Here is a 144,179-nt window from a genome sequence, read left to right as displayed (position 1 = left end):
GGGGGTAAGGAGTGGGGGGAACAGAATTGTCTGATGGGGGGTGTGAAGTGGGGGGAACAGGAGTGTCTGATGGGGGGGGTGAAGAGTGGGGGGAACAGCAGCGTGTGATGGGAGTGAGGAGTGGGGGGAACAGCAGTGTCTGATGGGGGAGTGAGAAGTGGGGGGAACAGCAGTGTCTGATGGCGGGTGAAGAGTGGGGGGAACAGCAGTTCAGCTGCAGCACAGATTTACTTATCTTGACAGCAACATCGATTGCTCCCACAATATGTAAATCAGCGACTCCAGCGCTGTAGGAGGTGATTTCACCACCACAGTTTAAAAAAAAATGGTGCATGTATGCCCATCATTAGAAGTGGGTGGATGAAGGGCGGTATTCTAATGGTGGGCATAAGTAGATCGCGCACACACAGATTATAGGATGAGGCCGTTCTACAAACATACACCCAACATTAGAAAAAGGATGACTAGCATCCAGTAGGGTAGCTTAGTGTAGTTAGTGTAGGTCCTGCCCTAGAAGAGTCTACCTTGCCGTGGTGGGCAGGCTTGGAATCTCTTGGTCAAAGATCTTCACGTCTGGCCAATTGATTTTACTAAAGGACTCTTGGTTTAATCAGAGTATATTGGAATAGGAAAAAAATATGTATAGGTCCATAATTATACTTTCATAAACACACAATAAAAATGTGGTATATTTACATTTGAATTGCTTCCTCTTTTATTTAATCTTTTCATGATCCGAGGGGGGAGGGGGGGGGGGCATTACCACTTGGATACACAGGCCACATTTTCAAGGCTGGAAGGGGCTCTATGGCTACTTCTTCCACTTGTGGTGTGTGTAGGGATTAGTGTTGAGCGGAATACGCCATATTCGATTTCGCGATATATCACGAATATATAGCCGAATATTCGTGAAATATTCGCTAAAATCGAATATTCGTGATATTTAAAAAAAAAAAAAATTGCGAAATTTCGCTAATGCGAATTTATTGCGAACATTTTGCGACTTATTATTATTTTTTTTTTTTCTGATTGGCTCTGATGCAAAAGAAGGGCGGAGAAAGTATTCTCGAATATTCGGAATATTTTATCAAAAAAAAAAATGTTGTGAAATATTTTGACAACTGTGGTAGGAGAACTCTGATTGGCTCTGATGCAAAAGAAGGGTGGAGAAAGTATTTGCGAATATTCGGAGACATATTATTTATCGTAAATCAGCGGGAACGCCTCCGGCGCCATTTTTTTTTTTTCTGATTGGCTCTGATGCAAAAGAAGGGCGGAGAAAGTATTCTCGAATATTCGGAAATCGAATATTCTGAATATTTTATCAAAAAAAAAAATGTTGTGAAATATTTTGACAACTGTGGTAGGAGAACTCTGATTGGCTCTGATGCAAAAGAAGGGTGGAGAAAGTATTTGCGAATATTCGGAAATCGAATATTCGCGAATACTTTCTCCACCCTTTTTTTGCATCAGAGCCAATCAGAGTTGTCAAAATCTCGCCAATCAATTTCGCATTCGCATTAGCGAAATTTCGATAAAATATCACCAATATTCGATTTCCGAATATTCGCGAATACTTTCTCCGCCCTTCTTTTGCATCAGAGCCAATCAGGCCCCGTACACACGACAGAGGAACTCGACGTGCTTGGCACGTCGAGTTCCTCGTCGAGTTTTGGGATGAAGCCGCCGAGGAGCTCGGCGGGCCGCCTTCTCCCATAGAACAACGAGAAAATAGAGAACATGTTCTCTATTTTCTCGTCGAGTTCCTCGGCGGCTCCATCGAGCCAAAACTGTACAGACGACAGAGTTTCTCGGCAGAATCCGGGTTTTGACCGAGTTTCTCGGTGAATTCTGCCGAGAAACTCTGTCGTGTGTACGGGGCCTCAGAGTTCTCCTACCACAGTTGTCAAAATATTTCACAACATTTTTTTTTTGATAAAATATTCAGAATATTCGATTTCCGAATATTCGAGAATACTTTCTCCGCCCTTCTTTTGCATCAGAGCCAATCAGAAAAAAAAATAAAAAATTCGCAAAATGTTCGCAATAAATTCGCATTAGCGAAATTTCGCAATTTTTTTTTTTATATTCGGAATAGCGAATATTGGCCGCGAAATTCGAGATATTCGCGAATACTCGAATATGCCATAAAAGAAGGGCGGAGAAAGTATTCTCGAATATTCGGAAATCGAATATTCTGAATATTTTATCAAAAAAAAAAATGTTGTGAAATATTTTGACAACTGTGGTAGGAGAACTCTGATTGGCTCTGATGCAAAAGAAGGGTGGAGAAAGTATTTGCGAATATTCGGAGACATATTATTTATCGTAAATCAGCGGGAACGCCTCCGGCGCCATTTTTTTTTTTTCTGATTGGCTCTGATGCAAAAGAAGGGCGGAGAAAGTATTCTCGAATATTCGGAAATCGAATATTCTGAATATTTTATCAAAAAAAAAAATGTTGTGAAATATTTTGACAACTGTGGTAGGAGAACTCTGATTGGCTCTGATGCAAAAGAAGGGTGGAGAAAGTATTTGCGAATATTCGGAAATCGAATATTCGCGAATACTTTCTCCACCCTTTTTTTGCATCAGAGCCAATCAGAGTTGTCAAAATCTCGCCAATCAATTTCGCATTCGCATTAGCGAAATTTCGATAAAATATCACCAATATTCGATTTCCGAATATTCGCGAATACTTTCTCCGCCCTTCTTTTGCATCAGAGCCAATCAGGCCCCGTACACACGACAGAGGAACTCGACGTGCTTGGCACGTCGAGTTCCTCATCGAGTTTTGGGATGAAGCCGCCGAGGAGCTCGGCGGGCCGCCTTCTCCCATAGAACAACGAGAAAATAGAGAACATGTTCTCTATTTTCTCGTCGAGTTCCTCGGCGGCTCCATCGAGCCAAAACTGTACAGACGACAGAGTTTCTCGGCAGAATCCGGGTTTTGACCGAGTTTCTCGGTGAATTCTGCCGAGAAACTCTGTCGTGTGTACGGGGCCTCAGAGTTCTCCTACCACAGTTGTCAAAATATTTCACATTTTTTTTTTGATAAAATATTCAGAATATTCGATTTCCGAATATTCGAGAATACTTTCTCCGCCCTTCTTTTGCATCAGAGCCAATCAGAAAAAAAAATAAAAAATTCGCAAAATGTTCGCAATAAATTCGCATTAGCGAAATTTCGCAATTTTTTTTTTTATATTCGGAATAGCGAATATTGGCCGCGAAATTCGAGATATTCGCGAATACTCGAATATGCCATAAAAGAAGGGCGGAGAAAGTATTCTCGAATATTCGGAAATCGAATATTCTGAATATTTTATCAAAAAAAAAAATGTTGTGAAATATTTTGACAACTGTGGTAGGAGAACTCTGATTGGCTCTGATGCAAAAGAAGGGTGGAGAAAGTATTTGCGAATATTCGGAAATCGAATATTCGCGAATACTTTCTCCACCCTTTTTTTGCATCAGAGCCAATCAGAGTTGTCAAAATCTCGCAATCAATTTCGCATTCGCATTAGCGAAATTTCGATAAAATATCACCAATATTCGATTTCCGAATATTCGCGAATACTTTCTCCGCCCTTCTTTTGCATCAGAGCCAATCAGAGTTCTCCTACCACAGTTGTCAAAATATTTCACAACATTTTTTTTTTTGATAAAATATTCCGAATATTCGATTTCCGAATATTCGAGAATACTTTCTCCGCCCTTCTTTTGCATCAGAGCCAATCAGAAAAAAAAAAAAAAAAATTCGCAAAATGTTCGCAATAAATTCGCATTAGCGAAATTTCGCAATTTTTTTTTTTATATTCGGAATAGCGAATATTGGCCGCGAAATTCGAGATATTCGCGAATACTCGAATATGCCATATTCGAGCCGAATATTCGCAATACGAATATTCGTGAGCAACACTAGTAGGGATGTGTAATAGGTGTTTATGTATTACCATGTGTCCTAACCATGTATGTATGTATGTACTGACACGCCCCTTATGTGACAGTAGTGACAACAAGGTCCTCTCAATGGAGACATCGTGGGTCTTCTAGCTTCACCCCAAGAACAGGACATACAATTCAATCCTGTAATGAAACATTCCCCTTAACTAGGAAAAGACATCGGCCCGGATTCACATACCTTGGCGCATAGTTATGCTGGCGTAGCGTATCGAATATACGCTACGTCGACGTAGCGCAGAGCGGCGAGCACAGTATTCACAAAACACTCGCTGGTAAAGATACGTGGGCTTCCTCGGCGTAAGCCAGCGTAGGTGGAAGTGGGAGTGAGCCATGCTAATGAGGCGTGACCCCGTGCTAATGATGGCCTGAGTGACAGACAAGTACTTAAAATGAACGGCGCATGCTCAGAATCACGTCAAAACCAATGCTGTACCCTGGCCTAGGCCAACAAGGCCTAGAGCAGCACTTTGCATGGGGGGCAGCACGGACAGTGTCCCCGCCGGCTTGCGCTACGCTATTAGGCAAATTAGTTTAGCACCCCCATAAATCGGCCGCACTGCTTCCAGTATGTGGGCGGTTGGCATTCTGCAACTGTGGGGGGGGGGGCTCGCTTCTAATTTTTTACCATCCCTGTCCCATTGCAGAGATTTCCCTTCACTTCCTGTCCCATAGCCAAACAGGAAGTGAGAGGAAACCTATGCAAATTAAGGGAATCCACCCCCCCCCCCCCACCCCAGGCCACTTGAAATTTTCAGGGTGGGTCTTAAACCGCAAAAGGGGTGTGGCCTTGACAGGAAGGGGTGGGTCATATTTAAATTAGGGGGTGCACGAGTTTAGTCAGGCCTAGGGCAGCACAAAACCTAAATATACCCCTGGTCGAAACTGCTCCCTAAGATACGACGGATCACTGCCTACGACGTGAACGTAACCTAAGCCCGGCCCTATTCACGTACTACTACGCAAACAACGTAAAATTTGACGGCTGTTCCCTGGTCCACACCTTTGCATGGGTTGCGCCTCATAGATGAGGGATAACTATACGCCGGACGTAAGCCTTAGGCAAACCGCGTATATTATGCGCCGGGCGCAACTACGTTCGTAAATGGACGTATCTCCCTCATTTGCATATTTGCAATGAGGCGTCCAGCGTAAATATGCGCCCACGATACGCCGGCGTAGGAAAGTTACGTTGGAAAAAGCCTATTTTCAGGCGTATCTAGTTCTGTGGGCACGACGGCGCACATTTACACTTACCACTTACGGAGATACGTCGGCGTAAGTGCTACGTGAATCCGGGCCATCAAGTTCTCAGGGAATTTTAGATTCATTTTTAACCACTTGCCGCCCGCCAATGACAGATTGACGTCGGCAAAGTGGTTGTAGAATCCTGACTGGACGTCATATGACGTCCTCAGGATTCTGAGCCGCTGCGCGCCCCCGGGGGCGCGCATCGCGGCGATCGTTGTTGCAGGGTGTCAGTCTGACACCCCGCAACACCGATCTCGGTAAAGAGACTCTCACGGAGACTCTTTACCACGTGATCAGCCGTGTCCAATCACGGCTGATCACAATGTAAACAGGAAGAGCCGTTGATGGCTCTTCCTCACTCGCGTCTGACAGACGCGAGTAGAGGAGAGCCGATCGGCGGCTCTCCTGACAGGGGGGGTTCGCGCTGATTGTTTATCAGCGCAGCCCCCCCTCGGATCGCCACACTGGACCACCAGGGAAGCCCACCCTGGACCACCAGGGAAGCGGGCAAAAAAAAAAAAAGTCTTGAAAAAAAAAAAAAAAAAAGGTCTTGGAAAAAAAAATAAAGTCTGAAAAAAAAGCAATAAAAAAAGATGCCAATCAGTGCCCACAAATGGGCACTGACTGGCAACATGTGTAAATCAGTCCCGCCCCACAGTGTCCATCAGTGCCACACCACAGTGTCCATCAGTGCCACCCCACAGTGTCCATCAGTGCCACCCCACAGTGCCCATCCATGCCCAGTGCCCACCTATCAGTGCCCATCTGTGCCACCCATAATTATCCATCAGTGCCGCCCATGAGTGCCCATCTGTGCCGCCTATGAGTGCCCAGTGCCGCCCATGAGTGCCCATCAGTGCCGCCCATGAGTGCCCATCAGTGCCGCCTATGTGTGCCCATCAGTGCCGCCTATGTGTGCCCATCAGTGCCGCCTATGTGTGCCCATCCGTGCCGCCTATGTGTGTCCATCAGTGCCGCATACCAGCGCCGCCAATCAGTGCCACCTCATCTGTGCCCGTCAGTACTACCTCATCGATGTCCATCAGTGCCATCTCATCGGTGCCCATCAGTGCCGCCATATCAGTGCCCGTAATTGAAAGAGAAATCTTACTTATTTACAAAAAAAATAACAGAAAAAAATAAAAACGTAATTTGTTTTCAAAATTTTCAGTCTTTTTTTAGTTGTTGCGCAAAAAAAAAAAAAAAAATCGCAGAGGTGATCAAATACCAACAAAAGAAAGCTCTATTTGTGGGGAAAAAAGGACGCCAATTTTGTTTGGGTACAGTGTAGCACGACCGCGCAAGTGCCATTCAAAGTGCGACAGTGCTGAAAGCTGAAAATTGGCTTGGGCATTCAAATTTCCCGCGTCGTATCTTTGTTTTGAATCCTCAAAACAAGATACGACGGCATCTGGGTTCGATCCGACAGGCGCACGTCTTCAAACGCCTTCGGATCTAAGATGCAATACTTTGGCGTCCACTGGGTGGCGTTCGCGTCGTTTTCCGCGTCAAATATGCAAATGAGCTATTTCTGACGATCCACGAAACGTACGAGCGGCCGTCGCATTCTTTTACGTCGTTTCCGTTCGGCTTTTTCCGGCGTATAGTTAAAGCTGGCATTTCGTGGCGTAGAGTTAAACCTACTGGGCCAGATTCACGTAGCGCAGCGGATCTACAGATCCGCTCGTTCTACGTGAATTAAGATCCGCTCCCGCAAGTTTGGGAGGCAAGCGGCTAATTCGCAAACAACTTACCTCCAAACTTGCGACGGCGGATCCTAAATCCCCCGGCGGAATTCAAATTCCGCAGCTAGGGGGAGTGTACTATTTAAATCAGGCGCGTTCCCGCGCCGATTTAAATGCGCATGCGCCGTCCGGGGAATTTCCCGGCGTGCATTGCTCCCACTGACGTCACTAGGACGTCAGCGGTTGCGACGTGAGCGGGACTTGCGACGCGCGTGTTCGTGAATTGCCGTACGCAAAACGACGTAGGAAAATTCAAATTCGACGCGGGAACGCCGGCTATACTTAACATTGGCTGCGCCTGATAAAAGAAGGGGTAAGTATACGACGGGAAAACCGCTACGGAAACGACGTAAGAACACTGCGACGGGTCCGCGTACGTTCGTGAATTTGCGTATCTCGCTGATTTACATATTATTTATCGTAAATCAGCGGGAACGCCCCCGGCGCCATTTTTAAATTGAAAAAAAGATCCGACAGTGTAACACAGTGTAACACTGTCAGATCTTAGCCCTATCTATGCGTATCTGATTCTATGAATGAGGCGCATAGATAGGACCAGTGTAAGTCAGAGATACGATGGGGGATCTGTAGATATCTGTAGATACACCGTCGTATCTCTTTGTGAATCTGGCCTGCTACGTTAAGTATGGCCGTCGTTCCAATTTCAATTTTTTGTTCTTTCGTTTGCGTAAGTCGTCCGTGAATCCGGATGGACGTAATTTACGTCCACGTCAAAGCAATGACGTCCTTGCGACGTCATTTAGCGCAATGCACAGCGGGAAATTTAGGAACGGAGCATGCGCATGTAGTGTTGCTCACGAATATTCGCATTGCGAATATTCGACTCGAATATAGCATATTCGAGAAATCGCGCTATATTTCGAAATTCGCGGTGAATATTCGCAATTCCGAATATTCGATTTTTTTACAATTTTTTTTTTGAATCAGATCACATCCTAGATATCTCCATCGACGTCTAAAAGCATTGCTGGTATCATTAGAGACCCTGGGCCGAGTAGCTGAAGCGTTCATTGAATTTTCCAGAAAGATCGCAATGCGATTATTCGGCAAACGCAATATCGCGCGATTATTTTCCTCGCCCCGATCTTCCGCATCAGAGCGATTTTTACACTTTCATTTTTAAAACAGATCACATCCTAGTGATCTCCATAGACGTCTGAAAGCATTGCTGGTATGATTAGAGCCATTGGGCCGAGTAGCTGAAGCGATCATTTTATATTGCCGAATATTCGCAATGCGAATATTCGGCAATAGGAATATTGCGCGATTATTTGCTCCGCCCTTTTGCATCAGAGCCAATCAGAGTTCTCCTTCCACACTCGTCACAGGTTAGCAACCAATAGGAACCTGCCTGCATGGACATTATATAAGCTCACTCCCAGCACCATTTCATTGCAGATTCAGAAGCTGGCTATAGAGTGTGGAGGCTGTTTCTGTGTTCCTGGTTTCCTGGTTTCCTGTGTCTTTGTTCTTGATTGATTTAGATCATCACCAGCATTGCTATTTAGTGATTCCAGTGGATCTTTTCCAGTATATCAACTGCTTTTTTCAAAGCAATAGACCCAAGAGCTTTTTTCAAAGCTACGTTTTGTGCTGTTTTGTGCTGTTTTTTTCATTTGTGTTACTGTTTGATCCTGCAATCCTCCCTGTTCAGTTATATTTGCAAGAGATTTCAGAACACATATTGATCTGAGCTTTATAAAAGAGCTTTTCTAAAAGCTAAGTTTTGTTCATCTTGTGTTACTGTCAGATCTTGCAGGTTCACTGTTCAGTGATATTTGATAGGCATCTCAGTTCAAATTTTGTTTAGTTTTCCCTAAAGAGCTTTTATAAAAGCTAAGTTTTGTGTTCAGTTTAGTTAAATTTTGTGTAGTAAGTGTACACACTGTTAGTGTACATTTATTTCATCTAGCTTAGCTTAGTGTGTGTTTAGTGTCTGTGTTTTGTGTTTAAAAAAAAAAAAAAAAAAAAAGTTAGTGTTTGTTTAGTGCTTTTTTTTTTTTTCTTTAATTTTGTAGTCCTTGTCTGGTGTACTACTTTTCTTATAGTTTAGTAGCTGTCTGTGTACGTCTTTGTCTGCGTGCCTGTCTTGTAAAAAAAACACAAAAACACATTTTGTTCACATTTTCCCCCCCAATAAAGTTTAACCCCCCCACACACATATCAGCAATTATGAGCGGCATCCGTGGCCGTGGCAGTAGGGGTAGGGGAGTTACTCCCAGTGCTGGATCGCTGCCAGCACGGGGTACCTCTCGTGCCCCTACTAGTGGTAGAGGATCGGGTGCAAGGGGAGTACGCCTGATCCGGGAGTTCTTCCCATCGGGCAGCCGCCCGATATTGCCATCTCAGGCTCAAGTAGTGGTGGACTACATGGGGCACAGCAGTGCCACTGAGTCGTCGGTCCCGACTCACAGTAGTACCACCATTACACCGTTGCCTGTACTACCCCCCCCCAGCCCCCAAGAGTCCAGCATCTTACTGTTCGACAGCGACAGTGATAGGGATCTCTTGGGGGAGGCCATGCATCAGGCAGACCTCCAGCTCTGTCCTGATGGTCAGGACCTTTTTGAAGGGATGGATGAGGAGGATGGGATACCTGCTGGCAGTATCCCAGAGACATCCCTTCAAACTGGTGCTGCTGTTTTGGTGCAGGAAACAGCAGCACCTAGTCAGACCCAGGCGTGGGTGAGGGGACAGCGGAGCCAGGCTAGAGGCTCCATGTCACGTGGTTCCCTCAGACCAACACATCTCAGCCCTTGGTCTGACATCTCTGGGGGCGAAGAGGGTGACCCATCATGGTTGCCATCTGACGCGTCGGCTCACTACGTCAGTGACGACGGGGAAGGTAGGCACCCTGGTGAAACGGTGCGCCAGGTCACCACCAGGGAGACCATCGTCAGGGTCTCCACTGGTGATGGCAGCAGGAGGTGTCAGGAGGAGGAGCAGCAGCAGCAGCAGCAGCAGCAGGCAGCTCCACCTGTGCGCACCGAATCCCAGCAGGTGCAAGTAAGCGTCACCCCATCTGACAGGAGGGCGGTGCTGAAGTCACCTGTCTGGAATTTCTTTACCCTGGTGGCAGACAACCCTACCGTGGCCATCTGCCGGATTTGTAAAGTGAGGGTGAAGAGAGGGAAGTGTTTGGCTCGGGTGGGTACCACAGCCCTGAACCAGCACCTCAGGATAAACCACTGGGCGTTGTATGAGGAGATGAAGCGTGGTGGTGGTAGCAGCGCCACCACCACAAGTGAGCAGGGTACAGCAGCCCCTGCCACATCTTCATCTGTTTCCAGCAGGTCATGCCCCCCCGCTCCCTCTAGTAGAGGTACTGGTACCGGCAGCCAGACCTCTACTTCCACAGCACCCTCCACGTCTGTGTCCCGCACTGCCGTCCGGCGCCAGGCGTCGATTTCAGACGCCTTTGACCGCACCACTCCCTTCCCCCCTGGAGACCGACGTGTGCGTTCCCTCAATGGGCTCCTGGCAAGGGTTATTGCCCAACATCTGCTGCCCTTCAACATAGTTGACAGCAACCCCTTCAGGCAGATGTTGGAGCAGGCCCAACCCCAATGGCGTGTCCCCAGCCGCCATTTCTTTGCCAGGACTGGTGTCCCTGCCCTACACCAGCACATTGTTCAGAATGTAACCCTGTCGCTGGATCACGCTGTCAGCGACAGGGTTCATCTGACAATGGATGGCTGGACCAGCAGGCATGGGCAGGGACGCTACATCAGCTTCACGGCCCATTGGGTTTCCCTCCGAGGCGTCGGTGAGGGATCGTCGGCAACCGATCTTGTGGTGCCGCCCCGGGGTGTCCAGGGGAGAACTGCTGGTCTCCCTCAAGCCACTGTCTCCGCAGCTGCTGAGCCTCCCAGCAAGCGCCCCCGTAGCTACTCAAGTGTGGGGCACGTGCGCTGTCAGGCCGTGCTCCAGCTTGTTAGTTTAGGGGACCGGAGACACACTGCAGAAGAAGTGCTGAAAGCACTTCAAGCTCAGGTCCAGAAGTGGCTGACACCCCGAAGGCTCCAGCCAGGTATGGTTGTCTGCGATAACGGCAGCAACCTACTCGCCGCCCTCCATGCTGGCAGTCTGACGCACGTGCCCTGTCTGGCACATGTCCTCAACCTGGTGGTGCAGAAGTTCCTGCGCACTTATCCAGGGTTGAGTGACATTGTGGCAAAGGCGCGTAGGATTGCCAGCCACTTCAGGCGCTCCCCAACCGCTACCGCGTCCCTGTCCAAATTGCAGCGGAAGTACAATCTGCCCCTTCACAGGCTGATTGTGGACAGTGTGACGCGGTGGAACTCCACCCTCCACATGCTGAAGAGGTTGTGGGAGCAGCAAAGGGCGGTGAGGGAGTACCTGATGGAACTAGGCACTCAGAGGGCTTCACCACAACTCCCTTTCATCGCCTGTGCGGAGTGGGGGCAGATAAACCAGGTCTGCCAAGTGTTGTCCTCCTTCGAGCAGGCGACCAAGATGGTCAGCAGTGAGCAAATTGGCCTCAATAGCGTGCTGCCAATACTGTTCATGCTGGAGAGGACACTAGATCGCCTGCTCGAGGCTGGGGAGAGTGCCTTGGTGGAGCAGGAGGAGTCAGCAATGCTCCACCGAGACCAGGGCCAGGACCAGGAGGAGGAGGAGGAGGATGATGATGAAGAGGAGGAGGAGGTGGTTGCTGGTGTCGTCCCGGAGTCAGGGCCTGGTCAGGAGGGAGAGCCGGTGTTGGGGGCACCGATAGTCCGGGGGTTGGGCATGTCTGAGTTTGACCAGCAGCGCCTCAGGGAAGAAGAGTCGCACCTCATTAACCTGGCCAGCATTGAGGAGTCACAGCGGGCTGTGCTCTTCCCCATGGCTGCCCACATGCTCAGATGCCTCAGGAGGGACCCCCGGGTTAAGACCATCAAGACGAGGGATGATTTCTGGATGGCCACCCTTTTGGATCCCAGGTGCAAGGGGAAACTGGAGCAGTTCATCCCAGCCAGCCGGAGGCAGCACCGGATGGAGGAACTGCAGGCAGCCATTGTCAGACGGTTGGAGCAGGCAACTCCCCGGCCTCCAGTTGTCCCCCCTCATCTCACCCAGCAGGTGGCTGCACCCAGCTGCAGCCGAGCAGGGGACCTAATGGAAGAGATGAGGATGTTCTTCCAAACCGAGCGACCCAGTACCACCACCAGCAGCAGCAGCAGCAGTCACCACCAGCGGCTGGCCCACATGGTGGCAGACTACATGGCGTCCGTCGGTGCTTCTGACAGTATGAGCACCGACGACCCCATGGAGTACTGGGTTGCCAGATTGGACACCTGCCGCGAGCTCGCTCAGTATGCGCTGGAGTTATTGTCTTGCCCCCCCTCCAGCGTACTATCTGAGCGGACATTCAGCGCGGCAGGTGGGGTGGTCACGGACAAGAGGACCCGTCTGTCCACAGAGTCCGTGGACAGACTCACATTCATAAAGATGAATGAGTCCTGGATCGGCGGTGACTTTCTGGCACCCGTCGTCGGTTCAGGGCGCTGAAGGGTCCCTTGCCATGCATTCCCTGATGAAGCCCCGGACCTGATGTATTTACAGTGCTGAATATAACTATTTCAACATCAGAGAAAATCAATGTTAATATTTGGTACAGTAGGCTTTCTTTGCAATTACAGCGGTCAAAAATTTCTTGTAGTTTTACACCAGCTTTGCACACACTGGAGGAGGGATTTTGGCCCACTCCTCCACACAGATCTTCTCTACATCAGTCATGTTTCTGGGCTATCGCTGAGAAACACGGAGTTTGAGCTCCCTCCAAAGATTCTCTATTGGGTTTAGGTCTGGAGACTGGCTAGGCCACGCCAGAACCTTGATATGCTCCTTACAGAGCCAATCCTTGGTTATCCTGGCTGTGTGCTCTGGGTCATTCTCATGTTGGAAGACCCAGCCTCGACCCATCTTCAAAGCTCTAACTCAGGGAAGGAGGTTGTTGCCCAAAATCTTGCAATACATGGCCCCGGTCATCCTCTCCTTAATACAGTGCAGTCACCCTGTCCCATGTGCAGAAAAACACCACCAAAGCATGATGCTACCACCCCCATGCTTCACATTAGGGATGGCGTTCTTGGCATGGTACTCATCATTATTCTTCCTCCGAACACGGTTAGTGAAATTATGATCAAAAAATTATATTATAGTCTCATCTGACCACATGATTTTCTCCCATGACTCCTTTGGATCAGTCAAGACAATTATGTCAGCAGTTATTTCACACCCTATATACTCTTATTAAGACTGCTGTACATCATGGCAACTCCTGCCCATGTGATATGACTCTGTATCAACTACTACTGTTAATACTACTACTGCTGCTTCTGCTGCTGCTGCCCAGTCAAGACACCTATGTCAGCAGTTATTTGACACTCTATATACTCCTATTCCTACTGCTGTTCATGATGGCACCTCCTGCCCATGTGATATGACTCTGTATCAACTACTACTGTTAATACTACTGCTGCTTCTGCTGCTGCTGCCCAGTCAATACACCTATGTCAGCAGTTATTTGACACTCTATATACTCCTATTCCTACTGCTGTTCATGATGGCACCTCCTGCCCATGTGATATGACTCTGTATCAACTACTACTGTTAATACTACTACTGCTGCTTCTGCTGCTGCTGCCCAGTCAAGACACCTATGTCAGCAGTTATTTGACACTCTATATACTCCTATTCCTACTGCTGTTCATGATGGCACCTCCTGCCCATGTGATATGACTCTGTATCAACTACTACTGTTAATACTACTGCTGCTTCTGCTGCTGCTGCCCAGTCAATACACCTATGTCAGCAGTTATTTGACACTCTATATACTCCTATTCCTACTGCTGTTCATGATGGCACCTCCTGCCCATGTGATATGACTCTGTATCAACTACTACTGTTAATACTACTACTGCTGCTTCTGCTGCTGCTGCCCAGTCAAGACACCTATGTCAGCAGTTATTTGACACTCTATATACTCCTATTCCTACTGCTGTTCATGATGGCACCTCCTGCCCATGTGATATGACTCTGTATCAACTACTACTGTTAATACTACTGCTGCTTCTGCTGCTGCTGCCCAGTCAATACACCTATGTCAGCAGTTATTTGACACTCTATATACTCCTATTCCTACTGCTGTTCATGATGGCACCTCCTGCCCATGTGATATGACTCTGTATCAACTACTACTGTTAATACTACTGCTGCTTCTGCTGCTGCTGCCCAGTCAAGACACCTATGTCAGCAGTTATTTGACACTCTATATACTCCTATTCCTACTGCTGTTCATGATGGCACCTCCTGCCCATGTGATATGACTCTGTATCAACTACTACTGTTAATACTACTGCTGCTTCTGCTGCTGCTGCCCAGTCAATACACCTATGTCAGCAGTTATTTGACACTCTATATACTCCTATTCCTACTGCTGTTCATGATGGCACCTCCTGCCCATGTGATATGACTCTGTATCAACTACTACTGTTAATACTACTGCTGCTTCTGCTGCTGCTGCCCAGTCAAGACACCTATGTCAGCAGTTATTTGACACTCTATATACTCCTATTCCTACTGCTGTTCATCATGGCACCTCCTGCCCATGTGATATGACTCTGTATCAACTACTACTGTTAATACTACTACTGCTGCTTCTGCTGCTGCTGCCCAGTCAAGACACCTATGTCAGCAGTTATTTCACACTCTATATACTCTTATTAAGACTGCTGTACATCATGGCAACTCCTGCCCATGTGATATGACTCTGTATCAACTACTACTGTTAATACTACTACTGCTGCTTCTGCTGCTGCTGCTGCCGCCCAGTCAATACACCTATGTCAGCAGTTGTTTCACACTCTATATACTCTTATTCCTACTGCTGTTCATCATGGCAACTCCTGCCCAAGTGATATGACTCTGTATCAACTACTACTGCTAATACTACTACTGCTGCTGCTGCTGCTGCTGCTGCTCAGTCAAGACAACTATGTCAAAAGTAATTTCCCACTCTATATACTCCTATTACCACTGCTGTTCATCATGGCACCTCCTGCCCAAGTGATATGACTCTGTATCTACTACTACTACTACTACTGCTGCTGCTGCTGCTCTGTCAAGACACCTATGTAAAAAGTTAATTCCCACTCTATATATACTCCTATTACCACTGCTGTTCACTGATACCACTGATAGTTAATTTATCCCTTAACTACCCCCATTTGTGAGGGTCGGGGTTTTCCTTTAAAGTCCCATGCAAATCAATGGAAAATGTATGTTCCCACATAACTTCTGTACGCCTGGAGATATTTCAATAATACCCGCTATACATATTACTTATATGCCAAATAAAAATATATAACAGTTAAATTAACCCTTACCAACACCCTTATATAAAAGATGGGTATATTTATATTACTATGATTTTCCTCCCCAAAAGGTTAAGATAGGAAGACCGGGCAACGCCGGGTATTCAGCTAGTAATAGTATAAAATGTTTTCGGTTATTATTAAGCTAGATGTGTTGATGTTGATGTTGATGTGTTAGATGTGAAGTTAGATGTGAAGTTAGATGTGTTTAAAAAACTAACAATTTCAATAAGAAATGAAACCTTTGCAAAATATAACATTTTTTATTAAAAAAAAAAAAAAAAAATTAGGACATTAACTTCTGAAGCTCTGTCACCTCATCCATGTTTTTCGCCAGTTGTTGCACCAGTTGTTGATTTTGGCGCATCAAAAACAGTATCTGCTGCTCATTTGCCATTACTCTCTTCGTGAGGTTTTTCATGGCAGCTTGCTTCACCTCTAGCTTTTTTAGAACTGTTAGGATATAAGAAAAAAACATTTGGATTTCAAAGACCGTTACGAAAGATTATTTTCAGCCATAAAAATAATAAAGTCTGACTTAAGAGACTCTATGAAAGAGGATCTGGCAGAGGCAATTCTCTTCCTTAGAACTCTACATTGCATTTATTTGCATTTGCTAAGCCTAGAACTACATTTCAAGATTAATATAAACCATTTCTAGGTTTTTCATATTTTTTTTTTTGGGTTCATTATAGATAAGCTTTGTTTTGGTTCTAAAACAGCCAAATAATGTGGTCTGTATTTTTGAACTGTTAAAGATCATGTTCCTGATGTTTAAGCCTGCTGCTACTATCCAGTCACTTGATTGTTTTCATTGTGTTTGTCTTTTGCTTAAACTGTGCAATACAGTAGACTGTTGGCTTCCCAGCCAGTAGTCCTGTGGTAGTTTGCGTTTCTTTCCCTCAAGGAATCTATAAAATACATTTGCATATTAATACAGAGGAGTCGGAGTCGGGGAGTCGGGGAGTCGGAGTCTGAAGTACATAAAACTGAGGAGTCGGAGTCGAAAAATTTATCTACCGACTCCACAGCCCTGCTTTAAATGCTGTCCATTTTTAGAGCTACATTTTATTGTTGAAATTTTATTAATATATGTGCACATATTTACCCTCCTGATTGACGGTATAATTAACCGTCTCATCCTGCTCCTCTTCCTCGTCACCCACTACTCCACCAGAAGTTTCGGGGGGGGGGTGCAGCTCCTCCTCTTGCTCCTCCACAGGAACTGGGGGTGGTGATGTGGATGGCCCTGGCTGCTCCTCCTCATCCCTCTCCTCCTCTTCCACATCCTCCTCCTGCTCCTCCTCTGCGGCCTGTCGCCTTGTGCGCTTGGGGCGCACAGTTGGTAGCGGAGCTCCTATAATAACACAATGTTCATATATTATAAAAATGTTTTCTAATGACGTATGCAAATTCTGTGTACTCTACTGTATTGTATATGAATACAAATTAATTTATATAGACAGTTAACCAATGGGACAATGTTATATTAAAGGGTCTTGTGGGCACTACAGGGGACTGAGCGTGAGCTGGGCTGCCACCATGGTAAAATGAGCTGTTTTTGTCTCCTTTGTTTTGTTCAGACGATCTCATGTTAAAAAAAAGTACTTGATGGAGTACACAGGATTACTATAACAACCCCACGCCTAACACAGGAATTTAGTGGGAATCTATATATATAAAACTCAACGTGTGTGTGCATGTATGTATGTATGTTCCACCATCACGTCCAAACGGCTAAAGATATTTACATGAAACTTGGCACACAGGTTACTTATATGTCAGCCACAAATATAGGATTGGTGGTTTAACCCATACCCACCCCCATTTGCCTTGGTCAGGGTTTTTCTTTAAAGTCCCATTCAACTCTATGGGAAATACATGTTATTTCATAACAGCTGTAGATATTTCGATAACACTTGGTCACATGTTATCTATACGTCCACTTAAAGTATAGGATCGTTAATTTATCCCTTAACTAACCCCATTGGTGAGGGTCGGGCTTTTTGTTTAAAGTCCCATGCAAAGCAATGGGAAAAGTATGTTCCCACATAACTTCTGTGTTCCTGTCTGCTGTCCCATGTTTTTTTCCAACAGTACTATGAATACCTTGGCTGGTGGTGATATATGTTACAACAACATGGCGTCTTGGTTAACAACATCTGACCTTACATTAATTACATATGACCTTCCATAACTGTCCCCAAGGGACCCGGGCTGGCTCAACGCGATTGCCACTGCGCTGACAAGCCATTCACCTCTGCAGCTAGGGGTTCGGATCCCGCTCTCGGCTACATGTGAATTGAGTTTGGTGGTCTCAGCTCGGCCCCCGGTGGGTGTGCTATGCGAGGTAAGCCTGCGCTTAGTATGCCCACCTCCCTCCCACAAAAACCACCACACTTACACACGCACTCGCAATTGGGTTAACATGCACGCACTCTGACCATGCGGTCTCTAAAAAGAGAGGCGAAGGACTAACGGGGCTGGTTGAGCGGGCAAATCCTCTCACTCCCTTATAGGGAGTCCCTCTGCCCCGTGGGGCTTCGAAGCGGAGCAGGTAGGACGGTCTGTGTGGGAGGACCCCCTCACACCCGCCATTGCCACCCGGGGCATGGAGAAAGGTGGCAGATTACCTCTGGGGGAGGCCTGCCTACTCCCAACTCCTGCAGTCCGGCTCCTCTCTCGAGTACACGCACAAAATACACTTTAGGGAAAAAAAAACATAACTGTGACCAATAACTTACCAGGATGATATTTATTCCGGATACGCCTGACCCGGTTCATCTGGCGCCTCTTCAGGTCGGACCACTTTTTGAGGATCGCCATGCGAGTGTGTTCTTCGCCTAGTTCCTCAATCAGGGAGCTTATAACTCCCTGTTTTTCTTGCTGCCTCCGCAGCTCATCGTATCCTGTTTCCAGGAACTTCTGCAAGATGAAGAACAAAGTATATTGTAATACTTTTGTTGACAGCCTTATGGATATATGACATAAATGTATGCTATTCAACAATTGGAAGCATTCTCGCCTTATTAATCAATGACAGGGGTAACATGACAGATTTTATATACTGCCATTTCCGTCGCCACCTTTTTTACATAAATATAGCAGCCATTATCATTTGCATAATTATGAATATATACTAACTTTTAAACTAGACTAAAATGCAGTTGAAGATAATGAAATAACAGTGGTCAAAATACTTACACAAATCAGCAACTTTTCCTCAGATACAGTGAAATTACTTCCAACCATCTTGCTCTGCGATTGCGTTGCGATCATAAAGTTGGAAACTGGCAAGGGTCCAGGAAATGGTCGCGTGTTGTTCGCGTGTTGATTGCGCTGCTTGGACCGAGATGGGTCCATATGGCTTCGGCTGTATGGACCACAGTAACTCTTTTCCCTGTCAGGAGCCTAACGCCCCGGGGGGTCAGAGACGGGACCTTTTCGGAGGACCACTGACGTATGCAACCGTCGCAGTTTTTTGTGATGTCACTCTTTAGGTGTGTGCAAATTTTTCCTTGCACCGGGTGGAGTTTTTGGGTTGTGTTTTGCACGCCACAGGCTTTTCAACAGAAAATAACCAGCTGGAGGCAGAATGGTTGCAAAACACTACGGGTTTGTTACCTAACTCTGGGTTTCAAGACCAGTCCACCTCCAGCTGTTGCAAAACTACTACTCCCATCAGCCACGGTCTTTCAGTGCATGCTAAGAATTTTACTTTTGCTGCATCTAGGGTGCCACAGTTTAGAGACCCGTGCATAAAGGCCTGAAAAATGTGGGCCTGCAGAACTTACAATACTAGAAGTGCCAGCATTCCCAGGCATGCTGGAAGTTGTAGTTCTGCAACATCTAAAGGGCAATATGTATTCGAACGTCCTTGGGCCTTGAGGACACTGAAGTCAGGACGTTCGCATACGTCCTATGTCCAAAAAAATTTTAAATTCATTATGCTAAATAACAAGGAAAAGTGCCTAAATACACATTTGCCAACCAGGGTGTCTGCAGCTGTCCAGGCATGCTGGGACTTGTAGTTTTGTAAAAGCAGGAGACACATTTTTGGTTAAATACTAATATCTGATCATATATACTAACTTTTAAACTAGACTTAAATGCAGTTGAAGATGATGAAATAACAGTGGTCAAAATACTTACACAAATCAGCAACTTTTCCTCAGACTTTGAGAAATTGCTTCCCACCATGTTGCTGTAATATTGGGAAACTGGCAAGGCTCCAGGAAATGGTCGCGTGTTGTTCGCGCAATTGCGCATGCGCGATCGAAAAATCGCAATCGCAATATGTATTTTGGTTAAAATATCATACATATTCGATTTCAGAGTGCTGCTACAGCAGTTTTCGAAATATCTGCAATAAATTTCGCATTCGCATGTTGCGATATTTCGATAAAATATCAGGAATATTCTGAGCCAATCAGAGCGCTCCTCCAGCATATCTCGAAATTGCGCAATAAATATCGCATTCGCATGTTGCGATATTTCGATAAAATATCACGAATATTCTGAGCCAATCAGAGCGCTCCTCCAGCATATCTCGAAATTGCGCAATAAATATCGCATTCGCATGTTGCGATATTTCGATAAAATATCACGAATATTCTGAGCCAATCAGAGCGCTCCTCCAGCATATCTCGAAATTGCGCAATAAATATCGCATTCGCATGTTGCGATATTTCGATAAAATATCACGAATATTCTGAGCCAATCAGAGCGCTCCTCCAGCATATCTCGAAATTGCGCAATAAATATCGCATTCGCATGTTGCGATATTTCGATAAAATATCACGAATATTCTAAGCCAATCAGAGCGCTCCTACCGCAGTTATTAAAAAATCGCAATTATTTTCGCATTCGCAATAGCGAAAAATCGCATTCAATTAATTTCGATAAAATATCACGAATATTCGAATTTAGCGAATATATCTCGAATATTCGAATATATATTCGAGATATATCGCGAAATCGAATATGGCATATTCTGCTCAACACTATGCGCATGTTCGTTCGGCACGGGGACGCGCTTCATTTAAATGAAACACGCCCCCTACTCGCCGCGTTTGAATTCCGCGCCGTTGAGTTCCCACTGGAACTAAGGTAAGGTGACCAGATTTTTCAAATTAAATCCGGGGACATATTTTTTTTTTTTTATACTAGTGATGGAGGCAATCGGCGACTCCCTGCCCGCCGCCGTCGCCGCCCGCCTCACAGCCTGTTGAGTCTCACTCTCCGTCCCCGGCTACTACTGGGTAGAGAGCGGAGGAAGATCACTTCACCAGGGAAGGCAAGGAGATAAGCAGTCGGCGCTGGCCGGGACTTGAGCCAAGGCAGAAGAACATGCGAGCGGAGGGGGGGTCAATATTTCTGACCCCCCTTACCTGACACACTGACCCCCCCTTACCTGACACACTGACCCCCCCCCCTTACCTGACACACTGACCCCCCCCTTACCAGACACACTGACCCCCCCTTACCAGACACACTGACCCCCCCTTACCTGACACACTGACCCCCCCTTACCTGACACACTGACCCCCCTTACCTGACACACTGACACCCCCTTACCTGACACACTGACCCCCCTTACCTGAAACACTGACCCCCCCTTACCTGACACACTGACCCCCCCTTACCTGACACACTGACCCCCCCTTACCTGACACACTGACACCCCCTTACCTGACACACTGACACCCCCTTACCTGACACACTGACCCCCCTTACCTGACACACTGACCCCCCCTTACCTGACACACTGACCCCCCCTTACCTGACACACTGACCCCCCCTTACCTGACACACTGACCCCCCCTTACCTGACACAATGACCCCCCCCCCTTACCTGACACACTGACACCCCCTTACCTGACACACTGACCCCCCTTACCTGACACACTGACCCCCCCTTACCTGACACACTGACACCCCCTTACCTGACACACTGACACCCCTTACCTGACACACTGACCCCCCTTACCTGACACATACACTGACCCCCCTTACCTGACACACTGACCCCCCTTACCTGACACACTGACCCCCCCTTACCTGACACACTGACCCCCCCTTACCTGACACACTGACCCCCCCTTACCTGACACACTGACCCCCCCCTTACCTGACACACTGACCCCCCCTTACCTGACACACTGACCCCCCTTACCTGACACACTGACCCCCCTTACCTGACACACTGACACCCCCTTACCTGACACACTGACACCCCTTACCTGACACACTGACCCCCCTTACCTGACACATACACTGACCCCCCTTACCTGACACACTGACCCCCCTTACCTGACACACTGACCCCCCCCTTACCTGACACACTGACCCCCCCTTACCTGACACACTGACCCCCCCTTACCTGACACACTGACCCCCCCTTACCTGACACACTGACCCCCCTTACCTGACACACTGACCCCCCTTACCTGACACACTGACACCCCCTTACCTGACACACTGACCCCCCTTACCTGACACACTGACACACCCTTACCTGACACACTGACCCCCCTTACCTGACACACTGACACCCCCTTACCTGACACATACACTGACCCCCCCTTACCTGACACACTGACCCCCCCTTACCTGACACACTGACCCCCCCTTACCTGACACACTGACCCCCCCTTACCTGACACACTGACACCCCCCTACCTGACACATACACTGACCCCCCCTTACCTGACACACTGACCCCCCCTTACCTGACACACTGACCCCCCCTTACCTGACACACTGACCCCCCCTTACCTGACACACTGACCCCCCTTACCTGACACATACACTGACCCCCCCCTTACCTGACACACTGACCCCGCCTTACCTGACACACCGACCCCCCCTTACCTGACACACTGACCCCCCCTTACCTGACACACTGACACCCCCTTACCTGACACACTGACCCCCCTTACCTGACACATACACTGACCCCCCCCTTACCTGACACACTGTCCCCGCCTTACCTGACACAACGACCCCCCCTTACCTGACACACTGACCCCCCCTTACCTGACACACTGACACCCACTTACCTGACACACTGACCCCCCTTACCTGACACATACACTGACCCTCCCCCTTACCTGACACACTGACCCCCCTTACCTGACACATACACTGACCCCCCTTACCTGACACACTGACCCCCCCTTACCTGACACACTGACCCCCCCTTACCTGACACACTGACCCCCCTAACCTGACACACTGACCCCCCCTTACCTGACACACTGACCCCCCCTTACCTGACACACTGACCCCCCCTTACCTGACACACTGACCCCCCTTACCTGACACACTGACCCCCCCTTACCTGACACACTGACACCCCCTTACCTGACACACTGACCCCCCTTACCTGACACATACACTGACCCCCCCTTACCTGACACACTGACCCCCCTTACCTGACACACTGACCCCCCCTTACCTGACACACTGACCCCCCTAACCTGACACATTGACCCCCCTAACCTGACACACTGACCCCCCCCTTACCTGACACACTGACCCCCCCCTTACCTGACACACTGACCCCGCCTTACCTGACACACTGACCCCCCTTACCTGACACACTGACCCCCCCTTACCTGACACACTGACCCCGCCTTACCTGACACACTGGCCCGCCTTACCTGACACACTGACACCCCCTTACCTGACACACTGACCCCCCCTTACCTGACACACTGACCCCGCCTTACCTGACACACTGACACCCCCTTACCTGACACACTGACCCCCCCTTACCTGACACACTGACCCCCCCTTACCTGACACACTGACCCCCCTTACCTGACACACTGACCCCCCCTTACCTGACACACTGACCCCCCCTTACCTGACACACTGACACCCCCTTACCTGACACACTGACACACCCTTACCTGAAACACTGACACACCCTTACCTGACACACTGACCCCCCCTTACCTGACACACTGACACCCCCTTACCTGACACACTGACCCCCCTTACCTGACACACTGACCCCCCCTTACCTGACACATTGACCCCCCCTTACCTGACACATACACTGACCCCCCCCCCTTACCTGACACACTGACCCCCCTTACCTGACACATACACTGACCCCCCTTACCTGACACATACACTGACCCCCCTTACCTGACACATACACTGACCCCCCTTACCTGACACATACACTGACCCCCCCTTACCTGACACATACACTGACCCCCCCTTACCTGACACACTGACCCCCCCCCCCTTACCTGACACACTGACCCCCCCTTACCTGACACATTGACCCCCCCTTACCTGACACATACACTGACCCCCCCCTTACCTGACACACTGACCCCCCTAACCTGACACATACACTGACCCCCCTTACCTGACACATACACTGACCCCCCTTACCTGACACACTGACACCCCTTACCTGACACACTGACCCCCCTTACCTGACACATACACTGACCCCCCCTTACCTGACACACTGACCCCCCCCTTACCTGACACACTGACCCCGCCTTACCTGACACACTGACCCCCCCTTACCTGACACACTGACACCCCCTTACCTGACACACTGACCCCCCTTACCTGACACATACACTGACCCCCCTTACCTGACACATACACTGACCCCCCCTTACCTGACACACTGACCCCCCCTTACCTGACACACTGACCCCCCCTTACCTGACACACTGACCCCGCCTTACCTGACACACTGACACCCCCTTACCTGACACACTGACCCCCCCTTACCTGACACACTGACCCCGCCTTACCTGACACACTGACCCCCCTTACCTGACACACTGACCCCGCCTTACCTGACACACTGACCCCCCCTTACCTGACACACTGACACCCCCTTTCCTGACACACTGACGCCCCTTACCTGACACACTGACACCCCCTTACCTGACACACTGACCCCGCCTTACCTGACACACTGACCCCGCCTTACCTGACACACTGACCCCGCCTTACCTGACACACTGACCCCCCTTACCTGACACACTGACACCCCCTTACCTGACACACTGACCCCCCCTTACCTGACACACTGACCCCCCCTTACCTGACACACTGACCCCCCTTACCTGACACACTGACCCCCCCTTACCTGACACACTGACCCCCCCTTACCTGACACACTGACACCCCCTTACCTGACACACTGACACACCCTTACCTGAAACACTGACACACCCTTACCTGACACACTGACCCCCCCTTACCTGACACACTGACACCCCCTTACCTGACACACTGACCCCCCTTACCTGACACACTGACCCCCCCTTACCTGACACATTGACCCCCCCTTACCTGACACATACACTGACCCCCCCCCTTACCTGACACACTGACCCCCCTTACCTGACACATACACTGACCCCCCTTACCTGACACATACACTGACCCCCCTTACCTGACACATACACTGACCCCCCTTACCTGACACATACACTGACCCCCCCTTACCTGACACATACACTGACCCCCCCTTACCTGACACACTGACCCCCCCCCCTTACCTGACACACTGACCCCCCCTTACCTGACACATTGACCCCCCCTTACCTGACACATACACTGACCCCCCCCTTACCTGACACACTGACCCCCCTTACCTGACACATACACTGACCCCCCTTACCTGACACATACACTGACCCCCCTTACCTGACACACTGACACCCCTTACCTGACACACTGACCCCCCTTACCTGACACATACACTGACCCCCCCTTACCTGACACACTGACCCCCCCCTTACCTGACACACTGACCCCGCCTTACCTGACACACTGACACCCCCTTACCTGACACACTGACCCCCCTTACCTGACACATACACTGACCCCCCCTTACCTGACACATACACTGACCCCCCCTTACCTGACACACTGACCCCCCCCTTACCTGACACACTGACCCCCCCTTACCTGACACACTGACCCCGCCTTACCTGACACACTGACCCCCCCTTACCTGACACACTGACCCCCCCTTACCTGACACACTGACCCCGCCTTACCTGACACACTGACCCCCCTTACCTGACACACTGACCCCGCCTTACCTGACACACTGACCCCCCCTTACCTGACACACTGACACCCCCTTACCTGACACACTGACGCCCCTTACCTGACACACTGACACCCCCTTACCTGACACACTGACCCCCGCCTTACCTGACACACTGACCCCGCCTTACCTGACACACTGACCCCGCCTTACCTGACACACTGACCCCCCCTTACCTGACACACTGACACCCCCCTTACCTGACACACTGACCCCCCCTTACCTGACACACTGACCCCCCTTATCTGACACACTGACCCCCCCTTACCTGACACACTGACCCCCCTTATCTGACACAATGACCCCCCCTTACCTGACACACTGACACCCCCTTACCTGACACACTGACACCCCCTTACCTGACACACTGACCCCCCCCTTACCTGACACACTGACCCCCCTTACCTGACACACTGACCCCCCTTACCTGACACACTGACACCCCCCTTACCTGACACACTGACCCCCCCTTACCTGACACACTGACCCCCCTTATCTGACACACTGACCCCCCTTACCTGACACACTGACCCCCCTTATCTGACACAATGACCCCCCCTTACCTGACACACTGACACCCCCTTACCTGACACACTGACCCCCCTTATCTGACACAATGACCCCCCCTTACCTGACACACTGACCCCCCCTTACCTGACACACTGACCCCCCCTTACCTGACACACTGACCCCCCTTACCTGACACACTGACCCCGCCTTACCTGACACACTGACACCCCCTTACATGACACACTGACACACCCTTACCTGACACACTGACCCCCCCTTACCTGACACACTGACACACCCTTACCTGACACACTGACACCCCCTTACCTGACACACTGACCCCCCCCCCTTACCTGACACACTGACCCCCCCTTACCTGACACACTGACCCCCCCTTACCTGACACACTGACACACCCTTACCTGACACACTGACACCCCCTTACCTGACACACTGACCCCCCCTTACCTGACACACTGACCCCCCCTTACCTGACACACTGACCCCCCCCCTTACCTGACACACTGACACCCCCTTACCTAACACACTGACACCCCCCTTACCTGACACACTGACCCCCCCCCCCCCCTTACCTGACACACTGACCCCCCCTTACCTGACACACTGACCCCGCCTTACCTGACACACTGACCCCGCCTTACCTGACACACTGACCTCCCTTACCTGACACACTGACCCCCCCTTACCTGACACACTGACCCCCCCTTACCTGACACACTGACACCCCTTACCTGACACACTGACACCCCCTTACCCGACACACTGACCCCCCCTTACCTGACACACTGACCCCCCCTTACCTGACACACTGACCCCCCCTTACCTGACACACTGACCCCCCCTTACCTGACACACTGACACACCCTTACCTGACACACTGACACCCCCTTACCTGACACACTGACCCCCCCTTACCTGACACACTGACCCCCCCTTACCTGACACACTGACCCCCCTTATCTGACACAATGACCCCCCCTTACCTGACACACTGACCCCCCCCCTTACCTGACACACTGACCCCCCCTTACCTGACACACTGACCCCCCCTTACCTGACACACTGACACCCCCTTACCTGACACACTGACCCCCCCTTACCTGACACACTGACCCCCCCCCTTACCTGACACACTGACCCCCCCTTACCTAAAACACTGACCCCCCCTTACCTGACACACTGACCCCCCTTACCTGACACACTGACCCCCCCTTACCTGACACACTGACCCCCCTTACCTGACACACTGACCCCCCCTTACCTGACACACTGACCCCCCCTTACCTGACACACTGACCCCCCTTACCTGACACACTGACCCCCCCTTACCTGACACATACACTGTGACTGGCCCACCTGACTCTCTCACACACACACCACACAGACAGCACCCCCACTCGGCACTCCACATACAGTGTAATGTAGTTCGGATGGGATCCGTCCTCCTCCTACCTCGGCTGTTTGTGGCTTCATCTTCATCGACCATCATCCGGGCTCTGCTCAGGGGCCAGGCTAGCGCCATCCTCCCGCCGGGGCCATGCCAGCGCCATCCTTCCGCTCCACGGAGGTCAGCTGCTCCTCTCAATGCTCCGGGCTCCCATCTCCATTGAGCCCCGCCCCTCCGCTGCACACACAGATACACAGCGCTGCACCAGAGGGACAGGCTAGAGCAAAGGAGTCCCGGAGCAGCGCTGTGTGACCTGTCTAAGAAGATGTAACAGTGCAGCGGGGCGCTCAGCGGCACACATGAGGGATTAGTGGCGGCACACACCCAGCGATCAGGAGAGGAGAGCCGAGCTCCCACAGAACAGGGGCTGTGGTTGCGCTCTAGGTGGTAGTGCGCTCTAGGCGGCTGCCTACTTCGCCTAGTGGTAGCGCCGGCCCTGCCTGTGTGCGACCCGCACCCCCAGTGCTGTATTATGGCCTAGGCCGACAAGGCCCAGGCCTAGGGCGGCACTTTGTGGGGGGCGGCAAAAAAGCCTGTCCTAATCCCATCCTGTCCCTTTGTCCTCATCCCATCCTGTCCCTCTGTCCTCATCCCACCCTGTCCTCATCCCACCCTGTCCCCCTGTCCTCATCCCACCCTGTCCTCACCCCACCCTGTCCCCCTGTCCTCATCCCACCCTGTCCCCCTGTCCTCATCCCATCCTGTCCCCCTGTCCTCATCCCATCCTGTCCTCATCCCATCCTGTCCCCCTGTCCTCATCCCATCCTGTCCCCCTGTCCTCATCCCACCCTGTCCTCATCCCACCCTGTCCCTCTGTCCTCATCCCACCCTGTCCCCCTGTCCTCATCCCACCCTGTCCCCCTGTCCTCATCCCACCCTGTCCCCCTGTCCTCATCCCACCCTGCCCCCCTGTCCTCATCCCACCCTGCCCCCCTGTCCTCATCCCACCCTGTCCCCCTGTCCTCATCCCATCCTGTCCCTCTGTCCTCATCCCACCCTGTCCCTCTGTCCTCATCCCACCCTGTCCCTCTGTCCTAATCCCACCCTGTCCCCCTGTCCTCATCCCACCCTGTCCTCATCCCACCCTGTCCCTCTGTCCTCATCCCACGCTGTCTCTCTGTCCTCATCCCACCCTGTCCCCCTCCCACCCTGTCCTCATCCCACCCTGTCCCCCTGTCCTCATCCCACCGCGTCCCTCTGTCCTCATCCCACCGCGTCCCTCTGTCCTCATCCCACTGCGTCCCTCTGTCCTCATCCCACCGCGTCCCTCTGTCCTCATCCCATGAAAATGACAGGGCGGGTCTTAAAAAGGAAGGGGTGTAGTCTTGACAGAAAGGGGTGCGTCATATATAAAGTAGGGGGTGTGCGAGTTTCGTCAGGCCTAGGGCAGCACAAAACCTAAATACACCCCTGCGCTCCCCCCTAGCACTGCCACTGATAGGGGGTCGGAATGCGTGGATAGGGGAGAGGTGCCCCTGCGCCCTGCATTACGGGTGATTATAAGAAATGTAAGGGGGGGGGGGCTGAGCGACATCATAATTTGCTTGGTGTTCCTAAAAATAGCCAACCAGTTTTGCCAACCCGGAGCGTGGACACCAAAAAGTTGCAGATTTATAGAAACATTTTTTAATCATGTATCCTATGTTTATATTTTCATGCATAATACATGGATTTGCAAAACCAAGATTGTTTACCTATAGTAAAAAAATAAAAACTGATATAAAATAGTTTAACCACTTAAGACCTGGACCTTTAGGCAGCTAAAGGACCCGGCCAGGTTTTGCGATTCGGCACTGCGTCGCTTTACCAGACAATTGCGCGGTCGTGCGACGTGGCTCCCAAACAAAATTGGCGTCCTTTTTTCCCCACAAATAGAGCTTTCTTTTGGTGCCTTATTTGATCACCTCTGTGATTTTAATTTTTTGCGCCATAAACAAAAATAAAGCGACAATTTTGAAAAAAATACAATATTTTTTACTTTTTGCTATAATAAATATCCCCCAAAAAGATATAAAAAAAATGTTTTTCCTCAGTTTAAGCCAATACGTATTCTTCTACATATTTTTGGTAAAAAAAAAATCGCAATAAGCGTTTATCGGTTGGTTTGCGCAAAATTTATAGCGTTTAGAAAATAGGGGATAGTTTTATTGCATTTTCATACATTGGGGTCGCCAGCATCCCTAACATCCAGTAAATATCGGTGACACCACCCCTTGTGATGTCAATGACCCAGCATGCCCCTCAGTCAATGACATCACAAGGGGCGGGTTCAGCAGATGACATCGCCAGGTGGCCCCGCCCCTTAGTTATTAACCACTTCCCGACCTCCTCATTTACGTCGGCAGAATGGCACGGACAGGCACAATCACGTACCTGTACGTCCTCTGCTAGACGTGGGTGGGGGGTCCGATCGGGACCCCCCCGGTACATGCGGAGGTCGGGTCTGCTCGGGGAGCGATCCGGGACGACGACGCGGCTATTTGTTTATAGCCGCTCCGTCGCGATCGCTCCCGGAGCTGAAGAACGGGGAGAGCCGTATGTAAACACGGCTTCCCCGTGCTTCACTGTGGCGGCGCATCGATCGCGTCATTCCCTTTATAGGGGAAACACGATCGATGACGTCATTCCTACAGCCACACCCCCCTACACTAGTAAACACATACACAGTGATCCCTAACTCCTACAGCGCCCCCTGTGTTTAACTCCCAAACTGCAACTGTCATTTTCACAATAAACAATGCAATTTAAATGCATTTTTTGCTGTGAAAATGACAATTGTCCCAAAAATTTGTCAAAATTGTCCGAAGTGTCCGCCATAATGCTGCAGTCACGAAAAAAATCGCTGATCGCCGCCATTAGTAGTAAAAAAAAAATAATAAATAAAAATGCAAAAAAACTATCCCCTATTTTGTAAACGCTATAAATTTTGCGCAAACCAACCGATAAACACTTATTGCGTTTTTTTTTTACCAAAAATAGGTAGAAGAATACGTATCGGCCTAAACTGAGGAAAAAAAAAATTTATATATGTTTTTGGGGGATATTTATTATAGCAAAAAGTAAAAAATATTAAATTTTTTTCAAAATTGTCGCTCTATTTTTGTTTATAGCGCAAAAAATAAAAACCGCAGAGGTGATCAAATACCACCAAAAGAAAGCTCTATTTGTGGGGAAAAAAAGACGCCAATTTTGTTTGGGAGCCACGTCGCACGACCGCGCAATTGTCTGTTAAAGCGACGCAGTCCCGAACTGTAAAAACCCCTTGGGTCTTTAGGCAGCATTTTGGTCCGGGGCTTAAGTGGTTAAAGAGCAGGATCTGGGGGCCACCTTGTTAAAGGGGGCTTCCAGATTCCGATAACCCCCTCTGCCCGCAGACCCCCACAACCTCCGGCCAGGGTTGTGGGGAAGAGGCTCTTGTCCTTGAATTATTTTTCCCATCATGGGGCCCCATGTCAAGTTTTGCCTAAGGCCTCACAAAGCCTAGAGCCGCCTCTGTTCACATTTCATTGCCAAAGCGAACTTATCATCATGGTGAATGTACGACTCTCAATGCCAGTCGTTCGCGTGTCCATTGAGTTCAACCAACTGAAATGTAAAGGCTTGGTCTCTGAGCTTCCAGCTCTAGCAATGGCCTCCCGTCTTCAAGGAGCCTGGGACTAAAACCGAGTCTAGAAAGATGGAAAAGAGAAAATGAGCAGATGTTAAAATATTTTCACAGTTATTAGAAAGCAAAACTTTAAAACAAGCCCCAATGTCCTTTAAAAATTGAGGCCCAGATTCTCAAAGGACTTACGACGGCGTAGCGCCATGTACGCCGTCGTAAGTCCAAATGAGAGCCGTCGTATCTATGTGGCTGATTCTTAGAATCAGTTACGCATAAATTCAGCTAAGATACGAGCGGCGTAAGTCTTTTACACCGTCGTATCTTTCGCCGTAGATTTCCGCGTCGAATATGCTAATGAGCTAGATATGCCAATTCATGAACGTACGTGCGCCCAGCGTATCAAGATACGTCGTTTACGTAAGACATACGCCGGCGTAAAGTTACCCCTCTTAAAGCAGGGGTAAGTCATGTTAGGTATGGACGTCAGAAACGTCGGAACAGCGTCGTGTTTTACGTAGTTTGCGTAAGTCGTCCGTGAATGGGGCTGGACGTAAGTTACGTTCACGACGACTAGGCATTGAGCGGGCGTAATTTAATTTGAAAATTCGACGTGATACTGAGCATGCGCGCGCATGCGCCGTTCGATAAAAGCGTAATTTACGTGGGGTCACAAAACATTTACATACAACACGCCCCCTACCAGCCTAGTTTGAATTAGGCGGGCTTACGCCGTATCAGATACACTACGCCGCCGTAACTTAGAGCGGAAGATGTTTCTGAATACGGGACCTGCCGCTCTAAGTTACGGCGGCGTAGTGTATCTAAGATAAGCTACGCCCGCCTAAAGATAGGCGCTTTTTTGAGAATCTGAGCCTAAATGTATAGGACGACGTAAGACAAAGCATTTTCTTTATGAAGAGCTGCCCCTGCAGGAGCCGCTGGATTTCCGGTTCCCCTATTCCTGCGCAGCCAGGCAACTCACATTTTCCGACTCTCACTCAAAGACAAGGAAACTGTCCAGGAACTTGCTTTATTGGGGGAAAACAAGTTGCATAAGGTATGGGATATACCCAATTTGACTTGAAGGACAACGAAGTGGACAACTTTTGCCTCTGGAACAGCGACAGTCTCTATGAACTTGGCAATGGAATCTCCCCTTACAGAAGCCCTGTTTCCCAGAGTAAAATGTTAGCAGAATCTCAACTTGCAGGATCCCTATGCCCCCTTTTCTTGAAAATACCAGCCCTCCTGGATACTTAGTGAAATGTCCCAAGACAAGGCATTGGGTCACAGCTTGCTAGCACAGTCCCTTAGAAGCTTGCTTACTTCTGGCGGCTTTAACCTTTTCTGCCCTGGTGGAATGTAGAAGCCCTCACACTGTCTCTGGAAATTCTGCTGTCCTAGAAGAGACGACTGGTCAACAGGGATGGACTGGCCATTGGGACTACAGGGAGTTTCCTGGTGGGCCGATGGCTCAGTGGGCTGGCTTCAGTGACAGTGGACCGCTGCCCCCTCCACTCCTCTGTCTCTCCCTTCCCGCAGCGCTCACCTCCTCTCCCTCCCCACAGCGCTCACCTGGGGGGAACAAAGAAGCAGGGGGAGGAGCAGGGGGGACGACAGAGGAGCATGGGGGAGGGGACAGACAGCTGACTCAACAGCTATGGCCTGGGAGTTTCTCCCTTCTGCCTAATCTTGTCCCATAAGGGGGGGGGGGGGGGGCACCAAACTGATTTTTTTTGTCCCCGGTGAAATAACGTCTAGCTTCCCAACTGGCACTGCCCATCAGAGTACCAGTATCAACCGTTCTACTCTAATAAAGTAGAACGGCTAGTGGCTAGTGAAGGGGGAGAGGGGGCTTGGGTGGCCAGGGGGGTGCTGTGGGAGTTGTCCGACCGCCATGGGAGAGACCTGTCAAAGTGGGCCAGTCTGGATGAGGTCCAGGGCCAAATTTCTGTCCCAGTCCAGCCCTGCTGGTCAAGCTTCCTACTGTACATGTGTTTCTCCGTAAGCCAGGGCATTTTCCAATTGAGACCATGGGATAGTGGAGATCCCTCAGTACTTCTTCCTCTCTCAGCTCCCAGCCTGGAGGCAGAGCCCCGCCTCAGCCCAGAGTCCCCTACCAGGCCACAGGACTCAACTTAATCACTCCACCTTGCACCTGACTCCCCTGCTGGCCAGGCTCCACAATATTTAAGGGCTGATCCAGCCACCCTGCCAGGCCTTCTGCCTGGGAATTGACCAGTTTCCCTCAAGTATGCAGATCAGGACCTCCTGCCCTTCGCCCACTAGCTTCTAGAAACTTCTCTGAGCTTCTGGGACCAGGGGGAGGTACCAAAGGCCTGCCCTGTACTGCCCTCTAGCCTGACCTAGTGTAACCCGACCCAATTACCGAGTAACAACAACTACCATGAGCCACAATACAAATTTACCTATACTAGTTGCAAACTAGAGGGTACTATATTTAGTTTTAAAGGGAGTGAAAACTAGTTGGAACTCCTGTCTGGTTTTTGATGTAGTATGCTGTCCATGGGGTGACAATGCTGCTGTGCAATCAAATTGCAGAAGGAACAGCGTTGTCACTCTGCAAAAGGAAGAGGAAAAAATAACAGATCTGCTGCCAGGATCAACATGTAATACAGCTATGTTAGAGAGGGGGACTCAGAAAATCAAAAACTGCTGTGCTAATGCCAGTGACAGACTGCAATGTATATGTCATTTTTAAAACGTTGCCCCTAGTTATAGTTTAACTATAGCTTTTTCCTATCCTCCACTTTTATATCATATCTTGGACAGGATTAGCACAATATGACAAAGTTCAAAGAAGATCCACCAAGTTGACATTTCTAAAACTTTTTTACCAAATCATCAAAAAACCTCCATCTAATCACCATTGTCTGGCCTTGGTTCTACATACCTGACCCTCTTCAGGCTGGGTGATTGTAGGATGAGATCTCGGAGGTGAGGGGTTGAGGCACCCGTAAGGCTGTTGGTGCTCAGATCTAGATATGTTAGGTTCTTATTGTTACTCAGAGGTAACATCAATGGGAGGTGTTCATCGTCTAGTAAAATACCCTGTAGCCTGTCCGAGAGGAGAGAAAAGTGTCATGTCTACCCCAAAATCGGTTATCCTAGTTTTTAAAAGTAATATAGAGAGCTTGCAAGCTTAGCTTTTCTTCTTTCCATTTCCCCCTATTTCTTCTATAATTTCCTTCCGTTCCTCTCCCCCTCCCTTTCCTCTCATCTTCTTTCCCTTCCCTCTCCGTTTCCCTTTGCTCACCCCCCTCTCCCTTCCCTCTCTTCTCCTCTCCCTCTCCGTTTCCCTTTGCTCTCCCCCCTCTTCCTCTCCTCTCCTTTCCCTCTCCCTTTCCTCTCTTCTCCTTTCCCTCTCTTCTCCTTTCCTCTCTTCTCCTTTCCCTCTCCTTTCCCTCTCTTCTCCTTTCCCTCTCCCTTTCCTCTCTTCTCCTTTCCCTCTCCCTTTCCTCTCTTCTCCTTTCCCTCTCCCTTTCCTCTCTTCTCCTTTCCCTCTCCCCTTCCTCACTTCTCCGTTCCCTCTCCCCTTCCTCACTTCTCTGTTCCCTCTCCCCTTCCTCACTTCTCATTTCCCTCTCCCCTTCCTCTCTTCTCCTTTCCCTCTCCCCTTCCTCCCTTCTGCTTTCCCTCTCCCTTCCCTCTCTTCTCCTTTCCCTCTCCCCTTCCTCTCTTCTCCTTTCCCTCTCCCTTTCCTCTCTTCTCCTTTCCCTCTCACGTTCCTCTCTTCTCCTTTCCCTCTCCCCTTCCTCTCTTCTCCTTTCCCCCTCTCCCTTTCCTCACTTCTCCTTTCCCTCTCCCTTTCCTCACTTCTCCTTTCTCTTTCCTCGCTTCTCCTTTCCCTTTCCCTTTCCTCACTTCTCCTTTCCCTTTCCCTCTCCTCACTTCTCTTCTCCTTTCCCTTTCCTCACTTCTCCTTTCCCTCTCCTCACTTCTCCTTTCCCTCTCCCTTTCCTCACTTCTCCTTTCCCTCTCCCTTTCCTCTCTTCTCCTTTCCCTCTCCCCTTCCTCCCTTCTCCTTTCCCTCTCCCCTTCCTCTCTTCTCCTTTCCCTCTCCCCTTCCTCTCTTCTCCTTTCCCTCTCCCCTTCTTCTCTTCTCCTTTCCCTCTCCCCTTCTTCTCTTCTCCTTTCCCTCTCCCTTTCCTCTCTTCTCCTTTCCCTCTCCCTTTCCTCTCTTCTCCTTTCCCTCTCCCTTTCCTCTCTTCTCCTTTCCCTCTCCCTTTCCTCTCTTCTCCTTTCCCTCTCCCTTTCCTCTCTTCTCCTTTCCCTCTCTTCTCCTTTCCCTCTCCCTTTCCTCTCTTCTCCTTTCCCTCTCTTCTCCTTTCCCTCTTGCCAGTGATGGTATACTCACATCAACTGCTCCACAGCGCAGGTTGGACTGGACAAAGCCTCCATCAAGTCACCAAAGTAAGGACAGGTCAAATGATTAAATGATAGGATGAGTATCTTCAGAGATTGGTTACTTCTTATTCCTGATGCCAAAAGGGAGCAGGAAGTGTCCGCCAGACAGGTGCTGCTCAAACTGGAGGATGAAATACGAATGTAAGAGCATGGGAATGATGAACCATGTGTCAGCTGTGTGTGTGTGTGTGACATCCCTTAAGTCCTTTCAACATTTCTTGTCCAGCATGTCTCATACGGCTGAGGGCTTTTTCTATAGAATTTGCTTGGTTATTTTACAGAGCAGGCTGCTAGATCCTGGAAAAAAAAAATCAAGATATGGTGTTGCGCTCCAATAGCATAGAATGGCGTAATTGGTAAAATGTATAAATAACCAAAATAATATAATTGATACATGAATTCATGTATCAATTATTAGGGTTGTCCCGCTACCACTTTTTTAGGACTGAGTACAAGTACCGATACTTTTTTTCAAGTTATCGCCGATACCGATTACCGATACTTTTTTTAAATGTCCCCCACAAATGCAGCCATGTCCCCCACAAATGCAGCCATGTCCCCCACAAATGCAGCCATGTCCCCCCATAGATGCAGCCATGTCCCCCACAGATGCAGCCATGTCCCCCACAGATGCAGCCATGTCCCCCACAGATGCAGCCATCTCCCCCACATATGCAGCCATCTCCCCCACATATGCAGCCATCTCCCCCCCAAATGCAGCCATGTCCCCCCACAAATGCAGCCATGTCCCCCACTAATGCAGCCATGTCCCCCACTAATGCAGTCATGTCCCCCACTAATGCAGCCACGTCCCCCACAAATGCAGCCACGTCCCCCCACAAATGCAGCCACGTCCCCCCACAAATGCAGCCATGTCCCCCACATATGCAGCCATGTCCCCACACATATGCAGCCATGTCCCCACACATATGCAGCCATGTCCCCACCCATATGCAGCCATGTCCCCCCCATATGCAGCCATGTCCCCCACATATGCAGCCATGTCCCCCCCATATGCAACCATGTCCCCCACATATGCAGCCATGTCCCCCACATATGCAGCCATGTCCCCCACAAATGCAGCCATGTCCCCCACAAATGCAGCCATGTCCCCCCACAAATGCAGCCATGTCCCCCCACAGATGCAGCCATGTCCCCCCATAGATGCAGTCAAGGGAGGCCCGGAGCAAAAGCCAGCAAGACTAGCAGAGGGCCGGGCATGACAGAGTGTCTAGTGACACAGGAAGGGTTAAGCTAGGGGGGGTAGGAGGTAGGAAGAGCAGGATTGGTGTAGAGAGGGGCGGGGGAGTTAGAAGGATCAAGTTCAGAGGAGCAGCAGGATTGGCTTAGAGTGGCAGGGGAGTTACCCTATAAAAGGGTGGGGCGGGGCCAGGCGGTCACTTGCAGTCAGGAGAGCAACGAGGAAGCAGCGTTTCCTCCTGCTCTCATACAGACAAAATGGCGTCCGTCGACCTCGTGCTCGCGCGCTTGCGGGCCGAGGCAGCTCATCGGGGCACAGATTGGCTAGAGAGGCGCGCTGCGGAGTGGGTCGCGGACCAGGCGGGCGGATCGGGAGGATCGGGCGGCGGTGAGTTGACCCCACGCGGGCGGAGGTCGCGGCCTCCGGCCCGCTATTCCCCGGGGCCCTCATCCAGGACTGCAAGGGGGGCTCGGAGCCCTCCGGGGGGGCGGTCGGCCCCCCCGCCGAAGCGGGTGACCAGGAGTGTGACGGGGGGGACGGAGCAGGACGCACGCCGCCGACCTCCGTCGGTGGGCGGGGCCACGGGCCGTACCGGCGCCGCTTCCCCAGATGCGGGCGGTGGGGGGGGGGACACCTTCTCCTTCTGCGGCAGGAACGGGGGCTTCAAAGGGGAAAAAGAAGGCCTCAGACCCACCTGGCACGGCCGCGGGGCCCTCTACACGTGGGGCCGGCGGTTCCGCGGGTGGGCGGGGCTCGGAGCGGGGGGCATCAGGCAACACAGAGTCATCGTCGGGTGGTCTGCCTGCTGCAACAACGCGGGGCAGAGGAACAGCAAAAGGCCGGCCGGAACGGAGGGGGGACTCCGGGGCCTCCAGGTCATCTTCTCCTGGGGGACTGTCGGCCGCACCGATCCCAGTCGGGGAGGACAGGTCGGAAGGTGTGCCATCGGAAGACGAGGATGGTGAACCGGATAGGGAGTCAGCGGTGGAAATCCAGTCTACGGCGGCGGGGGTGTCTCCCGGCAGGCCTGGTAAGTCCACTACATTACATGTATCCTCTTTAGCTGACGCATTGTGTGAATTGTTGGGAGTGGGGAGGGGGGGGGGTTCCGGCACCTCCGCCGCCAGTGGCGGTGGCTGCACCGGTGGTGGCGGGCGTTGCGCCTGCCGCCTCTGGGGCTGACGCCCTGTTGACGGAATTGGTGGGGGGCCTCAAGGAGCTTTTGGGCCGGGTGGCTGCGGTACAGGGCCCTTCGCCACAGGTGGCTCCGTGGGCACCTGTGGCTGTGGGCGCGACTGGGGGTGATGCCCCGGCCGGAGGGGGGGTTGCGTCTTCGCAGCTTCCCCCGGTGGCCCCGGTGGCAGGACAGGTGGGGACGGGGAAGGACAAGTCAGGGGGGGCCCCGGAGGTGGTGACTCGTTCCGATCTGGTACGTATTGCGGATGCGGCAAGGGGCGAGGTTTATATCTGCTACGAGTGTCCGCTGGGGGGTCATTTAAAACAGGAGGTGAAGGAGAAGATTTACAAGAGCGAATATGTAGAGATATTCTCCCTGTTGCCGTTGGAGAAATTCAACCTCGATAGGGTGAAGCCGGATGATTCTAAAAAGGAGGATGAGGAGAAGAGGCGTTATAGGTTGATTCCGCGCACTTTCGTGAACTGGCTCCAGGCGTTCGCCATTATGGCTAGCGTCGTTGGCGAAAAGAACCCAGAACATTGCTCGGCGTTGTTCGGGTACATGGATTCAATTGGGGAGGCGCATCGGGTGTACGGGGGGTCGGCTTGGCTCAGGTACGATGAGCAGTTTCGGCAACGGCGGGCAGTTAGGCCCTCTCTGCGCTGGGATCAGAAAGATATCAGCCTCTGGATGCGGCTCATGTCGGCGGCTAAGGCCCCGGCGCAGTCTTTTCACGGGGGGGCCGGGGGTGCATCCTCCTCAGGACCGTCGGCCGGTAAGAAGTGGGGAGTTTGCTGGCAGTTCAATGAGAACGCCTGCAAATTCGGAGGATCGTGTAAATTCAAACACGAGTGCTCAGGGTGTGGGGGCTCCCACCCCGCGGCCAAGTGTTTTAAAAAGGGAAAGCGTGCCGGTGACGCTGCTCAAAAAAGGGACGACTCCGGTGAAGGGGGAAAGGATGCGACCTTTCCTAAGTAGGTACCCGGACAAGGCAGCGGCAGAACTATTGTCCTCGGGGTTCAGGGACGGTTTCAAGATACCGTGTTCGCTGGCGGTGGTGCCGCCGGTGGCACGAAATTTGAAATCGGCTCTCCTTAATCCGGGGGTGGTGGGGGAAAAGTTGGGCAAGGAAGTGGCACTAGGACGGATGGGCGGGCCGTTTGCGGCCCCGCCCTTGCCGGAGCTGGTGGTGTCTCCGTTGGGGGTGGTGCCTAAGAAGGAACCGAACAAATTCCGTCTTATTCACCACCTGTCATTCCCAAAAGGGGGTTCGGTCAACGACTTTATCGAGGCTTGCACGGTGTCCTACAGGTCGTTTGATGCGGCGGTCCGGTGGGTGCGGCGGTACGGACAGGGGGCCTTAATGGCAAAGGCGGACATCGAATCCGCCTTCCGGTTGTTGCCGGTGCATCCCGACTGTTTTCGGCTGTTGGGATGTTGCTGGCAGGGCCAATATTATGTTGACCAGTGCCTACCCATGGGCTGCTCCATCTCCTGCGCGCTGTTTGAGACATTCAGTTCCTTTTTGGAATGGGTGGTCAGGGATGTGTCGGGCCTGGACTCGATCATTCACTATCTGGATGACTACCTCTGCGTGGGGCCGCCTTCCTCTGGTGTGTGTGCGACTCTACTGTCAACGTTGCAGCACATTGCGGGACGTTTTGGCGTGCCCTTGGCGGCTGACAAGACGGAAGGCCCCACGACGGAGATTAGTTTTCTGGGTATAGTGATCGATTCGGAAGTAATGGAGTGCCGTCTTCCCAAGGATAAGCTCGAGGCCTTGAAAGCGGAAGTTAGAGAGTTTCAGGGCTTGCGGAAGGTGCAGCTGAGGACTTTACAGTCACTGCTGGGAAAACTTAATTTCGCCTGTAGGATCATTCCCATGGGCAGAATATTTTGCCGACGGCTGTCGGCGGCTACGGCGGGGGCTAAGGCCCCCAATCATTTCATTCGTTTGTCTAAGGAGCATCGGGAGGACTTGAAGGTATGGTATGAGTTCCTGACATCCTACAATGGCAGGTCGATGTGGCTGTCTAGTCCGGTGAGTAACTTCGACGTGGAACTGGTGACGGACGCGGCGGGGTCCACAGGCTATGGGGCTTTCTTCAAGGGGCAGTGGAGCGCAGAGCCTTGGCCGAGGGCTTGGGTAGAGGCAGGTTTTCTCCGGAACCTAGTGCTGCTGGAACTGTTTCCAGTAGTGTTGGCCATTGAGCTTTGGGGGGAGGCCTGCAGCAACCTAAAACTCCGGCTGAACTGTGACAACATGGGAGTGGTCCAGGTAGTGAACCGCATGTCCGCGTCGTCACAACCGGTCATTCGGCTCATGCGGCATTTAGTGTTGAGGTGTTTGCAACTGAACATTTTCATTTATGCCGTGCATATCCCGGGCGTCGAGAACACGCTGGCTGATTCATTGTCTCGTTTTCAGTGGGACAAGTTCAGAGAGCTGGCCCCGGCCGCGGAGGCTGTCGGGGTCCCGTGCCCAGGCTGGATTTGGGAGCTGGCGCTGGATTAGCCGCCTCGTGGATTAAGCAGTCCGTTAGCACGGCCACATGGTCGGCCTACGCCAAGGTATGGAAGGAATGGTTGGAGTTGGGTGCCGAAGCTGGGGTTGTGAGCGGGGGGCCAGAGGAGCGGTTGCAGGTAATTTATTTTGTATCCAGGAACATGGAGCTAGGCGTGTCCGTGTCCTCCATTGAGAAAAAATTGGCGGGTTTAGCGTTCTTTTTTAAACTGATGGGGGGGGTGGATTGGACTAAGGACTTTTGGGTCAGACAGGCAGTGAAGGGCTACAGGAAAGGTCGTAAGGTGCAGGATGCCAGGAGGCCGGTCTCTTTTGCCAATTTGGTAGGTATCAGGGGGGCCTTGGACGGGGTGTGCACGGGGCAGTATGAATGCCTGTTATTCGCGGCGGCTTTCTCGCTGGCATTTTACGGTGCGTTCCGCATCAGTGAATTGGTTAGCCCTTCCCGCCTGAGGGCCGGGGGGCTGATGAGGGAGGATGTGTGGATATCGGAGGACAAGGTGGGTATCCGATTGCGCAGATCAAAAACCGACCAGAGGGGCAGGGGGGTGGACGTGGTTCTTTTTTCCCTGCCGGGGGCCAGAGTATGTCCGGTGGCATCGGTCAAGGCATTTTTGGGGGTCAGGCCGGAAGGGGGCGGGCCGTTGCTTAAGCACGAAGATGGGTCTTTCTTGTCAAAGTTCCAATTTGTGGCTGTTTTTCGCAGTTGCTTGCAAGAAATGGGCTTGGACAAGTCCGAGTTTTCGTCTCACTCCTTCCGTATCGGGGCGGCTACCGAAGCTGCCAGGTGCGGGATGAACGAGGCGGCAGTACGGAAGATCGGGAGGTGGGAATCTCGGAGGTTCCGGTCATACGTGCGGCCTCAGTTGGTGGTTGGTTAATGGGGAAGGGAGTGATGAAAAAGGGGGGGGCTTTTTTAGGGTTGGTGTTCGTTGGTGAGCATTGTGGATTGTTTATTTCATTTCAGATGGAGGGACTACACGCCTCGTCTGGATTTTCGGACATTCGTACGTTTGCTGGGGGGCAAGAAGGGCTGATGAGAAGCCGGAAGGCAGGCAGCTGGGTATTTCCAGGAAGGAAGCGGTGTTGAGGTGGCTGGGGATACCTGGGATGATGTGGGGTAGGGTGCTACCAGAGGTCGAGAGGTACGCCCGACTGGACAGGCCCCCCGATGTTCTGGTTATACACGCGGGGGGGGAATGATTTTGGTGTCCGTAAAATCAGGGCTCTGATTACGGACATCAAAGCGGACTTTGAGCGGCTGCGAGCGGCCTTTCCGGGGACGGTGCTGGTGTGGTCGGAAATTGTCGCCCGCACACAGTGGCGCAAGGCTCGGTCAGTTACCAGGCTCAACAGAGCCAGGACTCGGGTTAACCGGGTGGTGGGAAAATTTTTGGCACGCCTTGGGGGGCTGGTGGTACGCCACCAGGAATTGGAGACTAATGTAGGCATGTATCTGAGGAGGGACGGGGTCCATCTGACGGATGTGGGGATTGCGCTGTGGTCGATGGGGATACAAGAAGGGATTCAGAGAGCGTTGAGGTTGGGTGGGGGCCCTTAAAGGTGGAGGTGTCATCCTTTCGGGCTGTGGCGGTTAGTTCTGTTGGTCCTTTATGGTGGCAGTAGAAAACGTGTGAAAACGGGGGTGGGGGGCTCATCAATATTATGGGCCCCTTAGGTGTATTCCAGCGAAAGGTTAGTTGGTATACTGTAACGTTTGCACTGCGGGCGGGGGTTGTCTCCGAGCGTACTACACGGACTGGAGGCCTAAAGTTTAATGTTTGCTCGCAGTGCATTGTTCATCTGGTATATGGTAAAATGGTGGAGAATGGGTGGGCTGCCAGAAAGGACCAACAGAGTGGGGTTTATTGTATGTCATTGATGTTGGATATTTACTGTTTCATTTAAGTTGGAGTTTTTTTATTGCGATTATGTTTTAATAAAATAGGCTGTTGTGGCCAGTTTACTCCAAAGCAAAGGTGTGGTCTCTTTACTATATAGTAAGTGGGGGACAATTAAGGGGTGGAGTACATGGGGTCTCAACGGTCAAAGGTTATCGTGTCATATCTGGACTACACTAGTCATGTCCCCCACAGATGCAGCCATGTCCCCCACAGATGCAGCCATGTCCCCCACATATGCAGCCATGTCCTCCACAGATGCAGCCATGTCCCCCACAGATGCAGCCATGTCCCCACACAGATGCAGCCATGTCCCCACACATATGCAGCCATCTCCCCCACATATGCAGCCATCTCCCCCCCAAATGCAGCCATGTCCCCCACTAATGCAGTCATGTCCCCCACTAATGCAGCCACGTCCCCCACAAATGCAGCCACGTCCCCCCACAAATGCAGCCATGTCCCCCACATATGCAGCCATGTCCCCACACATATGCAGTCATGTCCCCACACATATGCAGCCATGTCCCCACACATATGCAGCCATGTCCCCCCATATGCAGCCATGTCCCCCCCATATGCAGCCATGTCCCCCCCATATGCAGCCATGTCCCCCACATATGCAGCCATGTCCCCCACAAATGCAACCATGTCCCCCCACATATGCAGCCATGTCCTCCCATAGATGCAGCAATGTCCTCCCATAGATGCAGCAATGTCCCCCATACCTAGATGCCCCCGCCGCCGCCGCATAGTTAATAAGTGCGGGGAACATTACAGCTTTCATTTGAATAGCTGTAGTGTTCCCCGCCGTGCCTAGACACTCCCCCTTGCTCAGGATTGGACAGATCACCCGTCCAGTACTCCCGCAAATGCTCAGTATCGGTCCCGATACTGGTATGGGGACGACCCTATCAATTATACTATTTTGGTTATTTATACATTTTACCAATTACACCATTCTATGCTATTGGAGCGTGTGACAGACTCACCCGGGACATCCCCAGACCCTCTTATGTCTAAAATCATCCTATGTCCACTAGGGGCATAGGATGACTGAGAAATGATATCTTGGACTACCTGAGATGGGATTATTATGTAATTATTATCCACAATATATTCCAGGATATCTGTAAACTATTTACTGTTTGTTGATTCTGAACTCAAAGGGTTAATTGTAAGAGTGACTCATTAATAATAAAAAAATCAAAAAAAAAATCGGTTCTCCTAGGCCGTAGGTCCCCCAGACAGCAACCTTTGCACACTTGTAGAGAAGAACTGGGGCTACATGTGTGCCAAGTTTCGGATCCAGGGAACCTACGACCGGCCGGTACCGGGTCCCCAAATTTACCGGAGAAATGTCCGTTTAACATGGAAGGGGTACCCGACTTTGAAAAAAAATTGGTGCTCCCCGGCCGTAGGTCCCCCCAGACAGCAGCCTTTGCACACTTGTAGAGGAAGAGTGGGGCTACCCGGTCGGTACCGGGTCCCCAAAATCCAGGTGATCAGGCGCAAAAAGGCGAGTATAAGCCGAGGGGGGCATTTTCAGCACAAAAAAAAAAAAAAAAAAAAGAATTGCTGAAAAACTCGGCTTATACTCGAGTATATACGGTATATTGTAGCCAGGGGCGGACTGACCATTGCCACTAGGGGGCCCCCATCAGGGTTGCCAGGCTCAGTAAAACCAGGGACAGTATGTAAAAATCTGTGGCCCAGATTCACGTAGGGCGGCGTAAATGTAAGCGGGCGTAGCGCATCGTATTTACGGTACGCCGCCGCAACTTAGAGAGGCAAGTGCAGTATTCACAAAGCACTTGCGTCTAAAGTTATGGCGGCGTAGCGTAAATGTGGCAGCGTAAGCGCGCCTAAATCAAACGAGGAAGAGGTGGGCATGTTTTATGCAAACTAATCATGACCCCACGTAAATGACGTTTCGAACGAACGGCACATGCGCGTGCATGCTCAATATCACGTCGAATTTTCAAATTAAATTACGCCTGCTCAATGCTTAGTCGACGTAAACGTAACCTACGCACAGCCCCATCCACGGACGACTTACGCGGACGACGTAAAATACGACGCTGTTCGTACGTTTCCGACGTCCATACCTGACATGACTTACCCCTGCTTTATGAGGGGTAACTTTACGCCGGCGTATGTCTTACGTAAACGACGTATCTTGATACGCCGGGCGCACATACGTTTCGTGAATCGGCGTATCTAGCTAATTAGCATATTCAACGCGGAAATATACGGAAGCGCCACCTAGCGGCCATCGTAAATATGCACCCTAAGATACGACTGCGTAGAAGACTTACGCCGCTTGTATCTAGGCAACAGTGAGGCGTATTTGATTCTATGAATCAGGCGCCGAGTTGCGACGGCCCGCACTCAGAGTTACGACGGCGTGTCTGGAGATACGCCGTCGTAACTCCTATGTGAATCTGGGCCTGTGTTTTTTTTTACATCTGTCCCTGATGCTTTTGATGTGAAACGGACATGCTTTTGATGTGAAAATCCAGAGATTTTAGCTGCACTGCCTCCTGGCGTGGTGGCCATCTGTAAGCCCGAGGGCCTCATAATCTTCTATTGCCCGGGGGGCCCCGTGAGTTGTCAGTCCGCCCCTGATTGCAGCCCTCCTTGAAAATGATGGTAGGTCTTATTTTCGGGGTAGGTCTTACGTTCGGGAAAACATGGTATCAGCTTGTCTGAGGACAGCAGAAGGAAGCGCTGAGACAAGACGAGAGCAAAGGGAGTGCATTGAAGAAGGCGGACAACTGCTACATGACTCTGCTGCAACAACTGAGAGACGGGCAATTCCCTGACTGAGGGACAATGAGGGACATAACACCCTGAATATCAGTTATAAAACCTACATTTTAACATGTAAACTTTAAAACATTGACCAAAAACCATTATAATTATCCTTTCCAAGAGGTTGGTGTGAATTTTCTATCAGATCAGAAATGTTGGTGAACATCCACAACCAATCCCATTCATTCTACTCACTCCAGTTCCTCCAATTGGCAGGCAGGACTGGACAAAGCCGTCATCAGGTCACCAAAGTGAGGCCCATCCAGCCTGTTACAAGACAACCGAAGTATTCGAAGAGACTTGTTGGCACTGATTGCCGGTCCTAAATACGAGCACGCCCGGTCTGTTAGTCCCGTGGCTCCCAAACTACAGGAAGGGGATAAAAAAAATATATATATATCTGATTAAAAAACAATTTATTCTGTTTATTTTCATTGGAGATTGCAGATGTACTGTCTGTGCCTGTTGTCCCCAAAATGTGGCCAGAGGGCCAGATGCGGCCCTTGCTTGCCTTTATTCGGCCCTGAGGGCACTGTTATGCCGCGTACACACGATCAGTTCGTCTGATGAAAACGGTCTCCGGGGGGGGCACTATTCCTCCCACTGACACCAATGGTGGGCCACTATTCCTCCCACTGACACCAATGGTGGGCCACTATTCCTCCCACTGACACCAAGGGTGGGCCACTATTCCGCCCACTGACACCAATGATGAGGCACCATGTCTTCCACTGACATTAACAATGGAGCATAATACCCCCCACTGACACCAATGATGGGTCACTATTCCTCCCACTGACACCAAAGATGGGACACTTTTCCTCCCACTGACACCAATGGTGGGCCACTATTCCTCCCACTGACACCAATGGTGGGCCACTATTCCTCCCACTGACACCAATGATGAGGCACCATGTCTTCCACTGACATTAACAATGGAGCATAATACCTTCCACTGACACCAATGATGGGCCACTATTCCTCCAACTGACACCAATGATGGGACACTATTCCTCCCACTGACACCAATGATGGGACACTATTCCTCCCACTGACACCAATGATGAGGCGCCATGTCTTCCACTGACACTAACAGTGGGGCATAATACCTCCCACCGACACCAATGGTGGGTTACTATTTCTCCCACTGATACCAATGACGGGGGCACTATTCCTTTCACTCACCCAACAATGGGACACCATCCCTCCGACCAATACCAATGCAGGGGCACTATTCTTCTTACTGAGGATAGGTGCTAGGTCATTTTTTTTTATTCCCAGTGACCACCAAGCCTGAGACATTGTCCACTCCCACTGATGCCGGGGCATCTTCTACTCCCACAGGCCACAGTCCGCACCCCCCCCCCCCTAAGGTCTGCTGGACAGCAAACTGGCCCTTTGTTTGGAAACCCCCCTAGGCTATGCTGACAGCTCTCCTGCTACCTATTCTTAATTTAGAGTCTAAAAAATGTATTATATCCTTTCTATTTTATAACATCATAAATGTAGAAGGTAGGACAACTTACTGCAGAGCTTGTATCTTGCAGTCGGGATGTTTTAATGCTGAACATATAAACTTGACTCCGTCATCTCCGAATCTATTGCCATTGAATCTGTAAGGAGTGAATAAGATACATTATTTCAGTAACATATACAAAAAATGCCTTGTGCGACTACTCACATATACTGTACTGTCCTCCCTGCCAGAGAATTTATAATGGTGTTCAGCTTTGTGATCCAGGCACTTCTACCAGATAGCACAGCCAGGCCCTCAACCTCCCCTGAAGTACACTTGGTCAAGAACATATGCCCAGCATGCTGACTGGCCAGAGAAGGAGTAGCAGAAGACGGATGTAGACATCCCTCTGCTCATTTTACTCTCTCCTCCTTTAAGCATGCCCAATTTTCCCGGCGGATGAGAGCAGTCTCTATCTGGACGTGGTCGATTTTCACGATGAGGGTAGATTGGCAGTTTGCGATGGCTAGCATAAGAGCGTCGAAGGCCGGGGAGCCAGCATGGATCGCGCCGTCCGGCGGGGCCTCCTTATGAGCTTCCATGCGGCAGGCTGAGGGGGAAGCAGTAGGCCCGGGTTTTGGCGGGGTATGCACAACAGGCGTATTCCGTCTCCTCCGACCTCCGGATCTGGTCCCCCGCATACCCCGGGGCTCAGGAAGGCAGGGTAGGTGGGATGAAGGCGAATTGTGGTGGTACTACACCAGGATTAATGAAGGATAGTAATCCGGACCGGGAGCTCTGCAGTTACACGTCTGCTCCCATCGCCATCTTGGACACGCTCCCAAGCATGCTCATTGTCAGCACGTGTGCTTCAGTTCACAAAATTAAAAGGGAGGCTCAATTTAGGTACCCCACACTAGCTGTATTTAAAAATATTTTATTATAATGGTTTTTAATTTCATTTTGGTAGGTATAAAATATTATCTATTAATATATTGCACGCTGCTTTAGAGAGCTTTTGCCATCCCGACCCATGTAGAAAAATGCATGCTGTTTACAAGATGCAATAGCTTAAGTGGAAATCTGCATACACAAATGAATCAATCCCAGCAGTATTGGATAGCCAAGTCCCAGCTTTCAAGTAAAGCCAGCTAAAGGCTGGCACTGTCTGTTGTGCTATCTCATTAGCTAACCCATAGTGCTCTGGAAATCCTTTGCAATACTATAAAACAAGGATTGCATATCCTATCCTACCTGTCTCCTGTAAAATAAGTTTTTTTAAAGGTAAAAAAAAAGAAGTAAAATTTGAGTTTTAGTTTCCCCCTTTGTTCCAGCCTAGTGTAGGGATTGCGTGTTCAACATAATAATATAGAAGGTTCACTAGCTTAGGAGAGAGGAGTGATTCACAGTGAGGTTGCACAAAAAGCTTACCATAAAAGTAATAAACAATACTGTAAATTTGGATGTTGGAAAATGGCAGCTTCACTGGAAGAGTTCTGTAGTAATGAAAGTGGTGGGCGCCTCAGTGTTCCCTCTTCCTATCAGCCCGAAATTGTGCGGGCCGCCCGGGAATATTGAGTTCCCGGGACCCGCGGGCACACTCACGAGGCCTGTTGGGTGGCAAATTTAAAGGGACGTACAGGTACGCCAATTTGCCTGCCTGTGCCATTCTGTCGACGTATATAGTCGTGCGGCGGTCGGCAAATGGTTAACGTCAAGAACCTTTGACATATTATAATGCTTCGGGTTCTCTCACGGGTTCTAGAATGGGCTAAAGAGTCCCAGGATAAAAGATGGATAAATATTGAATGCACATTAGCGAGGGCACAGCTAGGGAGATTAATTTGGAATCCACCACAATATAGATCCTTACACACGGAAAAGGGAAAAAATTGCGCTAACAAATAATAAATCGATTAAGTGAATAAATATGGAGGCAGCAATTGCGTGACCTAACACAAAATAACAGAAAAAAGCAGAAAAATTGCGCCAACCTAATACATGCAATAAAGTCCTTATGTGTATCCACAAAAATTTATCAAATTATTTAAGGAAAAGATCGCACAAAATACGTGCAAAAATAAATGTAAATGAGTCCTTAATAGTGCACATATGCAACATAAAAGTCCAAAATAATGAAATCCAGAACAAACGACACCCAGTGTGTGATTAATGACATAAGTGTGATCCGCCACCACATGGACTGAGGCTTACCACAAGGCAACCAAATAACAGCGTTATTTATGGTTAACACCAGGATACTCCAGAGTATGAGGAACAGCTTGGATTGAACCCGGGATGTAAACAGACCACAATACACAGAAATCCTCGGCGGGATATACGAGATCTAATGTGCAGCACTCCTCCTCACACCGTCTCTTATTGCCCAGTCTCATTCACTTCAACACGTCAACACACACAATTACACATAATGCATTGAGGATTTGGGATAGATTACATAAACAATTAAAAACAGAATTCAACTCACCCTTTATAGATTTTAAAGAAAATTAATATTTTACACCAGGGACAAAAGAAGTAGGGGGAAATTGGATTACAAATAGAACACAGTTAAAAGATATAACACTAGAGGGTAAAATTAGGACACTTCACGATATTAAATATAGGACTGGAATTAGGGCGCTTGACGAGTGGAGATACTTGCAGTTGGTGTCATTTGTCAAGCGCCTACCACACCCTTTGCGGTCACAAGAGGAGTACACTATATTGGAACAAATGTGTAGCACAGAAAGCTCAAAAGGAAATATATCTAAAATCTATAATTATCTGCAGAAAACGGAAGAGTCGGACACGCTAAAATACATCCAAAATTGGGAAAGAGATTTAGGTGTCCCAAGGGGAAAAACGACCATAGGAAGAATCCTGAACATGACTCACACCTCGGCGGTTGATGTAAGAACCGCCGAGATGAACTTCAAATGTCTGACGAGGTGGTACGCCACCCCAGATAAAATTGCCAAATTCAGAGTGGGTGAGTCAGAGCAATGCTGGAGAGGTTGTGCGTCAAGAGGAACGATGGCACACCTTTGGTGGGACTGCCTGAAAATCAAAGCTTATTGGAAAAAAATCTTGGCCCTGATAAAAGTAATAACAAAAAAAGAAGTAGAAGATAACCCATGGGTAGTTCTCTTTCATGGGGGGGAGGTACCAGAGAAGGAATACAAGGGTTCACTGATCCCTCATTTGCTGAACGCAGCGAAACGATTGATACCCCTAAAATGGAGAGACTTGGAAAGTCCGCAAATGTGGGAGTGGATCGACTCCGTAGAGGATACTTATAGGAGAGAGAAATTAAAATATGGAATTTATAAAAACAAGGTAGGGGAAAAGGATATGTGGGCACCCTGGTTGGAATTTAAAAAGTCCTGGAGTTTCTCAGAAAACCTGAGAGAGGAATAGGAACGCATTTGCAATTAAGGAGATGAATTCATCAAGTGGAGTCGTGGGATGGTCAAGGGCAGGGGTAGGTGGGGGGGAGGGGGGGGTTTTGTTGGGGAGGGGGGTGAAGGGGCTTTTGTTTTTTCTTTGTCACGTGGATAAAATCTTTTGAAAATCCGTACTTATTACATTTGATATAGTTCCCGATGAAGGAAAAAAAAAAAAAAGAAACGGTCTATAAAAAATTTAAAACAAGTATAAAAACATGTAAAAGTAATATACCACAAATGATGCTAAACCAGATGTAGAGACGGAATTATGAATAAAATCATGAGCATGTCTCTCGCTGTGGTGAAGTCTAAAGTGGCAAAGAAAAAAAAAAAAAAAAAAGAACCTTTGACATTTATGAGCTCTTAAATTGGTTGTAAACCCTTTACAACCACTTTTACCTACAGGTAAGCCTAGATTAAAGCTTACCTGTAGGTGCAAGAAATATCTCCTAAACCTACACAGTTTATGAAAAATTTGCAAAAGACATGCACTGATGTCTACAACGCACTGAGCGTACCGCTTCTAACGGCAACCATGCCGTTAGTGGTGGCACCCGCGCGCACCCATCGCAGCTCCGACCAGTCACAGCGCCGGAGCCGCGATACCCAGAAGTCACTCCGGGAGACATGGCAGCAATGGAGGAGGCGAATGAAGTCGACTGCGGGGGCTTCGATCTCAGGTAAGTACTTCATAATGAGCTAGCTCAATATGCCTTTGTCTTGCAGGGTGTAGTTTTTTCTGGGCTTTACTGATGCCACGTACACACGATCAGTCCATCCGATGAGAACGGACCGATGGACCGTTTATCGGTTAACCGATGAAGCTGACTGATGGTCCATCGCGCCTACACACCATCGGTTAAATAACCGATCGTGTCAGAAAGCGGTGAGGTAAAACACACGACGTGCTGGAAAAAACGAAGTTCAATGCTTCCAAGCATGCGTCGACTTGATCTGAGCATGCGTGGATTTTTAACCGATGGTTGTGCCTACCATTGATCGGTTTTGACTCATATTTGCTTTTTTTTAACCAATGGCGCCCACACACGATCGGTTTTGACCGATGAAAACGGTCCATCGGACCATTCTCATCGGTTTAACCTATCGTGTGTACGCGGCATTACTCTTTAAGACACAAGACGACATGCATTTATATCGTACTCTATGTTACGTATGTTATGTAGAGCAGGTGCAAATCTCTCAACATCCTCCCTCCGAAGTCTACATCCTCCTAAGCTAAGAACTTCAATCTCTTCAAAGGACTGAAGCGTAAAAGACACCACAGAGCAATCCAGAGGAGCCAGGTTGACTCCAACGTTAAAACATCTGAGCGATCCGAGGCATTCTGAACAAAATGCCTTATTCTGTAGCTCAAAGAATTTAAAACATATACTCAAGAGCTTTCTTGTTTCCAAGGTATCAAATTCTATAATGTCTGTAACTTCTTGTTGAAGCCAAGTGAGGACATCCTTGGCGCCATCAGAAGACAAGTCACCCAGATAAGGCTCCAAAATGGTCCTGGTGGAGATATCGGAGAGGCCACTGAGAAATGAGAGAAATAGTTCACCATAGTTGTTAACGAAGGACTTGGCTCTTTGAATTGAGCTATGTAACTTCTCGGGAGAATAGTCAATATAATGGACCAAGGCAGCCAAAAATTCCTGGGTGATGGGGTGAAGGAAGGAGAAGGATGCCTCGGGGGAACGTGTGTATTCTTTCATTAATTCTGGAAAAAGGTTTGAGGTCGGGTCCACATTAAACTGTGATAAGGTCTGTTTTTCGAATTTGGTAACATGGTTCATAACTCCATGTTCTGCCATCCACCCGAAAGATGTCAACAAACTCCGAGCACTGAATTTATCTGGACTATGGTTGCACAGAATATCAGCAATGAAACCCGCAAAGAGCTGCGTCAGAGTTTTCGGCAGTGATGGCATCAATTGGTCATCATTGGTTGGTTGGCCTTTGAAGAACTTTGATAGGACTGTGCAGATGATCCAGCAGTACGATGGGTTGTAACAGAAAGTGTACAGCACACCGTTCTCCCTCAGAAAACCCAAAACCTTCTCTGATATTTCTTTGTTCATGAAGAATCTTTCAATGTAAAGTTGACTTTCTTTTGGTAAGAATCCAATGACCTCCAGTACTCTCTTGAAAATGCCAATATCCTTTCCCGCCAATCTGTCTGGTTGGCTGGTCATAAGCAACGAGCAACCCTTGAGTAGAGACCGTATTGCCAAACCAACCACAACTGCTCCAACATTCTCTACTTGTTTTATATCACGGGATGGGCGGCGTGACTTAAAATGTATTTCATGAACACTTTCATCCAGGCCATCAAAGATAAAGAGTAGCCTTTCCGGATTCTCTAAAATGTTCCCAAGTTGATTCTCTAAATATGGATATTCCTGAAGGATCATTGACTCCAAGCTGATCTTTTCTAGCTTGTTGAGATCCCGGAACCTTAAGAAGAAGATGAAAGAAAACCTCTGATAGAATTTTCCATTTGCCCAATCACAAACCAGCTTCTCCAGTAGGGTTGTCTTCCCTATTCCTGGCACACCAGTCACCATCACCGCATGTGGTTCACGTTTTAGACTTCGGCACCAACGGAACAGTCCGTTAGGAGAAATACATCCGGCAACAGCCAGTAAGTAATCTTTATGTTTTGTTGCCGTCTCTATAAGCCTGTGATCAGATGGTTTATGAAAGGGGCGGACATGGGACACAATCATATCCATATAACGATCAGAAACATAAAAATCCTTATTCTTTCCTGTAGATTCTGACGCTTTTGTTATAGCGGTTTCTAGCAGATGTTGTTTGTGATGTTCCTGTATTTCTGCCAAAGCAAAGAAAGTAAAACATAATGTCAATAAAATTATAATAAAAAAGCAAAAAAAAAAAAAAAATTAATCAATGACCCCTGACTGCGACAAATATCTAGGGGCAGATCCTCATACATTTGCATGGGCGCAGCGTGTGTGAGATACGCTACGCCGCTGTAACTTACTTTGCAAATGTTTGAATCCTGAAAGAATTTGCGCCGTAAGTTACGGCGGCGTAGTGTATTTCTCACGGCGTAAGGGTGCGGAATATAAATGCGGCGAGTAGGGGGCGTGTTTCATTTAAATGAAGCGCGTCCCCGCGCCGAACGAACTGCGCATGCCCCGTCCGTCAAAACTCCCAGGGTGCATTGCTCCAAATGACGTCGCAAGGACGCCATGAACGTCGTGAACGTAAATGGCGTCCAGCCCCATTCACGGACGACTTACGCAAACAACGTAAAATTTTCAAAATTATACGTGGGAACGACGGCCATACTTAACATTGAGTACGCCACCAGATAGCAGCTTTAACTATACGCCGGAAAAAGCCAAACGGAAACAACGTAAAAGAATGCGACGGCCGCTCGTACGTTAGTGGATCGTCGGAAAAAGTTAATTTGCATACTCGACGCGGATTACGACCTGAACGCCACCCAGCGGCCGCCGGAAAATTGCATCTTAGATCCGACGGTGTACTAAGGCCCCGTACACACGAGAGGATCGATCCGCTGGAATTGATCCGCGGACCGGTTCCAGCGGATAGATCCCCTGGTGTGTACGATCCAGCGGATCTGTTTCCGCGGATTTTTGTCCCCGGGGATGGATTTCCAGCGGATCAAAATTTGACATGCTAAGAAATCGATCCGCTGGAATCCAGTCTGTACACGCGGCGACGGCGTGACACGTCACCGCGGACGGAATTCCGCGGGGATTTTGATCTCATGGTTAGAACAACCATGAGATCAAAATCCGCCAGAGGATTTATCAGCGGAAACGGACCTCCGGACCGTTTCCGCGGATAAATCCTCTTGTGTGTACTAGGCCTAAGGCGTACGCCTGTCGAATCTAACACAGATGCCGTCGTATCTTGTTTGGTGGATACCAAAACAAAGATACGATGCGCAAAATTTGAAATTACAGTGTCTATGTACTACATCACACAAGATGCCTACATTACCCATTGGCAGGGACTTGCAATTGGGTGCCGTTTTTTATTCCATATTTTACACCAAAACTAGCCTTTTGGCGTGCATTAGCTTTCCAATCATCGAAACAACCTCTATTATTTACCTTTCAGCTCTGGAGTCAGAGGGTGTCCATTTCGGTCCAGTAATATCTGTTGCATTAGACTGTCCCCTAAACAAATAGAAATCACAGAATGAGACAATAAGTAAATCAGTATTTTAACACTTGTGTCTCTTTTCTTTGCCATAGATGTGTAACTTACATAAAAAATAAATACAGAGGGAAAAGAACGAAGGACAGTCCTCCTAGTGTAGCATTGTTAGTACAATTTCAATGATAAACAGAATAGCGCAAAAGCCAATAGTATGAACTTTTCATCCCAGTGCTATATATACCACCATATACCTATGTAGCACCCTCTACCGTAGGTAGGTGCAAGAGTAGGATTTTTGCTAGGGAAACCGTCAGTGCAGGTAAATTTAGTCAGGCCTATGCTTCAGGCAGGCCTGCCTGTTTTGATCTTGGGGCAGGAAGTAGCTAGTGGAGCAGTAGGTGTGACCACCTGTGTTCTAGTTCTGAGGCGCCTCCCTTGCTACCAGGGAGATTGTTCTGGAAGAAGGGCAAGGCCTAGGACTGGAGTGGCAGGCAGCTCATGTGAGGAGCCCTGACCAATCCCCACTTGGTATTGGCAGGCCTCCCATATAAGCTGAGGTCACATGGGGAGAGTTGTCGGCCGGGAGAAGTGGAGAATGGAGTACTAGGCAGCAGCAGGAGGCCATCGGGGAGGGGTGAGCACCGATCTCAGAGGAGCCCGGGAGAGCTGGGAGTAAGAGGGAGATTCATCCTTACATGGTCATGGATGAAATATTCATCTTTACACTGTGATAGATGAGGAATTTCTGGAGCAGAGGGGCTGGAGAAGCTGTCGGAACGTATGTCCAGTTAAAGTTCTCCATCATGGACTCGGGGCAGGAAAAGGTCGGTGAGTGGACCCCAGTGGAATTCTGAATGAGGCATGCCACGGAGCCGAGTGCAAGGCCAGGGGAGAGACTGTAAATGTTAGAAGTACATCAGTTCTCCAAGGCTAAACCAATGTACCAATCTTCACTAAATATGATGGCAAAGCAACATGTTCTATAGGCATCCCATATCCCCACCCAAGTTATACCCCCCAATAAACAAAACAACACAAATGACTGTTCATTGTCTCTGAGGTGATAGATGGCAGTCTGGCAGCAGGGTGATATGGTGGATGTTAGTTACTAGTAGCAACCAAGCGCTACACCTACAAGCAGAAACACTCATGGAACCCTTCAGAGAAGAAAGAAAACGGGCACAAATTGGAGTGATCAACTTTCATGGATATTAGAGTATCAACTTTGGCATATACCAGTGGCGGTGCGTCCATAGAGGGCGCATGAGCGCCGCCCCCTCTCGCTCCTGCACAGCCACTGAAAAACAATACACAGATTCATGCATTGCATGAATCTATGTATTGTCGCCGCTGCCCACTATTCAGATGGCCGGCCCCCTGGTGAGCGCCGGCCATCTGAATAACGGCAGCTGGTTGGCTTTGGAAGTGTCTATCAGAGCCAGGGCTGTTATCGGCTTCCAAATAGTTAACGAGGGGATGCACGGGGTGTGCGTTCCTTGGTTAACACTGACAGGCGTCTCAGCCAATCAGGTTCACCGGTTCTGGTTACCCGTAACCCGATTGGCTGAAGCGACATCGAGGGCGGGACTACTTCGAGGGATCGTAAAGGAGGATCTAAGGATGGCTGACCGAGAAAGGTAATTGCCAGGCGGGGGGGGGGGGGGGGGGAGGATTTGGCGGCATTTTAGGTGCAAACTGGCGACAATTGATGGGCACAGTGGCGACTATTGATGGGCACAGTGATTGATGGGCACAGTGGCGACAATGGCATGGCACAGTGGCGACAATTGATGGGCACAGTGGCTGTGTTTGGCATGGCACAGTGGCAACAATTGATGGGAACAGTGGTGACAATTGATGGGTACAGTGGCGACAATGGCATGGCACAGTGGCTGCGTTTGGCATGGCACAGTGGCGACAATTGATGGGAACAGATAAATGGCATGGCACAATGGCGACAATTGATGGCTTGGCACAGTGGCGACAATTGATGGCACAGTGGCTGCGTTTGATGGCATGGCACAGTGGCGACGATTTTATGGCACAGTGGCGGCAATTGATGGGCACAGTGGCGGCAATTGATGGGCACAGTGGCGGCAATTGATGGGCACAGTGAGGCTGCAATTGATGGGCACAGTGAGGCTGCAATTGATGGGCACAGTGAGGCTGCAATTGATGTTTTGTTTTTTTTCGTTTGTTTGCGCCCCCCCCAAAAGTTTTGAGCACCACATACCTAATTTTTATATATTTTTTTATGTTTTGCAAAGCTTTATTTTTGCAGTTATCTCTGGACACAGGTGCCTAATGTTTTTTTGCAAATTAGACGACACCATGAGAGGAGGGGCATTCGGGTAGGGCCTAGATAATATCCAGGTCATCCTTGCCTCCTATATTTTTGTTTCTATCCAAAGTTTTTATTTTTATTTTTTTATATTCTAGGTCAAGGAATATATAAATTCAACATACAGAATGTCACATTTTAGTTACCGAAGTGATCCAATTCGTCTCGCAGTGCATACAAATGATCCGGTCCATTACAAAACTGTAGATCGTAGATGGCTTCCAAGAACCCCATGATGGCCTCTTTTCCAGCATCCAGAATATCTTGTACCAGCTTCTCAGAGAACATGAAGGGTCCCAGGTCTCTCCTCATTTGGAGGTATACCTAGAATACAATGTTACTGATTTCAGGAAAAACAAACAGAAGCAAAACATTTGTGAATATAATTGGTTTCATCATCCCAAATAGACTCCTCCCTCCACCCAACCGGTTATGTTCAGATGGCTTCATTGAATATTCATGTAGAACAGGGGGGTCAAAGTCAATTTCATCATGGGCCACATCAGCATTATGGTTGCCCTCAAAGGGCCGGTTGTAACCATAAGACTAGATGCCCAGAGCACCCCACCTGCCCCCTACATCAGACCATTAACAGTCAAGAGTCCCCCAATCTTCTAGGGCAGTGGTTCTCAACCTGGGGGTCAAATGATAATTTGCCATGGGTCACCGAATCCTGGACTATTCCTGAAGCCCGCACCACTCTCCCAGCCTTTTTTGCGGCCACCCAGCAGGGCTATCCCTGGAGCCTGTGGCTGCCCAGCTGGGCTCTTCCTGGAGCCCGCGGCCACCCACTCAGCCTCTTTGCAGGCGCCCATTCAGTTCACAGCATGGCTGGGGGCAGAGACTAGAGGTCAGCTGACTGGTGAAGAATGTGAAGTGGGATGGGCTGGAGGAGACCCTATCTCCTGATTTCGGCATAAGTGTCACTGCCGTGAGACACCTCAAAGTCAGAGACACAGTGAAGCCGGAGACACAGGGAGTGTGATTATAGTTGCCATTAAAAGGACTCAGGGAGCGCTAAATGTCTGTGGTTTAGGCGCAAATTACTTGTCTTGCCTTGGGTGCTGACAACCCACGCTACAAAAATACTTTTACTGTTAGGGGTCCCCACAACTTGGGAAATTTTATCAAGGGGTCACGGCACTAGGAGGTTGAGAACCACTGTTCTAGGGTGACCACATTTCCAAACTACCATTCAGGGACACCCCCCCTTCCCGAAAATCTGCTTGTGCTATAACGAATCACAGCACAGTCATTGGACACAAGAGGCGGGATGTATGATTTCTCCAATCACAATCAGGGGGCGGGGATTGTGCTCCTCCAGGCATCCCCGGCCAGCACAAGTAATGTCAGTGAGTAAAGAGGTGATGTGGCGGCCTTTTTTGGGGGCCATCAGATCGGTGGCCCAGGGGGTGGCTGTGTCAGTTTTATTCCGGGACACTGTATTGTCCTGGGATAAAAGGTACCCGGCACAGACCTGCAAAATGCGGGACAGTCCCGGGCAATCTGGGTCACCCTACAACCTTTCTTACATCACAGTGCACCCCCTTACCCTGTGCTGCTACCAGGAAGAAGCTGGGAAGCAGAAAGTGCAGGGTCCGGAGGAGGATCAGAGGAGAGCTGGAGTCAGCTGCCGGAGTCTGCTGAATGCTGAGACCAGGGGAAGCCAAGACGAGGGGTTGCTGTAGCTGGAGAGAGCTGCAGGAGGAGTTCTGCCCTCCTGTCTGTTGCCGACTGATGTGACGGGGAGGCAGAGACAAGCTTCTCTATGGCTGCACAGAGAAGCACAGGATCTGTGTCCTTCTCTCTGTTGCTGGCTGCTATAAAAAAAGATGGTGGTAGAGACGAGGGGGTGCCACAGCTGCAGGAGAGGTGTGAGGGCCACATGGAAAGGCCTGTTGGGCTGGATTCACCCTGCGGGACTGGCGTTTGACACATGTGATTCAGAGACAGACATACACAGTATATATATATATATATATAGTCAGAGCCATCTTAATAGCACTATGGGCCCCTGGGCAAAGTAATGCCCTGGGGCCCCACCAGCTTGCCCCAATTTACACACCTACTTTCAAGAAGTAAAGTATAAACAGTTGATAGAATTAAACATATGTTCATTAGTACTTTCAATAAAATCGATTTTACAAAAGGAAAACATTCCATAAATCAAAGACTAGTCAACACAAAGGGCACAGTACATGGGGGAATGCAGAAGGGCACAGTACAGAGGGGGTCAGGAGGGCACAGTATAGTGATGTAGTGGTACTCTGGCCCAATTCCAGAGAATAAACCCATTCTGCCTTTGACCCAAATCATAATAGTGAAACATGCAGACCTAGAGAGAAACAGTCTACATCTTCACCTTTCCAACGTTCAGCCACAGAGAGTGGGCTGGACTTTTAATTGGTCTTTTATAAACAGAATTACATCATACAGACAAGCATACTCATAGGTCAGTTCATATTGTTCAGTCCCTTATTACACGCCCCTGTGACGTCTGTTCTTGGCATACTGCACACGTTTCAAAACTCTTTAATTAGCACAAATGTCTCTGTGTCATACAGGGATCTTACACCCAAGTTTTCAGGGGCAGAGCCATATTTGGTCCTTCGATGGAAGAAGGGGGGAGGACAGGGTAACAGCTGTTCTTGCAAGTCCATATTTGGATAAACAGTCTCTTTGCCACGGGGCACATTCTTTCCTTCCACAATCGTCATATTTGTTTTACTCGACGGAGGGGGCTTTGGAGTGCAGTAGGAGGGAGGGGTTGGAGACATCTGGTTTTGATATTTAGTCTTTTGTCTTCCATTTCAAGTTGTAACTTTAAAACATTATATCTGTCATAACCTCTTTTAAGGAGAATAAACAAACACTTGTAGTATATATTTTCACACATACATATGTAACATTTGAGTAGCTCAGGAGAAAAATAATCATAACACAAAATATTCATTTTAGTACTTCCATCACAATAGGTTTTGGGACGTTTCCCGGGACACGACCATACCGGGACAGTTTCGTAAAAAGCATGACTGTCCCAGCAAATCCGGGACAGTTGGCCAGTATGATGTAATGCAAGATTATTGTGGGCGCCCCCCCCCCCCCCCATGAACCTGAGGCCCCTGGGCAGTGCCCTTGCATTAAGATGGCCCTGTATATAGTTTACCTATATTGGTATTTGTATGCATTTCATTTATCAAGGTAAGGACTTAAAATGTAATTTAGACGGTTTGACCCATATATGGAAAGGCTAAATGGACCCAAGTTGATGGATCAATCAATTTGGGTACAACCAGCCTTTTTTTTACATGCGATTACTGCTACCAGTTATTATGGCCACTGGAGGGGAGTGTTCTGCTGGAGAGCATGGCTTCCCTTGCCCCCCCCTGCCGGGAGAACACAATGCATCCGCACAGTGGTGTATTTAGGTTTTGTGCTGCCCTAGGCCTGACGAAACTCGTGCACCCCCTAATTTAAATATGACCCACCCCTTCCTGTCAAGGCCACACACCCATTTAAGACCTGCCCTGACATTTTCCATTGGGGACACTATTTCTGAGAGCCTTGAGGGGGGGTGCAGTAGAGTCCCCTAATTTGCAGGGATTTACTCTGACTTACTGTTTTGCTATGGAGCCCATCAGCTGACTTTTTGACAGTTTTTTGCCTCCCGACATGGCATCTGTCTCTCTCCAGCTGAGAACTCAGGTGGGAGGTCCACTGTTATGATAGGACAGTCAAAACTAGAAGCGACACAAAGCCACCCCCCCTCCAGTTGCGTAATGCCGCCCGCCCACACAACAACTCATTGGTTGGGGTCTGCCGCCCTAGCTTCCTCTGTGTGTATGGGCTGCCCCCCCCCCCCCTGATGGTGGCCCTGCCAGTATTATTTTACCGGCAGTAGTGCGGTTGCTTTATGGGGGCACTAGACTGATTTGCCTCACGGCCCAGTCCGTCCCAAGACTGGCGCTACACTAAAAATGTAGTGCAAGCCATGGGGACTCTTTTCGTGCTGCCCCCCAGCAAAGTGCTGCCCTAGGCCTGGGCCTTGTTGGCCTAGGCCAAGATACAGCATTACATCCGCAGGAGGGACTCCCTCCATCCTTCCTTAGACCGCTCTGTAAGTAAGTTGTAATAAAAAGACGAGGGGCCAGATTCAGATAGATCAGCGGATCTTTAGATCCGCGTAATCTATCTGATTTAAGATCCGCCGCCGCAAGTTTTAGAGGCAAGTGGGTAATTCACAAAACACTTACCTCCAAACTTGCGGCGGCGGATCGTAATTCCTCCGGCGGAATTCAAATTCCGCGGCTAGGGGGAGTGTGCTATTCAAATCAGGCGCGTCCCCGCGCCGATCGAATAGCGCAGTCGCCGTCCGGAAATTTTCCCAGCGTGCATTGCTCCAAATGACGTCGCAACAACGTCATTGGTTTCAAAGCTTACGTAAATGACGTCCGTATTCGCGAACGACTTACGCAAACGACGTAAAAAAATTCAAATTTCATTGCGGGAACGACGGCCATACTTAACATTGGCTGCGCCTCATAGAAGCAGGGGTAACTATGCGCCGGGAAAACCCTTACGTAAACGTCGTAAAAACACTGCGTCTGGCCCGCGTACGTTCGTGAATTGGCGTATCTTGCTGATTTACATATTCTCTGCGTAAATCAGCGAGAACGCCCCCAGCGACCATTTTTAAATTGCAGTTAAGATCCGACGGTGTAACACAGTTACACCTGTCGGATCTTAGGCATATCTATGCGTAACTGCTTCTATGAATCAGGCGCATAGATACGACCGGCCTAACTCAGAGATACGACTGCGTATCAGGAGATACACCGTCGTATCTCTTTGAGAATCTGGCCCAAAGAGTCTGAAGGAAAGCAGCTTCTGCTGTCCTCTCTTTAGAAACCTCCTGGTGTCTGGGATTTCTTTGTCATAGTTGCATTTTTCCTTTAAATATATATATTTTTTCTGATACTTGTTGATCCATCGTTCATAGCTTTGCTGTAATAGTGAGCACATTTTTCTAGTTACCTCCATATTGAGGATATTCCGAGTTGCCATGTACTCCAGTAGCTGTTTAAATTCAGTGGTGGACTCCACAATGTAGATCAGGTCTTTTTTAAAATACTCGTAGATTAGTTTAAGTTCGTTGAAGTCATACTGAGACAGCAGCCGATGGAACTCTTCCTGTGTGTCTGGATAAAGAGAGGGGCAGAATGAAAATATTTTTCCTTTCACTTCTATAGATGAATGCTGAAGCACCAACATAAGTAAAGCCTCGTACACGCAATCGAATTTCCATCAGACAAATCCGTGGCATTTTGTGCGAAAGGCGTTGGCCGTGAACTTGGAACACATATGGCAAAACTTTGTCAGCCAACAAACAGAAGCGACATGGTTTTTTTTGCTCTTTAGCGCCACCCTTTGGGCAATTTCTGTTGTCTTATGCTTAGCATTGCTTCTGAGCATGCGTGTTTGTACTGTGGATTTTTTTTTCCAAAGGACTTCTGTACACACGATCGGATGATCCGACATCACACATTTGTTGTCGGAAAATTTAAAAGCATGCTATCCAACATTTCTTGTCGGAAAATCCGACAACAATTGTCCGATGGAGCATACAAACGGTCGGATTTTCTGACAAAACCCTGGCACCACACATTTGTTGTTGGAAAATCCGATCGTGTGTACGAGGCTTAAAGGGGTTGTAAAGGTAAATGTTTGTTCACCTTAACCACTTCCGGACCGCCGCATGTACATTTACGTCGGCAGAATGGCACAGACAGGCACATTGGCGTACCTGTACGTTCCTGCCTAGACGTGGGTCGGGGGTCCGATCGGGACCCCCCCCCGGTACATGCGGCGGTTCCCATGGCTTCAGGAGCGATCCGGGACGATGGCGCGGCTATTCGTTTCTAGTCGCCCCCTCGCGACCGCTCCCCGGAGCTGAAGAACGGGGAGAGCCGTATGTAAACACGGCTTCCCCGTGCTTCACTGTGGCGGCTGCATCGATCGGGTGATCCCTTTTATAGGGAGATTCGATCGATGACGTCAGACCTACAGCCACACCCCCCTAAAGTTGTAAACACACACTAGGTGAACCCTAACTCATACAGCGCCCCCTGTGTTTAACTCCCAAACTGCAACTGTCATTTTCACAATAAACAATGCAATTTAAATACATTTTTTGCTGTGAAAATGACAATGGTCCCAAAAATGTGTCAAAATTGTCCGAAGTGTCCGCCATAATGTCGCAGTCACGAAAATAAATCGATGATCGCCGCCATTAGTAGTAAAAAAAAAAAAAATTATAAAACTATCCCCTATTTTGTAAACTCTATAAATTTTGCGCAAACCAATCGATAAACGCTTATTGCGATTTTTTTTACCAAAAATAGGTAGAAGAATACGTATCGGCCTAAACTGAGGGAATTTTTTTTTTAATATATGTTTTTGGGGGATATTTATTATAGCAAAAAGTAAAAAATATTGAATTTTTTTCAAAATTGTCGCTCTATTTTTGTTTATAGCGCAAAAAATAAAAACCGCAGAGGTGATCAAATACCACCAAAAGAAAGCTCTATTTGTGGGGAAAAAAGGACGCCAATTTTGTTTGGGAGCCACGTCGCACGACCGCGCAATTGTCTGTTAAAGCGACGCAGTGCCGAATTGTAAAAACCCCTTGGGCATTTAGCAGCATATTGGTCCGGTCCTTAAGTGGTTAAAGTGGATGTAAACCCAAAAATATATATATTTTTTTTATGTCACAATGTAGAGTATAAGATTTCCTATAATCTGTGCCCAGTCTTGCCACACAGAGTTAATCCAGCTCTGAGCAATCCTCTTTTATTGTTCAGTGAAAATTAACAGACTTCCAGATGAAACCCTGTCTAAATAAAAAGTCTGTTCCTCTCTCCTTGCTTTGAGTGACAGGTTATTTAAATATCTAGCTTGGACATGTTTATCATATGTTATGTTAATCATAACACAGGCTACACATAAAAATGAAATACAAAAAATATCTACGTAAAATAAAGCTTCTGTAAGACCTACCATCACTGTATCTTGAAGGCATCTGACCCATCTTCTGTTCTTGCAGAGCAAAATGGTAACCCGACCTTTGAAATGAAAATATAAATGATATATAATATATGTGTAGAACCCTTCTAGTATGAGATGATAGGTACATTTAGTTTTTGGCTCCTCTGTAGTCATTGGAGCAGCTATTGATTTCTCTGGGCTGTTCTAGATTTTACAAGTTGCAAGTTTGATGGTTTCCCTGTGTATTCTTGGAAGCTTCTAGAACATAGAGGGTTGGGAAAGTCAAAAGGGCGATTCCTGGGGAGGTGTGCCCTGTAGGTGGCTGGAGGAGAACATAAATAGTCTAAGCTCTAGTCCTGCTGGAGAAATGTCCAGCCTTCGGGGGCTGCTGCCCCCGTTAAGGCAGTCTTGCTGAAGTCTGCTGATGGTTATCGAGGTGATTTCTTTTTACCGTATATATACTCGAGTATAACCCGAGTTTTTCAGCACATTTTTTGGTGCTGAAAATGCCCCCCCTCGGCTTATACGCAAGTCACCATTTTGCGCCTGATCTCCCAGACTTTGGAGACCCGGTACCGGCCAGCACACATGTAGCCCCACTCTTCCTCTACAAGTTGTCGGGGGGACCTACGGCCGGGGAGCACCGATTTTTCAAAGTCGGGCACCCCTTCCATAGACTCCCATGTTAAACGGTAATTTCTCCAGTAGCTTTGGGGACCCAGTACCGGCCGGCCGTAGGTTCCCTGGACCCGAAACTTGGCACACATGTAGCCCAGTTTTCCTCTCCTTCTATATACTCCCATGTTAAATGCAAGTCTAGTCATGGACACAGTGAGGCATGGGCACAGTGAGGCATGGACACAGTGAGGCATGGACACCCTAGGCTTATACTCGAGTCACCTTTTTGCGCCTGATCTCCCGGAACTTTGGGGACCCAGTACCGGCCAGCACACATATAGCCCCACTCTTCCTCTACAAGTGTGCAAAGTTTGTTGTCCGGGGGACCTACGGCCGGGGAGCACCGATTTTTCAAAGTCGGGCACCCCTTGCATAGACTCCCATGTTAAACGGTCATTTCTCCAGTAACTTTGGGGACCCGGTACCGGACGGCCATAGGTCCCCTGGACCCGAAACTTGGCACACATGTAGCCCCAGTTCTCCTCTACAAGTGTGCAAAGTTTGCTATCTGGGGGATGATTTTTCAAAGACCAAAGGCACCCCTTCTTTATACTCCCATGTTAAACGTAAGTCTAGTCATGGGCACAGTGAGGCATGGGCACCGTGAGGCATGGGCACCGTGAGGCACATTGAGGCATGCAGATGGACACCCTAGGCTTATACTCGAGTCAATACGTTTTCCCAGTTTTTTGTGGTAAAATTAGGTGCCCCGGCTTATATTCGGGTCGGCTTATACTCGAGTATATAAGGGGAACTTCTGGAGCAAAGGATTTAGGTCTGGAGGACCCATTGAAGAGTGCCTGATGGGAGCTGGGAGGTGTGCAGAGAACATGGGAAATTGTGAGTACTGATCCAAGCTCAAGAATCTAGTGATTCTGTACTGGTCAACTTTTGGGGAGCTCTTTCTCTGAGACTACTCCTACAGGGTCTCAGTTCTGGCCTTCCCATTGATTACAAAGACTGTTTAGAGAAGCCTAGCCTCGTCAAGGGTGTCCTCCTGTTATAAGCATTTTTTTTTTACATTGTTTCTTGGTGTTCCTGACTCTACTCACTTTCCTTCACCATGGACAGGACCCCATCGCCTCATGCTTCTGAGCTTTCCTCTAGTGCCACTAATGCCATGGATAGGACATCACCAGGACTCAGGTTTATGGACATTCCAATGCCTCTTCCATGTGAACAGCAGATCACCTATCCCTCCTCTGTCTCTGGGTTATCCTGGGGGAACCTTCTGATTTTGCAATACAAAAGGTCCTCAAGGTTTCTCATTACACCCACGTTCTGTGGCCCCATCTGCTTCTCCAGTGGTCTCCACCATTTTTGGACATCTGTGTTTTTTTACTCAACCCACTTCCACTACGGAAAAACTGCATTACCTACAGACCGGGTGTTCTTTTATGGTACATATGGAATCATCAACATCCACACAATTTAGCATTAAAGTTGAGGTATGGATATTTTTGCATAGTTACATTGGTTCAACTTGAACCAATGTAAATAAGAATGTGCCATATCTGGCCAATCACAGGAAGTCGCTGGCTGAGTATGGGTGCCCAGGGCAGCCATCAGAAATTTCAGGGGCCCTTACACAGCTTTAGGCCTGGGCTCCCCCTGAGCCTGACCACCAACATTCCCCAGGGCTTGCCCACGGGCCATTCCACCAAATCCGCACACCGGCCACCTCACCTGTACGCACTGAGCCCCCCCCCTAATCCTGTATATATGCCAGCCACCCTCACACCTGTATATATGTCAGCCCCCCCTCACCTGTATATAAGCCAGCCCCTCCCCACACTTGTATATATGCCAGCCCCAAACACACACAAATCTGTAAACACACAAGCCTCTGGCCTCTCCCTGTACACAAACAGCCCCCCCTCCCCCGGCCCTACTTGTAAAGGAAATCTTCCGACCTACTCCCAGCTCGTTTTCACAAAGCTGACATGTTGCTGACACAGAGGAGCACGGTACAGGCAGCTCACACGAGGGGTGCACATGCACATAGTAGCCAGATGTGGCAGTAAAGAGCTCGATGTCTGAGCTCAATGACACAGAGAGCAGCAGAAGCTGCAAGATCGTTTCTATAGTGCACAACAGGGCTCCCCTTCACCCGTCTTGCCTTCTTCTGGCCCGGACGGGCCCTGGGGCTCCTTACAGTTGTGAACCCCCCTGATGGCAGCCCTGTGGGTGCCATTCAGAGAACACCTCGCATTTTCTCAATGAGGGTCCAAAAACGCTGCTCCTAGAGGAGTTTAGCATTTTGCCTGTAGAAGCAACTAATGTTATCCTATGTGTCGATTTACACTTTATTAGCAACATGTTATAACCACAACACAGCCAAGAAATGGTGTCCCCCCCCAGACAGGAAAAACTATAATGTTACCTGTAATCCTCTTCTACGATCTGTGCTTTGTTGCTCCTTGTACTTTCTGGTCGGACTCTCACCACGCCCAGGAATTTACCTTCCCGCACCTTCAACGGTGATGTGTACATACGTCAATTAACCCTTCCACTGCCCGCGCCCTTTTTGCACATTTAAAAAAAAAAAAGTAGATTAGTAAACCGCGAACCCCCCCCCCCCCAAACATTTTCTGAACGCAGACATCCTAGCCACTTAAAGCGGAGTTCCACCCTAAAAATGATCTTTCTATTAACAGCTTGCCTTTAATGTAAAAAAAAAATATATATATTTTTTACTCACTTGTATCTGGCTTTTACTAGGCAGAATTCGTAATCTGCCTAGTTCCTGATTCTAGGTGGTTCAACTTCCTGTCCTAAGACCCCATTGATGACACTCATTTCCCAGGAGTCCCTGGGCATTACTGTGCAAAAAAAAATAAAAAAAAATCGCCCAGCATGCACCTCATCCTGAAAACCAGAAGAAAAAAATCTTCATCGCCATCTTGTTCTGTTCTGCCGGGGCCCCCGCTTTCTTCTTTGAACTGTTTTACAAGCGGGGGCCCCGGTCTTCCTCGCCGTCTTCTCTGTTCTCTTCTGCCGGGAGGGGGAGGGGGTCTGGGTCTTCACCGCCGTCTTGTTCTGTTCTGCCGAGGCCTCCGTTTTCTTCTTTAAGCTCTTTTACAAGCGGGGGCCCCGGTCTTCTTTGCCGTCTTCTCTGTTCTCTTCTGCCGGGGGGGGCCCGGTCTTCACCGCCATCTTCTCTGTTCGCTTTTGCCGGCAGGGGGGGGGGTCTGGGTCTTCACCGCCACCTTGTTCTATTCTGCCGAGGCCTCCCCTTTCTTCTTTAAGCTCTTTTACAAGAGGGGGCCCGGTCTTCTTTTTCCCTCTTCAATGTTGACACGTCGCTTCCTCCCACTGTAATGCCAGGTGCGTGGCTCGCACCGATTTTTATAGGCCTCTTATGATGTCACAGTCCCATCATGCTCCGGGTGGTGACGACATAATGGGGCAGATATCACCCGGCGCTCGCTCGTCCCCACCCCCTTTCCTGACCGGCCGGCCTGCGTGCTTGGATAAGGGTCTGGTATGGATTTTGGGGGTGGGCCCCACACCGTTTTTTCAGCGTACGGGGTTCCCCTTAAAATCCATAGCAGACCCAAGGGCCTGGTATGCTCTTGGAGGGGGAACCCCATACCGTTTTTTTTTATTTGAAATTTGGTGTGGAGTTCCCCCTCAAGTGTCACGATCAGGCGTCGGACTCGAAGACAGTCAGTCACTTCTGGCAGATGACACGGGGGTCACCCGAGGTGCAGAGTCTAAGCGCTAAACGGTGTTCACCAGAGCTCCTGATGGTGGAGATGGATTTTGCTGCATGTAAGCACCAGGTCGCAGTCCTCAGGATCGCCCCACCAGGAGGTGAGCAAGCCAGGGTAAATAGCAGATAAGGATGAAACAGCAGCGTGGTCAGTAAACAAGCCAAGGGATCAATCACGAGTGGCTGCAGGTTGGGATCAAGCAGAAGAGTAGTCAAAGAACAGGCCGAGGGTCAAACACAGGTGGTTGCAGATTGGGATCAGGCAGTAGAGAAGTCCAGGAACAGGCCGAAGGTCAAACACAGGTGGTTGCAGGTACAAATGGCAGCAGAGCAGACACAGCACTGGCTGGGAAGGCACAATAACCTGGCAAAGAGGAAGTCCTGAGATAAGGCTTATATAGGAAGTTCATGGGAGGAGCAAGGGGTTCAAGGTTCAAGGCAATCAAGACACCAAGCAGAGTAGTCTAAAAGTATCATATAGGTTTATCCACAGATCAGACGGGGAACTGTCCAGCATCTCATATAGCTCAGTGGCAAAAGGCAATGCCAGACAGAGAAGAGGTCCCAGGTTCAAGCCAAGGTCCTGACATCAAGATTCATACCATACAGAGTGCTTGGTATTGGCAGGGATCCAAGTCAGATCCCCGTTCAATATCGTGCCGCGGCTGAACGCAACCACAGGAGAGTCAGGACACTCTCTACGTTTCAGATAGAGAAAGGAGCTGTGTGTTAGTGGGCGTTTGGACTCTCCTGTATCAAAATGGAAGGATGAGGTAAGTGAAGGAGGACTGCACTAAGATAAAGGAAGCTATTTAGGAAAAAAAAAATTGTACCTTTACAACCCCTTTAACTCGCACAATTTCAAACCCGCATTTTAGTGCGAGTTCGGGGAGGGGGGGCGATTTGAAAGACATCTGTTTAAGTTCATGCACAGATGTCTATTGAAATTGCCCCCCGAAAGTCACCAAAAGTAGCGCAGGAACTACTTTTGGAAATCAGTGTGGCGCTGCAAAGTTGGCAATGCATTTTGTCAAAATGGTGAAATTTTGCCAAAATATTTCTATTTGGGCAAACTTCTGAACTTGCTCTATTGTGCGCTACTCAAACTGGCAATCATTGACGTTCTATTTCCCGTTTGTCCGGGATGAGAGAAGACACACTGCTGATCTCACTGCTCCCCCTTCTCTCTCTGCCCTCTATTGTGTGCTACCCACACCGGCAATCATTGACGTTCTATTTTCTTTCCATCCGGGATGAGAGAAGACACACAGCTGATCTCACTGCTCCCCCTTCTCCCCTTCCTCTCTCCTGTGTGCTCCGCCGCCAGTTAAAGTGGAGGTTCACCCAAAAACACAATTTTTAACATTAGATTGAGGCTCGTTTTGTGAAGGGGAATCGGGTGTTTTTTTTTAAATCGAAGCAGTACTTACTGTTTTAGAGAGCGATGTTCTCCGCCGCTTCCGGGTATGGGCTGCGGGACTGGGCGTTCCTATTTGATTGACAGGCTTCCGACGGTCGCATACAGCGCGTCACGATTTTCCGAAAGTAGCCAAACGTCGGTGCGCAGGCGCCGTATAGAGCCACACCGATGTTCGGCTTCTTTCGGCTACTCGTGACACGATGTATGCGACCGTCGGAAGCCTGTCAATCAAATAGGAACGCCCAGTCCCGAAGACCATACCCGGAAGCGGCGGAGAAGATCTATCTCTAAAACGGTAAGTACTGCTTCGATTTAAAAAAAAAAAACACCCGATTCCCCTTGACAAAACAAGCCTCAATCTAATGTTAAAAATTTTTTTTCGGGTGAACTCCCGCTTTAAGTGTGAAGCTAACGAGCTCACATTTCCCGCGGAGCACACAGGAGAGAGGAGGGGGAGAAGAGGGAGCAGTGAGATCAGCTGTGTGTTCTCTCTCATCCCGGATGGACGGGAAATAGAATGTTAATGATTGCCGGTGTGAGTAGCACACAATAGAGGGCAGGGAGAGAAGGGGGAGCAGTGAGATCAGCTGTGTGTCTTCTCTCAGCCCGGACGGATGGGAAATAGAACGTCGATGATTGCCAGTGTGAGTAGCACACAATAGAGGACAGGGGGAGTAGTGAGATCAGTGGGTCACTGATAGGAGGCACTGATGGTCACTGATAGGAGGCACAGTGAGGCTGAGGCATGCAAATGGGCACAGTGAAGCTGCAGGTGGGCATTGTTGACCCTCTTTTCCACTTACAGTAGCTCCTCTCTCATGTGTGCTCCGTGGTCAGTCAAGTGTGAAGCTAACAAGCTCACATTTCCCACGGAGCAGACAGGAGAGAGGAGGGAAAGAATGGGGGAGCAGTGAGATCAGCTGTGTGTCCTCTCTCATCCCGGACGGACGGGAAATAGAATGTCAATGATTGCCGGTGTGATTGGAAACACAAAAGAGGGCAAGGGGAGAAGGGGGACCAGTGAAATCAGTGGTCACTGATAGGAGGCACTGATGGTCACTGATAGGAGACACTGATGGACACTGATAGGAGGCACAGTGATATGGACACAGTGAGGCTGAGGCATGCAAATGGGCACAGTGAAGCTGCAGATAGGCATTGTTGACTCTCTTTTCCACTTACAGTAGCTGCTGCATTCTCACCCTAGGCTTATACTCGAGTCAATACATTTTCCCATTTTTTCGTGGTAAAATTAGGTGCCTCGGCTTATATTCGGGTCGGCTTATACTCGAGTATATACGGTAGTGCAGCTTAATGCAAGTCCATTATGAATAACATCCTTTAAGTGCTGCTTGCAGCCATCATTTATCTTGTGTCTTAAAAAGTGCTCCGTGCAAACTGTGCAAACCAAATTCTACTGATCATAAAATGCTCTTCAAAAAGTGCTCTCGCGTTCAGCAATAAGCCTCCACCACATATGAGAACTCACCAGACAGGATTGACCCTCCTTGCTAGAGTAGGTAAGTCAGGACTTTCCCCTCAAGGGGTTAATCAGCCAAGGTAACACTGCTCCTTCCTCTCATCACAGTCAGTGTTTTCATGAAATCAGAGGAGATAAAGGGCTCCAATAGTGTAAAAAAAATACTTATTTATTTAGGCGACATATATAACATTATAAATCCAAAAGCTATCATGCTTACATTTAACTATGGATTCCACCCCGCACCCGGGTTTTGTAGTGTTTTTAATCATACAACACTGACTTCACTATAACAAGCACAAGCCCTGTTTGTAGCTCCAATCAGTTGGGTCTTTCACCACATTCGGTGTCTCCAGCGGACCAGTGTTCCTTCCTGTAACTCTGCCCCGACGTACGTTTCGTCGTGCTGACGTCTTCAGGAGAACTCTAATGCAAGAGGGACTTTGATAAGGGGCCTACAGACTTCTTTCTTTCTCTCTTTCTGATTTCTTTCTCTCTCTCTCTCTTTCTCCCTTCCTTTCTTTTCTCTCTCTCTTTCTTTCTTTCTTCTTTTTTTTTTACTCACTCTCTCTCTTTCATTCTTTCCTTCTCTCTCTTTCTGATTTCTTTCTCTCTCTCTTTTTTTTCTTCCTCTCTCTCTTTCTTTCATTCTTTCCTATTTCTTTCTCTCTCCCTCTCTATTTTTTTTCTCTCTCCCTCTTTTTTTTCTCTCTCTGTCTCTTTCTTTCTTTTTTCTTTCTTTCTTTCTTTCTCTCTTAATCTTTGTTTCTCTCTTTTTTTCTCTCTCTCTCTCGCTTTTTTTCTCTTTCGCTTTCTTTTCTCTGTCATGCTTTCTTTTTTTTCTCTCTCGCTCTCTTTCTTTTCTCTCTCTCGCTCTCTTTTTCTCCATCTTCTTTCTTTCTCTTTCTTTTTTTCTCTTTCTTTCTCTCTTTTTCTTTTCTCTCTCTCACTTTCTTTCTCTTTCTTTTTCTCTCTCTCACTCTTTTTCTTTTCTCTCTCTCTCAGTTTATTTTTCATTCTTTTTCTTCTCCCTCTCTCTTTCTTTTTCTCTCTCTATCTCTTTCTTTCTTTCAGCAGGAACCGGACAAATTTCAATCCATCTATTGGCAGATCACTGTTTGTGACTATAGCTTCCAGCAGAGATCATTATATTCTGATGGTGGGGAAACCTCCCTCTGTCTACAAAGTATTGACTCAGGGGGGCTGAATACAAATGCATACCACACTTTTCATATATTTATTTGTAAAAAAAAACACAAAATCATTTTCCTTCCACTTCACAATTATGTGCTACTTTGTGTTGGTCCATCACAAAAAATCCCAATAAAATACATTTACGTTTTTGGTTGTAACTTAACATGTGGAAAATTTCAAGGGGTATGAATACTTTTTCAAGGCACTGTGTGTGTGTGTATATATATATATATATATATATTAGGGCTGCGGAAATTAACGATTAATTGGTCGATTAATCGTTAATTTCTTTGGTCGATTAAAATTATTTTGATCGATGACGATCCGCGGAGTGAGCTCCGCGGTCTCGCCCATAGGAAAGGCCGCGGCTTCGGCCTAGCTCCGGAGCCGCGGCGCGCTGACGTCATCATCACCTGCCCGCCTGCTTGTATCTTCTTCCCTTGCGCACGTGTGTCCATCAGCTACTCTGCAGATGGGTCTGCCTGCCTGATAGTCAGGTAAGAAAGGAAAACCATCTGTGTGTGGTAACATTATGGGGCAGATGTATATATTCCTGGAGTATGGGGACAGATGTGTATATTAAAGCATGGGGGCAGATGCTGTAATGTACACATCTGCCCCCATGCTGTAATGTACACATCTGCCCCATGCTGTAATGTACACATCTGCCCCATGCTGTAATGTACACATCTGCCCCCATGCTGTAATGTACACATCTGCCCCCATGCTGTAATATACACATCTGCCCCCATACTGCAAGAATATACACATCTGCCCCCATGCTGTAATGTACACATGGGGGCAGATGTGTATATTCTTGCAGTATGGGAGACAGATGTGTATATTAAAGCATGGGGGCAGATGTGTATATTACAGCATGGAGGCAGATGCTGTAATGTACACATCTGCCCCCATGCTGTAATGTACACATCTGCCCCCATGCTGTAATGTACACATCTGCCCCCATGCTGTAATGTACACATCTGCCCCCATGCTGTAATGTACACATCTGCCCCCATGCTGCAAGAATATACACATCTGCCCCCATGCTGTAATATACACATCTGCCCCCATGCTGTAATGTACACATCTGACCCCATGCTGTAATATACACATCTGCCCCCATACTGCAAGAATATACACATATGCCCCCATACTGCAAGAATATACACATCTGCCCCCATGCTGTAATGTACACATGGGGGCAGATGTGTATATTCTTGCAGTATGGGAGGCAGATGTGTATATTACAGCATGGGGGCAGATGTGTATATTACAGCATGGGGGCAGATGTGTACATTACAGCATGGGGGCAGATGTGTACATTACAGCATGGGGGCAGATGTGTATATTACAGCATGGGGGCAGATGTGTATATTCTTGCAGTATGGGGGCAGATGTGTATATTACAGCATGGGGTCAGATGTGTACATTACCGCATGGGGGCAGATGTGTATATTACAGCATGGGGGCAGATGCTGTAATATACACATCTGCCCCCATACTGCAAGAATATACACATCTGCCCCCATACTGCCCCCACCACATTTACCAGTGGCTAATGCAGAGTTGCAATGCAAGGAGATCAGCTAAAAGTAGTTGTATCTGTATGTGCGTTAATTAATCAAAATTAGTCGATTAATCGATTAAAAAAAAAAAACGATTAATCGAACACAAAAATTTTAATCAGTCACAGCCCTAATATATATATATATATATATATATATATATATCTATCACTCAAAGTCTGGCAAATAATTGTAATAATATTGATTTAAATATTACATCTGCGTTGCCAGGTCTGTAGAGGTGAAGGTTAAAGGACTTTGACATTTTAATGCCGCGTACACACGATCGGAATTTTCCGTGTTTTTTTTTCTGACAGATGTTGGCTTAAAATTGTCTTGGATCCACACGGTCGCACAAATGTTGTCGGAAGTTCCGATGGTCAAGAAGGCGGAGACGTACAACACTACTACGATCCGAGAAAAATTAAGTAGAATGTTTTCGAGCATGCGTCGAATTGGTTTCCGAGCATGCGCAGCACTTTTGTGCATCGGAAATGGCTACACACGGTTGGAATTTCCGACAAGAACTTTTCTTGTCGAAAAAATTGAGAACCTGCTCTCAAACATTTGTTGTCGGAAATTCCAACAGCAAATGTCCGATGGAGCCTACACACGGTCGGAATATCCAACCAAAAGCTCACATCGAACGTTTGTTGTCAGAAATTCCGATCGTGTGTAGTCTCGTTATCATAGCAAAGGACTGCGCATCAAGGACTGCGCAGGCGCAAACTTGCTGACGGAAATCTCCGAACCGTGGCTGGCTCGCTCGGCCTCCTGGCTCTTTTTTTAAGATCCTCCAATCCACGGGGATGTTAAAGAATGAGCCTGGATCGGAAATGGCTACACACGGTTGGAATTTCCGACAAGAACTTTTCTTGTCGAAAAAATTGAGAACCTGCTCTCAAACATTTGTTGTCGGAAATTCCAACAGCAAATGTCCGATGGAGCCTACACACGGTCGGAATATCCGACCAAAAGCTCACATCGAACGTTTGTTGTCAGAAATTCCGATCGTGTGTAGTCTCGTTATCATAGCAAATGCATACCTCCCAACATTTTGAGATGGGAATGAGGGACACCTACTAGCAAACGTATGTAGCCATAGGACACACCTCCAGTCACGCCCCTTAAAGGGGACATAACCCCAAAAAAAGGTTAATTAAATCCACAAGTGTTTTTTATTATCACTACTATTCCTGTATATTGGCTTTTAAAATTGACAAACGCAGCAATTTAGAATTTGGATGAAAGGTTTAGCCCTGGGAAACACTTTTTGAAAGATAGAAAGTGCATTTTATATACAAATCTATAGATCAGACCAAACTAAGGGACAGATGAGGGACATTGCTCCAAATCAGGGACAGTCCCTCGAAATCAGGGACAGCTGGGAGCTATGCAAATGTATGGGTCTTGTATCCCAACGAATGTACAGATCTCATATCACAGCGAATGTACAAGTCTCATTATGATAGGCAAAGGAACCAATTTCATGCCCACAGCAAAATGGGGCTCATTGAATGTACAAATCTCATGGCCACGGGATAGGTACGGGTCTCATTCTCGTAACAAACATATGGCTCTGGCTCTGTTCCTGGCTAATGTACAAGTTTCATTGCCAAAGGGAACATATCCTCATGAGGAATGACATCCCTCAATATCAGACTTCTTCTAGGGTGACCACGTGTCCCAGGTTTCCCGGGACAGTACCGCAATACAGTGTCCCGGTGATCTGCCGTGCTGGTTCCAGCTATCGTGGAAGTTCCAGCGCATGCGCAAGCTGATGTGCTGAGATGGTTCCAGCTATCGGGAAAGTTCCTTCAAGGACTGCGCAGGCGCAAACTTGCTGACGGAAATCTCCGAACCGTGGCTGGCTCGCTCGGCCTCCTGGCTCTTTTTTTAAGATCCTCCAATCCACGGGGATGTTAAAGAATGAGCCTGGATGCCGGGCGAGGTTTGGAGATTTCCGTTGGGAAGTTTGCGCCTGCGCAGACTTCCAAGGAACTTCCCCGTCAGGGGAACATAGAGGACAAGTCACCGGAATTAAACTGACACAGCCAACCCCCCCCCACTCTGATGCCCCCAAAAAAGGGCGCCACATCACCGCTTTACTCACTGACAGTACTTGCTCTGGCCGGGAATGCCTGGAGGAGAACAATCCCCGCCCCCTGCTTGTGATTGGAGAAATAAATCCCACCTCTTGTGTCCAATCACTGTGCTGTGATTCGTTACAGCACAAGCTGATTTTTGGGAAGGGGGGTGTGTCCCTGAATGGTAGTTTGGAAATGTGGTCACCCTATTCTTCACATGTCCATAGAGTTCAATCAATTGAAATATCAAGTCCTGGTTTCTGAGCTCTCAGGTTTAGCAAAGATCTTCTGTCTTCGTAGGGCAGCCTGTGATTGAAAAAGAGGCTAGAAGGAAAAAAAGAGAGAAAATTTGCAGATATTAAAATATTTCCACAGTTGTTAGAAAGCAAAACATTAGTTTTGGAGGCAGTGAAAATGCATTGGAACTCCTGTTAGGTTTTTGGTGAGTACGCGACCCATCAGGGAGATTTCCCCTCACTTCCTGTCTCAGAGGAACAACAGGAAGTCTGATGAGCTTCCCAAGTTTAGGACAAATGCCACCTTTAGGCAGTTGATCACCACAAAAGGATTTCACCAGGGCCGATCCTAGGCAGGGTGCATTGCACCCAGGCGCCTGCAGAGGTGGGGGCGCTGAAGTGCCAGAGTTCTCCCCTCCCTCCTTCTCTCCTTGTTTGTGTCCATCCAGAACTAGTGTTCTGAGCATAGGTGTGTGTCCGTCCAAAACTGATGTGTGAGCATAGGGCAGCCCGTCCAGCCTGGCAGTGCTCGGGGGAGGGGCCACTCCTCTTCCCGACATGAGGGTTCTAGTTTTCAGTGGCTGCTGAGTGCTGATGTGCAGGAATGAATTCCTAACACTGGGAGTCTTGGATCCCGCACTGTCTCCACCAACTCCAGTTGGAATGCCCCCCTCTCCTATCTCTATCTCAGGCTGGACAGAGAGAGAATCTAGGTGAGTCACAGTGTTCAGTGTGCTGTGCTGGGGGATGGCATTCCCAGCATCCCTTTACACATGCTCTGGGCTGCCCCTGCTCTAGATATTTTATGGCATGATAGATTGCATAGGATACACAGCCCCTGCCCAGGAGACTTACGATGGGCGTATCACTAGATACACCGTCGTAAGTCCTAATCTGAGCCCGCGCAAATTTAAGCGTATGCTCATAATGAGATACGCTTAAATGTTGCTAAGATGCGACCGGCGTAAGGCACTTACACCGTCGTATCTTAGATGCATATTTATGCTGGCCGCTAGGTGGCGTTCCCGTTGTTAAATATGCAAATGAGCAAATACGCCGATTCACGAACGAACGCCAGGCCGCCGTATCTGTTTACGTAGTTTGCGTAAGACTTACGCCCGGCGTAACGTTACCCCTGCTATAGTGAGGCGCAGCCAATGTTAAGTATGGACGTCGGGACAGACGTAATTTACGTTGTTTGCGTAAGTCGATTCACAATTGAGCTGGGCGTAAGTTACGCTTACGTCGCTTTCATTGACAATTAGCGACGTGATTTGGAGCATGCGCACTGGGATTCAGTCGCGGCCGGCGCATGCGCAGTTCGTTCGGCCACGGGGACGCGCTTGATTTAAATGCTACATGCCCCCTACCCGCCGAATTTGAATTCCGCCGGGTGCTTTACGCTACGCCGCCTCAACTTTACAGGCAAGTGCTTTGTGAATAAAGCACTTGCCTGGAAAACTTGCGGCGGCGTAACGTAAATGACATACGTTACGCCAGCAGAAAGATCCGCTGATCTTTCTGAATCTGGCCCAATATTTTTTTACTTTTTGCTATAATAATATCCCTATTTTTTTGAAAAAAAATATTTTTTTCCTCAGTTTAGGCCGATACGTATTCTTCTACATATTTTTGGTAAAAAAATGGCAATAAGCGTTTATTGATGAGAAGCCACACTAGACTCATTTACATTATAACAGACAGACAGGTGGCTGGAGTTGACATCAGCATCTTCTAACAGTATGTGTCCCAACATTATGAATCAGTCGCTATTTCTAATATGACATATAGAGGGTTCCCAGAGTCTGTGGGCCTAATCCACAAAAGGGATACGACGGCGTATCTACTGATACGCCGTTGTATCCCTGTTTCTATCTATGGAACTGATCCACAGAATCAGTTTCACATAGATAGGCAGAAGATCCGACATGTGTAAGGGACTTACACTGCCGGATCTTAGGATGCAGTACCGCAGCCGCCGCTGGGGGCATTTCTCGTCGAAATGCCGCTTCGGGTATGCAAATTAGCACTTACGGAGATCCACAAAGCTTTTACGCTTCGTTTTTTCTCCGTAAGTATTAGTTTGCCGTCGCAAAATTAGGGCTGCTTTTACAAAGTGTAAAGTTAGTACACCATGTAAAAGTAGACCCTTCTTTCCCGCGACGCTGTCAAATTTCTTTTAAAAAAAAATTTTTTCCCGCCGCATCTTTTTTTTTTCCCCCCGACGCAACTTTTTTTACCCGGCGCGATTCACAAAACTCGGCGTAACGTAAAACCGCGCAAAGCACGTCGGGAAAATCGCGTCAGGAGCATGCGCAGTACGTCCGGCGCGGGAGCGCGCCTAATTTAAATGGGACTCGCCCCATTAGATTAGGAACGCCTTGCGCCGGACGGATTTAAGTTACACCGCTCAAAATTTCTAGGTAAGTGCTTTGTGGATCGGGCACTTAGGTAGAGATTTTGCGGCGGTGTAACTTAAATGGGAAAAATTACGTTGCGCCGGGTTTTTGTGGATTAGGCCCTGTGTGTCTTGGGGGGACATGGACCTGAATCCAAAGTAACACCACCTCATGGGTCCCCAGGCATACAGCTCACATAGAGCACCGTTCCTCCAAATGCCAGGGCCCATGATCGGTTGGCAAAAGGCCAGCATTCAGTCCCCTCCAAAAGCCTCTGTCCCGGGTGAGTCTGTCACAGGGGGTATTCAGGAAGTTAAAAATTGATAGTGATAGACAGGAAATGTGTACACACTATTAGATTTTCTGCAGATTTCTGTCTTCAGGTTCACCAAAACCATGTAATTTGATGTCAAACCTTAAGGCCTTGTACACACGAGAGGATTTCCGCTGGAAACGGTCCGCCGGACCGTTTCCAGCAGATAAATCCTCTGGCGGATTTTGATCTGATGGCTGTACACACCATCAGATCAAAATCCCAGCGGAATACATCCGCGGTGACGTGGCCGCGCCGTCGCGGCAACGTGCGCGACCCTGGAAGGTAAATACTTCCACGCATGCGTCAAATCATTATGACGCATGCGAGGGATGGGATCGGACGGACTTATCCGGTGAGTCTGTACAGACGACCGGATAAGTCCGGCGGACAGGATTCCAGCGGATAGATTTCTTAGGCCCCATACACACGAGAGGATCCATCCGCTGGAATTGATCCGCGGATCAGTTCCAGCGGATAGATCCCCTGGTGTGTACAATCCAGCGGATCTGTTTCCGCGGATTTTTATCCCCTGGGATGGATTTCCAGCGGATAAAAATTTGAAGACATGCTTTCAAATCTATCCGCTTGAATCCATCCCAACGTATTGATCCGCTGGTCTGTATAGACTCACCGGATCAATCCGTCCGAATCAATCCCCTGCATGCGTCGTAATGATTCGACGCATGCGTGGAATTCCTTATATGACAGCGTCGCGCACGTTGCCGCGTCATCATCGCGGCGACGGCGCGACACGTCATCGCGATGGGATTTCGGCGCGGATTTCGATCCGATGGTGAGTACACTCCATCGGATCAAAATCCTCAAGAGGATTTATCCGCGGAAACGGTCCGGTGGACCGTATCCGCGGATAAATCCTCTCGTGTGTATGGGGCCTTAGCATGCTAAGAAATTTTTATCCGCTGAAAATCCGTCGGCTGGATTTTTTTCCGCCTGAAAATGTCCGCTAGGCCGTACACACGACCGGATCTATCTGCTGGAACTGATCCGCGGATCAATCCGGTCGTGTGTACGGGGCCTAATGCCGCGTACACACCATCACTTTATGTGATGAAAAAAAATGACGTTTTTAAAAACGTCACTTTAATTGACTGTGTGTGGGGGAAAACGTCGTTTTGTGTCTTGTAAAAAACGACCAAAAAAAATTGAAGCATGCTTCAATTTTATGTGTCGTTTTTCAAAAGTGCACTTTTTACTTCACAGAAATTGACCGTGTGTAGCAAAAAACGTCGTTTTCTAAGACGTTTTTTCATCCACGCATGCCAAGAAGCTGGTAAAACGTGGTGGAACGTAACCTCACTTTGCAAGAACATTGTGAGAAAAACGATGGTGTGTAGGCAACTTCGTCTTTGAAAATTGAAGTTTCAAAAACGTCATTTTTTACTTCACAGAAAGTGTCGTTTTTTTTCATCACATAAAGTGATGGTGTGTACGCGGCATAAGAGTTTCAATTTGTATGCAATCAGGCAGGCCCTTGCACTACATGTTTTGGTAAATCTGAAGACAAAAATCTGCAGAAAATCTAATAGTGTGTATGGGGTTTAAGATAGAATTAGTACAATATGGCACTATTCACAGAAGATAAGGAGCCATCCAACTGACAGTTGAAAACCCCTTTATCAAAAAGTGTAAAAAAACCTCCATCTCATCATCATTGTCTGGTCTTGGATCCACATACCTGATGCTCTTCAGGCTGGGTGATTGTAGGATGAGATCTCGGAGGTGAGGGGTGGAGGCACCCGTAAGGCTGTTGTTGCTCAGATCTAGATATGTGAGGTTCTTATTGTTAATCAGAGGCATCATCAATGGGAGGTGTTCATCATCGAGCAAAATATCCTTTAGCCTGTCCGAGAGGAGAGAAAAGTGTCATGTCTACCCCAAATCGGTTTTGCTAATTTTTAAAAGTACTATAGAGAGTTTACAAGTTTAGCTTTTCTTCTTTCCATTTCTCTCTATTCCTTCTTTGCTCCCTCCCTGCCATTGTTCTTTAATTTCCTTCCACTGTTCCTCTCCCCCTTCCTCTTCTCTCTTCTCCTTTCCCTCTCCCTTTCCTCTCTTCTTCTTACTCTCTTCCTTTCCTCTCTTCTCCTTTTCTCCTTTCCTTACTCTCTCTATTTCCACTCTTCTCCTTCCCCTCTCCCTTTCCTATCATCTCCTTTCCCTCTTCTCTCTTCTTTTCCCCTCTCCCTTTCCTCTCTTTTCCTTTCCTTCTCCTTTCCTCTCTTTTCGTTACTCTCTCTATTTCTTCTCTTCTCCTTTCCCTCTCTCTTTCCTTTATTTTCCTTTCCCTCTCCCTTTCCTCTCTTCTCCTTTCCCTCTTTGCTCTCTTCACCTTTCTCTCTCCCTTTCCTCTCTTCTCCTAACCCTCTCCCTTTCCTCTCTTCTCATTTTCCTCTCCCTTTCCTCTACTTTACCTCTCCCTCTCCCTTTTTGCTGTCTTCACCTTTCCCTCTCCCTTTCCTCTCTTCTCCTAACCCTCTCCCTTTCCTCTCTTCTCATTTTCCTCTCCCTTTCCTCTACTTTACCTCTCCCTCTCCCTTTTTGCTGTCTTCACCTTTCCCTCTCCCTTTCCTCTCTTCTCCCTTTCCTCTCCTCCTTTCCCTCTCCCTTTCCTCTCTTCAACTTTCCCTCTCCCTTTCTTCTCCCTTTCCTCTCCTCTCCATTCCCTCTCCCTTCCCTCTCTTCTCCTTACTCTCTCCCTTTCCTCTCTTCTCCTTTCCCTCTCCCTTTCCTCTCTTCTCCCTTTCCTCTCCTCTCCTTTCCCTCTCCCTTTCCTCTCTTCTCCTTACTCTCTCCCTTTCATCTCTTCTCCTTTCTCTCTCCCTTTCCTCTCTTCTCCTTTCCCTCTCCCTTTCCTCTCTTCTCCTCAACCTCTCCCTTTTTTCTCTTCTCCTCAACCTTGCTTTACCTTTCACTTTCCTCTCTAGTCTATTCTCCTTTCCCTCTCCCTTTCCTCTCTTTTTCTTTTCCGTCCCCCTTTTCCCTTTCCTCTCTTTTCCTTCCCCCCCTCTCTTCTCATTTTCCTCTCACTTTCCTCCCTTCTCCTTTCCCTCTCACTTTCCTCTCTTCTCCTTTCCCTCTCACTTTCTTCTGTTCACCATCCCTCTACCTTTCCTTTCTTCTCCTCAACCTCTCCCTTTCCTCTCCTCCTTTCCCTCTCCCTTTCCTCTCTTTTCCTTTCCCTCTCCTTTTCTTCTCCCTTTCCTCTCTTCTTTCCCTCTCACTTTCCTCTCTTCTCCTTTCCCTCTCACTTTCCTCTCTTCTCTTTTCCCTCTCCCTTTCTTCTCTTCACCATCCCTCTACCTTTCCTTTCCTTTCTTCTCCTCAACCTCTCCCTTTCCTCTCCTCCTTTCCATCTCATTTTTCTCTCTTCTCCTTTCCCTCTTCCTTTCCTTTCTTCTCCTTTCCCTCTCCCTTTCCTCTCTTTTCCCTTCCCTCTCTTCTCCTCTCTCTAGCCCTTTTAATTTCCTTCCTTACTATTTCTTACTTCATTCTTTCCCTAATATTTCTTCCTTCGTTCTTTCCTTTCTACCCCGCTCCCTTCTCCTCTCTTATTCATTCCATCCCTTCCTTATCCTCCCTAACCTACCAAAGTAGAGTGTTCCCTTAAATGGTAGCCCCTAGAGCTGCCTATACTTACATTTCCATTGCTCCCTCACTGCTCCACTTTCCCAAAGGAAGAAGAAGGACTCGCCCCCATGTAACATTGCTATTTGCCAATTACCAACTATACATCTGTCCAGTGATGGTATACTCACCTCAAGTGCTCCACAGCGCAGGTTGGACTGGACAAAGCCTCCATCAAGTCACCAAAGTAAGGACAGTTCAAATAATTAAATGATAGCTCGAGTATCTTCAGAGATTGGTTACTTCTTAATCCTGATGCCAAAAGGGAGCAGGAAGTGTCCGCCAGCCAGTTGTTGCACAAACTGGAGAAAGAAATAAGAATGTAAGAACATGGGAATGATGAAGTATATATCAATTTGTGTGTGACATCCCTTCACTGACTCTTGGCCAGCAGCAGGCCCGTCGCTACAGGACAGGCAAAACAAACAATTGCTTGGGGCCCCGAGCTGGCCTGGGGCCCCCAACATCCCCTTCCCAGGCTGTAGCGTGGCCAAGCTCCTCTTCCTGCCTCCTGGAGTCCTGTCAGTCCGACCAGGTACCGCGCACGGTACAGGAGATTCAGTTTCCTATTCCCGGCGGACTGACAGAAAGTGCACACTTCCTTTCAGTCCGGCCGGGAACACATGAAACTGAATCTCCTGTACCCCACGGTACCCGGCCCTGGCACTATCTGATAGGGGGTTGGGGACCCATAATGATAGAACACCGGACTGACAGGAGGAAGAGGAGTTTGGCCACACTACAGCGGCAGCCTACAGGGAAGAAGGGGAGGTGAGAATAGAAAAACATAGGGACTGGGGGGGGGGGGGAGTAAGAACATGAGTGTAACAAAATTGTGAAGCGCTAACGTAGGCTTTGCGTGCAGGGGGGGGCCCCCATTTTGCTTGGGGCCCCCAAATTCCTTCAAACGGCCCTGCCAGCAGGTCCCATATGGTTTAGGGCCTTTTCCATAAAATTTTCTTGGTGAGTTATTTTACAAAGTAGGTTGCCAGGTCTTACCTCAACCCTCCCCTTTTACGCAGAGAAGAGAGGAAAGGTAGAGGTATGGCGAAGAGAGGAAAGGGAAAGGGAAAGGATAAAGAGAGGAAAGGTAGAGGTATGGCAAAGAGAGGAAAGGGAAAGGATAAGAGAGGAAAGGGAGAGGGTAAGGAGAAGTTTCTGGTTATGAAACTAATTATGGCAAGGGTGATCAAACTGACTCCCAATTACACTCAATATTCCACAAGCTAGGTCGAATCCTTGAAAAAAAATGTCTGCCCTTTTTTGGCACATAAAAACCTTTGATCGCTATGTAAGAGAATCTATTAACCCTTATGGGTTACGTGTACAAATTTTTCCTAAGGCCTCGTACAGACGACCGGATCTATCCGCTGGGATTGATCCGCGGATCAGTTCCAGCAGATAGATCCGGTGTAGCATGCTATAAAATCTATCCGCTGGGATCCAGTCCAGCGGACTGATCCGGTCGTCTGTACAGACTCACCGGATCAGTCCGTCCGCTCCCCTCCCTCGCATGCGTCGTAATGATTCGACGCATGCGTGGAAGTATTTACCTTCCAGCGTCGCGCACGTCGCCACGTCATCGTCGCGGCGACGGCGCGACACGTCACCGCGGATGTATTCCGTGCGGATTTCGATCTGATGGCGTGTACAGCCATCAGATCCAAATCCGCCAGAGGATTTATCCGCTGGACGCGGTCCGGCGGACCGTTTCCAGCGGATATCCTCTCGTGTGTACGGGGCCTAACACTGAACACATTAGTCACGATTGTAGAAAAGAATGGGAGGTGAACCTCAAGACATGCTCTAGAGAAATGATGCTTATACTGACTAGAGAGTATAATAAGCAAATTGACTCTCTTGACAGAGACATCAATAACTTGGAATTGGCACTGACACCCTTCGCGGATCATGTGCTTCTTCCCAAGCATCAAACCAAAGTGAAAGAGAATGGCTCGGATTCACATAGCACTTACGCCGACGTATCTCGAGATACGCCGCGTAAGTGTAAATGTGCGCTGTCGTATCTGTGCGCCATGCCCACAGAACTAGATACGCCTGAAAATAGGCTTCATCCGACCGACGTAAGTTTCCTACGTCGTCGTATCGTCGGCGCATATTTACGCTGGCCGCAAGGGGCGCTTCCACTGATTTACGAATCAAATATGCAAATGAGGAAGATACGCCGATTCACGAACGTACTTGCGCCCGGGGCATTCATATACGCGGTTTACATAAGTCGTACGTCCGGCGTAAAGTTAATCCTCATAAAGCAGGGGTAAGTCATGTTAAGGTATGGACCAGGGAACAGCCGTCGTATTTTACGTTGTTTACGTAGTAGTACGCGAATAGGGATGGGCGTAGGTTACGTTCACGTCGTAGGCAGTGATTCGACGTATCTTAAGGAGTATTTCCGACGTGATTCTGCGTCCACGGGACGGCACAGATGTGTTGGTGAACATCCACAACCAGTCCCACCAAATGCCTTCTCTTTTACATTCGTTCTACTCACTCCAGTTCCTCTAATTGGCAGGTAGGACTGGACAAAGCCGTCATCAGGTCACCAAAGTGAGGCCCATCCAGCCTGTTATAAGACAGTCGAAGTTTTCGAAGGGACTTGTTGGCACTGATTGCCGGTCCTAAATACGAGCACGCCCGGTCTGTTAGTCCAGTGGCTGCCAAACTACAGAGAGGAAATATAAAACATCTGATTAAAAATAATTTATACTGTTCATTTTCAGTGAAGTGCAGATTTCAAGTGTAATGTACTGTCTATGCCAGTGGTCTCCAAACTGTGGCCTGCGGGCCAGATGCGGCCCTTTGCTTGCCTTTATTCGGACCTTAGGACACTGTTACTCTCACTGATACAAGGCAATATTCCTTCCACTGACCTCAATGATGAGTCGCCATGTCTTCCATCGACACCAACAGTGGGGCATAATACCTGCCACTGACGCCAACCAGGGGGCACTATTTCTCCCACTGATACCAATGGTGGGACACTATTCCTCCCACCGATACCAATGATGGGACACTATTACTCCCACTGATACCAATGATGGGACACTATTCCTCCCACTGACACCAATGATGGGACACTATTCCTCCCACTGACACCAATGATGGGACACTATTCCTCCCACTGACACCAATGATGGGACACTATTCCTCCCACTGATACCAATGATGGGACACTATTACTCCCACTGACACCAATGATGGGACACTATTCCTCCCACTGACACCAATGATGGGACACTATTCCTTCCACTGATACCAATGATGGGACACTATTTCTCCCACTGACACCAATGATGGGACACTATTCCTCCCACTGATACCAATGATGGGACACTATTACTCCCACTGACACCAATGATGGGACACTATTCCTCCCACTGACACCAATGATGGGACACTATTCCTTCCACTGATACCAATGATGGGACACTATTCCTTCCACTGATACCAACGATGCATACTAGCACATTATGACATTACCTTGCAGGTAAGAGTTAAAAAAATAACAACGTCCAGCGGTTTACAGCCACTTTAACTGAACAGGCTGAAGTTAGAAGCTAATTGGCTACCATGCACAGCTGCACCAGGTCTGAAGGGCAGTATACTGGTCCTTTGTTTGGAGACCCCTGGAGTCTGAAGTTGGACTTTAACCAAAAAATGTATTATATCCTTTCTATTTTACAACATCATGAACTCATCATCCTCCCAACTTACTGCAGAGTGTGTATCTTGCAGTCGGGATGTTTTAATGCTGAACATATAAACTTGACTCCGTCATCTCCGAATCTACTGTCATTGAATCTGTAAGGAGTGAATAAGATACATTATTTCAGTAACATATACAAAAAATGCCTTGTGCGACTACCAGTGGCGGTTCGTCCATAGAGGGCGCTGGAGCGCCGCCCCCTCTGGCTCTCACCGCCACTGAGTCAAATAACATAGATTCATGCATTGCACGAATCTATGTTATTTTCGCCGCTGTTATTCAGATGGTCGGCGCTCAATGTCCGGCCATCTGAATAACGCCAGCTGGTTGGCTGTACGGAAATGTCTATCAAAGCCAACAGCTCTGATAGGCTTTCCCAATACAGCCCTCGGGTCCCGGAAGCTTATTCTCGGAGCGCACAGACTGTACGCCCCTTGAATAAGATGACAGGCGTCTCAGCCAATCAGGTTGGCCGGTTCTGGCTACCAGTAACCTGATTGGCTGAGACGCCTGTCAGTCATCGAGGGCGGGAGAAGACATCGTGGGACGTGGATGCCTAAAACCAGTAAAGGTAAGTGCCGGGCGGAGGGGGAAGAAAGCAATTTACAGGGCACAGTGGGGACAATTGGCACAGCGGCGACCATTAAAGGGCACAGTGGCTGCGTTTAATGGCATGGCACAGTGGTGACAATGCATGGCACAGCGGCTGCGTTTAATGGCATGGCACAGTGGTGACAATGTATGGCACAGTGACTGCGTTTAATGGCATGGCACAGTGGTGACAATGGATGGCACAGTGACTGCGTTTAATGGCATGGCACAGTGGTGACAATGTATGGCACAGTGGCTGCGTTTAATGGCATGGCACAGTGGTGACAATGTATGACACAGTGGCTGCGTTTAATGGCATGGCACAGTGGTGACAATGGATGGCACAGTGACTGCGTTTAATGGCATGGCACAGTGGTGACAATGTATGACACAGTGGCTGCGTTTAATGGCATGGCACAGTGGTGACAATGAATGGCACAGTGACTGCGTTTAATGGCATTGCACAGTGGTGCAAATTGATGGCACAGTAAGAACAGGAAGTGAGGATTTCTCAGAAGAAATACGGACATTTAAAAGCAAAATGGAAGGATAAGGTAAGTGAAGGAGGACGGCACTAAGGGAAAGGAAGCTATTTAGGGAAAACAAATTGTACCTTTACAACCCCTTTAACACCAAGAGCTTTTGATATTTACTAGACATAAGAGGAAATGCATTTATATCGTACCCTATGTCACGTATTTTATGTAGAGCAGGTGCAAATCTCTCAACATCTTCCCTCCGAAGCTTACATTCTCCTAAGCCAAGAACTTCAATCTCTTCAAAGGACTGAATTGTAAAAGACACCACAGAGCAGTCCAGAGGGGTCAGGTTGACTTGACCAATGTTAAAATGTCTGAGCGATCCAAGACATTCCAAAACAAATTCCTTATTCTGTAGCTCAAAGAATTTAAAACATATACTCAAGAGCCTTCTTTTTTTTAAGGTTTTAAATTCTGTAACCTCTTTTTTAAGCCAGGTGAGGACATCTTCGGCAGCATCAGAAGAAAAGTCACCCAGATAAGGCTCTAAAATGGTCCTGGTGGAGATATCGGAGAGGCCACAGAGAAACGAGAGAAATAGTTCACCATAGTTATCTTTGAAGAACTTGGTTCTTTTAAGTGAGCTTTCTAAATTCTCAGGAGAATAATCAATATAATGGACCAAGGCAGCCAAAAATTCCTGGGTGATGGGGTGAAGGAAGGAGAAGGATGCCTCGGGGGAACGTGTGTATTCTTTCATTAATTCTGGAAAAAGGTTTGAGGTCGGGTCCACATTAAACTGTGATAAGGTCTGTTTTTCGAATTTGGTAATGTGGTTCATAACTTCATGTTCTGCCATCCACCCGATAGAGGTCAACAAACTCCGAGCCTTAATTTTATCCAGACTATGCTTGGACAGAACATCAGCAATGAAGGCCGCAAAGAGCTGCGTCAGAGTTTTCGGCAGTGATGGCATCATTTGGTCATCATTGGTTGATTGGCCTTTGAAGAACTTTGATAGGACTGTGCAGATGATCCAGCAGTACGATGGGTTGTAACAGAAAGTGTACAGCACACCGTTCTCTCTCAGAAAACCCAAAACCTTCTCTGATATTTCCTTGTTCATGAAGAATCTTTCAATGTAAAGTTGACTTTCTTTTGGTAAGAATCCAATGACCTCCAGTGCTCTCTTGAAAATGTTAATATCCTTTCCCGCTAATCTGTCTGGTTGACTGGTCATAAGCAACGAGCAACCCTTGAGTAGAAACTGTTTTGCCAAACCAACAACAACTGCTCCAACATTCTCTACTTGTTTTATATCACGAGGCAGCTGTCCAAATATAAAATCTATTTCATGAACACTTTCATCCAGGCCATCAAAGATAAAGAGTAGCCTTTCTGGATTCTCTAAAATGTTCCCAAGTTGATTCTCTAAATATGGATATTCCTGAAGGATCATTGACTCCAAGCTGATCTTTTCTAGCTTGTTGAGATCCCGGAACCTTAAGAAGAAGATGAAAGAAAACTGCTGATAGAATTTTCCATTTGCCCAATCACAAACCAGCTTCTCCAGTAGAGTTGTCTTCCCTATTCCTGGCACACCAGTCACCATCACCGCATGTGGGGCACATCTTAGATTTTGGCACCAGCTGAACAGTCGGTTAGGAGAAACACTTCCTGCAGCAGGTCGTACGTAATCTTTATGTTTTTCTGCGGTCTCTAAAAGCTTGTGATTCGCTGATCTATGAAAGGGGCGGACATGGGATACAATCAGATCCATGTAACGATCAGAAACATAACATTTCTGTTCTGTAGATTCCGAGGGCTTCGGTATAGCGATTTCTAGCAGATGTTGCTTGTGATGTTCCTGTATTTCTGCCAAAGCAAAGAAAGCAAAAAATAACATCAATACAATTATTATAAAATATAAAAATCAAAAAAATGTAGTTGCCCAAAAATCAATCCATGTGCCAAAATATTTTTTACCCCCTGAAATACCAACCTGTTTTTTTTTGGTCAGGTGGCCATGGGTTCTAAGCTTACCCCAAACTGCATGTGATAAGCTAGACATGCTCAATAGAAGCATCTAAAACAGTGGTTCTCAACCTTCTAGTGCCGTGACCCCTTGATAACATTTCCCAAGTTGTGGGGACCCCTAACAGTAAAATTATTTTTGTAGCGTGGGTTGTCAGCACCCAAGGCATGACAAGTAATTTGCGCCTAAACCACAGACATTTAGCGCTACCTGAGTCCTTTTAATGGCAACTATAATCACACTCTTGGGCCCAGATTCTTAAACGAGATACGACGGCATATCTCCAGATACGCCGTCGTATCTCCAAGTTGCGCGGTCGTATCTATGCGCCTGATTCTTAGAATCAGTTACGCATATATTTAGCTTAGATCCGACAGGCGTAACTGTGTTACACTGTCGTATCAAAAATGCATATTTACGCTGGCCGCTAGGTGGCGCTTCCGTCGAATTCCGCGTCGAGTATGCAAATTAGGTAGATATGCGAATTCCCGAACGTACGCCCGGCCGACGCAGTAAAGTTACGCCATTTACATTAGGCTTTTCCCGGCGTATACTTGCCCCTGCTATATGGTGGCGTAAGTGCGGCGTAACAATGTTAAGTATGGCCGTCGTTCCCACGTTTGCACAAGTCATCCGTGAATGGGGCTGGACGTAATTTACGTTCACGTCGAAACCAATGTCGTCCTTGCGGCATACTTTGGAGCAATGCACACTGGGAAATTCCACAGACGGCACATGCGCCGTTCGGGAAAAACGTCAATCACGTCGGGCCACAGTAAATTTACATAAAACACACCCCCCTGATCCAAATTTGAATTAGGCGAGCTTACGCCGGCCGATTTACGCTACGCCGCCGCAACTTATGGAGCAAGTGCTTTGAGAATACAGCACTTGCCCGTCTAAGTTGCGGCGGCGTAACGTAAATCGGATACGTTACGCCGCCGCAGAACTACGAGAATCTGGCCCACTGTGTCTCCGGCTTCACTGTGTCTCCGGCTTCACTGTGTCTCTGACTTTGTGGTGTTTCGCAGCAGTGACACTTATGCCGAAATCAGGATATGGGGTCTCCTCCAGCCCATCCCACTTCACATTCCTCACCAGTCAGCTGACCTCTAGTCTTTGCCCCCAGCCATGCTGTGAACTGAATGGGCGCCTGCAAAGAAGCTGAGTGGGCGGCCGCGGGCTCCAGGTACAGCCCAGCTGGGCAGCCACAGGCTCCAGGGCCAGCCTGCTGGGTGGCCGCAAAAAGGCTGGGAGAGTGGTGCGGGCTTCAGGAATAGTCCAGGATTCAGTGACCCCTGGCAAATCATCATTTGACCCCCGAGGGGGTCCCGACCCCCAGGTTGAGAACCACTGATCTAAAAGATGTCTTTAAATCGAGCTGCCATTATAAAGAGGAACACTCGGGCCATAGGAGCTTTCATGTTTAGATAACTAGTCCATCTAAAAGTGGATACTTAGTTACAGGTGAAACATAAGGGTCTGAATCCCCCGGCTTCATAGGACGTCTTAGATACTCTCACAGCAAAATCTTCCTGCCATACTTTCCACACCTCACCTGGGAGTTTTGAATTTATTTTCTAACCTTTCTGATAATGTTCTCTCCTGAGAGAAGTTTTGCCACAATTCATCTCTCAAGTCACGTTTACGGGTTTACTTAACTACTTCAGCCCCGGAAGAATTGGCTGCCCAATGACGGCCCATTTTTTGCGATTCGGCACTGCGGCGCTTTAACTGACAATTGCGTGGCACCCAAACAAAATTGACATCCTTTTTCCCCACAAATAGAGCTTTCTTTTGGTGGTATTTGATCACCTCTGTAGTTTTTATTTTTTGCGGTATAAACAAAAAAAGAGCGATAATTTTGAAAAAAAAGCAATTTTTTAAACTTTTTGCTATAATAAATATCCCCCAAAAATATGTAAAAAACATTTTTTTTTCCCAGTTTAGGCCGATATATGTATTCTTGGCTTTTGCATGTTTCATGTGTGCTATTGTGGCCTTAACCAAGTAGGGGTCACAATACTTTTGCAGTCATCTGGTGTGCCTAGGGAGGGTTCGAGCTAGTTAAAAGGGGTGAATCAGTTATTGAGAGTAGATCCCAAATCTAACCAGAAGCTCCTCCGGGGGTAGCGCTACACTATTTTGAAAGCCTTATAAGGGGAACTTTCTTCTGGCACAGAGCTTCCTTGGTGTTCTGTCATTATAAAGTCCTTCTTTCAGCTTAGGCTTCTAACCTTTTATTTAGAAAGTTGGGATAGACAATCCCACATGGGTATGGCTCCTTTCTCACTATTTTACACTAATGTCCTAAAGCAGGGGTGCCCAACCTTTTGAAGAGCGAGGGCCACTTAAGCAACTTGGTAACCAGTCGCGGGCCACATTGAGTGGAGCGGACAGATGACAGGTCACGGCTACTCTATAGGTCCTCCCAGATGGAATGGGACGAATTCCCTTTTGTTTTTTGGATTGGAGGTAGGCGAGCGTAAACGGACATCTGTCGCTCTGTAGAGGTTAATTGAGGGTCCAATTTGGTTGGGATGATCATGTGAAAAGGGCCTAAGACTGCTTTCACCCTGATGTGCTGCGGTTTACCCATAATGTGGGTGCAGCATAATGCACCTGTGTCTATCCTGCTTTAATTTGCCATAGACTAGCTGTAGAGAAAGCATCGGCCTATGGGGCTCTGCTCCGCAGCCGCTTTCTTCCTCTACCACCACCATTCACAATGCGATCTGGGCTTGTCAACCCACCATTCCAGCGTAGGAGGTCGCGGGCCACATCAGAGGGCTCCGCGGGCCACATGTGGCCCCCGGGCCACTGGTTGGTTACCCCTGTCCTAAAGGTTAAATATTTACCAATTCAACCTCTAGATGGAACTATTGTATTATACATGCCATAGGTCATATATATCAGCTATGTTGACCATTGGTTACCTGAATGTATCGTCTAAACAGAATTCCTGTAAAAATAAAGGACGCATCTAAGGCTGCATTCACACCTTAGCGCAGTGTTTTGTACCGCGATTTGGCACGACAAATTGCAGCGTTTTTTACCGCGATTTGCCGCGTCAAAACGCGGCATTTTTTACCGCGGTTTTCGCTGGAGGGGTGATTTACACATTGTCGGCTATGCCGAACGCCGAAGCTGCCTGAAAAAAAAGGGTCAGGGACTTGTGTTGAGCTTCAGGCGTACAGCGTTTCGGCGTTCGGCGTGGAGATGTGAACCATAGAGAACAATGTTAAATCACCCCTCCAGCGTATTTCAGGCTGCAATAGCGTCGGGCTTCAGGCGTTAAAACGTCTAGGTGTGAATGGAGCCTTACTGTCAACTGATATTTTCCCAACATACAACAATAGTATCCATGTTCTCATTGTATCCAACAGCATTTATTTGAGAAGTGTCCACTCAAAGAATTAAATGCAATACACAGAGGGACTTGGAACCTAAAGTAGCTGTATAGCGTGCATTAGCGTCCCAAACATCAAACAACCTCTAATATTTACCTTTCAGCTCTGGAGTCAGAGGGTGTCCATTCCGATCCAGTAATATCTGTTGCATCACACTGTCCCCTAAGCAAATGGAAATCACAGAATGAGCCAATAAGTAATCATTAACCAGGACCTCCTTAGGTGGGACCCAGTCGATTACTGAGTCCCCAGTCGGCAGATCAATTGCTCCGGGCCAACGTGGTCCCGAAGCCAGGTTCCTTGCGTTGCACGCGCACCCCCCGGCCCGGAAGGCCATTTGCCGGGGCGGCGTGAAGTAGCTACCCTAAAGATGGTCGCCACACGAGGAGAAGAACCCAGGAAGATGGCGTCTGCCCCATAAATACTCTCTCCCAGCATGCACAGCGAGGCCAAACCCTCCTGATAGGCTGCTGGGCAAGAGCACCCAATCCCGGACTCCACTGCTGCCACCTACCGACCTGGGGTGATCTCACCCCAGAAAGGACAGAATGGACCCACAGCACAGCCAACACTGAGACAGAGGCCCAAATTTGGACAAATCAACATGGTCAGAGTTAACTAACTCTCTGACCCCCTCTAAATTTAACATAGCAACGGTTCTGGAAAGTAACCAGACGCTACACAAGTGTAAGGATAAACAGAATAGCACAAAATCTAATAACATGAACTAATCATCCCAGTGCTATACACTAATCGGCCACTTAGGTACACCTGTTCAATTGCTTGGTAACGCAAATTACTAATCAGCCAATCACATGGCATCAAATCAAAAACATATATTTGCTTCTATCTAAAGCCTTTTTTTATGATCTAAGTTAGGGGTCTCCAAACTTTCTAAACAAAGGGCCAGTTTACTGTCCTGCAGACTTTAGGAGGGCCTGACTGTGGCCATTGGAAGCAGAAAAGGTCCCGACATCCGTAGGGAAAAAACAATGCCCCAGCCTTGGTGTCAATGGGAGGAATTGTGCCCCATTGTTGGTGTTAGTGGGAGGAATTGTGCCCCATTGTTGGTGTTAGTGGGAGGAATTGTGCCCCATTATTGATGATGGAAGGCGGAATTGTGTCCCTTTATTCATGTCATTGAGAGGAATTCTGTCCCATCGTTGGTGTCAATGTGAGGAATTGTGCCCCATCATTGGTGTTAGTGGGAGGAATTGTGCCCCATCATTGATGATGGAAGGAGGAATTGTGTCCCTTTATTGATGTCATTGGGAGGAATTGTGTCCCATCGTTGGTGTCATTGGGCTCCATTGTTGGGTGTCATTGGGAGAAATTGTGCCCCATCATTCGTGTCATTGGGTCCCATTCCTGGTGTCATTGGGAGAAATTGTGCCCCATTATTGGTACCATTGGGAGAAATTGTGCCCCCCTCATTGATAAGAATTGTTTCCCACCATTGGTGTCAATGGGTCCCATTGCTGGTGTCATTGGGAGAAATTGTGCCCCCTCATTGGTGTTATTGGGAGGAATTGTGCCCGTTCATTGGTGTCAGTGGGGGGATTTGTGCCCCTTCATTGTTGTCAGTGGGGGGGATTTGTGCCCCTTCATTGTTGTCAGTGGGGGGGATTTGTGCCCCTTCATTGTTGTCAGTGGGGGGATTTGTGCCCTATTATTGGTATAAGTGGATGAAATAGTGCCTCAAGGGCCGGAGAAAAGCAAGCAAAGGGCCGCATATGGCCCCCGGGCCGCCGTTTGGAGACCACTGATCTAAGTATAAGAATATACAAGTTCAACACACAGAATTTCACATTTTACTTACCGAATTTATCCAATTCGTCTCGCAGTGCATACAAATGAGTCGGGGCATTAAAAAACTGAAGATCGTAGATGGCTTCCAAGAATCCCATGATGGCCTCTTTTCCAGCATCCAGAATATCTTGTACCAGCTTCTCAGAGAACATGAAGGGTCCCAGGTCGCTCCTTATTTTGAGATATAACTAGAATACAATGTTACTGATTTCAGGGAAAAAAAACGGAAGGAAAATATTTGTGAAAATAATTGGTTTCATCGGGCCAGATTCACATAGAATTACGGCGGCGTATCAGCAGATACTCCGACGTAAGTCCGAATCTAAGGCCGTCGTATGTTTAAGTGTATTCTCAAACTGAGATACACTTAAACATGCCTAAGATACGACGGCCAGCGCCGTTGTATCTTAGGGTGCAATATCTACGCTGGCCGCTAGGTGGCGTTTCCATTGCGGTCAGCGTAGAATATGCAAATGACTAGTCACGCCGATTCACGAACGTACGCTTGGCCGTCGTAGTGATTTTACGTCGTTTCCGTAAGCGATACGCGGCGTAAAGATAAACATGCCCCCTAGGTGGCGTACTCAATGTTAAGTATGGCCGTCGTTCCCGCGTCGCAATTTGAAAATTTAACGTCGTTTGCGTAAGTCGTCCATGAATGGCGCTGGACGCCATTTACGTTAACGTCAAAACAAATGACGTCTGTGCGACGTCATTTAGCGCAATGCACGTCGGGAAATTTACCCGACGGAGGATGCGCAGTACGATCGGCGCGGGAGCGCGCCTAATTTAAATGATCCACGCCCCCTACCAGGATCATTTGAATTAGGAGGGCTTGCGCGGGTTGAGTTTACGATATGCCGCCGCAAGTTTACAGGTAAGTGGTTTGTGAATCAGGCACTTGCCCGTAAAACTTGCGGCGGAGTAACGTAAAGGAGATACGTTACGCCGCCGGAGATCTACGAGAATCTGGCCCACTATCCCAAAGCGACTGCTCCCTCCACCCAAACGGTTATGTTCAAATGGCTTTTCTGGAGACTCATGTTGAGCAGGAGGGTCAAAATCAATTTCACCCTTGGCATCAGCATTATGGTTGCCTCCAAATTTCCTCCTTTAGACTCTGTAGGTTGTAATAAAGAGACAGAGGGCCAAATTCACGTACCTGGGCACATCTTTGTGCAGGCGTAGCGTATCTTATTTACGCTACGCCGCCGCAACTTAGAGAGGCAAGTGCAGTATTCACAAAGCACTTGCTCCGTAAGTTTCGGCGGCGTAGCGTAAATTGGCCGGCGTAAGCCCGCCTGATTCAAAGTAGGAAGCAGGTGGGCGTCATCTATTTAAATTAAGCGTGACCCCATGTAAATTAATGGCCGGTCAAACTGGGCATGCGCGCGCATGCTCAGAATCACATTGCATATACTCCCTAAGATACGTCGGCGCAATGCCTACGACGTAAACGGAACTTACGCACAGCCCAATTCACGTACGACTTACGTAAACTACGTAAATTTTGTTCCGACGTCCATGCCTTAACATGACTTACCCCTGCTTTATGAGGGGTAGAGTTATGCCTTACGTAAACAGCATACATTAATACGCCGGGCGCAAGTACGTTGGTGAATCGGCGTATCTAGGTCATTTGCATATTTATAATGGGAACGCCGAATGCGTCCAGCGTAACTATGCGCCGGCGTAGGCAAGTTTCGTCGGACGGCTGAAGCCATGTTTTTCGATGTATCTTGCTTTGTGAATCGGCGTAAAGATGCGACGGCGCACATTTGAAATCTGGAGATACGCCGGCGTAGAAGCTTTCTGAATCTGGCCCAGAGAGTCTGAAAGAAAGCAGCTTCTGCCGCCCTCTCTTTAGAAACCTCACAGTGCTCTGGGATTTATTTGTCATAGTTGTTTTTTCTTTTAATTATTTTATTTTGCTGCTGTTTGTGGTTAACCTTCTCCTCATAGCTTTGATTGCTGTAAAAGTCAACACATTTTTCTACAGTAGTTACCTCCATATTGAGGATATTCCGAGTTGCCATGTACTCCAGCAGCTGTTTGAATTCGGTGGCGGACGCCACAATGTAGATCAGGTCATTCTTAAAATACTCGTAGATTAGCTGTAGTTCATTGACGTTGTACTGAGACAGCAGCCGATGGAACTCTTCTCGTTCGCCTGGATAAAGAGAGGGACAGAATTAAACTTTTTTTTCCGTCACTTCTATAGATGAATGCTAAAGCGCCAACATAAGTAGGACTTAGTAGAGAATTGTAAAACAGTGGAACCTCGGATTACGAGCATAAGCTGTTTCCAGGAGAATGCTCGTAATCCAAAGTACTCGCATATCAAAGCGAGTTTCCCCATTGAAGTCAATTGAAACGAAAATAATTTGTTCCGCATTGACTTCAATGGCATGCAATACCAAATGCGGCCAGAGGTGGGGGGGGCGCCTGAAATGGGCTGGAGGCCCGAGGACACTTCGGCTGACCTCGGCAAACCTCGAAAACTGAGTATTTCCGTGTCTTTCCGAGCATTTCCGGACGCCGCCGATCGGCTCTGCTCAGCTCCGTCGCCCCCACTTCCTCAGGCCAAACGCAATACTGCACACCGCTTTCACTCCCGTTGCATCAGAAATCACACTAGTGTAAACCAGGGAACACAGTCGTTCTATAGACTCAAGGGCCCGGATTCAGAGACAACTTACGCCGACGTATCTGTTGATACGCCGCGTTAGTTCTAGGATGCGCCGTCGTATCTCTGCGCCGTATTCTTAAAACCAGATACGCCTGAATTCTGGCTCCACATCCGACCGACGTAAGTCTCCTACGCCGTCGTATCTTGGGTGCATATATACGCTGGCCGCTAGGGGCGCTTCCGTTGATTTACATGTCGAATATGTAATTGACCTAGATACGCCGATTCACGAACGTACTTGCGCCCGTCGCAGTAAGCTACGCCGTTTACGTAAGGCGTACGTCCGGCGTAAGTTTACCCCTCATAAAGCAGGGGTAAGTCATGTCAGGCCGGGTACACACGGACAAACATGTATGGTGAAAGCGGTCCGTCGGACCGTTTTCACCATACATGTCTGCCAGAGGGCTTCTGTACGATGGTTGTACACACCATCGTACAGAAGTCCGCGCGTAAACAATACGCGGGGCGTGTCCGCGGTGTCGCCGCGTCGATGACGCGGTGTCGCCGCGACAATGACGCGGCGACGTGGGCGGCCCGCCTTTAAAATGCTTCCACGCATGCGTCGAAGTCATTCGACGCATGCGAGGGACGGCGGGCGCCTGGACATGTACGGTAGGTCTGTACTGACGACCGTACATGTCCGAGCGGGCAGAATTCCAGCGGACTGTTTTAAAACAAGTCCAGGAATATTTGTCTGCTGGGAAAAGGCCCGGCGGGCAAATGTTTGCTGGAATTCGGCCCGCTCGCGCCCACACACGAGCAAACATGTCTGCTGAAACTGGCCTGCGGGCCAGTTTCAGCAGACATGTTTGCTCGTGAGTATGGGGCCTCAGGGTATGGACGTCGGAACAGCCGTCGGATTTTACGTTGTTTACGTAAGTCGTACGTGAATGGGGCTGGGCATAAGTTACGCTCACGTCGTACGCATTGAGCCGTCGTATCTTAGGAAGAATATGCAACGTGATTCTGAGCATGCGCGCGCATGCGCCGTTCGATCGGCTATTCATTTACATGGGGTCACGGTTAATTTCAATACATCACGCCCACTACCTGCCTACTTTGAATTACGCGGGCTTACGCCGGCCCATTTACGTTACGCCGGCGTAAATATAGGAGCAAGTGCTTTGTGAATACTCAGCTTGCCTCTCAATGTTACGTCGGTGTAGCGCATATGAGATGCGCTACGCCAGCACAAAGATACGCCGATGTACCTGAATCTGGGCCACAACGTTTTTTTAACGTATTAACCCCTTAACGCCCGCCGCACGACTATTTACGTCCACAGAATGGCACGTACAGGCATATGGGCGTACAAGTACGTCCCTGCCTTCTAGCGGGTGGGGGGTCCGATCGGGACCCCCTCCGCTGCGTGCGGCGGGCGGATTCCCTCGGGGAGCGATCCGGGACGACGGCGCGGCTATTCGCTATTCGTCGCGATCGCTCCCCGGAGCTGAAGAACGGGGAGAGCCGTATGTAAACACGGCTTCCCCGTTCTTCACTGTGGCGGCTGCATCGATCGAGTGATCCCTTTTTATAAGGGAGACTCGATCGATGACGTCAGTCCTACAGCCACACCCCCCTACAGTTGTAAACACACACTAGGTGAACCCTAACTCCTACAGCGCCCCCTGTGGTTAACTCCAAAACTGCAACTGTCATTTTCACAATAAACAATGCAATTTAAATGCATTTTTTGCTGTGAAAATGACAATGGTCCCAAAAATGTGTCAAAATTGTCCGAAGTGTCCGCCATAATGTCGCAGTCACGAAAAAAAATCGCTGATCGCCGCCATTAGTAGTAAAAAAAAAAAATTAATAAAAATGCAATAAAACTATCCCCTATTTTGTAAACGCTATAAATGTTGCGCAAACCAATCGATAAACGCTTATTGCGATTTTTTTTACCAAAAATAGGTCGAAGAATACGTATCGGCCTAAACTGAGGAAAAAAATAGTTTTTTTAATATATTTTTGGGGAATATTTATTATAGCAAAAAGTAAAAAATATTCATTTTTTTCAAAATTGTCGCTCTATTTTTGTTTATAGCGCAAAAAATAAAAACCGCAGAGGTAATCACATACCACCAAAAGAAAGCTCTATTTGTAGGGAAAAAAAGGACGCCAATTTTGTTTGGGAGCCACGTCGCACGACCGCGCAATTGTCTGTTAAAGTGACGCAGTGCCGAATCGCAAAACGTGGCCTGGGCATTTAGCTGCCTAAAGGTCCGGGGCTTAAGTGGTTAAAATGAATGCATTAAGGTAAAAAAAATAAACTTCTGGGTGCAGTTTCCCCCTCAACCCCCCCCCCCCTTATACTTACCTGAGCCCCATCTCGATCCAGCAATCTGCATGAGAGCAGCGGCTCTCTCCTCTTATATATAATTTATATATAGAAGCATATATTTTGATAGACCTACCATCACGGTATCTTGTAGGCATCTGACCCATCTTCTGTTCTTGCAGAGCAAAATGGTAACCCGACCTTTAAAAATAAAAATATAAATGATATATATCTGTAGAACCCTCTTAGTATAAGATGCTAAGTAAATGCATTTGTTGGCTCCTCTGTAGTCATTGGAGCAGCTATTGATTGCTTTGGGCTGTTCTAGATTTCACAGCTAGCAGTTTGATTGTTTTGTTTGATTGAGAACCGATGGCAAGAAAAATATGGCAAAGAGACTAACCCTTACCTACTCTATTCACAAATAAAAATAGTTTGGCCTTTACACTTTGTTAGCAACAAACGAAAAAAAACATCAATTGCTGCTACTGTGCCATCAAACACAGCCACTGTGCCCATCAATTGCCGCCACTGTGCCCATCAAACGCAGTCACTGTGCCCATCAAATGCTCCCACTGTAACATCAAACGCAGCCACTGTGTCCATCAATTGCTGCCACTGTGCCATCAAACGCAGTCACTGTGCCCATCAATTGCCGCCACTGTGCCCATCAAACGCAGCCACTGTGCCCATCAAATGCTCCCACTCTGCCCATCAATTGCTGCCACTGTGGCCATCAAACGCCACCACTGTGCCCATCAAACGCAGCCACTGTGCTCATCAAACGCAGCCACTGTGCCCATCAAACGCAGCCACTGTGCCCATCAAACGCAGCCACTGTGCCCATCAATTGCAGCCACTGTGCCCATCAAACGCAGCCACTGTGCCCATCAAACGCAGCCACTGTGCCCATCAATTGCCGCCACTGTGCCCATCAAACACAGCCACTGTGCCCATTAATTGCCGCCACTGTGCCCATCAATTGCCGCCACTGTGCCCATCAAACGCAGCCACTGTGCCCATCAAATGCAGCCACTTTGCCCATCAAACGCAGCCACTGTGCCCATCAATAGCCGCCAGTTTGCCCCATTAAATGATGCCAGTTTGCCCCCCCCCCCCCCGCCTGGCACTTACCTGTCTCGGGTCAGCGCTGTTCTCCACGCTCCCTCCGAGTCCTCCATGTCATCTCTGCTATGATTGGAAGCCTGATAGGTGTCCAATCACAGCGCCTGTCGCTTTAGCCAATCAGGTGACCGGTGACCAGACCCGGTGCACCTGATTGGCTGAGAGGCGGGTCAGTGTCAGAGAAGCGATTCCCTAACACAGCACTGTTTTAAACAGGGAACGCACAGCAGTGCGCCCGCGGTTTAACACTTTGGAAGCCTACTAGAGCCCACAGGCTCTAATCAGGAAGCCTATTAGAGCCGACGGCTCTAATCAGGCACTTCCAAAACACCCCCGCCGCTGTAATTCAGATGCCCAGCCCCCGACAAAGGGGCCGGACACCTGAACAAGGGGGTGGCAGCGGCGATAATAGATAGATTCATGAATTGTTGATTGACGGGGGCAGGAGAGAGAAGGCGGCGCTCCTGCGCCCTCTATGGACGCACCACCGCTGTATAAACACAACATAGCGCTATAGACTAGGGGCCAGATTCTCGTACATCCGCGCAATTTTGTGCGGGCGTAACGTATCTGATTTACGTTACGCCGCTTTGTGAATAAAGCACTTGCCTGTAAAGTTGCGGCGGCGTAGCGTAAATCACGCGGCGTAATTCAAATCCGGCGGGTAGGGGGCGTGTATCATTTAAACAAAGCGCGACCCCGCGCCGAACGAAGTGCGCATGCGCCGTCCGTAAAATATCCCAGTGTGCATTGCTCCAAATGACGTCGCAAGGACGTCACTGGTTTCGACGTGAACGTAAATGACGTCCAGCCCCATTCACGGACGACTTACGCAAACGACGTAACTTTTTAAAATTTCGACGCGGGAACGACGGCCATACTTAACATTGTTGCGCCGCACTTAGGCCACCATATAGCAGGGGCAACATTACGCCTAACGTAAACGTCGTAACTTTACTGCGTCGGCCGCGCTTACGTTCGGGAATTCGCGTATCTAGCTAATTTGCATACTCGACGCGGAAATCGGCGGAAGCTTTAAAAAAAAATTGCAGTTACGATCCGACGGCGTAAGAGACTTACGCCTGTCGGATCTAATGGATATCTATGCGTAACTGATTCTAAGAATCAGTCGCATAGATACGCCGGGCCAGATTAGGACTTACGATGGCGTACATGGCGCTGCGCCGTCGTAAGTCCTTTGAGAATCTGGGCCTAGGTTCACTTGGGCTGTATCTACAATTAGATCTCATTAGCTTGGCTGTTCTGCCTATTTATTGTTTGAGTGTTTTACAGTCAATATCAAAATCCCCCCCCATCCCCCCAGTCTGCAACACGTGTTTTATTTCCGCGGTGTCACGACATGGTGTCCCCCCCCCCCCCAGGCAGTAAAAAATAACAATGTTACCTGCAATCCTCTTCTACAATCTGGGCCTGTGGGGACACCCTGTGCTTTGTGCTCTCCCGTCACTTCCTGGTCGGACTCTGATCACTCGCCACACCCAGCAATTCACCTTCCCGCACCTGCCTGCGGTTCAACAGAGATACACCAATTAACCCTTTCACTGCCATTTTTGCACAAGTATAAAAAGAAATTAAGGCCTGAAAAAAAATGTGCTGAAAAACTATTGCTCTAGTGCTAGAATTATTGCTCTCGCTTACTAATGTAAGCGAGAGCAATAATTCTAGCACTAGACCTCCCTCTTTAACTCAAAACTGGTAACCTGTAGAAATTTTTAAACGTCGCCTATGGAGATTTTTAAGGGTCAAAGTTTGTCGCCATTCCATACGCAGGTGCAATTTTAAAGCGTGACATGTTGGGTATCAATTTGCTCGGCATAACAATATATTTCATAATATTAAAAAAAAATGGGCTAACTTTACTGTTGTCTTATTTTTTTTATTTAAAAAAGTGTATTTTTTTTTAAAAAAGTGCGCTTGTAAGACCGCTGCGCAAATACGGTGTGAAATAAAGTATTGCAACGACCTCCATTTTATTCTCTAGGGTGTCTGAAAAAAGTATATACCGTATATACTCGAGTTTTTCAGCACATTTTTTTGTGCTGAAAATGCCCCCTCGGCTTATACTCGAGTCACCTTTTTGTGCCTGATCTCCCGGATTTTGGGGGCCAGATATCGGCCGGCCGTAGGTCCCCTGGACTTTGCACACAGGTAGCCCCACTCTTCCTCTACAAGTGTGCAAAGTTTGTTGTCGGGGGCAGGGGCGTATCTAGGGTATGGAAGCCATGGCAAGTGCCATGGGCGCCATATGAAGGGGGCGCTGATGAGTGGCTGGACAGCAAGGCACTTACCAGGGTCTGAGGGTCTCTTCTTCCCTCCTCCCGAGCATAGGCAGGATCTCCTTTTCAACACCTTTGCTAATGGACAATGGCAGCGCTATCCCTGCTGCGTTCAGCCACAGCCCTCCACTGTTCTCCCAGGCTCCCCCATTCCATCTGGTCGGATTGGCAGTGCACAAAGAAGGAGGAGGAACATCAGTTTCTCCCTCTTATCTGTGAAAACTGAGGCCTTAAGTGATGAAGATTTCATCACTTCCAGTATTGGTTCTGCATTTACCTGGCCTTGGAGGGCAGTGGAGGGATCAGGGGTCTAATAAACCCCAGATTTCTCCATAAAGAGGATATGTCACTACCAAAGGTATCACAAGGGATGATAAATATCCCTAGTTTTGTTAGCAGTTTTTTTTTTTGTTAAGGTTATCTGAAAGATGGGTTTCAAATGTTTTGACTGGGGCGCAGTTTCAGTGCTTGCCATAGGCGCTATTTTCACTAGATACGCCTCTGGTCGGGGGGACCTATGGCCGGGGAGCACCAATTTTCCAAAGCCGGCACCCCTTCCATAGACTCCAATGTTAAACGGTCATTTCTCCGGTGACCTTGGGGACCCGGTACCGACCGATCGTAGGTCCCCTGGACCGGGACTTGGCACACATGTAGCCCCATTTCTCCTCTACAAGTGTGCAAGTTTTGTTGACTTGGGGACCTACGGCTGGAGAGCACCCATTTTTCAAAGCCAGGCACCCCTTCCATAGGCTCCCATGTTAAACGTCAGTCTAGTCATGGGTATAGTGAGGCATGGACACATACCTCCCAACTGTCCCGGATTCCGCGGGATCCTCCCGCAATTCAAAGTCTGTCCCGGGGTCACGCGGACTAGACTAGGATCCCGGAAAACAGGGCCCGGGCGCGACATTCCGTGCCTCCATGTTTGCGTTCCATCCCCATGTTTGCGTTCCACCGCCATGTTTGGTGTCCGGTTCCCTGTGATTGGGCGTATGGAGGTCATGTGCGGCTGGCCTTTAATGGATCGTCTAGAAGTCCCGCCTCCGCACATGACCGCTATATGCCCAATCACAGTGCGACGGGAAATACAGAGCGGGCTACAGTCGAATGGCGCAGGCGGGGTGTCGGGACAGGTAGGAGAACCCCCCCCCCCCCGCTCAACAACTTTGATTCCCGCCCCCCCCCACTCAACAACTTTGATCCCCGCCCCCCCCGCTCAACAACTTTGATCCCCGCCCCCCCGCTCAACAAGATGTCCCGCATTGGATTTTCTAAATGTTGGGAGGTATGTGGACACAGTGAGGCATGGACACAGTGAGGCATGGGCACAGTGAGGCATGGGCACAGTGAGGCATGGGCACAGTGAGGCATGCACATGGACACAGTGAGGCATGGACACAGTGAGGCATGCACATGAACACAGTGAGGCATGGACACAGTGAGGCATGCACATGAACACAGTGAGGCATGGACACAGTGAGGCATGCACATGGACACAGTGAGACATGGACACAGTGAGACGTGGGCACAGTGAGGCATGGACACAGTGAGGCATGCACATGGAAACAGTGAGGCATGGACACAGTGAGGCATGGGCACAGTGAGGCATGCTAATAGTGAGTGAGTGTGAGTAACTTATATCGCCTCAAGGCGCTTGCCTAATAAGCACCCATTTAGTCTAATGGTATAATGCATCTTACTGCTGACTCTATTTCCCACATATCCCCAATTAAACAGACATGACGATGTCCTCAGCACCATCCTCTCCTGCCTCTACCGAGCACATCACTTTTTTTTTTCAACCACAACAAAAGGAAATGATAAACAGGAAGTCATTGCCCCAACAGCCAATCACTTCCTCCATGGGAAATGACATCACAGGATATGACCTCAACACAGGAAATGACCAGACAGGATATGAATGTCAACACAAGAAATCCTTCCAACAGGATGATTTTATACAACAACCAATGAACAATGACTAGGGGAGTCTTATGGGCGTGTCTGGGCAGGGACAGCGTGTATGATTTCCCGCCCCCTGTACCTGGAAGCCATCATTTTCAACTAGACAAAGGAAACCACATGCAGGGGAATCATGGACGTTTTTCCTGACCAGAACAATTCAAAAGCTCCCATTTTACCGTTTGTATGAATCCTTATTCTGCGTTTAGAGAATGACGCATACCCGGATTATACTACCGTTCCTGTGGATGGGAGATTATCTGCAGGGGCACATCATGGCCCCTCATATATGTTGATCAGCCACACAGGGGTGGCACGAGCGTACATCCGCTTATAACCGATAATATCTTTGCAGCGTTAACACATCCCCCCAGACAAACGTCAGGGGCTCTTTCGCTGGCAGACATATCCCCACTCCGCAAACACCTCTCTCCAACCTCAGGATGTTTTCCACTACCAGACGGGACTCAACCAGCGTCAGTCTGCCCCAGTCAGCTCTTTAGAGTGGGCTGCGGGAGAACTAACACTGGGAGACACTATGACAATACATATTAAATACATCTTCAGAAAATATCTACAACAAAAGAAAGCCTAAAAAATTCTCTTTACTGACCAGCCTGCAAAAGGGGATCTGAGAATTGCAATAGGTAATTTCAGTGCTGGCCCGGGATGACCAAACGTTTAACCACTTAAGGACCGACTCCTGCACATATACGTCGGCAGAATGGCACGGCTGGGCACATGTACGTACAGGTACGTCCTGTACTAGTACCCAGCCGTGGGTCGGGGGCGCGCGCCCGCGGCGCGCTCCCGCGACCCGGTCCGAAGCTCTGGGACCGGGAGTGCAGCGATCAGTCCCCGGAGCTGAAGAACAGGAAGAGCGGTATGTAAACACGGCTTCCCCGTTCTTCACTGTGGCGGCTGCATCGATCGTGTGTTCCCTTTTATAGGGAGACACGATCGACGACGTCAGACCTACAGCCACACCCCCCTACAGTTGTAAACACACACTAGGTGAAACGAAACTCCTTCAGCGCCCCCTTGTGGTTAACTCCCAAACTGCAACTGTCATTTTCACAATAAACAATGCAATTTAAATGCATTTTTTGCTGTGAAAATGACAATGGTCCCAAAAATGTGTCAAAATTGTCCGAAGTGTCCGCCATAATGTCGCAGTCACGAAAAAAATCGCTGATCGCCGCCATAAGTAGTAAAACATTTTTTTATAAAAATGCAATAAAACTATCCCCTATTTTGTAAACGCTATAAATTTTGCGCAAACCAACCGATAAACGCTTATTGCGTTTTTTTTTACCAAAAATAGGTAGAAGAATACGTATCGGCCTAAACTGAGGGAAAAAAACGTTATTTTATATATTTTTGAGGGATATTTATTATAGCAAAGAGTAAAAAATATTGCATTTTTTTCAAAATTGACGCTCTATTTTTGTTTATAGCGCAAAAAATAAAAACCGCAGAGGTGATCAAATACCACCAAAAGAAAGCTCTATTTGTGGGGAAAAAAGGACGTCAATTTTGTTTGGGAGCCACGTCGCACGACCGCGCAATTGTCTGTTAAAGCGACGCAGTGCCGAATTGTAAAAACCCCTTGGGTCATTTAGCAGCATATTGGTCCGGTCCTTAAGTGGTTAAAGGGCAATAAATCTACACTACGAAGAAAGCTCAACAAACTTTCCTTACTGATCAGTCTACAAAAGGGGATCTACAACTAGCAATAATTATTCTAAAAATATTCAAAAAATTCAAAAAATATTCGAAATATTCTAAAAAATATCTCCTTTACTTCTGATATCAACAACCCCCTAATGGGGCCCCTTCTAACCCCCGGGCTCCATAGCTGTCATGTGAGCTGCAATGGATATTGTTATTGTTGTGCTGTATGTCACATAGTTACATAGTCTGGTTATAAAAAGACACAAGTCCATCCAGTTCAACCCACATGACGTCATTGGTCAACTAATATGTTAAATTCAATAGACTCAGATTACGGGAGGGAGGAGATCAGAGAGACGCTAAGAGAACTTCTCCCATGATATACTCCGGATGGTTTTCCCGATAGACCACGTTAGCAGATCAGTCTGTATTACCTTTATATAATTGTGTAGACGCAGTTCCCGGGGCGGCTCTGAAAATCAATGACGTAAGCAGGAAGGAGCAGAGGAGGGAGAGAGGACAACAATGTGATCACAGTTACTTTCACTTTCATAACATTCCACATCTTGAGCACACGGAATCTCCATTCTTCGTAGAATCACTTCCCCAATTTGCCCAGAATGTAAAACTATATAGTTTTAGCTTATTTAACCCTTTCATGCCTAAGCCTATTTATGACATTTAGTGTATACAAGCTAAAATCCATATTTTTTGCTAGAAAATTACTTAGAACCCCCAAACATTATATATATATATTTTTTAGCAGAGAAACTAGAGAATAAAATGGCGATTGTTGCAATATTTTATGTCACACGGTATTTGTGCGGCGGTGTTTTAAACGCAACTTTTTGGGAAAAATTAACTTTCATGAATTTGAAAAAAAAAAGGAAAAAGTAAAGTTTGCCCAATTTTTTTGCATAATGTGAAAGATGATGTTGCGCCAAGTAAATAGATACCAAGCATGTCACGCTTTATAATTGCACGCACTCGTGGAATGGCGACAAACTACGGTACCTAAAAATCTCCATAGGTGACGCTTTAAACTTTTTTTACGGTTACCAGGTTAAAGTTACAGAGGAGGTCTAGTGCTCTAATTATTGCTCTCGCTCTGACGATCGCGGCGATACCTCACATGTGTGATTTGAACACCGTTTTCATATGCGAGCGGGACTTTCGTATGCGTTTTTTTTTGGTTGCGCAAGCTCCCGGGGAGGGGGGCGCTTTAAAAATGTTTTATTTTTTTTTCTTATTTATTTTTATAATATTATATTGTGTGTTTATTTTTATTTTTTTTTACATTTTAATCACTTGCATTGCTGTCAACATCCCTTGTGACAGTAATAGGTGGTGACAGGTACTCTTTATGGAGGGATCGGGGGTCTAAATTTCACCATTTTGACAAAATGCATTTAAGTGAATGGGACGGGCCAATTAAAGTTTTTTTTTTTGATGAATAGATTTTTCATGGCCCTGGAGGGCTACAGAAGCTCATTTAAACTGTTTGTGAAAAAAATTGTCTCCTTGCTATCTGGGAACATGGCATTTGATATAAGGAATGTAGAAGCATCAACTTCAACACAGAGCAGTATTCATGTGGTCCCCTGGGGCCGGATTCAGATAGAGATACCACGGCGTATCTCCTGATACGCCGTCGTATCTCTGAGATCCGACGGTCGGATCTATGCGGCTGATTCATAGAATCAGGTTCCGCATAGATCTCCCTTAGATCCGACAGGTGTAAGTGACTTACACCGTCGGATCTTAGGCTGCAATCTCCCGCTGGCCGCTAGGTGGCGCTTCCGTTTGTATACGCGACGAATATGCAAATGAGGAGATCCGCCGATTCAGAAACGAACGCCCGCCCTTCGCTTTTTTTTTACGTCGTTTGCGTTCGGCTTTTTCCGGCGGATAGTCCGGCGGCGTATCCTATGTTAAGTATGGCCGTCGTTCCCGTGCCGAGTTTTGAATTTTTACGTTGTTTGCGTAAGTCGGTCGCGAATACGGATGGACGTAATTTACCTTCACGCCGAAACCAATGACGTCCTAGCGACGTCATTGGGAGCAATGCACGCCGGGAAAATTTGTGGACGGCGCATGCGCAGTTAAATCGTCGCGGGAACGCGCCTGATTTAAATACTACACTCCCCCTAGCCGCAGAATTTGAATTCCGCCGGGGGATTTACTATACGCGCCACAAGTTTTGAGGTAAGTGCTTTCTGAATACAGCACTAGCCTCTCAAACTTGCGCCGGCGGATCGTAAATCAGATAGATTACGCGGATCTAAAGATCCGCTAATCTATCTGAATCTACCCTCTGGACAGTAAATGAGGAGATCATCTGGATGGGAATATAGACAGCAACGTCTATATTCCCATAGACGTTGGGGTTCAATGTGGAAAAATGTAAAATAATGCATTTGGGTGGCAAAAATATGAATGCAATCTATACACTGGGGGGGAGAACCTCTGGGGGGATCAAGGATGTAAAAGGACCTTGTGGTCCTAGTAGATGATAAGCTCAGCAATGGCATGCAATGACAAGCTGCTGCTAACAAAGCAAACAGAATATTGGCATTAAAAAGGGGATTAACTCCAGAGATAAAACAGTAATTCTCCCGCTCTACAAGACTCTGGTCCGGCCGCACCTGGAGTATGCTGCCCAGTTCTGGACACCAGTCCTCGGGAAGGATGTACTGGAAATGGAGAGAGTACAGAGAAGGGCAACTAAGCTAATAAAGGGTCTGGAGGATATTAGTTATGAGGAAAGGTTGCGAGCTTTGAACTTATTCTCTCTGGAGAAGAGACGCCTGAGAGGGGATATGATTTCAATTTACAAATACCGTACTGTTGACCCCACATAGGGAGAAAACGTTTCCGCGGAAGGGAGTTTAATAAGACACGTGGCCACTCATTAAAATTAGAAAAAAAGAGGTTTAACCTTAACCACTTACCCCCCGGACCATATTGCTGCCCAAAGACCAGAGTACTTTTTGCGATTCGGGACTGCGTCGCTTTAACAGACAATTGCGCGGTCGTGCGACGTGGCTCCCAAACAAAATTGGCGTCCTTTTTTTCCCACAAATAGAGCTTTCTTTTGGTGGTATTTGATCACCTCTGCGTTTTTTATTTTTTGCGCTAAAAAAAAATAGAACGACAATTTTGAAAAAAATGAATATTTTTTACATTTTGCTGTAATAAATATCCCCCAAAAATATATAAAAAAACATTTTTTTTTCCTCAGTTTAGGCCGATACGTATTCTTCTACATATTTTTCGTAAAAAAAAATCGCAATAAGCGTTTATTGATTGGTTTGCGCAAAAGTTATAGCGTTTACAAAATAGGGGGTATTTTTATGGCATTTTTATTAATATTTTTTTTACTAGTAATGGCGGCGATCAGCGATTTTTTTTTTCGGTATTGCGACATTATGGCGGACACTTCGGACATTTTTGACACATTTTTGGGACCATTGGCATTTTTATAGCGATCAGTGCTATAAAAATGCATTAGATTACTATAAAAATGCCACTGGCAGTAAAGGGGTTAACACTAGGGGGCGGGGAAGGGGTTAAGTATGCCTGGGTGTGTTCTTACTGTGGGGGGGGGGGGGTGGCCTCACTAGGGGAAACACTGATCTTCTGTTCATACATTGTATGAACAGAAAATCAGCATTTCCCCTGCTGACAGGAACGAGAGCTGTGTGTTTACACACACAGCTCCCGTTCCCCGCTCTGTACCGAGCGATCGCGTGTGCCCGGCGGCGATCGCGCCCGCCAGGCACACGCACGGGAGTCGGGGGCGAGCGGGGGGCGCGCGCGTGCGCCCCTAGTGGCGGCTAATAGGCAGGACGTCATATAACGTGATCTCGCCTAGGAGAGCCACCTTGTGGACGTATTTCGACGGTGCGGCGACGGCAAGTGGTTAAACTGCGAAGAGGGTTCTTAAGAGCGAAAAAGGATGTGGAATTTCCTTCCACAAGCAGTGGTTTCAGCGGGGGGCGTTGATAGTTTAAAAAAACTTTTACATAAGCACCTGAACGACCACAACATACAGGGATATACAATGTAATACTGACATATAATGTTTTTATATATGTTTTTGGGGGATATTTATTATAGCAAAAAGTAAACAATATTGCATTTTTTTCAAAATTGTCGCTCTATTTTTGTTTATAGCGCAAAAAATAAAAACCACAGAGGTGATCAAATACCACCAAAACAAAGCTCTATTTGTGGGGAAAAAAGGACGCCAATTTTGTTTGGGAGCCACGTCGGACGACCGCGCAATTGTCTGTTAAAGCGACGCAGTGCCGAATTGTAAAAACGCCTTTGGGCATTTAGCAGCATATTGGTCCGGGGCTTAAGTGGTTAAGCTAATTCAAGCTAGTGGGAAGTCCTAACTTCTTCCTACGTTAGGGTTAGGTTATCTCTTGCTATGTGTCATCTTGGTATTTTAGCTGTCTGGGAGGTTGTGGCTTCTGTAGGTTTATCACGAAAAATGTTTCAACACTTTTATTTTTTTTTACAATAGATACCACAAGAAGGAAATGTATGTCTGAAAATGTTTCTTACTTTTGCAGGGGCAAAACAATACTGTATTCTGTCAATTGTGACATCCAAATCGGAGCCGTCAGGCAGGATCGCTTTAAACAAAGTAGTAGCAATGGATCGGAGGTCTGCTTTCTGCACAGGAACTCTTCTAATCTTCATGTTGTTTCTTCTAGATCTGTCCTTAATATCGGCCAATTTATCCTTAACCCACTCCATCCCCTCCTCTTTCTCCTCATGAGCATCAACAAGGTTATTCATGGTTGTGGCAAATTCCCCCATTTTTGATTCAGTGCAGGGCCATCTTAATGCATGGGCACTGCACATGGGGCCCCAGGCGCATTGGGGCCCCATGATAATCTTGCATTACATCATACTTGCCAACTGTCCCAGATTTGCTGGGACAGTCATGCCTTTACTAAGCTGTCCCGGGATGGCCGTGTCCTGGGTAACGCCCCGGAACCAGTATAGTGCCCTCCTGACCTACCCTGTACTGTGCCTTTCTGCCTCCCTCTGTACTGTGCCCTTTGTGTTGATTGGTCTTTGATTTATGGCATGTGTTCTCATTGTTTAAAATTGATTTTATTGAAAGTACTAATTAATATATTTTTGATTCTATCAACAATTCATACTATAATTCTCCAGAGTTGGGGGTCAAATTGAGGCAGGCTGGTAGGGGCCCCAGTGTTTTACTTTGCCCAGGGGCCCATGATGTTATTAAGACGGCCCTGATTCAGTGTGGTCTAGTCTGGTTTCCACAGCTTGTAATTCAGTATTAAACGTATGCATGCAGTACATCATATCTGCCTGTGCCATAAGTGAACATCTTAGGCCTCTTACACTCGACGGGACATGTCCGATGAAAACGGTCCGCCAGCGCAAATTTGAGAGGCTAGTGCAGTATTCACAAAGCACTTACCTCGAACCTTGCGCCGGCGGATCGTAACTCCCCCGGCGGAATTCAAATTCCGCGGCTAGGGGGAGTGTATTATTTAAATCAGGCGCGTCCCCGCGCCGATCGTACTGCGCCTGCGCCGTCCGCGATTTTTCCTAGTGCGCATGCTCCAAATGACGTCGCTAGAACGTTATTGTTTTTGGGGGTGAACGTAAATTACGTCCATCCGTATTCGCGACCGACTTACGCAAACAACGTAAAAATTCATAACTCGGCGCGGGAACGACGGCCATACTTAACATTAGCTACCCCGCATATAGCAGGGGTAACTATCCGCCGGAAAAAGCCGAACGCAAACGACATAAAAAAAAAGCGCCGGGCGGGCGTTCGTTTCTGAATCGGCGTATCTCCTCATTTGCATATTCGTTGCGAGTAAAACACGAAACGCCACCTAGCGGCCAGCGGAAGATTGCAGCCTAAGATCCGACGGTGTAAGTCACTTACACCTGTCGGATCTAAGGGAGATCTATGCGTAACCTGATTCTTATGAATCAGTAGCATAGATCCGACTGTCGAATCTCAGAGATACGACAGCGTATCAGGAGATACGCCGTCGTATCTCTTTGTGAATCTCCCCCAGGTATATATCCTTTTATTTCCTCAGCAGTGACTGGTATTTACACAAGCTCCTGCCCTGAGACAAAGTACAAGAGTTTGTAGGTGGGTGCAGTCTGTACTCCCCACTGCAGGTGGCGCTCAAACGAAGCAGCAATGCAGAAGGGGAAGAGAAGTTGTGAGGAACTTGGCTCCCATATCACTTCCTGCAGTCACAGGGCGACTGCAGCCTGATTGGATGCTGGTGCCCCATGTGACTCTAGCGGCCATCTTAGGCTAGGCAGAGTCTCTTTAAGTCTTTGTCTCCTGGGTCTGGCACGCTTTACCTGAGTGGCTAGCGTAGGTACAGGATCCCCGTCTGGTAAGGACAGTGCTTAGAAGTAGGGAAAGATTCTGGAGGAGTAGGGACAGCGCAGAACCACATCTACCTCTCTTCAGGAAGCAAACTGTCAATGCTTTCGACGTGAACGTAACTTACGTACAGCCCTATTCGCGAACGACTTACGTAAACAACGTAAAATACGACGCTGTTCGTGTGTTTCCGACGTCCATACTTAACATGACTTACCCCTGCTTTATGAGGGGTAACTTTACGCCGGAAAAAGCCTTACGCAAACGACGTAAAAAAATGCGCCGGGCGGACGTACGTTTCTCAATCGGCGTATCTACCTAATTTGCATATTCCTCTCGTAAATCGATGGAAGCGCCACCTAGCGGCCAGCGTAAATATGCAGCCTAAGATACGATGGTGTAAGAGACTTACGCCGGTCGGATCTTAGGGAAATCTATGCGTAACTGATTCTACGAATCAGGCGCATAGATACGACCCCGCACAGATACCCTGGAGATACGCCGTCGTAACTCGTCTCTGAATCCGGGCCTGTGGGTTTACTGACCGCTGCACCTTGCTCATTGCTTCACAGTGGATCTCAGGGTTGGATCTTTTCCCAGGTCAGAATAAACAATGGGCATCAGTTGAACTTAGAACAATTATTTGTACACGGCATAGAGCAGGGGTCTCAAACTGGCGGGTAACATCATCTTTCACATTATGCAAAAAAATTGGGCTAACTTTACTGTTTTGTTATTTTTTAACTCATGAAACCATTTTTGTTTTTCAAAAAAAGGCGTTTGAAAATTATTGCGCAAATACCGTGCGGGAAAAAAAAAGTTGCAATGGCCGCCATTTTATTCCCTAGGGTGTCTGCTAAAAACATATACCGTATTTATCGGCGTAAAACAGGGCAAAATTGTGGGTGCGCGATATACGCCGATACCCGCTTTGTTCGAACCACTGCGCCGACATATACCGAGCGCAGTACACTCGTGTATAGTCGGGCAGGCTCAGCTCCTCTCGCGGTCACGTCGTGTGCGTCCTGTACGTCGTTTACACGAGAGGAGCCAAGCCCGCCCGACTATACACGAGTGTACTCCGCTCGGTATATGTCGGCGCAGTGGTTCGAACAGAGCGCGGGAAGCGGGGATCGAGCGGGGATGGCCGCAGAAGGACGCCGGACCGGACGAGGCCGCCGATGGACGCGCTGGACGACGGGCAGGACGCGATGGACGACGGGCAAGACACCGACGAGGGGCATCCAAACTGTAAGTATTTTTTTTTTTTTGCAGGTTCAAATTCGGGGGTGCGCGCTATACGCCGGGGCGCGTTATAGCCCGATAAATACGGTATATAATGTTTGGGGGTTCTGATTCATTTTCTAGCATGAAGGAGAGAAGTGCCAGAATAGGCGGTGGAATAGTGGTTAAATATGTTTTGATCTTCAACAAGCCCCCTAAAAATCCCACTTTCTCTCCCCGCTTTGGGGTTAATCTACACAATTGCCATAATATGTCTCATATGATTATTGCCTATGATTGTCAGCTCCATCTAGTGGCCATAATTCGATCTTTTCCTAAAAATACCTCAATCAGGAAAATACCGCATTATGGCCACTAGATGAAGCAGACTGAAATATCTCAATTTAGAAAAATGCCGCATTTCGGCCACTAAATGGAGCTGACGATCAAATGACTAAACACATAGGCCCGGATTCAGCTAGAATTGCGCTATTTTTACGGAGGCGCAGGGCAACGTTTTTGCCCTGCGCCCCCGCAATTTTTTTGCGCTGCCCTCGATTCACGGAGCTGAAGCTCCGTAAATTGCGCGGGCGCGCCGGCAAAATGCCCGGCGCAAGCGCGCGCAATTTAAATGATCCCGTAGGGGACGGGAATCATTTAAATTAGGCGCGTTCCCGCGCCGATTGTAGAGCGCATGCTCCGTCGGGAAACTTTCCCGACGTGCATTGCGGTAAATGACGTCGCAAGGACGTCATTTGCTTCAAAGTGAACGTGAATGGCGTCCAGCGCCATTCACGATTCACTTACGCAAACTACGTAAAATTCTAATTTCGCGACGCGGGAACGACGGGTATACGTAGCATTGGCTGCCCCTGCTAATAGCAGGGGCAGCCTTACGCAAAAACTAAATTGCGTACGCAGGGCTCGCGCAACGTTGTGAATCGGTGTTAGTATGCAATTTGCATACTATACGCTGAGCACAACGGGAACGCCACCTAGCGGCCATCGCAAGAATGCAGCCTACGATATGCGGGCATAAGAGCTGCATAAGAGCTGCAGTCGGCGTAACAAGGTTCCTGAATCAGGAGCATTCGATACGCCGGGGCAAGTAAGCAATTGCGCTGTGTAACCTATGGTTACACAGGCGCAATAGCTTCTTGAATCCACCCCATAATGTTTTGTGCTGGCTGTACGAACGCTTGCGCTATCTTTATTACAGTAATAGAGCCCTACATATTCATTTTTAATGTCAGTTCATCGTGATGACAATGAAGGCCAATCGGAGATTATGGATGTAGCATCTGGTGTAAAGTAGACGCACCCTCATGGGGGTGGGGGGGGGGGGGGGCAGAGTCTCATTAGCGACAGTATGCTCCGCGTCCAGCCAGTTGCATCAAATTTTTGACCCAAGATTATTTTCAACAATCTTTATTAAGCCCATATATCTTACAAGATCTACCGTAGTTCATGACTAGTGTAGTCCAGATATGACACAATAACCTTCGACCATTGAGACCCCATGTACTCCACCCCTTAATTGTCCCCCACTTACTATATAGTAAAGAGACCACACCTTTGCTTTGGAGTAAACTGGCCACAACAGCCTATTTTATTAAAACATAAATTGCAATAAAACTCCAACTTAAATGAAACAGTAAATATCCAACATCAATGGCATACAGTAAACCCCCACTCTGTTGGTCCTTTCTGGCAGCACACCCATTCTCCACCATTTTACCATATACCAGATGAACAATGCACTGCGAGCAAACATTAAACTTTTTAGGCCTCCAGTCCGTGTAGTACGCTCGGAGACAACCCCCGCCCGCAGTGCAAACGTTACAGTATCCCAACTAACCTTTCGCTGGGATACACTTTAAGGGGCCCATATATTGATGAGCCCCCCACCCCCGTTTACACACGTTTTCTACTGCCACCATAAAGGACCAACAGAACTAACCGCCAACCCAGCTGTCGTGACGACCGTCCAACACCGTACCTGCAAAAGAAAAAACACACCGGCAACAACTGGTAATGCAATAAGGGAGGGAGGGTGGGAAAAGCTGCTTCCTCGTTGCTCTCCTGACTGCAAGTGCCCGCCTGGCCCCGCCCCACCCTTTTATAGGGTAACTCCCCTGACACCAGCAGCCAATCCTGCTCCTCCTCTGAACTTGATAATACTAACTCCCCCGCCCCTCTCTACACCAATCCTGCTCTTCCTACCTCCAACCCCCTAAGCTTAACCCTTCCTGTGTCACTAGACACTCTGTCATGCCCGGCCCTCTGCTAGTCTTTGCTGTCTTTTGCTCCGGGCCTCCCTTTCCAGCGGACGTGCGGAGTTCAGGCTCAATGTCACATCTCTGTCAGCTCAAAAACCACCAACGACTTTATTATTAGACCTGTCATCCGTCGCACAGGAAGTATGACGCGCCTTCGAAGGTTTGGTTGTAGTTGTGAAGAAGAATACAGAATACAAATTATTGCACCAAACAACTCACATTTTCTTAAGGGGAATGTACATTGATTTTGTATTTCTTTTTAATGTTTTTGTATATGTTTATTTATTATGGTATTACTGTAAAATAAAAAATAAATAAAAAAAATCTACATCCAATAGGTGGAGCTCTTGGCTCATTTTCACATGTATTACAAGCTTTCCTCTGTTGAAAAAAAGCTTGTTTATAAACCTCAATAGCTCAAGCTGAGGGTTATACACAAGTGAAAGTGGCTCGCTCCCCTTCAGATGGCTCAGTTCAAAGGTTTCAATCAGAGACTGAGGGCCAGATTCTCGTAGATCGGCGTATTTTTGTGCCGGCGTAACCTATCCTATTTACATTACGCCTCCGCAACTTAGACGGGCAAGTGCAGTATTCTCAAAGCACTTGCTCCGTAAGTTGCTGTAGCGTAGCGTAAATAGGCCGGCGTAAGCCCGCCTAATTCAAATTTGGAACAGGGGGGCGTGTTTTATGTTAATAACTTGTGACCCGACGTGATTGACGTTTTTCACGAACGGCGCATGCGCCGTCCGTGGAATATCCCAGTGTGCATTGCTCCATAGTACGCCGCAAGGACGTATTGGTTTCGACGTGAACGTAAATGACGTCCAGCCCCATTCACGGACGACTTACGCAATCGACGTAAAATATTCAAAATTCGACGCGGGAACGACGTCCATACTTAACATTGGTACGCCGCATGTACGCCACCATATAGCAGGGGTAACTTTACGCCGGGAAAAGCCTAACGTAAACGGCGTATCTGTACTGCGTCGGCTGGGCGTACGTTCGTGAATTTGCGTATCTAGCTGATTTACATATTTCTAGGCGTAAATCAGCGTACACGCCCCTAGCGGCCAGCGTAAATATGCAGTTAAGATCCGACGGTGAAAGAGACTTACGCCGGTCGGATCTAATGGAAATCTATGCGTAACTGATTCTATGAATCAGGCGCATAGATACAACGGCTCAGACTCAGAGATACGCCGTCGTATCTCCTTTGTGAATCTGGGCCTGAGTGTCTGTGTTCTCTTATAAGTAAACCTATAGGCCTCTGAGAATCCTTTGCATGGGTCTATCTTATATACACTGCTTATTTGTAAGGGATTACTTAGTGCCACAACTTGATACTTGGTTCTGAATCCATTAATGAGAGGTGGGTAGGGGGTGGAACCAAGGAATGGTGCTCAGAGGTGGGTAGGGGGTGGAACCAAGGAATGGTGCTCAGAGGTGGGTAGGGAGTGGAACCAAGGAATGGTGCTCATAGGTGAGTAGGGGGTGGAACCAAGGAATGGTGCTCAGAGGTGGGTAGGGGGTGGAACCAAGGAATGGTGCTCAGAGGTGGGTAGGGAGTGGAACCAAGGAATGGTGCTCATAGGTGAGTAGGGGGTGGAACCAAGGAATGGTGCTCAGAAGTGGGTAGGGGTTGGAACCAAGGAATGGTGCTCAGAGGTGGGTAGGGGGTGGAACCAAGAAATGGTGCTCAGAGGTGAGTAGGGGGTGGAACCAAGGAATGGTGCTCAGAGGTGGGTAAGGGGTGGAACCAAGGAATGGTGCTCAAAGGTGAGTAGGGGGTAGAACCAAGGAATGGTGCTCAGAGGTGGGTAGGGGGTGGAACCAAGGAATGGTGCTCAGAGGTGGGTAAGGGGTGGAACCAAGAAATGGTGCTCAGAGGTGGGTAGGGAGTGGAACCAAGGAATGGTGCTCATAGGTGAGTAGGGGGTGGAACCAAGGAATGGTGCTCAGAGGTGGGTAGGGGGTGGAACCAAGAAATGGTGCTCAGAGGTGGGTAGGGGGTGGAACCAAGGAATGGTGCTCAGAGGTGGATAGGGAGTGGAACCAAGGAATGGTGCTCAGAGGTGAGTAGGGGGTGGAACCAAGGAATGGTGCTCAGAGGTGGATAGGGAGTGGAACCAAGGAATGGTGCTCAGAGGTGGATAGGGAGTGGAACCAAGGAATGGTGCTCATTGGTGAGTAGGGGGTGGAACCAAGGAATGGTGCTCAGAGGTGAGTAGGGGGTGGAACCAAGGAATGGTGCTCAGAGGTGGATAGGGAGTGGAACCAAGGGATGGTGCTCATAGGTGAGTAGGGTGTAGAACCAAGGAATGGTGCTCAGAGGTGGATAGGGAGTGGAACCAAGGAATGGTGCTCAGAGGTGAGTAGGGGGTGGAACCAAGGAATGGTGCTCAGAGGTGGATAGGGAGTGGAACCAAGGAATGGTGCTCAGAGGTGGATAGGGAGTGGAACCAAGGAATGGTGCTCATAGGTGAGTAGGGGGTGGAACCAAGGAATGGTGCTCAGAGGTGAGTAGGGGGTGGAACCAAGGAATGGTGCTCAGAGGTGGATAGGGAGTGGAACCAAGGGATGGTGCTCATAGGTGAGTAGGGTGTAGAACCAAGGAATGGTGCTCAGAGGTGGATAGGGAGTGGAACCAAGGAATGGTGCTCAAAGGTGAGTAGGGGGTAGAACCAAGGAATGGTGCTCAGAGGTGGGTAGGGGGTGGAACCAAGGAATGGTGCTCAGAGGTGGGTAGGGGGTGGAACCAAGGAATGGTGCTCGGAAGTTGGTGGGGAGTGGAATCAAGGAATGGTGCTTGTAGGTGGGTGGGGAGTGGAACCAAAGAATGGTGCTCGGAGGTAGGTAGGGAGTGGAACCAAGGAATGGTGTTCAGAGGTAAGTAGAGGGTTGGAACCAAGGTATGGTGCTCAGAGGTGGGTAGGGGGTGCACACAACAGGTGACTCGGAAGTAGGGAGTTCCTGCACCTATTCTCTGAAAAAAAAAGCCCTAGATAGATAGATAGATAGATAGATAGATAGATAGATAGATAGATAGATAGATAGATAGATAGATAGATAATCAAAAGATAATAGATAAATAAAATATTTAGCTTTATATAATAATAATATCTATAAAAGATGAATATCTAGAAGTATAAGATATTTCTTCCTCTGTAGAGATCCGGGGTCTCTGACACACGTGACGTTGAATTTTATTCATAATGGACTTTTTTTGGTTGTGGAATTTGTGGTCATCACTCATCTCAGTCCCCCAGACGTCTCTCACATTCTGTCCCCATGTAGAACATTCCGGTATTTCTCAAGCCACAAAGTTTCACATTGTGTAGAAAACACGCAGTTCCCCTCCCCGCCTCAAATGTTCTGCACTCCATTAGCCTCATAGAAAGATAAAGGAGACATGGGGGAGGGGTCTTTGATACCCCTGTTTTTTTTTTTTTTTTATTAAAGAGAACCTGTCACCAACTTTTTGTCCCCAAAAAAAAAAAAAGTAAGTAGTAAGTAGTAACAAAAAAAAAGTGTAAAAAAATAATAATTAAAGTTGCAACTAAACACTTAACACCCCCAACCCCTCCTCCCAAAAAAACATGTTCTGGGATGTTCTGGGATTGTAAGAATTTTAACACACAGTATACTGGGGAATGCTGGGTGTTATACTGGGGAATGCTGGGTGTTATAGTAGGGAATGCTGGGTGTTATACTGGGGAATGCTGGGTGTTATACTGGGGAATGCTGGGTGTTATACTGGGGAATGCTGTCTGTTATACTGGGGAATGCTGGGTGTTATAGTAGGGAATGCTGGGTGTTATACTGGGGAATGCTGGGTGTTATACTGGGGAATGCTGGGTGTTATAGTAGGGAATGCTGGGTGTTATAGTAGGGAATGCTGGGTGTTATACTGGGGAATGCTGGGTGTTATAGTAGGGAATGCTGGGTGTTATACTGGGGAGTGTTGGGTGTTATAGTAGGGAATGCCGGGTATTATAGTAGGGAATGCTGGGTGTTATAGTAGGGAATGCTGGGTGTTATAGTAGGGAATGCTGGGTGTTATAGTAGGGAATGCTGGGTGTTATACTGGGGAATGCTGGGTGTTATAGTAGGGAATGCTGGGTGTTATACTGGGGAATGCTGGGTGTTATAGTAGGGAATGCTGGGTGTTATACTGGGGAGTGTTGGGTGTTATAGTAGGGAATGCCGGGTATTATAGTAGGGAATGCTGGGTGTTATAGTAGGGAATGCTGGGTGTTATAGTAGGGAATGCTGGGTGTTATAGTAGGGAATGCTGGGTGTTATAGTAGGGAATGCTGGGTGTTATACTGGGGAATGCTGGGTGTTATAGTAGGGAATGCTGGGTGTTATAGTAGGGAATGCTGGGTGTTATAGTAGGGAATGCTGGGTGTTATACTGGGGAATGCTGGGTGTTATAGTAGGGAATGCTGGGTGTTATAGTAGGGAATGCTGGGTGTTATACTGGGGAATGCTGGGTGTTATAGTAGGGAATGCTGGGTGTTATACTGGGGAATGTCGGGTGTTATACTGGGGAATGCTGGGTGTTATAGTATGGAATGCTGGGTGTTATACTGGGGAATGCTGGGTGTTATAGTAGGGAATGCTGGGTATTATACTGGGGAATGTCGGGTGTTATACTGGGGAATGCTGGGTGTTATAGTAGGGAATGCTGGGTATTATACTGGGGAATGTCGGGTGTTATACTGGGGAATGCTGGGTGTTATAGTAGGGAATGCTGGGTGTTATACTGGGGAATGCTGGGTGTTATAGTAGGGAATGCTGGGTATTATACTGGGGAATGTTGGGTGTTATACTGGGGAATGTTGGGTGTTATACGGAAGGTTTGGTACGACTCTGAGCAATTATGGGGGGGCTCCTGCAGAAGAGAACCGGCCATGGTGGCTTTCATCGGACGGACCTCCGCCTTACTTTTTTCTTTTCGATTTAGTAAATCTCATGACCAGGGTGAGGTTAGAGTCACAATGAAGAGACAGAAGAGACTTTCCTTGAGAGTCATTTTATTTTTATTACAATAGAAAACATACAAAAGCTTTTCACCGCCCCCAACCCCAGCCCCGCCCCCCCGATCCCCCAATGTAAACAAATAGAACTCTATATAAAAAAAAAGCTACAAATATATATTTTTATTTCGCTTTTTTTAATAAAAATGTAACTGTTTATACAAAACCCTCATCTGGCCTGCACAACCTTTGTCCCTGTCAGAGTCTCCATCAGAGCCCCCCCTTAAACCAGATTCACCCTTACATCAGAGCCCCCCCTTAAACCAGATTCACCCTTACATCAGAGCCCCCCCTTAAACCAGATTCACCCTTACATCAGAGCCCCCCCTTAAACCAGATTCACACTTACATCAGAGCCCCCCCCTTAAACCAGATTCACCCTTACATCAGAGCCCCCCCCTTAAACCAGATTCACCCTTACATCAGAGCCCCTCTTACACCAGATTCACCCTTACATCAGAGCCCCTCTTACACCAGATTCACCCTTACATCAGAGCCCCCCCTTAAACCAGATTCACCCTTACATCAGAGCCCCCCCTTAAACCAGATTCACCCTTACATCAGAGCCCCCCCTTAAACCAGATTCACCCTTACATCAGAGCCCCCCCTTAAACCAGATTCACACTTACATCAGAGCCCCCCCCTTAAACCAGATTCACCCTTACATCAGAGCCCCCCCCTTAAACCAGATTCACCCTTACATCAGAGCCCCTCTTACACCAGATTCACCCTTACATCAGAGCCCCTCTTACACCAGATTCACCCTTACATCAGAGCCCCCCTTACACCAGATTCACCCATACATCAGAGCCCCTCTTACACCAGATTCACCCTTACATCAGAGCCCCTCTTACACCAGATTCACCCTAACATCAGAGCCCCCCCTTACACCAGATTCACCCATACATCAGAGCCCCTTTTACACCAGATTCACCTTTACATCAGAGCCCCCCTTACACCAGATTCATCCTTGCATCAGAGCCCCCCCCTTACACCAGATTCACCCTTACATCAGAGCCCCCCCTTACACCAGATTCAACAGAGTCACCATCAGAATCCCCCTTACCACTGTAATTTGGGCACCATATGCCACCTCTGCTGACCTGATATGCCCCTGACCCTAGCTGCGGCTCAGGTAGAATCTTGTGGTGGGCCACAGGTGGTCCGCAGGCCGTAGCTTGGAGACCCCTGATCTAGAGGTGTCCGTACCCCTAAAGCTGAACTTCTGGTAAACCGCTATTACAATATGAGAACCGTTTTACTAACTTTATTTGGCTAGCTGAGTGACCCCTGCCAAGCACCATATACAGGTATGATCTCCAATGCATAGATACAATGATCCAGCTTGGACCATTATAAATACACCCATTTCATACCTGTGGGATAGCTGTGGAAGTGAAGAATCATTGTAGTAGTCAGGGCTGCTACAGAGATATCTGCAGTTTTCAAAGACCCGTGCTAAGTGGCCGCCTTTCTGCATAGTGACCACAGGGAGGCGCTCGCTGAGCACTGCCACCATTCACAGAACGCCTTGTATTTAACCACTTGCCGACATCCTAACGTACATTTACGTTGGTAGAATGGCACGGGCAGGCAAAGCAACGTACCTGTTCGTTGCTTTGAAACCGCCGTCTAGCGGGTGCGCCCGCCGTGAGCTCCGTGCTCGCGGGACCCGATGTCCGCCGGTGTCCCACGATCATGTCACGGAGCAGTAGAAAACAAGGCATTTCCCTGTTCTGCCTAGTGACAGGACACTGATCACTGCTCCCTGTCATCGGGAGCGGTGATCAGTGTCGTGTCACAGTAAGCCCAGCCCCCCCACACAGTTAGAATCACTCCCTAGGACACACTTTACCCCTTCCTAGCCCCCTAGTGGTTAACCCCTCCCCTGCCAGTGTCATTTACACAGTAATCGGTGCATTTTTATAGCACTGATCGCTGTATAAATAGCAATGGTCCCAAAATAGTGTCAAACGTGTCCGATGTGTCCGCCGCATTGGGGAAAAAAGAACGTCAATTTTGTTTGGGAGCCACGCCGCACGACCGCGCAATTGTCAGTTAAAGCGACGCAGCCATGAATCGCAAAAAGTGGCCCGGTCTTTGGGCAGCCAATTCTTCCGGGGCTGAAGTGGTTAAAAAAAAAAAGGAAAGAATGAAAACAAGGCATTCTCCGATTGGACAAGCGGAGATCGTGACATCATCGCCCCCTTGAGTGCCCCCTTGTGGTTGTTATGCAAAAGGTCAAACAGCTCAGCATGGGACCCAGAAGACTATCACTGTAGTAGAGTGACTGTCACCTTCCACTGCGATCTGCTGAGTGAGCGCCCCCTTGTGGTTACTATGCAGAAGGGGCAACAGCTTGGCATGGGACCCAGCAGACTATTACTGTAGTAGAGTGACTGTCACCTTCCACAGCGATCTGCTGAGTGAGCGCCCCCTTGTGGTTACGATGCAGAAGGGGCAACAGCTCAGCAAGGGACCCAGAAGACTGTAGTACGGAGTGATTGTCCCCTTCCACATCGATCGCTCAGGTTTGAGATATACAAACAAGCTGTATGTAAGTATACAATAAAATCTGTACCCAAACTTCAGCTCTAAGCAGTCTGGTCTGGTCTTGGACCTTCCCCAGCCTGTTGGGTGGCCAATAAATCAGCCGCGGGCGGCTGCCCATATATAAAATCGTGGCAGGTCATTTCCCTCCTGTAGGCACATTCACAGACTGACTGCACTTTACAAAGCAACAATGCATTGATAGGTTCAGCCTGCTGCCCCACCCCTCCCCAGTTTAAGTGCTGCTGCCGCTGAAAGAGATTTCAGGAAGCTAAAATAAAAACAAGACTCAGGTACCTATACAAGCTGTATACCAAATGTTTTATTAACAGTTATTCTTGATTATATACAGTATATATAACTAGACTGAAAACATTTATTTTCTTATGTCTGCTCGGGGTTCAAGAGAGACAAGTCTTTGTTTCTATAAAAAAAAAACACTGGCCAGGGTTGTCGGTAAGAGGCCCTTGTCGGGGGCGTGTCCAAGATGGCGATGGGAGCGGACGTGTAATCCACGAGCTCCCGCTCTGAGAATCTCTCCTGCTCTAATCCTGTGTGGAATTTGACTTACCTCCTCAACCTTTCTTACCCTCCTCCGTGGGGAATGCGCCGGAACAACAAGGGAGGCCAGACTCGCCGGAAAACCGCTCCTGTGGGCACCCCTCCCAAATCGGGGCCTACACTGCCCTCGCCGCCTGCCCGCATGGAGGCCCACGTGGACCCGCCGCGGGATGGTGTGATCCAAACCGGATCGGAGGCGTTCGAGGCGCTCATGACGGCGATCTCCACCTGCCAGGCCACCCTCACGGTGAAGATAGACCATGTGCAGGCAGACACGGCGCTTATCCGGAGAGACCTCGATGCGTTCAGAGACCGCGTGTCGGAAGCGGAGAGGCGGGTCTCGGACCTGGAAGACATCCAGCATGACCACCACTCCGACATCCAGGCCCTGAAATCCAGAGTGAAAGCCTTGGAGCACAGGGCGGAAGACGCCGAAAACAGGAATCGGCGCAATAATCTGCGCGTACTCGGCATCCCAGAGGGAGCGGAAGGCACCGATCCGGTGGCCTTCATGGAGCAGATCCTTCCTACCCTCCTCCCTGCTGCCCGCTTCTCGCACTACTTCTCCATAGAGAGGGCCCATCGAATCCCGGCGACCAGGGGTCCTGTGGGAGCGCCGCCGCGCACCTTTATTTTCAAGTTCCTTCACTACAGGGACCGGGACACCGTCCTCCGTGCTGCCCGCCTACAGGGAGAACTCAAGTTCCAGAATGCTCGGCTCCTGATCTTCCCTGATTATTCCGTGGAGACACAGCGCCAGCGCAAGTCGTTTGACCACGTTCGAGCCATGCTCCGAGATCGCGGAGTTAAATACAGCATGCTTTTCCCTGCCAGGCTCCGAGTTCAGGACGGCGAGAGGGTGCAATTTTTCACTTCCATGAGGGATGCTGCAGCATGGGCTGATTCCCTTCCAAGATGAGAGGCCTGGCCGTTTCTCCTACAGTGTGCATCCTGGCTGACTGTGAGTAGACTCATGGGGGATTTTCTTTATGGGGGGGCTGGGGGAATTGCCTGATCGCCAGTAAGGTACTTGGGGGCACTCATCCCCCCTGTCATGGCTGCGGGTGCACCTGACTGACCCATCCTGGAGGGAGACTGTGGAGTTCATTCCCCCTGCAGCCTGGCGATTACACATTTCTCCTTGTCCCCTGGTGACTGGATGGGTCCCGCTCCCCACTTGCTGGCCCCCCCAGCCCTCCACTGCTCACTATCTCTCCCCTGAGAGTTGAACCCCGGGCCGTCCCCCTGTTCTTTACCCCTCCAGTCCCCCCAGCGAAGGCCCCCCCACTTTAATCCCAGGAACTGTAGCACTGCAGCGATGGCCCACACTCCTTGCTGAAACGGCAAGTGATTTCTTCCCCTTCACCGGTCCTTTTTTGTTTCTGTTGTTGGATCCTGACTGTTTTTCCGCCCCTTTTATTTGTCCCTAAGTATTGCGCCCCCGGGGCTCCGGGTGATCCACACACCTTCATCCTACTATGGATTCTCAGGTTCACTGACTGTTGTACCTAGCAGAAGCGGACAGTCGCTTGTTCGATGCCCTCATGTCCGGCCTGAGGGCTGGGTTTAGTTTGGGGATACAAGCCCTCTTCCATGTTTGGGGGGGAGGCGGGGTGGGGGGGGGGTTGGGGGGCCCTGTTGGCTCCCGGTTGATTTTTTATGTTTTTTGGTTAACGACAGTACCAATTGTAATGATTGTTTTGCATGCTCTGTTGGTGGGCCAGGGCCCTTCCCCCGACCGCGTTTTGACCTGGGGGAACGGTCCGGGGCTCTTATGTTTATGCTTGCCTCATCCTCCTCTACTCTCCCTGTTGGGTCACCATGACAACCCTTGACGTCCTCTCCTGGAACACACGGGGATTGAACTCGCCAATCAAGAGATCCCTTGTATTCCAATTCATCAAAAAGCATAGTCCTCATATCTGTGTGTTGCAGGAGACGCACCTGGTGGGCAGCAGGACCCTTAGCCTGAAAAAACCATGGGTGGGACACCACTACCACTCCACGTATTCTAACTACGCCAGAGGGGTCAGTGTTTTGGTGCTCAAATCTCTCCCCTTTAAACTCCTTGATCTAGTGCTGGACCCGGGTGGTAGGTTTGTGGTGGTACACGCCCTGATTTGTAACCTTCCGTGGGTTTTGGTGGGGCTCTATCTCCCCCCCCCCCGCCTCCTTGGGGGTCCTGGGTGTACTTGCGGCCAAGTTGGCGCAATTCCCCTGTGACAATGTGGTCCTGATGGGTGACTTCAACCTAGTCCCAGACACTGGTATGGACAGGTTCACCCCATCGGGCACCACTCGCCAGGGACTGGCGGAATGGGCGGACACTTACGGTCTCACAGATGTCTGGCGTTGGAGACACCCGACCTCCCGGGCCTTCACATGCCACTCGGCCACCCACAAATCCTTTTCACGGATAGACCTGGCGTACGTGGGGAAGGCGGTCCTCCCTAGGGTGCGGGACATAGCTATCCTCCCCCGAGGGATCTCGGACCACGCTCCCCTGCTACTCTCGTTGACACTGTCGACCGAACCAAATAGCATTTCATGGCGGCTCTCCAGATTCTGGGCATCTGACCCGGAGGTGGACCCCAAGTTTCACGATACCCTGCGGACATACTGGACGGAAAACCCCGGTTCGGCTGGGGAAGCCACGGTGTGGGACGCCTTCAAGGCGTCCTCCCGCGGCCACTACCAATCGATTATCGCAGGGGTGAGGAGGGAGCGGAGGAAGGAGCTTACCGAAGCAGAGAGGGAGGCTGTCAGGCAGGAGGCCCTATATGTGAGAACACGAGACCCTCACCACTATTCCCAGCTTCGGATACTGACACAACAAACCGTCCTTTTGCGGACAGCCCTGACGCAGAAGAAGCTCCTCCATCAATCCCAGCGCATCTTTGAGCAGGGGGAACGGACGGGGAAGCTTCTTGCCTGGCTGTCCAAGGAACAGTCGGGCGCGTCTGCCATAGCCCAGGTTAGGGATAGTGACGGGGCCCTCCATTCGACTCCGAAGGAGATCAACCAATGCTTTACTGACTACTACCGACACCTGTACAGTTCCAGAGTGACATATGACTTAGCTGACCTACTGAGCTACTTAGAGGGGGTAGACGTCCCGGTCCTCACTACCTCATCTGTGCGTAAATTGGATGCTCCAATTAAACTGGAGGAGATACGGGCTGCTTTAAAAATGATGCAGGGGGGCAAGACCCCGGGACCAGATGGCTTCCCGGTGGAGTTTTATAAACTCTACGGGGAGGATCTGGCCCCTAAGTTACAGTCGCTTTTTGCTGACACATTGACATCGGGAGCTCTCCCGGAGTCGATGAGCGAGGCAATAATCGTAGTCATTCCTAAGCCCGGTAAGGACCCTGCCCTATGTTCATCATACCGCCCCATATCCCTCCTAAATGTCGATGCAAAAATTTTTGCTAAGGTCCTGGCCAATAGACTCAACTCGGTGATCACGGCCCTGGTTCACCCGGACCAGACGGGCTTTCTGCCGGGCCGGGGAACGGACGTAAACCTTCGTCGTCTCCACACCCACCTGGCATTAGCCGGCCCTGGGGAGGCCGGGGTGGTGGCCTCACTCGACGCCGAGAAGGCATTCGACTCGGTCGAGTGGGGCTACCTCTGGGCGGTATTGTCTCGGTTCGGTTTCGGTCCCCGATTTCTGTCCTGGATACAGATGCTGTATGCCCGCCCCAGGGCGCGCATTCGGACCAATGGGACCCTGTCTGCCTCCTTTCCCCTGGAACGGGGGACCAGGCAGGGCTGCCCGTTGTCACCGGCATTGTTTGCCCTGGCCCTGGAGCCCCTGGCTGCGCACATTCGGCGCGACCCAGGGGTCCGGGGAGTTAGGGTAGGTCCCCTGGAAGAAAAACTGTCCCTCTATGCCGATGACGCTCTGCTATACTTGGCGGATGCCTCCGCCTCTCTACAGAACGCATTGTCACATTTTGAGACGTTCGGTCGGTTTTCGGGGGTGCGAATCAATTGGGACAAGTCGGTCCTCCTCCCACTTCATCCATCGTTGCCACGAGTGGACACTCGCACTCCTCTCCGGTGGGTGGAGGACTTCACCTACCTGGGGGTGAGGGTGGGTCTCGAACCCGGATCCTACTTAGACAAAAATGTCCTTCCAATGCTAGACCTCCTGACCAAAAAATGCTCGACGTGGCGTAGTCTCCCCCTTACACCGGTGGGCCGGGGAAATCTCATCAAGATGGTGATACTGCCTAAATTGCTATACTTCTTCCGGCAGACCCCGGTCATTATCCCGAGGTCCTTTTTTCGACGGCTCGACGCTATCGTGATGTCGTTCATTTGGGCGGGCAGCCCTCCCCGGGTTGCTAAACGTCTCCTCTATCTCCCCTTGTCCGGGGGCGGGTTGGCCCTTCCAAACTTCCTGGCCTACTACTGGGCGGCGGTCCTGGTGACGGTCCGGTGGTGGTTTTCCCAGCCACGACAGAACCCGGCGGTCAATCTAGAGGCGGCGGTACTAGGGTCCTACGCGGCCCTTTCCAACCTTGTGTTCCGAGGGCGCAGGGCCCATCCCTCCGTCACGGAGCCCATGGCGACGGTGATAAGGGTATGGACGTCGTCTAGAGCTCGAATGCTTAAACCACGGACCGTATCCCCGCACACCCCGTTGTGGGGTAACCCGCATCTTCCCCATCTGAACACGGTCCCTGACCCGGTAGTCTGGGCTCGGCGGGGCGTCCTCACCCTCCGGCATGTGATGCCGGATGGTGTGGTGATGTCCTTTCAGGAGCTATGCCAGACCTATAAAGTCCCGTCCTCCTTTAGTTTTAGATATGCACAATTGAGGCATGCCTTGGCGGCTCAGTTCCCGGAGCCGGTGGTGCTCGAGTCGGACTCGGTCGAGCGCCTCCTGGTTTCGGGTATTATGGGGAAACCCCTCTCATCCCTCTACTTAAGGTTCACGTTGGCATACGACACGGACATGACGCGCACCCTGGCCAAGTGGAATGCCGACATACCGGATCTGGACGAGGAGATTTGGGAGGAGGGTGTTTCTTCTTATCTTCCGTCCATGATTGCATCCAGAGACAGGTTCATCCAACTAAAACTTCTACACAGGGCCTACTACACCCCTCAAAAACTTGCTAAAATCTACCCCGCTAGGAGCCCGGCCTGTACAAGATGTCTGGGGGACGAAGGCACATTTATCCACATGGTCTGGTCCTGCCCCAAACTAGATGAGTACTGGAGGAAGGTGGCGGAGGTCCTCTCGGACCGCTGTGGGGTGGTGCTTGTGAAGGATCCCAAAATTTTCCTACTGAGTTACCTGGGTGAGATAGAGGGAGATAGATATACTAAATTATCCATCACTTTCGCACTATTCTATGCCAGAAGGGAGATCCTACTCCGATGGCGGGGCTCCGAGCTCCCCACTGTGTCCTCCTGGCTGGCCACAATCAGCAAAGTCCTCCCCCTCTACCGGTTGACATACGAAAGCAGAAACTGCCCAGCGAAATTCGAACGCATTTGGTCGAAATGGATTGATTCGGTTGGAGACCCCTGATCGCATCCTCTATCATATCTCTGCCCCCGGGGGCCGGGAGGTGGGTGAGACCCCCTGCCCCAAAGCACCCCTCCCATGTTGAGGGCATGTGGCCTGGTATGGTTTGGGGGGTGAGCACTCGCCCTTTCCTGGCCTGCCAGGCTGCATGCTCAGATAAGGGTCTGGTATGGATTTTGGGGGGACGCTATTGCCATTTTTTTTATTCTGGCATGGGGGTCCCCCTCAAAATCCATAACAGATTTAAGGGTGCCTGCCTGCAGACCCCCACAACCACTGCTCGGGGTTGTGGGAAACAGGCCCTTATCAACATGGGGACAAGGGGCTTTTGGGTGGGGGGGGGAGTCCCCAACTGCCCCAAAGCACCCACCCCTATGTTGAGGGCATGTGGCCTGGTATGGTTCAGGAAGGGGGGCGCTTGTCCCTCCCTTTCCTGGCCTGCCAGGTTGCATGCTCAGATAAGGGTCTGGTATAGATTTTGGGGGGGACCTCACGCCATTTTTATAAACAATTTAAACATGGGAGTTCCCCTCAAAATCCATACCAGACCTAAGGATCTGGTATGGATTTTGAGGGGAGGGGGCCACACCATTTTTTTTTGGTTTTGGGTTCCCCAAAAAATCTACACTAGACCCGAAGGGCCTGGTATACATGGGGGGAGGAACCCCACGCCAATTTTCAATTTTTTTCTTTTTATTGCTGGCATTTCTTTTTTAGATTCAGCTGTCAGTGGGGAAGCCCGCTGACAGCTAATGTGTCATTGATTATTAAGGACATGGCGGCCGGCTTCTCAGCCGGCACCTTAACAACTTATTCACCGCTGTGCGCTCGGTGGGCGAACATTCCGCAAATTCGGGTGTTCGGCGCTGTTCAAGGCCGAACTAATGCTTGGCCCAAACAGTTCGCCCATCCCCAGTCATGACTTCATTTCCAGTCAAGGGTGGAAGTAAACTTTAAAAAAAAAATATATATATATATATATATTTTTATTTTTTTTAAGCAAACGTTTAACAATTTTTTTTTTATCTTTTGCTTTTAAAGGTAAAGGTGAGATTTGGGGACTTTTTGACCCAAGATCTCTCCATAAAAACGACCGGTCATCCTTATTTCTACTACAATGGATGTTTAAATTCCTTGTAATAGAAATAAAAGTGATTAAAAAAAAAAAAAATTAAAGGAACAGTACAATTAAAAAAAAAAAATACAAAACTCTTTTATCTATTTATTTTTTAAGCAAACGATCAACATTTTTTATTTTTTTATCTTTTGCTTTTAAATGTAAAGGAGAGATTTGGGGTATTTTTTGACCCAAGATCTCTCCATAAAAACGACCTGTCATCCTTATTTCTACTACAATGGATGTTTAAATTCCTTGTAATAGGAATAAAAGTGATTAAAAAAAAAAAGAAAAAATTAAAGGAACAGTACAATAAAAAAAAAAACGATTTTTTTATTTATTTTTTAAGCAAACAATCAACATTTTTTTTTATCTTTTGCTTTTAAATGTAAAGGAGAGATTTGGGGTCTTTTTGACCCAAGATCTCTCCATAAAAAGGACCTGTCATCCTTATTTCTACTACAATGAATGTTTAAATTCCTTGTAATAGGAATAAAAGTGATTAAAAAAAAAAGAAAAAATTAAAGGAACAGTACAATTAAAAAAAAAAAACGATGTTTTTATTTATTTTTTAAGCAAACAATCAACATTTTTTTTTTATTATTATCTTTTGCTTTTAAAGGTAAAGGTGAGATTTGGGGACTTTTTAACTCAAGATCTCTCCATAAAAACGACCTGTCATCCTTATTTCTACTACAATGGATGTTTAAATTCCTTGTAATAGGAATAAAAGTGATTAAAAAAAAAGAAAAAATGAAAAGAACAGTACAATTAAAAAAAAAATAAAAAATACAAAACTCTTTTATTTATTTATTTTTTGAAGCAAACGATCAACATTTTTTATTTTTTTATCTTTTGCTTTTAAATGTAAAGGAGGGATTTGGGGTAATTTTGGACCCCAGAGCTCTCTATAAAGAGGACCTGTCATCCTTATTTCTACTACAATGGATGTTTAAATTCCTTGTAATAGGAATAAAAGTGATTAAAAAAAAGAAAAAAATGAAAGGGACAGTACAATTAAAAAAAAAACTATTTTTTATTTATTTTTTAAGCAAACAATCAACATTTTTTTTTTTTTTTTTTATCTTTTGCTTTTAAAGGTAAAGGTGAGATTTGGGGACTTTTTGACTCAAGATCTCTCCATAAAAACGACCTGTCATCCTTATTTCTACTACAATGGATGTTTAAATTCCTTGTAATAGGAATAAAAGTGATTAAAAAAAAAAAGAAAAAATTAAAGGAACAGTACAATTTAAAAAAAAAACTATTTTTTTTATTTATTTTTTAAGCAAACGATCAACATTTTTAATTTTTTTATCTTTTGCTTTAAAAAGTGATTAAAAAGAAAAAATGAAAGGAACAGTACAATAAAAACAAACAAAAAAAAAAAAACGATTTTTTTATTTATTTTTTAAGCAAACAATCAACATTTTTTTATCTTTTGCTTTTAAAGGTAAAGGTGAGATTTGGGGACTTTTTCACCCAAGATCTCTCCATAAAAACGACCTGTCATCCTTATTTCTACTACAATTAAATTCCTTGTAATAGGAATAAAAGTGATTAAAAAAAAAAATTTTTAATGAAAGGGACAGTACAAAATTTTAAAATAAATGCAAATAAATCCAAAACTCTTTTTTTTTTATTTATTTTTTAAGCAAACGATCAACATTTTTTATTTATTTTATCTTTTGCTTTTAAATGTAAAAGAGGGATTTGGGGTATTTTTTGACCCCAGAGCTCTCTATAAAGAGGACCTGTCATCCTTATTTCTACTACAATGGATGTTTAAATTCCTTGTAATAGGAAAAAAAGTGATTAAAAAGAAAAAAAGAAAGGAACAGTACAATTTAAAAAAAATAAAAAAAACTATTTTTTTATTTATTTCTTAAGCAAACAATCAACATTTTTTTTTTTTTTTATCTTTTGCTTTTAAATGTAAAGGAGAGATTTGGTGTCTTTTTGGACCCAAGATCTCTCCATAAAAACGACCTGTCATCCTTATTTCTACTACAATGGATGTTTAAATTCCTTGTAATAGGAATTAAAGTGATTAAAAAAAAAAAATGAAAGGGACAGTACAACATTGTAAAATAAATAAAAATAAATCTCAAACTCTTTTTTTTTTTTTTTTTTTTTTAAGCAAACGATCAACATTTTTTATTTATTTTTAATTTTTGCTTTTTAAAGAAGAGATGTGAGGTCTTTTTTTACCCCAGATCTCTCCATAAAAATGATATGTCATCTGTATTTCTACTACAATGGATGTATACATAAAAGTGATAAAAAAAAAAAAAAAAAAATGAAGGGGACAGTGTAAAATTCAAAAATAAAATAAAATTCAAAACTCTTTTTTTTTACTTTTGATCCTGCGATGTGTCCCCGCTGTGTGTGCCAGCTGTGTCCTCCTTGCTCGATTCACACAGTGCCCGAGTGCCACTGGGGTCCGTTCCCTGCGACGTTACGACGCACGGGGGCGGAGATCGGCACCAAATTCAAAAAAGTAAAAAACTCACAATACATACAGTATACTGTAATCTTAAATATTACAGTAATGTATAAAATAATTACACACCCCCTTTGTCCCTAGTGGTCTGTCCAGTGACCTGCATGCAGTTTTATATTATAAATACCGTTTTTTCTGCTTGGAAACTGGAGATTGTCCATAGCAACCAAAAAGTGTCCGTTTACGTCAAAAGTGGTTTTAGACCAGCTAGAAAACCGATAATAAATTAGAATCACTTGCAGAATTGAGTGATAGCGATTTGTGGGGAAATTCGTCATCAAACACTGAAAGTAATGACAGCGACAATTCTGCAACTGAGCAAATTTCAGTGTTTTTAATTTGATTACATTATTGAATAATTTATATTATTATTATATTATAATTTGTTATAATTATTTATAGTTATTTATTATATTATAATTTATGATTTTGAGTTTCAAACTTTATCATACCCGGGATCAGGGGCGGACTGACCAGTGAGGCTCTCAGGCACTGCCCGAGGGCCCCATGCCACTAGGGGGCCCCATCAGGGTTGCCAGCCTCAGTAAAACCAGGGACAGTGGGCCAGATTCACAGCGGAGATACGACAGAGTATCTCAGATACTCCGCCCTATCTCTCAGAGTATCTATGCGACGGATTCATAGAATCCGTTACGCATAGATATCCCTAAGATCCGACAGGTGTAATTGTTTTACACTGTCGGATCTTAGGATGCAATACCGCGGCCGCCGCTGGGTGGAGTTTGCGTCGTATTCCAGCGTCGGGTATGCAAATGAGGTTTTACGGCGATCCACGACGGTTTTTCGCGTTCGGTACGTCGTCGCTAGTCTAGTTTCCCGTCGCAATTTTAGTCGTCGTTTTACCTGCCCTAACTTTACACAGCCCACGTATGTGCTGTATAAAGTATGGCCGTCGTTCCCGCGTCGAAATTTAAAAAAAAAAATTTCTTGCGTAAGACGTCCGGGAATACGAAAGTACGCTACGCACGTCACAGTTCGAAAAAATGACGTCACTTCACGCAAAGCAAAAAATATATATATAGGGCCAGATTCTCATACATTAACGTTGCTCCTGGGCAGCGTAATGTATGTGTTGTACGCTACACCGCCGCAGGTTTACATCCTGATTCTCAGAACACTTACCTGTAAACTTGCGGCGGTGTATCGTTAATTCGCTCGGCGCAAGCCCGCCCAATTCAAATGGGGCGGGCACCATTTAAATTAGGCGCGTTTCCGCGCCGAGCGTACTGCGCATGCTCCGTCGGGTAAATTACCCGACGTGCATTGCGCTAAATGACGTCGCCCCGACGTCATTTGCTTAGACGTTTACGTAAATGGCGTCCAGCGCCATTCACGGACGTCTTACGCAAACGACGTATTTTTTTTAAACTTCGACGCGGGAACGACGGCCATAGTTAACATTGGTTGCCCCTGCTAATAGCAGGGGCAACCTTACGCGTCGCGTACGCTACGGAAACGACGTAAATTCTCAGCGTCGGACGCGCGTAGGTTCGGGAATCTTGCGTACTTACCTCATTTGCATAGACGACGGGGAAAACGACGATGCGACACCTAGCGGCGGGAAAAAAAATTACTTTTAAGATCTGACAGCGTAACAGCCTTACGCATGTCAGATCTAATGGGTATCTATGCGCAACTGATTCTAAGAATCAGTCACATAGATACCCGGGGCCAGATGAGGAGTTACGACAGAGCTAATGGTGTTGCGCCGTCGTAACGCCTTTGAGAATCTGGGCCATAATGTTTGGGGGTTTTAAGTAATTTTCTAGCAGAGCTGCACGATTCTGACTAAAATTAAAATCACAATTTTTTTTGCTTAGAATAAAGATCGCGATTCTCGCGCCGTTACATCATCTTTCACATTATACAAAAAAATTGGGCCAATTTTACCATATCTTGTTGTTTCTTTTAGTTCATCGAAGTTTATTTTTTCCCCAAAAAATTGCGTTTGAAAAAGTGCTACGCAAATACCATGTGACATAAAAAAAATGGCAACGATCGCCATTTTATTCTTCGGCTTCGGATCTTAGGATGCCAGACTTCGGCCGCCACTGGGTGGAGATCGCGTCGTTTTCCACGTCGGGTATGCTAATTAGCTGTTTACGGCGATCCACGAAGGTACGCGCGTTCGTTACGTCGTCGCTAGTCGTCTTTTCGCGTCGCAAAGTTACGGCTGCTATTGAGGTGGTGTAACAATAGACAGCCCATGTTAAAGTATGGCCGTCGTTCCCGCGTCGAATTTCAAATTTTTTTTTTGCGTAAGTCGTCCGGGAATACGAAAGTACGTTACGCACGTCACCATTCAAAACATTACGTAGTGGCGACGTCATTTCGCGCAAAGCACGGCGGGAAATTTCAAAACGGAGCATGCGCAGTACGTTCGGCGCGGGAACGCGCCTAATTTAAATGGTCCCCGCCCCATTTGAATTAGGCGGGCTTGCGCCGGACGGCTTTACGTTACTCCGCCTCAAGTTTACACGCAAGTGCTTTGTGAATCAAGCACTTACGAGGAAAACTTGCGGCGGAGTAACGTAAAGGACATACGTTACGCCGCCGCAATTCTTTATGAATCTGGCCCATAGGGAGACAACTTATCTGTTGATATGCGGCGTAAGTTCAAGGATGCGCCGTCGTATCTATGCGCGGTATTCAGGAAACAAGATACGCCTGAATTTTGTCAAGATACGACCGACGTAAGTCTCCTACGCCGTCGTATCTTGGGCGCATTTTTATGCTGGCCGCTAGGGGTGCTTCCGTTGATTTACGCGTCGAATATGTAAATGACCTAGATACGCCGATTCACGAACGTACTTGCGCCCGTCGTAGTAAGCTACGCCGTTTACGTAAGGCGTACTTCCGGCGTAAAGTTATCTCTCATAAAGCAGGGGTAAGTCATGTTAAGTTATGGGCGCGGGAACAGCCGTCGGATTTTACGTCGTTTACGTAAGTCGTACGTAAATGGGGCTGTGGGCGTAAGTCACGTGCACGTCGTACGCATTGAGCCGTCGTTTCTTAGGGAGTATATGCGACGTGATTCTGAGCATGCGCGCGCATGCGCCGTTCGTACGGCCATGCATTTACATGGGGTCACGATTCATTTTAATACAACACGCCCCCTACCTTGCTACTTTGAATTAGGCGGGCTTACGCCGGCCCATTTACGCTACGCTGGCGCACATATGGGAGCAAGTGCTTTGTGAATACTGGCCTTGCCTCTCAATGTTACGACGACGTAGCGCATATGAGATGCGCTACGCCTATCTAAAGATACGCCGATCTCTCTGAATCTGGCCCAGTGAATGCTTGGGGGTTATAAATCATTTTCTAGAAAATAACACTGATTTAAACGCGTAAAGTGGTTACATTTCAGCTTCACTTTGTGGGATTTGCTGAACTTGGATCTGTTGAAGATGTTGATGTATATCATGGAGTTCAGCAGCCACAATCTGCCCGCATGGCATAAAGAAGCACAGAGACCCAGCGATGACACAAGGTATGTCATGAAAATATCCATCCGGCCAATGAAATGTTGGCGAACTGCGTTGAAGACAATTTTCTTAAATTTCTGAACACAAATAAACAGTTTTCAGTGAAGCGTCTTCTAATTCTGTTCATAGAATCAGAACTTCATATCCTTCCCGTTTTTTTAGAATAAAAAATGTGTATAATTTTTTTGTGTATTTTTTTATTTTTTTGAGGTTTAAGGATCTTCCCTTCAGAGGAAATCCGATTCCGTACTTTGGCTCTTTGGCTCGTTAATTACTTGATTTGCTCGCCGTCTCTTGAACCTGGCCGTACTGAGGATCACAATTCCGTGGGCTACAATATAGAAAGATACATTGTAAAATATCGAAAACAGAATTAAATTCAAATAGCCAAAACTTTATTGTTTCGTTTTGGATTTGGCAAGAAATGGATAACCCCTGCCTGATATATATATATATATATATATTTTTTATTACTGTGTCCCCTGGGGGAGATTTCCCCTCACTTCCTGTCCAGGAGATACAACAGGAAATGAGAGCAAAAGTCTACAAAGTGAGGGAAAGTCCCCTCTTAGACAGTTGCAACCAGAGCAGGTGTCCCTGGTTGTTAGTGTTGGGGTTACAGGGATGGTTAGTGTTAGGGTTACAGGGAGGGTTAGTGTTGGGGTTACAGGGAGTGTTAGTGTTAGGGTTACAGGGAGGGTTCGTGTTGGGGTTACAGGGGGGGTTAGTGTTGGGGTTACAGGGATGGTTAGTGTTAGGGTTACAGGGAGGGTTAGTGTTGGGGTTACAGGGAGTGTTAGTGTTAGGGTTACAGGGAGTGTTAGTGTTAGGGTTACAGGGAGGGTTAGTGTTGAGGTTACAGGGAGTGTTAGTGTTAGGGTTACATGGAGGGTTAGTGTTGGGGTTACAGGGAGAGAAAGTGTTGGGGTTACAGGGAGGGTTAGTGTTGGGTTACAGGGAGGGTTAGTGTTGGGGTTACAGGGAGGGTTAGTGTTGGGGTTACAGGGAGAGAAAGTGTTGGGGTTACAGGGAGGGTTAGTGTTACAGGGAGGGTTAGTGTTGGGGTAACAGGAAGGGTTAGTGTTGGGGTTACAGGGAGGGTTAGTGTTGGGGTTACAGGGAGGGTTAGTGTTACAGGGAGGGTTAGTGTTGGGGTTACAGGAAGGGTTAGTGTTGGGGTTACATGGAGAGAAAGTGTTGGGGTTACAGGGAGAGAAAGTGTTGGGGTTACAGGGAGGGTTAGTGTTGGGGTTACAGGGAGAGAAAGTGTTGGGGTTACAGGGAGGGTTAGTGTTGGGGTTACAGGAAGGGTTAGTGTTGGGGTTACAGGGAGGGTTAGTGTTGGGGTTACAGGGAGGGTTAGTGTTGGGGTTACAGGGAGGGTTAGTGTTGGGGTTACATGGAGGGTTAGTGTTGGGTTACAGGGAGGGTTAGTGTTGGGGTTACAGGGAGGGTTAGTGTTGGGGTTACAGGGAGGGTTAGTGTTAGAGCTACAGGGAGGGTTAGTGTTGGGGTTATAGGGAGGGTTAGTGTTGGGGTTACAGGGAGGGTTAGTGTTGGGGTTACAGGGAGGGTTAGTGTTAGGGTTACAGGGAGGGTTAGTGTTGGGGTTACAGGGAGGGTTAGTGTTGGGGTTACAGGGAGGGTTAGTGTTGGGTTACAGGGAGGGTTAGTGTTGGGGTTACAGGGAGGGTTAGTGTTGGGGTTACAGGGAGGGTTAGTGTTGGGGTTACAGGGATGGTTAGTGTTGGGGTTACAGGGAGGGTTAGTGTTGGGGTTACAGGGAGGGTTAGTGTTGGGGTTACAGGGAGGGTTAGTGTTGGGTTACAGGGAGGGTTAGTGTTGGGGTTACAGGGAGGGTTAGTGTTGGGGTTACAGGGAGGGTTAGTGTTGGGGTTACAGGGAGGGTTAGTGTTGGGGTTACAGGGAGGGTTAGTGTTGGGGTTACAGGGAGGGTTAGTGTTGGGGTTACAGGGAGGGTTAGTGTTAGAGCTACAGGGAGGGTTAAGATTAGGTCAGTTTTACAGAAACTAATCAGGTTCACTTAGGCCCTTTTCACACTGGGGCAGTGCCGACATCAGCAGTAAAGGGCTGCATGTTTAAGCGGCGCTTTGCCGCTGTTACGGGGGGGCTCTTCGGGTGGTAGCGGGTGTTATTAACCCCCAAGAAAGGGCGCTTCAGAAGCGGTGCCCATTCATTCCAATGTATACACTGCTCCAGCACCGCCCCAAAGATGCTGCTTGCGGGACTTTTTTTTTCCCCGTCCTGCAAGTGCACCGCTCCAGTGTGAAAGCCCATTGAGAGGCGCTTTTCATGCACTATTTTTACCGCTAAAATGCCTAAAAAAGCTCCCCAGTGTGAAAAGGGGTCTTAGGGTTAGAATTATTCCATAATCCACTGCAACCAAATCAAGCAAGTCTTTAACAAGGCCTGTGGGTGTGACTGCAACCTTTTCGGGGTACCCTCCCCCAGATCTTTCATCCACTCTCAACACGGGGATACGAATATTATTTTTTTGGTATAAAACTTTAGGGGTGTAATTACAATGCACCAACACTCCTATGGGTGGAGTTGGGAATCTCCATCTTGTATAGTCACATGACCACAATCTGGTGATCACTGACCATCGGGTAGTTGCAGGAGGAAGATCTCACATTTCAGGACGGTGCAGTGTACCCCCAACATCCTGGTCAGGCATTAGGGAATCCATGAACCCCAATTTTCCTTCCTGAATTTTTTTGGTGTTAGTTCAATACTCACCTAACCTTAAATATTAGATTATGCCGTATATTATTCTCATAATTATATAGACAGGCTGTGTGGACTCTCACCTTCGGGAGTTGCACCTCCGCATAACACGATTCCAATGGAGCCTGTTGGTAACTTTTGTCCTGCAATACACAAAGAAAATGCGACTATAATGTCATTTTTTAAGCATTATAGGCCTTGTGTGTTTTTTTTCCCATGACTACCTACTAGGGTTGCCACCTGTCCAGGATTCACCCGGACAGTTCGGGTTTGGAATCATGTGTCCGGGTTTCAGAAAGCCTGAAAACCGGACACATTATTTAGCCTGGACTATGGCTTGCCAGCAGGGTTTATGGCTGCAGTTGTCTCTTTCACACTGCCTGAGAGAGGGCTCGATCTACACCTATCCCCCCCCCCCCCCACACCATCCCCTCTGTGTCTGCCCACACTCCAATCCTCAGTGCTGTGCCTCAGAAAAGGAAAGTTGGGGCTGGAAATTTGAAGTCCAGCAGCCTCAGATACATCTGGATGAGAGGTGCTGACTGCCAGGGGGTGAGTGAGCTCACCATCCATCCCTGTCTGTGAATGTCTCCCCCCCCTCTCCCTTTTCTCTCCCGACTCTGATTAAGTACACAAAGGTGAGTCAGGGTTCTCAGAGTACCCCTTACATCGGAGTTCCCCTTTACACCAGAGGCCACAGCTTTCCCCCTTACATCAGAGTCTCCTCCGTACATCAGAGTTCTCAGTGTTCCCCCTTACATCAGAGTTCCCCTTTACACCAGAGGCCACAGTGTTCCCCCTTACATCAGAGTCCTCCTGTATATCAGAGTTCCCAGTGTTCCCCCTTAGATCATGGTTTCCAGAGCATCCCTTATGTTAGAGCCCCCAGAGTTCCCCCTTACATCAGAGTCTGCAGAGTCCGCCCTTACAGTGAAAGGGAACTCTGCGAATTCACATGTAAAAGGGGAACCCTGAGGACTCTGATGTAAAGGGGAACTCTGAGGACTTTGATGTAAAGGGGAACTCTGAGGACTTTGATGTAAAGGGGAACTCTGAGGACTCTGATGTAAAGGGGAACTCTGGGGACTTTGATGTAAAGGGGAACTCTGAGGACTCTGATGTAAAGGGGAACTCTGAGGACTTTGATGTAAAGGGGAACTCTTGGTATTAACTTCATATGATCAGAAATGGTGTTTAATAGCAAAATATATGTATAGGCTATACTATAAAAAAAAATTGCAGTGGGCCGCTAAAGTGTTCGGGTTTGACTTGAAGAAAAGGTGGCAACCCTACTACCTACCCATAAAATGTTAGATCATGCAGTATAGAGAGATGTGCAAGTATTTTGTTTCAGATGTATTAGTCATATTTGTTTTATTAGAATGATTTGTTTTTGGAATTAGTTTAGTTTATTCAGATTCGGTTAGCATACTAGTTATTTTAGAATCGAAGACAACTAAGTTTGTTCTTTTTTATTCTATTTTATTTTTTCTATTCTATTCTTTTATTTCCATTTCTATTCTGTTCTATTCTATCCTTTTCTAGCCTATTCTATTTTATTCTTTAACCACTTAACCCCCCGGACCATATTGCTGGTCAAAGACCAGAGCACTTTTTGCGATTCGGCACTGCGTCGCTTTAACTGACAATTGCGCGGTCGTGCGACGTGGCTCCCAAACAATTGGCGTCCTTTTCCCCCACAAATAGAGCTTTCTTTTGGTGGTATTTGATCACCTCTGCAGTATTTAGTTTTTGCGTTATAAAAGAAAATAGAGCGAAAATTTTGAAAAAAATGCAATATTTTTTACTGTTTGCTATAATAAATATCCCCCAAAAATATATAAAAAAATTATTTTTTTCCTCAGTTTAGATCGATATGCATTCTCCTATTTTTCTTTAAAAAAATCGCAATAAGCGTTTATTGATTGGTTTGCGCAAAAGTTATGGGGCCAGATCCACAAAGAAGTTACGCTGGCGTATCTATTGATACGCCGTGTAACTTCTAGGTTGCTCCGGCGTATCTTTGTTTTGTATCTACAAAACAAGATACGTCTGAAGCTGTGCTAGATCCGACTGGCGTACGTCTTAGTACGCCGTCGGATCTAAGGCGCATATTTACGATGGCCGCTAGGTGGCGCTTCCGTCAATTTCCGCGTCGAGTATGCAAATTAGCTAGATACGCCAATCCACAAACGTACGTCCGGCCGGCGCATTTTTTTACGACGTTTCCGTAAGGCTTTTTTCGGCCTAACGTTACCCCTGCTATATGAGGCGTACTCAATGTTAAGTATGGACGTCGGGCCAGCGTCGAATTTTACGTCGTTTACGTCGTTTGCGAATAGGGCTTTGCGTAGAAATTACATTCACGTCGAAAGCATTGGCTTGTTGCGGGTTAATTTGGAGCATGCGCACTGGCATACCCCCATGGACGGCGCATGCGCCGTTCAAAAAAAACGTCATTTACGTCGGGTCAAGACGTATTAACATAAAACACGCCCACAACTTAGTGATTTGAATTGTGCGCCATTACGCCGACACATTTACACTACGCCGCCGTAACTTACGGCTCAAATTCTTTGTGGATACGGGAAATACACTGAAAGTTACGGTGGCGTAGTGTATCTGAGATACGCTACGCCGGACGTAAACATGCGTCGAGCTACGTGGATCTGGCCCATAGCCTTTACAAAATAGGGGGTATTTTTATGGCATTTTTATTAATATTTTTTTTTACTAGTAATGGCGGCGATCAGCGATTTTTTTTTTCAGTACTGCGACATTATGGCGGACACTTTTGACACATTTTTGGGACCATTGGCATTTTTATAGCGATCAGTGCTATAAAAATGCATTGGATTACTATAAAAATGCCACTGGCAGTGAAGGGGTTAACACTAGGGGGCGGGGAAGGGGTTAAGTATGTTCCCTGGGTGTGTTCTAACTGTAGGGGGGTGGACTGACTGAGGGAAATGACAGATCTCTGTTCATACATTGTACATACACGGTCAGGCATTTCTCCCCCTGACAGGACCGGGAGCTGTGTGTTTACAGGGAGGGTTAGTGTTAGGGTTACAGGGAGAGAAAGTGTTGGGGTTACAGGGAGGGTTAGTGTTGGGGTTACAGGGAGGGTTAGTGTTAGGGTTACAGGGAGGGTTAGTGTTGGGGTTACAGGGAGGGTTAGTGTTGGGGTTACAGGGAGGGTTAGTGTTGAGGTTACAGGGAGGATTAGTGTTGGGGTTACAGGGAGGGTTAGTGTTGAGGTTACAGGGAGAGAAAGTGTTGGGGTTACAGGGAGGGTTAGTGTTGGGGTTACAGGGAGGGTTAGTGTTGGGGTTACAGGGAGGGTTATTGTTGGGGTTACAGGGAGGGTTAGTGTTGGGGTTACAGGGAGGGTTAGTGTTGGGGTTACAGGGAGGGTTAGTGTTGGGGTTACAGGGAGGGTTAGTGTTACAGGGAGGGTTAGTGTTAGGGTTACAGGGAGCGTTAGTGTTGGGGTTACAGGGAGGGTTAGTGTTGGGGTTACAGGGAGGGTTAGTGTTGGGGTTACAGGGAGGGTTAGTGTTACAGGGAGGGTTAGTGTTGGGGTTACAGGGAGGGTTAGTGTTACAGGGAGGGTTAGTGTTGGGGTTACAGGGAGGGTTAGTGTTGGGGTTACAGGGAGGGTTAGTGTTGGGGTTACAGGCAGGGCCGGACTGGCCTACCGGGATCCCGGGAAAATTCCCGGTAGGCCGCCTGCATTCAGTGCCCTGAGGCTGCTTTTGTCTCGCTTACAGCTAACACAGCGGCGGGCTGCGGCCGCCATCGCCACAGCCGCGGCCATCGCACTTTATAAATTATGCAGGGAGGGATAGATTGCCGTGTCGCCGTGTCATCACTGTCATGCATGTCAGGAAAAGAAGCGACTGGCCGGCGGGTTGCGGCCGCCACACTTTCCTTTTCATCGGATCCTACGCCTGCGGAGGAATCAGCGTGATCATGTCACCCTTGCGGGGAGGAGCCGAGCAGGAGAACGTCAGAACGCTGTGGTTCTTCTGTTCTATCTCCCCTTCCAACTTCCATCTGCCTGTGCGGCGCCAGCCCCGCCCACTATGTCTGTCTGCAGGGAGGTCACAAGTGAGGGCACAGGAGGAGTGAATGGCGTCGGCCGCCCTCGGAGTTGGAGCACAGGAACTCAGGTCAGGTGAACACATAAATTGCAAATTACAGTATAATGAACCATTGCACGGAGCAGCCCCCCCGGGCCCCCCCTCTCCTCTCTCTGTCAGTGTCACCTACTTTTGCTGCCCCTGAATATTGTAATTTTATAACAATCTCTCCCTCTCTCT

At 48.2% G+C, this 144,179-nt stretch overlaps 3 protein-coding genes across 6 annotated transcripts in view; all 3 read right to left on the bottom strand.

The window, feature by feature from the left end:
• Window positions 1-30,887: 30,887 nt before the first annotated feature.
• Window positions 30,888-101,979, bottom strand: LOC120920973 (NACHT, LRR and PYD domains-containing protein 3-like). Of its 3 annotated transcripts, none has more exons than XM_040333481.1 (11): window positions 101,837-101,979; window positions 99,443-99,507; window positions 96,343-96,506; window positions 94,347-94,524; window positions 92,624-92,689; window positions 87,289-88,957; window positions 86,021-86,107; window positions 45,286-45,456; window positions 35,424-35,594; window positions 33,960-34,124; window positions 30,888-31,109 (listed from the first exon to the last, which is right to left on the bottom strand). In XM_040333481.1, exons 2-11 carry the CDS (start codon window positions 99,471-99,473, stop codon window positions 31,019-31,021), a joined length of 2,793 nt encoding a protein of 930 aa, XP_040189415.1. In that variant the 5' UTR covers window positions 99,474-99,507; window positions 101,837-101,979; the 3' UTR covers window positions 30,888-31,018. The 3 variants fall into 3 exon arrangements, with proteins under 3 accessions (XP_040189415.1, XP_040189414.1, XP_040189416.1); XM_040333480.1 differs by lacking the exons at window positions 30,888-31,109; window positions 33,960-34,124; window positions 35,424-35,594; window positions 45,286-45,456 and adding exons at window positions 75,827-76,013; window positions 80,337-80,501; window positions 82,417-82,587; window positions 84,798-84,968 and having other exon boundaries at window positions 101,837-101,977; XM_040333482.1 differs by lacking the exons at window positions 30,888-31,109; window positions 33,960-34,124; window positions 35,424-35,594; ... (1 more) ...; window positions 99,443-99,507; window positions 101,837-101,979 and adding exons at window positions 75,827-76,013; window positions 80,337-80,501; window positions 82,417-82,587; window positions 84,798-84,968 and having other exon boundaries at window positions 94,347-94,540; window positions 96,343-96,421.
• On the bottom strand, window positions 46,541-66,746 carry LOC120920975 (NACHT, LRR and PYD domains-containing protein 12-like). Its single transcript, XM_040333483.1, has 7 exons — window positions 66,609-66,746; window positions 63,560-63,624; window positions 61,538-61,701; window positions 56,650-56,827; window positions 54,114-54,179; window positions 51,157-52,837; window positions 46,541-46,703 (listed from the first exon to the last, which is right to left on the bottom strand). Exons 1-7 carry the CDS (start codon window positions 66,716-66,718, stop codon window positions 46,613-46,615), a joined length of 2,355 nt encoding a protein of 784 aa, XP_040189417.1. The 5' UTR covers window positions 66,719-66,746; the 3' UTR covers window positions 46,541-46,612.
• A 34,876-nt stretch (window positions 101,980-136,855) lies between the features above and the next one.
• LOC120921089 (SLAM family member 5-like) overlaps window positions 136,856-144,179 on the bottom strand; it is a 126,686-nt gene continuing 119,362 nt past the window's right edge. For both annotated transcript variants that reach the window (XM_040333732.1, XM_040333733.1), the window contains exons 12-13: window positions 139,938-139,997; window positions 136,856-137,437 (exon numbers count right to left, since the gene is read on the bottom strand). In XM_040333732.1, coding sequence (XP_040189666.1) covers window positions 137,423-137,437; window positions 139,938-139,997 — 75 coding nt within the window. In that variant the 3' untranslated portion in view covers window positions 136,856-137,422. The remainder of the gene's footprint in view (window positions 137,438-139,937; window positions 139,998-144,179) is intronic.

This window comes from Rana temporaria, chromosome 13, assembly GCF_905171775.1.
Source record: "Rana temporaria chromosome 13, aRanTem1.1, whole genome shotgun sequence".
Classification (NCBI taxonomy): Eukaryota; Metazoa; Chordata; class Amphibia; order Anura; family Ranidae; genus Rana; species Rana temporaria.
This window is presented reverse-complemented; position numbering and strand designations above follow the sequence as displayed.

Coding starts and splice junctions, on each gene's coding strand:
- LOC120920975 (XM_040333483.1), bottom strand. CDS start 66,718: ATGTACACATCACCGTTGAAGGTGCGGGAAGGTAAATTCCTGGGCGTG. Junction 61,702..63,559: donor GCCTTCAAGATACAGTGATG/GTAGGTCTTACA, acceptor CTCTTTATCCAG/ACACACAGGAAGAGTTCCAT. Junction 56,828..61,537: donor GGAATATCCTCAATATGGAG/GTAACTAGAAAA, acceptor ATTGTATTCTAG/GTATACCTCCAAATGAGGAG.
- LOC120920973 (XM_040333480.1), bottom strand. CDS start 99,473: ATGGGTCAGATGCCTACAAGATACCGTGATG. Junction 80,502..82,416: donor TGCGCTGTGGAGCACTTGAG/GTGAGTATACCA, acceptor CCTCTCGGACAG/GCTAAAGGATATTTTGCTCG. Junction 76,014..80,336: donor CCCAGCCTGAAGAGCATCAG/GTATGTGGATCC, acceptor TTTTCCTTCTAG/CCTCTTTTTCAATCACAGGC.